At 41.4% G+C, this 106763-nt stretch overlaps 2 protein-coding genes across 3 annotated transcripts; both read right to left on the bottom strand.

Moving 5' to 3' along the window:
• Positions 1–1097: 1097 nt before the first annotated feature.
• On the bottom strand, positions 1098–55394 carry zswim8 (zinc finger, SWIM-type containing 8). Of its 2 annotated transcripts, XM_035944728.2 has the most exons (27): positions 53827–55394; positions 39764–39917; positions 37174–37268; positions 36863–37035; positions 35193–35300; positions 34986–35067; positions 33903–34023; positions 33231–33432; positions 31700–31875; positions 30172–31501; positions 23288–23419; positions 22792–22971; positions 17500–17683; positions 16827–16925; positions 16531–16655; positions 13386–13707; positions 12344–12499; positions 11888–12110; positions 9173–9462; positions 8809–9032; positions 8298–8348; positions 7424–7921; positions 5317–5494; positions 4972–5145; positions 4767–4886; positions 4181–4359; positions 1098–3866 (listed from the first exon to the last, which is right to left on the bottom strand). In XM_035944728.2, exons 1-27 carry the CDS (start codon positions 54002–54004, stop codon positions 3663–3665), a joined length of 5958 nt encoding a protein of 1985 aa, XP_035800621.2. In that variant the 5' UTR covers positions 54005–55394; the 3' UTR covers positions 1098–3662. The 2 variants fall into 2 exon arrangements, with proteins under 2 accessions (XP_035800621.2, XP_023118573.2); XM_023262805.3 differs by lacking the exon at positions 8298–8348.
• Positions 55395–57277: 1883 nt separating this feature from the next.
• On the bottom strand, positions 57278–94518 carry si:ch211-51a6.2 (neurotrypsin). The gene is made up of 14 exons (XM_023262820.3): positions 94181–94518; positions 91781–91820; positions 89658–89900; positions 89294–89432; positions 82753–82928; positions 82392–82539; positions 69026–69204; positions 68593–68734; positions 66078–66292; positions 65500–65641; positions 64664–64942; positions 64390–64512; positions 63626–63906; positions 57278–59315 (listed from the first exon to the last, which is right to left on the bottom strand). Exons 1-14 carry the CDS (start codon positions 94250–94252, stop codon positions 58996–58998), a joined length of 2499 nt encoding a protein of 832 aa, XP_023118588.1. The 5' UTR covers positions 94253–94518; the 3' UTR covers positions 57278–58995.
• Between the last annotated feature and the right edge of the window lie 12245 nt (positions 94519–106763).

Raw genomic sequence — 106763 nt, 5'->3', positions numbered from 1 at the left:
TAATGACCTCCCTGTTTCATCAAAGTATTTGGACCAATTGGCCCAGAATGCCGCCTTGGTCACTCTGCAGTCCCCTCTCATTATCCTTCTCCTTTCCGGTAGATACTGTGCCCTGTGATCCTTTACATGTTGTAATTGGTGTTTATTGTTCAAATTAAGATGCTTGTTCATGAGTTTGTAGACAGTTTTAAATCAAAAACTGATATAATTATACATTTTATGCCTGTCAGAGTTTACAATTCCTATTGAGAAAGTCGGCCTTTCTATCCTAAATTAACAGTTGGATATTTAAAAGCTAAAAGAAAGAAATTATGTTGACATAGTCACCTTGTTAATTATGTCAGTAAAGGCCAGTATGGTGAGGCAGCAAAGTGTCTGTATAGCCCTCATGATACAGCTAAGAACCTGTCAGGGCTCCCTCCTCTGTCCCAGCTTCAGCCCCCACCTGACCTCCCTCATCCTCCCTCTCCCCCTCCTCCCTCCTATTCCTCTCTCCACCTTCCTGCTGCAGCTCAGCAGAGCTGCTCTGTCCAGCTGCTGTTCATCACCAATCACTCATCAATGGAACTCCGGGCAGCTGCGGTGCAGAACACCTGCTGATCATCTCCAGTCCAATCCCTGGTGGTGGTTTCACAAGTCCCCTTTTTCGTTGGTGTCGTGTAACAGCTGGATTATTTTTGGACCCCTTTTCTCTTTGATTTTCTGATTCTTGCCTGCCGCCATGGTAAGCCGGCCTACCCCTTTAATTTTTAAGTTGAGTTTTTCTATTTTCCTGTTTTAACCTGGTGGCCTTGACCCTTACTTATCATATTTAATATTGTAATTAAATAAAGATATTATTTTTTTGGAACTCGTCTCTCGCCCAAGTGATTATGAACCTGTGTGTGCCTTGAGAGTGTTTAAATGATCCTTGGTTGATCCTATTGAATAGAATGTCCCGGGGGTGAAAGTCCCCTGGGTGGCGTTGTCGCAAACTTCATCTAAATCCTAGCCGCTGTGCGTTTATTCACGCACTTCAACACGCATTCTTCTCCTCACTCCTCACGCCACAAATGGCAAGCCCCACTGAATCCCAGACATCAGCCACAGCAAGGGAGTGTTTTGAATGAACTTTATTAAGTAAACTCTACACTTTTAGTATTGCTTTTTTTTTATTCTTTTCACTCTAAATTAGAACCTTTTGCAATCAGCACATATAGAACTTTTCAATCAAGCTACACTTTTGAGGAATACAAAAATATCACAGTACATTTTCTACTAAGTCACCTTCACCTGTGAGGTCCAGAACCAGTTAGACAGGCACGTTCTGAACCACAGCAGCTGCCTGGACAGAGAGCATCAGTATGTCTTAAAATAACAGCACCATGGTCTATGAGCTAACCACACTGAAGAAACGGGCCACTCAAACACACTCACGTGTCTAATTTGTTGACAGGCCTGGGTGAGTGTTTGGACTCATGTGCATTACGCAGGTCAGCATAGCTGGGCTTTTCATAGCAAAACCACAGCCCCATCTCATTCAAGGGCCACTGTGTTACAAAGTCATCACTGAAGGTATGATCGTTTGAGGAGTAGATGCATTGTCCACATGTGAGACAGTCTACAAAGGAGTCACTGTAGTAGTATCACAAAATCACAGCTCACTGAGACAAGTAAGCAGCACACAGTGAATTTGGGATACTGAACACCTCCTGGAGCCTACAAATTCAGATGAAAAAAACACAGACACAGTAGTCAGTGGTACTGATTACAATGGTATGTATTCCATTTTGAAGTATAATCTTTAAAGAAACAGGCTGAAAAATGAGCCACAGCCACGGTCACCACTGTATGGACTGACTTATTCGTGTGTGCTTTGCGTTAAAAATGTACATTTTCCAGACCTGTTTACTCAGACCTCAGTGATCTTTCTTCTTCTTCAGTTTTTTGTGAATGGTTTAAGTTTGTTATCAATCGTGGCAAGAATTCTTTGATTCATCAGAGATGTCGATCATCCAGTCATAGTAGTGGTAGGCGACAAGGGGGTTGAGAGGGCTCATTCCTGTTTGGTGTACTGAAATGAGCCACAGAGGACACTGCACCGAGACATGTAGTTGGACACACTACACAAAGTAAGATTTACAATCTGTTTATTTAGGTGTACCTTGCTTTTCGCCATATATCAGCTCGGATAGGCTTCAGCCCCCATGTGAAACCCCACAGGGTAAAGTGGATATAGCTAATGGACGAATGAATGAATGGAATATGTTTTATCAGAAGTGCTTTCAAACTATATGCTTTGCTTTTAGAATAAGTGGAACTTTTAAAAAACAAGGATGAGGATGAATTGATCAGTTTGGCAAATGTTTATCTGGCTAACTTCACCACCTTCACTAAAAAAGGTGTACACCTGCTTCTCTAAACTTGGATGTAGGGGATTATCCTCTACATGGACTCCTAGTTGATGCATTTTGCCGAGCCAGTTATTTGGATTTTATAAAGGGGGGCTGTGTATTGAATTTCGATCCATGTTAAGAGTCAGTCTTGGGTCTTGTAATGCAAATTTTTATGCTGTTTTACATAAGCTGGAGTTTTGTGTAGTGGTTGTGGTAAGAAGGCATGACAGACTAAATATGACAATTTGCTTTGATAAATGTCAAATCTTTTGTAAAGCATATTTATATAGCAAAAAGGGATTGGTTTTGAAAGTCTGTGCCATTTCATGACACAAAAACTCGATAGCTTGTGCCATCTACTAGGGAAAAAAAGTTGTTAAAAAATAGATATCACCAAAAATGTACAACAAAACCCAATTGACAAGTCATAAAAAAAGACTAAGTGTTGAACAGTTAGGAAGAGTCAGGCTGGAGAAGCCCTAGCAGGCCCTGCTCGACTCAGCAGTGGTTACGTTACTTCTGGTTTTGGTCTGGAGCTGTGTTCACTTGTCAGGCAAGCTGAAATGTAAATATGGATCCCACACAATAACGACATAACAACATTCTCTCATTCTCTTCCAATTCCTCTCTGCATACATGGTATAGTCTGTACAAAGTATCAAAAAAGATTAAACAAAATTCAGAAAAATCCTCACCCGTACTAACAGTAAAGTTTCCAATATTAAATCTTGTTTCCTTGCAAATCTTCCTTTTGTCCCACGCTGCAAAGATTCAGATCCATAGTGACAAGCTTTTGGTTAATGAGGTCTCAGCACCTCCCACTCTGGACAGGAATGTTGCAGCATGAAAATGAGTCGCACTCAGTGGTTTTCATTCAAAACGAAACAAAACTACTAAACACTGGACATGAAGTGAGTATGGAGGGTGAGAGGTCCCCATCAATCTTCAGTTTAGGAGAAGTGAAGACAGGAAGGAGTACAATGTAATTCCACGGTCACACAAATATGAACCATGATAAAATTAGAGTGTGGAGTCTGTCAGGAATAAGGACAAGTAGGAAGATGAACAGGGTTCTCCACTGAGCTCAAGGGTGAATGAACACATAAAAAAACGAAGTATGTAGGTTGGAACAGGAACCGACTGTACTCCCTGTGTACACATTGCTAAATCAACATGGCAGGGAGCAACGTTTTTGACAGAGCAAGACAGCATAAATGTGGCCAGCTCAGTGTAGTGGCAGTAGCAATGCTGGAGGATCTTGATGCTACTCCTCGGGTTCAGTTCTACTCAGGGGGAGAAGGTCGCCATCTCCAGGGATATGCGCTGCCACAGCTCCTTGGTCTGCTTGCCTCTCTTTAGGTTCTGCAGCACATCGTTGAACTGCATCATACCTACAGGTGTAAGGCAGAAAGCACCTCGAGCACTGCGAATGATGTTGACAAAGTCATCGTAGTCAGCAGGTGTCAGGTGGATAAGCCGGTGGTGAATGTACTGCAGAGAGAGAGGGAGGCAGTCACTCACTGTGTCTTAAATCAGTGTAACAAACATTACATTTATTGCTCTTTTCAACCTCTATCACAACTTCTGTGTTGAGGGGAAATGAATTACTGGGTTTAAATGTCTGTTATTATAAAACTAGTTAAAGCAAAATATGATGTCGGGCACAAATAGTGAAATAACTGCACTTCAGGCTGATTATCAGACCAGACCACGACCACCACAGTCCTACTTGGTCGATGATGCCTGTTTGTTACTACTCACAACAGCTGCAAAATATCTTAGGCAGGGTAGCACATGTATTGTACCTGCAAGTAGGCCTGTTGGCAGCGCTGGACAAGCTGGACGAAAGCAGGTGTTCGGAGGTGGGCATGAATGTGGGCAGGGTTCAGCCTCTGTAGAGCTTCCATGATGATCTCCTGCAGGACAAATGGACTGAGGACACCTTTTGCTGCTCCAACACAGAACTGGTACACATAGTTGACTCCTGGCAGGACGGAGGCAGAGAAAAAAAAGGAGAGGACAAATTATGTAGACATGAAAAAGAAGGTACAGGACAGTGTTCTTTGTGTGTGTCACTACATATTTACGTTAAACTTAAGGCAATATTCAGAAGCATGAAACCAGCTATAGCATGAAAACAGTTCACATACATTTTGGCTCATGTTGACACACTGTTTTTCTATCAACATGTCTTGTTATTATGGGTTTTATTCTTTCTGGTTTATGTTATTGTTGGAAAGTTAATTTATTTGCCTACTTGTAGTCTTGAAATGTTTTAATTCTGCTTCAACTATGTGAAGCACTTTGAAACAGTTGAAAATCACTTTACAAATAAACATATAAAATAATTTAGGATAAATTTGTTTTCCTTTCATTTATGTGCAGGTTCACCTAGCCTTGCAGCTAGTCCCAGCAGCCATTTGACGTCTTCAGTATAAGGGGGGCTCCTGGAGAAATTGTTGGGATGGTCATTGTGAGCCCTCCTGCCCAGCATCTCCAACGCTAGCATGCCTTCACACACACAAACATCAGATATCACATTTGCATGTGTAGTAAATACTTATAAAAATGTAATCACACAACACAATCTCCTTACCAACTCTGTAGGCAGAATGCAGGTAGTGCAGGCCTTGCTGGCTGATCGGCTGACTATGCTGGTCATCTTCTGCTTGGAAAGGTGTGCTGACTAATGCGGCAGGCTGGGAGGAGAGAGACGGCAGTGATGCTCCCTGTATGGCCTGGATGGTGGGGCCAGAGTGGACGCTGCCGACTGTAAAACACGACGACCATGTTAGTGATTAGCACCGACGTACATGTATGAACTCAATCCATGGTACCTCGTTTTCATTTTACTAATACAATACCCAAGAGATAGACTAGATAGACTAAATTTAAAACAACAATGATAAGTGCCGTTTTTAAACTCAGTGTAGTCCTTGACCTGCTACAGTGGTGCTGAGGGGCAGGCCTGTCTCAGTGTGGTAGGGATGGACGGCGATCTGAGTCATGGACGGTACAGGAACACCAGGGAAAGTGACAGCCGTGGCTGCCATAGGGGGCTGAGGGGCGGCAGCCACTGAGAACGGATACTGAGTGCCGATGAAGGCTGGGTGCATTCCCTGAGAAAGTACACACACATATGAAGTAACTGACTGATATACACTCATACTTCTACTACCATAAAAAATACGCACAACAGTTTTGTGTTGCATATACAGTGCTGCATAAAAAGCAGCAGATATGAAGGATGTGATTCCCAAAAAGCTCAATTTTGGTATCAACAGACTACAGACTTTTATTCCGGTTGATGTCAGAGTCTCCCACATGCCATCTGATGAATTCTATTTGAAATATAATATAAACTTTTACAACGGTTGCTTTCTCTTTGCCACTCTTCCAGAGCAACAGTTGTCGTATCCACAGTAACCAGTAAGTGTTACTTACAGCACTGATTGGCTGCACCTGTGATGGATTAAGTGAGTCACTTAAAAAAATACAATCACTTTTTAACAGTTTATATCTTATTTGAGATTACTTTATAGAAATCTGTTTTCATTTTGACACAAAAGAGTCTTTTTTGTAAATTCCTGTCAAAAAAAGTCTAGTTAAATTTCCCATGATTGAATGTTGAATAGCAATAAACAGGGAAACTGTCCAAAGGGGGTTAATACTTTTTATAGGCATTGCATAAATATGTAAATGTTTTGAAGGTGTATAGAAGTAGCTGAAACAAATTTTTTGGAGCTCATATAGATAATTATAGACATCTTAGATTAGAAGACATATCATTGCTTGTTTAGTTCAACCAACCATTTCTATCCTAAAGATACTTAGCTGACTTTGTCATATGACTAAGTAAACCAGTGAAAAACAATTGAGAAGGTAGCCTTTTTTAGTTATGAATGCTGAATGATAGAACTGCTAGTATATATTCTGTTAACTATGTACCAGCTCTTGATGATGATTACACTACTGTTCAAAAGTTTGGGGTCACTTAGAAATGTCCTCATTTTTGAAAGAAAAGCATTTTTTTTTTCAATGAAGATATCATTAAATTTATCAGAAATACATTCTAGACATTGTTAATGTGGTAAATGACAATTCTAGCTGGAAACAACAGATTTTTAATGGAATATCTACATAGGAATACAGAGGAACACTTCCAGCAACCATCACTACTGTGTTCTAATGCTACATTGTGCTAGCTAATGGCGTTGAAAGACTAATTGATGATTAGAAAACCCTTGTGCATTTATGCTAGCACATGAATCAAAGTTTGAGTTTTAATGGAAAACATGAAATTGTCTGGATGACCCCAAACTTTTGAATGGTAGTGTATACAACTACTCATTTCAGCTCAAATACATGTGAGGTAAGTTACCCCATGTCCTTTTTTACAGTAACACAACTTTTCTATCCGAGCTAAGGATACAACCCTGCAATAATTCAATTTGAATATTTCTGTGATTTCCACACAGAATTTGTAATGAACAGACAATGTAGAAATAAACAACCAGAGCTGAAACGAGTAGTTGCCTAAACACTACTACTTGTTGGTGTTTGTTGAAAATCGATCTAAAAAGCTTCTTTTTTTTCTGTGCAACAATGTAAAACCTTCTGGTTATAGCTTGTAAGGATTCTGTGCTGACAGTACACAGAATAACTTTGAGTGTTCGACTTTTGGATAAACAAAACACAATGTTTGAAAAGGTCATCGTGGACTCCCGGCAGTTATAGTGAGCATTAATTCACTATAATAAGGGAAATAATCAGCAAAACAAGAAGATTGTATCTAATGTTTTCTGCAAATGCCCACTTTCAAAATGTTTTTATGACTTATGATTGAAATGATTTTAAAAATTGCTCATACATGTCATGTTTCTCATTCATCTGAATGAGAAAGTCTGTCCAAACCTTTGACTGGTAGTGTACTTCTTCGTGGTTTGAAAACATTATCAAAACCTGTGGTATCAAATTCCAGCTCAGGACATACAATAGCAAGAGAGCTCTGGAAAATGTCAAATCATTCAAAAAAAAGGAGTTCTGACCTGTGGATATGCAGCCCCAGTCACAGGAAAAACAGCAGGCCGGGGGACGTGCTGCAGAGGGTGTCCTAGGTATTGGGGGGTGCAGACTGTGGGGAGATGAGCCTGGATGGTGGTGTAGGGGTGGAGGCCTTGGCTGTGTGGGTGAGGCATAGCCTGCCCGGGCATGGCATGGGACTGGTAAATAGTAGATCCAACAGAAATGACAGGTACAACGGCCGTTGCAGTGACTGAAGCTGTAACTGCTGCCACCCCTGAGGACTCCATGCTGGCTCCATTGTCCAGAATACCACAGCTGGACTCTGGTGGCCTCCTGCCTGAACCCCCGTTGGCCCCACAGCGCCCAGAGGTCTCCCGCTGCTGGCCTGAGCCCCCTCCCACCGACTGCTCATACAGCCAGTACCATTGGTGAGCCACCTCAAACAGAACCTCTGGGTACACACCTCCACCCTTGGCTGCTTCTTCTACTGCCATGCAGGCCTTTTCTAGCATCACATTGTCCTGGAAGGAGACAGAGAGAGATGAGGACCAATAGGATGAGAGTTGAGAGGGTGAAAATGTATGATGAGAGAAGAGAACAGCGTTATGATCACTAGACTGATCACTTGCTTTATTTAATGGCAATAAATCAGGAATTGTCTTTTTCACTGGTTCAAATCAGCAAAGATCACAGGTTCACTTCACAGCAACAGGTTTCAGAAACCTAAACATCTAGCTAGACATGAATTGATTTTAAGACCATTTTATGAGTCAGAAAAAGCAAATGTCATTGGCAACAGATATGCATCTGCAGTAGATATTGGTTTTGTCTGTTCCCTCATATCCCACTTCCTTTGACACCTCAATGTAGCCCCAGGGACGGGATCACTTTTCTTACCAATATAATGCCCTGCTGCTGGAAAGTGACCCGATGTTGTCTGCTTTTCCCCTGCAGCAACACACCATTAGATTCCCTTCCAATGAAAATGTCAGATTTCACAACGTGATGTTTTCTCTTTTATTATTCCTAAATTCTTACTAGTATTCAACATGTCATATCTGTACATATCCATATGTATATTCATCATGCCTCATCTATACATGAGAAAGGTGTACACAGTCTTTATTGTATTGTTTTTTTAGCCTTATTGTATTTCCTGTTTTGCATCTTCCATGCCTCATTTGTATCTAGCTGATTAAACACGTACATTTCCCCAGTGAGGGATCAGTAAGGTTTATCTTATCTTAGTTTTTATTTCTTTCACATGCCTCTTTACTTGCACTATACATCCACACATTTCTCTGATATGACACCATAGTGATGTACACTACAAAGCACACCTACAATCAACAGGGTCCAGTGTTTTTAACAGTGTGATCTATTATTCTGTAAAGCCAGTCACCAGTACCTGCTCTTTGCACTGCACCAGGGCTCTTTGAATTTCATTGGGATTAAGTGCATGAGCGTGAGGCAGACAGCTTAGGGCCAGCTCTGCTGCCGCCCGAACCATGTTGGGGTCCCTGGCCCTTGACGCTCGGTCTGCCAGTGATGCCACCTCTGGAGGGGTGAGATGACCATCCCAACACTCCACCAAAATGTTGAGGGCAGCGCTGCCGATCTCCATGGCTTGGCCTGAGAAAAAGGGAGAAGACACGGTATGAGGACAGGAAGAGAAGTGAGGACATGGGTGAGTCACAGGAAGCAAGAAAGTAAAGAAAAAACACTGGATGCAATAATCTAGGTCTTCATTTTTCTGACTATTTCTCTCTCACCAGTGATCCAGGATACATGGGAAGAGTAGGTCCTGGACAGCCAGTTGGGGGAGACAAAGTTGTGGAGGCCAAGAGCATACAGGCCAATCTCAAAGGCACAGAGGTGCAGGTTTCTGTGGGGCCCCTGGTGACCCCCACTGGCTGAGGGCTGGGTAAAAATGGAGGTGGAGGAGTTTCCTCCGGCTTTGATCAGCACCGTCTTGGCCAGCTCAAAATAAAAATGGGCTGCTGCCTCTGATGGCTGGTTGGGCACATGGGGCGCATGGCACTCCGGACGTCGTCCTTTGTACCTGAACACAGGAAATATGTATGGCAAGTTAATCAGAGTTTATTTTTAGTCGGCCAGAATAAAGACTGAAACAGTGTAGAGTAAGTATTGCTACTTTTTGCACACTTTATTGTGTTCATTTTAAATGGACTGAATTGTCATTTTTGTTTTTTGTACATTTTAGTAAATCTGTTAAAAATAGCTATAGGATTCCAAACGGACATTTTTCACAGTAGACATTTTGACATGTGGGTGAATTTTATTTCGGAGAGGTCCTGCCTTTGTGCATTCTTGTTCACCGTCATGGCTTCCAGGGGCATTTTATGAAACTAAGCCTTTATTAATTCTACCTGGGCTTTTCCTGCTAGCATCACATCTACATGGACATCAAAGACTCAAACTCCATACAACATTTAAGAGGCAGACCTTCATAAAGCAGTTTCCATGAGCGCTGCCAGGAAGAATTGAATAAACTGCACGAATCAGGACACAAAAGAGACTTACCTGAAAACCTGAAGCTGTATTCTACAGAGTACTAAAATCAGAGCCCAAATACTTTGATGGATCAAAAATTCCAATTGATTTTTAATTAATTTGAAATAAATCTAAAGGCATGACATTTTGTCAGCATCACTTTTGAAGAGCATATTAATGGCAAAATGCCAGTTTTATCCATTTAAAATTACATCCTCAAGTTTATTCAGAGATTACGCAGCCAAAAATTTAATAAACCAAAATTGAATGGTTTATTGCGTTGTCCTTGCTCTACCACCCCACCAAGCTTAATGAAACTTGGCTTGGTAGTTTTTGTGTAATCTTAATGAAAGCCAGGCGAAGAAACAAACGGCACTGAAAACATGTCTAAGCTTCTCCTTGGCGGAGGAATTTGAAGTGTTCAAAAAGTGCATGGAACAAAATCAATTTTGAATCCACAGCAGGGCAACTGGACATCAGATTGTTTTTCAGACAATGCAGACAGATCTTCCAAGGCAGGCCTGCTCCTACGCTGACAAATTTTCCAACTTAGCATCACCCCTTTCTTTATTGATTTAGCTGTGGAGCTAAATCAATACAGATGTGCTGATCATGATTATACCGTCAGTTTCTCTTTAGCTTTGATAATATCTGTAACATCTGCCTCTCTTGAGACTTGTTTATTGTGAATTTAGGTGATCTGTGTTCTGAGGTCTATGTTTGAAAGTTAGGATCACATAGTTACCTAGATTGTTTATAACTGATAGTCTTAGTTCTGATTTAGCATTGTTAAACAGATTATTCACTTTGGTAGCTTCGCAAAAAAAATTCTTGAACAGAATTTACAGTTGTGACTTCAGTTTCAATCTATTGCTGTTTATTATTATCATTTTGGTAACTCGGCTAGTTTGCTTTTGCTTGTTTTTTGTAACCTAGGGTGACATTTACATAGATTTATAGCAATTACATATGCACAAAACAGAGCTTGATAGATGCATACATAATTTACAACGGAAAAGCTGAGACTTATATTGTAAAAACAAAAAACTTGAAGGATAAATGTGTACACCTTTGTGGAAAATGGGCACATTTTTCAGTAGATTGCTTATGAATACTATCCACCTGCATGAACACTGACTGCACCTCCTAAGCATTCAATGAAGGCTTTTACCACAGACATGTACATGGTTGGCTTTTCATATGAAACAGTTTAATGCTTTAAGTTAAATTCATCTATCATGTGTATACCTCTGCTAGGAAGATGTAGTGAACTCCTCTCAGTTTCAGGAGTATTGGAGGAGGACCTCTAAGGAGAGGCATGCTTTTTGGTAGATTTTCAGTAGATCTAATCACCTAACCTTAGAAGGTTAGGTGAAGGTTAGGAGATTAGTCCCTGGCTCTAAAGATGACTAGTCACCTTATATTTTCTCAATCATATTTGAAAACTTTTAACTGACTTGCTGGGCTGCATTAAACTAACAGGCAGACCACTGTATCCAGGTCTAAGTGTAGAGCAAGGAGCATACCTGCCCTGGTGCAGTGGTAACTGTCTCTGACAGATTCCTAGGAGGGGAAGAGACCGCTTGAACACATACTGATTCCACAATAATAAGTTACTGTGTTATTATTGTTTTTAATTCAGTGATTTGACACACTGGAAAGTCATAAAGCCTTCACAAACTTTACAAGCTTGTTGACAAGTAGGTTGCGTTCGAAACTCGAGCACTACGGCAGGACTTGTGAACAGTAAAATGCCACTAAACCAATAGGAATACAAATTCAATCGAGTCCATCAAAACCAGTCAGCATTGTGATATGTAAAGCCTGCATACACACAGGCTTATGGGATTATTATTTGCATGAGATTATTATTTGCCATGCATCATTTTTACCTTTGGTGCACATCTTGTAGTATGGACTTTACCCACAGATTTTCAAATAAAGCCCCTGATGAAGAGGAACAGCATGTTTACCTGCTGGTGTCAGCGCTCTTGGCCCTTGCTCCACCTCCTGCCCTGCGAGAGCCACTGGAGGAGGAGGAGCCCAGTGAATCGGACGATGAACTACTGATGCTATCACTATCTTGGCCCCGCCCCCAAGATGTTGCTGCCCAGCCACCCCGGAGCGGCCGCCGGCTAAGGGTGGGGGAACTGTCTGAGGTCGTCTCTGGAGCACTACTGTCGATACTCGCCATACCTGTCCAAACAACAGGTTCATCCAATCATGTTTTGTATCCAAAATGTGAATACTGGTTCACTTTTAACATGAGGCTGTTTCATTGTCAAGTCTAGTACACAAAAATGTGTGACACCCATTAAATATAGTACATATATGAGCCTGGCTTAACGATCTGTAGTGCCTGTCCGAAAATATGGATAAGTTGTTTCTCCAAACAAGGGAGGCAGTATTTTGTGGGAACAAGTGTGTACCTGTGTGTTTCTTCTTCTGCCGGACAGGTGAACCCCAGCAGCGTTGGCTGTATCCACATCGCAGCCCCAGTGCCAGCCGACTAGGCACTGTAGTCTCAAGCTTAAATGGAGCTGTTTCATTCTGCTGGTCATTTGAGGATGGAGGCCCATCTGAAACTGGAAGGACAGAAAATTACATTTATCAGAAATCCAGTAAATCAAATATCAGAAGATTACCCCATATGTGGTTCTATGGGTTCAGGTCAGATGAGTCACTAGCCAATCAAGCATAGTAATACCATGGTCAGCAAACCATTTAGTAATAGTTTTGGCCCTGTGGGTAGGTGCTAAATCCTACTAGAGTGATGAAATTGGCATCTTCATAAAGGTTGTCAGCAGATGAAAGCATGAAGTTCTCTAAAATTTTCTTGTAGATGCTGTGTTGACTTTGGAATTGATAAAACACTGTGAATCAACAGCAACAGATGACATGGCACCAAAGTCATCACAGACTGCAGAAATGTCATACTGGACTGTAAACACCTTGGATTCTGTGTCTCTCCACTCTTTGTCCAGACTTTAGGTCACTGACTTCCAAATGACATGCAAAATGTACTTTTATCTGAAAAGAGGACTTTGGGCACTGAGCAACAGTCCAGTTCTTTTTGTCATTAGTCCAAGTAAGATATAAGATGTTTCGGTTAGTAATTCATAAGGTCTGTACCTTACTATGCTAAGCGCTGTGAGATGACATATGTTGTGAATCTGCGCTAAATAAACAACACTTGAAATATTTCACTTTATGTGTGATAAGTTTAGAATATACCACATTTTTGCTTTCTTAAATAACTGATGGAAAATAATAAACTTTTTTTTTCTTACAGTGTTTTAATTTTAATGCAAAAGCACATTTGTCAACCAAAAATAGAACATACATTGTACAGAAACCTAACTGCATAGTGAGAACATGCCAAGTCAAATAACGGTTTGACAATGAAGCTACGGCGGATGTTCTACATTACAAAAAGACAAGAGACAGCGTGGTGGAAGTGGAATTTCTCACCATGCTCTCTGTTCTCAGCAGTACTCTCCCCTGCTGGACTGTTCTGCACTGGGTTCAGTTCAGCGTGAGGAGCCACCTCCTCTCCAGTAGGTGCCACAGCAGAGGAAGAGCTTGAGGAGGAGGCCGCCAAATTGCTTGCAGGAGAAGATGAGGTCGCATGTTTGGAGACACCCCCTGTAGCTCCGGTCACCCCACTGTGGCTGGTGGCAGTATGCTTAGATGGGCTGCGCTGACTCCCAGCTGCTGGCTTGCTCGAGTAGAAGGAGCTGAGAGTCTGGGGCTTGTGGGTCTGACTTTCCCTGTCCAACAACTTATCCAGTATCTAACAGATGGAGGAGCATAGGAAAGAGAGAACACAGGAGGTAAGAAAACCAAAAACAGTTAATGTACACTGTATGTGTGAGAATCAGAATCAGTGTATACACATTCCTTTATTTGTTGAGGTTTTATAGAGTAAATGTAAGTCTATTTTACTCATCTTCTTTGGAAACTATGAAGAGCATACAATAATATGTTTCTGCAACTGGTTCATCTTCAGTTGAATGTTGTTCACCTCTCAGTCCAGGAAAAGAAATTTGAAAACAGTAACACGCAGATAGCAGCAGGAGAGTACAAATCTAGCTGAAATGAGCAGCCAACCACATGCTTATACCCACAGCTTACAGACGGTGAGTCAGAAAAGTTAAATCTTATAACTGCTTTAACCCTTTGATGCGCAGTGTGGGTTAGGAGATAGCCATTTTGCATTAGATTTGGGTCACTTTTGACCCATGTTGTGCATCAAAGGGATAACTGAATTTGTAGCCACTAGAGGGCAGCAATGGAATCTGTACATATTATCACCATTGTTCCCAACGTTTCTTTATTGATAAGGAATGAATACATTAATCAATATTTGTGTGAATGTGTCACTGTTTTCCAATTGAAGTCCTTAAACGAGATCTTCTAAAACCATAGAAGGGACAGGCAGTGAAATGCAAGAGCATTACATTATTATAATTGATAGGATTAATTTCTTAATAGGCAGATGCCTATGCAAACATTCAGCAGTCAAAGAACAACATTAGCCTCAATTTTGACTCAAGTTTATGTTACTTTTGTAGTCTGTCCATGGAACACATGCATGTCCTTTTAGCTCTGTTTTGGTCGTCACCTGCTCCTGAAGAAAATATTGATCTCTTCAGCTGTGGGTTTATGGTTCTTACATTCCCTTTTTCACCAGTGGAACTCATTTACCGGTGAATATAGTAATATTTGTGTACTGTAAAAGGGTCTTTGTGTTATTTCTATGTTAAGTTTTTTACAATAATGAAAATCAAATGTGTAAACATAGAGTTTGACTCTTGTAACCCTAACACTTGTACACATCAAAATGGTGATAACCTTTTTTGTCACAAAAAACATCTGAAATGGTTGGCGTTTTACTGCAAATTCTAGGGATGTAACTGTGTATGTATTGGTCATGGACTTTTCAGTGTACAGGGGGTCCTCGACTTATGTCGGAGTTCCGTTCCTACAGCCTGACGTAAGTTGATTGTTGCCACAAGTTGGAACTCTACCGAAAATGGAAACAAAGCCATTATGTGCATCACGATATCGATCAGTTCTTCGGAAAAGTCATGAATACCAATGACTTTTATGCATGTATGAGTCAGCTCTCCTTTTTCTTTGAAGCACCGGCATCAGAAGAGTCTGACTTACGCTTGGGAGCCATAATAAAGGACAAAAAGTTAGTGAATGTAGCATAATCCAAGGTGGCGTATAACTGGCGAATGTAAACAAAGCTGTCTTATAGTGGCACGTGACGATGTATTCATCCGCTTGACAAATAGTTCCATGTAACCGCTTCCGACGTAACAACGAAACACCATAGGTTGAGGACGTCGTAAACCAAGGACACCCTGTATATCGTTTAGTTCGGTATGATATTTCTTTCGTTCAGCTAACTCTGTGAGCCAAACAATTGCTGTCACAGGTGAAAGCACAAGTTCAACCCAGAACGTTTTGGCAATGTGCCAGTTGTTGGCCACCAGGTGAAGCATGCTAGCAGGTTTAGTCTAGAAAGCTACACATTAAGTGGGAGGTTCAATTAGCTTTCCTGCACAGTCAGAACCTGCTACTTCTCTGTTCACAGGTCAGTGAACTCACGATCATGTAGAGCTCACACATTTGTAAATAACAAGCCGCAGTCACTTCTGTGACAATTCCAATGAAGCTGTGACTGCAGCTGAGATTGTAGTGCTGGCTTTAATGGTCAATTTAACTTCACTCTGAGTATGTTTCCGTTGTCTTAATGAAAATTTTGAGAGCAAACAAGTCAGAGTTATTTCCTTTTTACAGTTTGAAGCATTAAAGTGCCTTAATTGCTCTAGTAACATATACCAATAAGCCACTACATTATGACAACTGACAGGTGAAGCGAAAAACATCGATCATCTTGTCATAATGCAATGTTCTGCTGGGAAACCTTGAGTCCTGACATTCATGTGGATGTTTGACATATACCACTTACCTAAACATTGCAGTCAAGCAACCCCCCAACCCCACACCCCGCATGACAACAGCAGTCCTTGATGCCAGTTACCACCATCAGCAGGACAATGCATCCTGACACACCGCAAAAACTGCTCTGGAGTGGACCAGGGAACACAACAGAGGTAAGGTGTTCACCCGGATTCCACACTCCACAGATCCAAATCTTATTGAGCATCCGTGAGATGTGCCAGGATAAGCCTGATCTAGGAAGGTCCCACCCTGCAACCCACAGGACCCATAGAATTCACCGCCACCATCCCGATGCCACAGGACATCCCCAGAGGTCCTGTGTCTATGCCCCACTGGGTCAGAGGAGTTTTAGCAGCATAAAGGAGACCAACACAATATTAGGTAGGTGGTCATAATGTTATATTAAATGGATATTTTGTTTAATTAAACGAAAGAGAAGTTATATATCTTATTTGTTTTCTTTGTTGTGCACAAAATAACTACCAAAGCTGTGGCTCATACCAAACCATGAATTTTATGTACAGTTACACATCTCCTTCTTTCCAATGTGTCCATAATGACAATAAACACATTTCATTTTCAATGTGGTCAGATAGCAAATCTGAAGATCCAGTTCTGACAGAAAACAACTGGGCCTTACCTTCTTGAGCTTGCTCTGGTCATCCTTGTAAGTGATCATGAGAGCAAGAGCCAGATCACCCTTCACCCGTCTAGTTCCTTCACACAGCAGAGGATGCTCTGCCTCACTAACTGTGGTCTTCATACCTGCAGAGGTTGGAAATAAGAGGAAGGAAACAGATGGAAGTTTGTGGGAGACCATGAACGGTGCATACAAAGACAGGATATGAGAGAATTGATTAGGATAGGAAAGGAGCTATTGACAAACACTGACAGAATCTTATTCACACACAAATGCAAGAAAAAGAACACATTTACCAAGTGCGGCAACAGCAGCCTCAAAGCCCAGCTCTTCATCCCCGGGCATCTCATTGTTACGGTTGCGGCTGGGGGGACGGGAACCCGTTGGGGACACAACTGCACAAACAATATGGAGACAAGTGACAGGGATGTTAATTCTTGAAGTTCTCATTTATAAGATCTTAATTTAGGCCTCAAAAATAATATTTCTTCTGTCGTTCTGTGTTGTCACTCAAATTCAGGCAGGCAGTACATGTTAGTAAGTAGACAGCTAAAACACAAATGTCTGGTTTAACACTGCTTAAACAAAGGAACTCAATAAAGTTATAATACTTTAGTTGATTATTAAATCAGATTTTATTGTATGGAAAGATAACTAATCTTAGCATCATTTGTATTGATTTATAAAACTTGTTTGACATCTCAAGTGGCCTTGTGGCTAACATATACAATCACAATTTAACTATTTTGGCTTATCAGATCCCTCTGAATCCCATATGGAATCTGAACTCTAAATAAGCCATAAATGCAAAAAAAAAAAAAAAAAAGAACGAAAAAAAACACTTTAAATTAAAGAAAATAATTGTTTTTTTTACATAGAGTATTAGGCCAATCCTAAAAGTAGATTAAATATTTAGATTATATTTAGATTTACAATGTTGAACTCCAACAAACAATAATTATTGCTTACCTGGGGTACACAGTACATCAAAGATGAAGCTGGCCAACATAAGAGGCAGCACAGGTCGGTAATCACAAAAGTTTCCATCCCTAAGCTGCTCGGCTCGCTCTCTAATAGTTGACATCTCCACCAGACCAAGAGGAATCTTTTTCAACAGTGCCACCACCTCCGACTCCTGGTAGGCCAACTTCACCTGGTTTCATCAATACATGTAGTTAATATGTGTGGTACACCTTTGTGTCTTCACATCATATACCCTAGATAATAAAAGTTACGTTACATTTCTCATTTTCATCTTAAACTAAATCAGGGTTCCCACTCTTTCCCTGAAATTATTTTCCAGGACTTTTCCAGGACATCTTCAGCCGGTACAGACACATGTTATCACGTCATACACTAATACATTCCCGTTCCCCTTTAAAGTGTTCTTTACTACAGTTGTAACTTGCATTTACCCAGATTGTTTCTATATTTGTTACTCAGACATTTGATGTGCAGTCTATGGCTATAATTTATGAATGAAAAATAATTACGACAAATGTATCATAGAATAATGCAAACACGCCCACAGATTACAACGTAGGACTTCACCAGCATGACAAACTGGAGTTACAGTGTTCAATTGGGTAATTCCCAACTCAACTTTCTCTTCTCTCTTACTTTCTCTGGTGCAATTCATTTAAAAATATTTGTATAGAGTCACGCATGACTCTTTAGAGCTGACAAACCCATGTTGCCAACATCAAACGACTTTTTGGAAAACTTGCAGTATGCCCTTTGTATATCTCCTGACACGTCTCCTAGCCATTCCCTGAACTGGGGGTCTTCCATCCACTCACTTCTGACTTTGGACTGTCTTCCTGACATTGTCACTCACTCCTGTAATAAGAGGACAACACACATTTGAAACTGTCTCTTACTGCCCATTTTTGTTGTTTAATCAACCTGTCAAGCCCACTGAATTGCATTTGATTTATTTAAGTTAGAAAATAAAGTCAAATTAACTGATTAATAGCTGTAATGCTAATTTAGCCATGTTAAATCACATTCATTTATGCTAACAGTGGAAATAAGAAATACCAGGGGTCAGGGATCAAGCAGCAATTTTAAAACCGAAGGTGTTCTAAGATGCCACCCTGCCCATCCCCCGCCGCTGCTGCCGTCACCACCGCTTAAACCAGTTCGAATCAAATTACGCACTATTTCCCTATTTATGTTTTTTTTATTCCATTTGGACTTCATGAAATGCTTCTTTGGTCGAAAAATGAGTATATGTGTGTAATTTACATTAAGATAATGTGTTTTTCCTCAACCTCTTAGCCCATATGGAGCCTAATATGGCTCTGCTGGCCTACTGGAGAATTTAAGATAAGATAAGATAAAGTTCTTTATTTCTCCCCACTCCAGGGGAAATTTACATTGTTACAGCAGTTTTATTTACAATATATACAAGGGTGGCAAAATTTTTAACAGAAAAAATAAAAATAAAAATAAAGTTTAAAAGTGCAAAGATGTGCAGTGCAAGAATGTCTGTGCAAATTTTATGGTTTGGGGTGGTAATGATATAGTCCAGTTTATGTTAACATCAGCCAGTGATGCTGATGTTGTAAAGTCTTATAGCAGATGGGATGAAGGACCTGCGATAGCGCTCTTTCTTACAGGGTGGATGTCTCAGTCTGCTGCTGAAGGAGCTGCTTAAAGACCCCACAGTGTCATGCAGTGGGTGAGAGGGATTGTCCATGATGGATGTGAGCTTTGACAACATCCTCCTCTCACCCACCTCCTCTATGGAGTCCAGGGAACAGTCCAGGACAGAACCGCAATGCAAAAATATGGACAAAAATGTCACAATGTGCTCCAACTGTAACAAAATGTGCCCAGAAAATGACAGAACGAAGCCAAAATGTGCCCTTAATATGACAAAATGTATTTTAACATGCCCAGGAAATTCCAAAATGAACCTGAAAAATACCAAAATGTGCTCGTAGTATGCCAATATATACCTTAAATGTTCAAAAATGTTATCAGATTATAAAAAAATTGACTCAAAAATATGCCAAAATATTCCCCCTACTGTTCCAAAGATAAAAATATGCCCTAAATATGCCATATACAGAATATGCCCAAATGTAGCTTCATTTGCTGATCAGGGTTTAAGAAGGTAAAGTTTGGTTCAGTGAGGAAAAAATGTGCACAAAGACATGTAAACAGTAGCCAGGACAATTCACCCTCGGGTTCAACTGGTCCTGGTCTCCCCTAGTTCCAACGTTTACAACCTTGTTTATTGAGAACCTTTGCCTCTGATATTCTGTGTAGTGTCTGCAGACTGACATGTTGATGGTTTACTCTGTAGTAATTGGATATGTTTGCTTATTAGCGTGCGCACGCTAAATTCACGTTCCCGTGTCTGCAACTCTACTACCCACTGAGACGTAGGAGGTGTAGTGAGCAATGTCACCGTGATGTCACCATCATATGGAGGCGGACAGTCCACTACAGAGATGTCATGTATCTGTTTTGACTGGCGTCATTGACTGAAAGTTTGATTCCAGACATGAAGCGCTCAGCTGCACCTCAACTGTTGTGGGAAGATGTAGTTTATGCGGACGCCACCACACACCTCTGCAGTGAGGGGGATGAAATGATGTTTAAGTGCGGGTGTCGCAACACCCACATACCCCCGGGGTGCTACGCCCATGCTAGCGGTGCAATTGAACATGTCATAGTTCCAGTCTTCTCATTGTAAGGGTGCCCCTCTTCCCTGTGGTCTCTTTGCGCAATATCACTCTGTTGACAACTACTTTCACTGGAAATTAACGAGATGAAGTCGACATGAAAAGTCGTGGATCTCTCTAATTTCTTCTCTCATCTATCTGTGCACATAGTAATACAACAGAATTCCTAATGTTTTCATTCACTTATTTTTGTCAGACAATAAAACAAGTGTGAAATACTGAGTGAAACGTGGCCCATTAAGATTACCTATTAAACTCCCGCTGTGCTGAAATCAGAGATGTGTTGCATCTCGCAGCGCACAGCCAACTCAGTGACTGACACGCCCACTAGAACTCTCCTCTGCCTGTCACTCAGCGGAGGACAGAGAGGAGCCTGTGGCCGCCCACGAGAGAGAAAACTCTCACATTCGTGGACCAACACTAGCGACACTTTTCAACTTACAGTCACTAGTTTTATCTCTAGGCGATAAGTCCTTAACAGGGTCTGAAAAGTCGCCAAATGTAGCGACACAGTCAATTGGAAGAACTGGGTTGCAGAACTGCTCGAAGCGGAAATGCAAATTTGATTGGCTGGTAGCGTCACGTGGGGCGCTGCGCCGGCTAGAAGCACAGAAGCACTATGCCTCAATGTTGCCCAGAAGGGGACAACAGACATGCATGCGCATAACTTTTAACCGGATTGCATTGACAGGGGGAGGATAAATACACTATATTATCAAAGGTATTCGCTCACCTGCCTTGACTCGCATATGAACGTAAGTGACATCCCATTCCTAATCCATAGGGTTCAATATGACGTCAGTCCACCCTTTGCAGCTATAACAGCTTCAACTCTTCTGGGAAGGCTGTCCACAAGGTTTAGGAGTGTGTTTATGGGAATTTTTCACCATTCTTCCAGAAGCGCATTTGTGAGGTCACACATTGATGTTGGACGAGAAGGTCTGGCTCCCAGTCTCCGCTCTAATTCATCCCAAAGGTGTTCTATCGGGTTGAGGTCAGGACTCTGCGGAGGCCAGTCAAGTTCATCCACACCAGACTCTGTCATCCATGTCTTTATGGACCTTGCTTTGTGCACTGGTGCACAGTCATGTTGGAAGAGGAAGGGGCCAGCTCCAAACTGTTCCCACAAAGTTGAGAGCATGGAATTGTCCAAAATGTCTTGGTATGCTTAAGCATTCAGAGTTCCTTTCACTGGAACTAAGGGGCCAAGCCCAGCTACTGAAAAACAACCCCACACCATAATCCCCCCTCCACCAAACTTTACACTTGGCACAATGCAGTCCGACAAGTATCGTTCTCCTGGCAACCGCCAAACCCAGACTCGTCCATCAGGTTGCCAGATGGAGAAGCGCGATTCGTCACTCCAGAGAACGCGTCTCCACTGCTCTAGAGTCCAGTGGCGGCGCGCTTTACACCACTGCATCCCACGCTTTGCATCGCACTTGGTAATGTATGGTTTGGACGCAGCTGCTTGGCCATTATGAAGCTGTCTGCGCACTGTTCTTGAGCTAATCTGAAGGCCACATGAAGTTTGAAGGTCTGTAGCGATTGACTCTGCAGAAAGTTGGCCACCTCTTGGCACTATGCGCCTCAGCATCCGCTGACCCCGCTCTGTCAGTTTACGTGGCCTACCACTTGGTGGCTGTGTTGCTGTTGTTCCCACACACTTCCACTTTCTTATAATACAGCTGACAGTTGACTGTCGAATATTTAGCAGCGAGAAAATGTCACGACTGGATTTGTTGCGCAGGTGGCATCCTATCACAGTTCCACGCTGGAATTCACTGAGCTCCTGAGAGCGACCCATTCTTTCACAAATGTTTGTAAAAGCAGTCTGCAGCCCAGGTGCTTGATTTTATACATCTGTGGCCATGGAAGTGATTGGAACACCTGATTCTGATTATCTGGATGGGTGAGCGAATATTTTTGCCAATATAGTGTATTTTTCCAAGGTAAGTTAACCGTTTCCAGGACATTTGACCCTTTTTCTCATTTTCCATCTGTTTTCCATGACTGGAAAATTGGTCAATCATTTTCCAGGTTTTCCAGGACGCATGGGAACCCTGTAAATTTCTGACATTCGGTGAGAAAAGTAATTGCCTGTGTTTTTCAATTTCCAAAGGCTGAGCAAGCAATCATAAGATGGAACCATTCATATCTGACCAGCAATCTTTTCTGTATATCATTTATTATTTTTCTAACTCTCTCCCAATTTGTATCACTGTACTGTTCTTTTCAATTTATTTATTGTTTATTATGTATTTCCATCCTGATGTGCACCTCTTCAGTTGCAGCTCTACATAATGATCATAGATCACAAAGTATGATCAAAGTCCCTCAGGAGAAAGCAGATCCTGCCTACTAATGCTAATGCTGCTAATGACTGGTGCAACACTTTTTATGAAACTATTTACTGATAACAGATTTAAAAATATAACTCTACAAGCTTTGCAACTAGTGTTTAGGATTTTTCAAGTACCTATGCATACAGACTGTGTGTGTGTGTATGTGTGTGTGTGTGCATGTGTGTGTGTGTGCGTGTGTGTGTTGTGTAAGTTTAGCAGACCTCCAGAGCTTTCGTAGACGCCGGTGGTCTCTGGAGTTCCAGGGAGAACATGCCGGTGCTGAAAGCCAGGTTGTGGAGCTCTAGTCGCTCACTAAGGACAGTGAGGAGGAAGGCGGCTTTTGACAGTGTGTTAGTGGCTACCTGTGTCTGACGGCTGGTTGACACCTTGCTCTTCTTACCCTAAATCCAACAAACAGATAAATAACATAAAAATTATCAGAAGATGAAACAACACTTCACTTCAGATAGGCAGATTCATATGTAAAATGTCTTAATTTTTTTCAGTAGATAATATTTGTTGCTCACTTATACAATGGTACAGAAACTGTGCCAATATAAAAGTATCTGGTGGCTTTCCTTTATAAGCCAATGCTTATTAACCAACTAAACAGTTGACGGTTATGACAGACTGAGACTGTACAACAGAGGACAGATGAGATGTTAGAAAACATAAGAGAAAATGTTCCAAAGTGGTGGGATTTGTGACTGTACTTACCTTAGTCTGTGGCTGCTCCACTTTCAGGTCTGGAGGGTTGGCCAACAGGTCTCTGGCCAGTTCCACAGCCAGGCGGCATGCCTCATTACTGTAACCATGAGCATGCAGGGCTTCAGCACATGCAAAGAGCACCTGTATGTGAACAAACACACACAGCAAAAGTGCATCAATAAGAGGGGCACTAAGCTTGCATATCCGTGCTGCTGAATTTTTGGGCAATAGCATTAAACTCACCTGAGTGTTCACACAAGAAAACATTTTAAGACATTGTCCAAGACATGCCCAGAGGTGGGTAGAGTAGCCAAAAATTGTACTCAAGTAAGAATAATGTTACTTCAAAATAATATCACTCAAGTAGAAGTAAAAAGTAGTCATCCAAAAAATTACTCAAGTAAGAGTAAAAAAGTAATGAGGACAATCCATTCTTTTTTGAAAGACTTTTTCTTACTGTAGCCAACTTGGAGGGACTCGACATTATTGGAGGAGACTTTAACTGTGCACCCCGACCCGGTACTGGACAGATCAATCCAAACAGATACAACTCATATGCGAACCAGGAAAACATTGACCAATTATATGAAAGACTTAAAATTGATTGTAACCTGGAGGACACAAAAACCTAAAGACAGGGAATATTCTTGCTATTCAAGCTTATACAAAACCCTTTCGCGCATTGATTACTTTTTAATTTCATTTGAATTACTGACTAAAGTTAAAAAATGTTGGTACAGTAGCAACGTAATCAGTGATCACGCAACAGCATCTATGGAGATTGATGTGGGTAGGATTATGCAATTTTCAAGATGGAGATTGCAAGTTCAATTTTTAAAAGACCCAACTTCTGTTAAATATGTAGAAAAATGTATTGATAATTATTTTGAACTAAACACAGATGAAACTACGGCTGGCATCAGGTGGGAAGCATTCAAAGCATACATAAGGGGAGAAATTATTAGCTATACAAGCTCCAAGACCAAACAGCTTAACCAGGAACTGCGAACATTAGAAAATCAAATTTAAAAAGCTGAGACCGAAATACACAATAATTATGATTCTGTAAAATTGCATAATTTGTCAATCATGAGAGCTAAATACGATAGAGTGTCTTCAGATAGAGTAGCTAGAAGTTTAATGTGGACTATCAAGACACCCACAATTATGGTGCTCAGTACCATTTGTTCATTTATTATTGAATCTCTTTTTCTTTTGTGTTGGTTTGGTTTTCTTTTTTTTCAAATTTTTATTTTATTTTTTATTGATGGACAGTTAGTAGTTGGGCATAACACACCACCTTACAATCTTTAATTGCAATAGCAACGCCTGTTATTTTCTATCCCTGTTCATCCTGTTCGTCCTGTTCGTCCTGTCCAGTCTTTGTTTCCCCCACACATCACTGAGGTGTAGCACTGCCCTCCCTGGCTCATAATAGGGAATTCTAATAAAGAATATCTGCTTAGCTTTCAGGGAGGGCCGGTGATGGTCACACACATGCACTAAATATTAAAATATTTGGCTGCAAGACTAAAATATGCATCAATCTCATATAATGTTGACTCCCCTTTTGTGGAGTTAAACAATGAGAACAAATGCAGACAAAAAAAAGAAAAAAATAAATAAATAAATAAAAATCAGCATTCCCAATTTAATTAGATTAATTGAGTATTTTGGGGAATTTTCTGGATACAAAATTAACAACACAAAATCAGTACTAATGTTCCTTAACAAAGAAGAAAGACATAACCCCAAAGTAAACACTCCATTTATGGCAACTACTGAAGGATTTAAATATCTTGGTGTTAAAGTCACCCCTGAACTAACGGACATAATCCCAACAAACTATGACCCCCTGATAGAAAAAAACTGCAGAAATACTGGACCAATGGTCTACACTACCAATATCAATGATTGAACGAATGAATTTAATCAAAATGACAGTCTTACCACAATACTTATACTACTTTCAAATGCTTCCTTTGCCACTACCAATAACATTCCATGACAAGATCAACAAATTATTTTGCAGGTTCATTTGGAATGGTAGAAGAGAAAGACTACGTCTCGAAATATTGTACTTGCCTTATGAGAGGGGAGGGCTGCAACTTCCTAACCTCAGGTGGTACTATATGGCTGCACAACTAGCCTCAGCATCATACTATTTCTGTACAACAAAACCTCCAGCCTGGGTAAGCATTGACCAAGAATCCACTTCAGGGTTACCACTTAATTTGTATTTGTACTCTTCAGACATTAGGGCATTAAGAAAATGCACGAAAAATCCCTTTCTCAGGAATACTATCTTGATGTGGCATGTAAATATTTAAGCTACATACCAATAATCTCTCAATTCACTTCTATTTGGGGAAATGAACGGTTTACTCCAGGTAATAAAGATGGAGGATTCAGATTATGGAACAAGAAAGGAGTGCAGAAAATAATGGACCTTTATCAAGATGTGGTTCTGCTTTCTTTTGAAGCTTTATGTCAGAGATACCAACTTCCAAAAAAAGCACTTTTTTAAATACTTGCAGTTAAAAAGTTACATGTTATTGAGGAATAAACAAATAATGTGTCCACCACCTCTATCAGAACTGGAGGAAATAACAATTTCTGACATAGGAGGGAAGGGCTGTGTTTCTAAATATTATAATTTATTAGTTGCACATAGTACTGAAACAACTATAGATAAGCTAAATACATGAAAAATAGACATGCAGGAGGAAATGGATGAGGAAGACTGGGATGAAGCTTGTTTAAAGGCACAGAAACAAACAAATACAAGGTTTATACTGCAGTATAAATGGTTAATGAGAGTGTACATAACTCCTGCCATGCTCCATCATATCTCAGCAAAAATCCCAGACACTTGTTCTAAATGTTTAAATGAAAAGGGCACTCTATTTCATTGTTTATGGAAATGTAAACACATTAAAAAATTCTGGTAAGATATCTTCAAATGTCTATCAGAAATGTTTTAAATTAATGTACCCCTAAGTGCCTAACTGTGCATACTTGGAATATACCCAGAGGACTTTCCATTTACATCAAACCAGACACAAATGTTGGTTTTTGGACTCCTGCAGGCCAGGCGAGCCATTGCACTCTGTTGGAAAAGTATGGACGCTCCTACATTGGGAATGTGGACAAAGGAACTGCTGAGTTGCATTGGACTAGAAGGACTGACATATATCACCAAGGGCAAAGGAAAAGACTTCAATAAACTCTGGGAACCATACATGGCCATGTTGACAGAGGGGAACATGAGACCTGCTTAAAATAATGTCTCTCTGGCACAGTTTTCAGCGACATTTACTTTTATTGAATTGTATTTTATATGTTTCATTTTGATATTTTGATTCAAATTATTTACTTACCTAATTTATAACTATTGATTTCTACATTTGTTTATTTACTTAACCTTTATTTATTTACTGATTTTTATTCTTTTATTTTGTTTATTTTATTATTTTCTTTTGTTATACTAACAAATTGTTGAATGATATGAGCTACAATGGTGCAATGTGTGGGTGTTTGCATATATGTGTTCTGTTGTTAATTTACAAAAATCTGACAATAAAGATATTGTAGAAAAAAAGAGTAAAAAGTATTTGGTGAAAAGACTACTAAAGTACTGAGTAACTGCTTGATTGTAATGTCTGATTTATTTTTTAGAAATTATGTGATCAGACAGACAAAAATGTAAAATAATGTGCAAATTCTGGCATTTCCAAATAATAAAATGAAAAAATAGCAAAAATGAACAACAGCTTTACAAAATGACAAGTTAAGGCACAAGAAACACAAATTTCCAAATCTCAGTTTTTCACACCATAAAGCTTTTGAAACAAATACCTGGAGTAAGGCAACATTTTTATGTTTGAACAGTTCAAACTACTTCCAGTGACAAGATATACTGTATACTGTATTTCACACGCCCCCCTTCCATCCCCCCGCCGCATCATGCGGACCTATCAAGCCTGACGTCACACTTCACTTCGCCCGTGTTAGTAAACAGAAGGCAAAAGCTGAAGACATCCATGCTAATGCTATGCTAATGTTTTCGGACTCCGAAGCAAGATCACATTTCTCGAAAATGCACTCGTTTTTTTTCATTCTTTGTCTGCTACATGTGTAGAGTTTGTGCCGCTATGCTGCCAGAGTTCATATGTGGTCATGTGAACGCAGGGCGAAGTCTGGTGAAACGGAGTCACGTGATTATTGTTGCTTCGTCTGATTGGTGAAACACAGATCCACTGGGGGCATCTCTCCGGCAAAATAAAGCCGATCTAATGTGGTAAATAAAAAGTAACAGGTCGACAAGTCGAGTGTAGCCCAGTGTAACGGAGTAAGAGTAGCGTTTCTTCTTCACAAATCTACTCAAGTAAAAGTAAAAAGTATGGCAGAGTAAAATTACTTTCAGACATACTTTTTAAAAAAAAAGTTACTCAAGTAAATGTAACGGCGTAAATGTAACTCGTTATTACCCACCTCTGGACATGCCCGAAAACATAACATTTTTCCTAAGATGTTTTGAAACACTGCTACAAGCACATAAGCAAGCAACATGCAGTCAGATCAATTTTAAACACATGAAGTTACAGTCAATTATGTAAACCTATAAATGAAAAAATGTTTTTAAGAGAAACTCCATCTTTTTTATATATATACACACACACACACACACACACACACACACACACACACACTAATCATACGATAAAAATAACCCAAACAAACAAAAAAATCAGAGTCCAGAGCCACGATCATAACATTATAACAGAAACCTTCCCAGCAACAGCAAATTAACATTTATAAATCTGTATTCGTATTTTTTTTCTGAACAGGTACCATTAGAAACATTTTTCTTTTATCAGGAAGCAGCAGAAACAGTCTATGTGTCGGGGACTATTGCCCTTGTGTATGGGTCCCCCGCTAGTGTGCAGAATGAGGCTTATACATGCCATCATTTGTTGCAATTCTAAGAACTTTCTTAAGGCTGACATCTTCCACAATACTAATCTGAAAGCAGTCTAGCATTATAGCAGTATAGCTAACTACTTCGTTGTGGCATTTGTTAGCCTGCCTGTCTTGTTTTAGTTTTTCTCTATTTCTCCCACACGCTGCATCCAACCAGTCTGCCGAAGCGTCCCTCCACTGCTAGTTTGGGTGAGATGTGACGACGCCTATTACAAGAACTGATCAACATCCAGGCCTCCTGTGAACCATAGTTAGTCTGTATGTGTATTCAGAGCCAGTGAGCAATGGACCTTTACAAAAATAACTAGAAAAGCACTCAGAGAGCATAGTAGTCCACCAAGGCTGCTCAGTTGACGTATCATTTCCGACGGAAGAAATCTTTAATAAAAAATGACCTTGCGCTGAGCACAAGCATGTGTTATGCATGTGCATGTTATGTATGAATACCAAATTGCATGTAAATTACTCTTATAAAAGTCTGTTGAGCAGTTCATCACTTTTGGCAAACCTTTGTTTTGCTACTGTTAAAATAACCATTCCTTCCATGCTTTTATTTTGAAGATGTATTTTTAATGTTGCAGGCTTTTATTTTGTCACCATTCCAGCAGCACAGGAAGCGATTCTGTAAGAACCGGTTTCTTGATATGACGAAGACACTACCAAAAAGTCAGAAAATTCAAATAAAGATGAAAGACAACGGTTACATGCTGTTGATGTCTAGCAAAGGATGTGTCTAAACTTAGAAGCACCTAGCTACAACGGGGACAAGGTCTTACCGTGAAGAAAGGAGTGAAGGACAGAAAGGTGAATTTGTGTTCAAAATAAGGCTGACGGCTGAACTTAACGTGTCTGGCTGGGGTTTGCTACATTGCGTGACCTAAATATGTAGCGGGCGGCAGGAATTGATGGGACTCAGAAACAGCCCACAGTTTAATCATTTGTTCCTTGTCTGATTTCCAACTGATAAATCACATTCAATTTGTAGTAGGACCGCAATCATGTGATCGTCAGTGGGTAACTGACACAGTGTTCACATCGTGGTTACAGCGACACTGTGCCAGCTGCTATATCTCCCAATGGGAAATCTTTAACAAAGCTGTGGATCCAGAATATAAACCGCATCTCTGCCAAAATCTAATCACTTGGTCCTTGTGTCATTTCTGACCTTCTCTGAAAATTTTATCCAAATCTGTTGCTCCCTTTTTCAGTAATGTTTCACACAGACAGACAGACAGATTCACAAACGTACGCCGATCGTCACATAACTCCGCCCGTTCCTTGGCAGAGTAAAAATTAAAATGGACTTAAAGTTACCTGTATTCAACCAGCAAGGGTTTTTTTGGACTGGAAATGACTAGGGCTGGACCCGAATATCCAAATATCTGAATATTCGGTCCTGACGGTGGTATCCGGATAATAATTTTGAGATCCGAATATTCGCCCCGCTCAAAGTCCAGACTTGAATCCTACTGAACCGATCTGGGATTGATTGAATTCGAAAATAGGTTGCACAAAAGTTTTATCCAAAGCAAGTGTCTGGGAACAGCTAGAAATTATCTGGAACTCAATAACAAATGAGACAAAAAAAAAACAAAACAATTGCAGTAAGAATGCAAGCTGTTATCAGGGTCAAACGAGGTCATACAAAATATCAAGATTTTTGGTAAATAGATGTGAACAAGGACTATTGTTCCAGTTTGCTATTTGCCTAATAAATTACAATACAATTTTTGATTCACTGATTGGCTTTCAGTGATTGGCTGGTACTCATGACATGTAACAACCCATCATACAGTATTGTAGGCGGCTGCAAACAGAGAGAGCCCACTTCATCAGAACCAAAACAGCACATTTAATTTATTTTGTAATAATCAGTCAATAAAAACAGCAACAGAGCCTTTCTTTCTCACCTCCATGCGTCCCTCTTGCTCAAGCGGTCTGATCCCTGCAAAGATGTCTGGCTCGTCCTCCTGGTGGTTGTCTACCAGCTGTCGGTCTGCTCCTTCCTCTGAGGCAGCACTCAGGTAATACGCCTGATAGTCATCCTCACCTACAGCCTCTCCTTCAACAGCTCCACCTGCTGCCTCTGCTCCATGGTTAACTGGTCCACCTACAGCAGCAGCTCCGCTTCCTGCTGCTGCTCCACTAGATGCCACCTCTCTGTGGCCACGTGAAGGCTTAGCAGATGTTTGTGTGCTGGTGCCTGATCTTGCTGTCATTGTGGAAGTGGAAGGCTGGTTACTGCCAGCCGAGTCTACGTCTTCATCTCTATTTTGGATAGGCTCCACCTCCTCCTCTGCTTCTGTTTCTGCAGTGCTGGGCATGTCCATAACAACCACCACAGTTTCCTTGGATGGGAAGCATTGTGGAGCAGGTTGTACAGCAGTAAGTGCAGCTGAGGCATGACTGACACGCTTTGTTTCAAAAATTTTGCTTCCTCCACTGCTACTGTTGTACTTGCGTGAGTCTCGGAGCAGTGGACTTGGAGAAGGCAGCATCTCTGGTGGCGGGGGGAGGAACTCAAAAGTGTTGCTGGCCTCAGCCCCGAGAGCCAGGTTGCAGCCATCATCCAGGCTGAGCTCAGCCAGATCAGGTTCCAGGGAGCTGTCCTCACTACTCGTTCTCCGCTTGGCACTAGCATGCTTGCTACTTCCTAACCCTCCACTTCCTCCAGGACCTCCAACAGATGCTCCCTTCACTCCTCCCTGTGTAAGCTTCAGCTTCCCTCCAGATGAGGAGCCTGGCCCTTTGTACATGCACTTCCCTCCTCCATCCTCTAGGGACAGCGAGACACTTCCTCCCAGACGGACAAGCACCCCACCTCCTCCACTCACTGAGAGACCTTTCCTCTTGTTCAGAATGGTCTCCTTTGGTCGCACTGCAACCTCCTGTAGTGACGTGTGACCGCTTCCTCTTCCTTTATAGTCTCCAGCTCCACCATCAACTCTACCTCCTCCCACTGATTCAGAAAATTCACTACCACCTGCTGCAACAGCAGCTTTGACTCCTCTCTGGTACTGCACTGCCCTGGACCAGCAGAATGTGGCACTCTTCTTATCTGCACAGCAGTAGGTGATACCATCCAGTGGGTAGGCCACCTCCCAGTTGAAATAGCAGGACTCCACAGCAGGCTTGAAGCCCTGAAACAGTTTATCCAAGGACTTGCGATGTTGTCCCCGCTTCACAATCTCTATAACTTTAAGGTGCCACTGCTTCAACTGGCTGGCCAATTCCATACGCCTAGAAGAGAGCATACACAGCCTTTCTTTTTCAGTTTTTACTATTTTGCGTATTAAATATGTTGTCTAATAACATCACTAGGTGATAAAAGCTGATATTACAAAACTTTACCAAGGGATGTATCAAAATTAATGGCAAAATTCTGTGACAGTTTAATTAGTTCCTAAGCAGTATGTAGCCTGGTGTCAATGGCCTGACCTGCAAGGGCTCATAGTGGGGTCAAGCACTGCCAGCCTCCACAGAACCACCATCTCATCACACATGCTGGCACAGGCATGAGCCGCCACCTCCGACTGACCATTGCTGCGCCCAGTGTGCCCACTGGCACTGCTGTGGGATGCTGACGTCCGAACACTATACCACCAGCTGATGATCTGAACACACACAGAAAAAATGGTAATATGTGAGTCAAAGAATGTATGGTGTGTACCAAGTACTTACTGTAACCTTTGTTACTTATGCAGATCATAGTCATATGAAGGGGATAGTACAAAGATTGATGAATGTAAGGCAGAATAAAAAAATCACAAGTGTGAGTTCTACCCAGAAACCTTAAGCTGTAAGCCATTAGCAAGTTGGCAAAACTCTATGCTATGCTTCACTCAAGTTGATGTGCAGAAATTTTTTTGTTACTCCGCCAAGGAATGCCGCAGAGCTATTTGACAATTGGTGTATGTTTGTCCGTCTGTTTGTGTGTCTGTTAGCAACATTACTCAAAAACAGAGTAACGGATTCGGATGAAATTTTCAGGGAAGGTCAGAAATGACACAAGGACCATCTGATTAGATTTTGGCAGTGATGCGGCTCATAGTCTGGATCCACAGATTTGTTAAAGATTTCCATATTATTGCGAGATAGAAGCACAGCGTCACTGTAACTACGACAACAAGTGAGCACGATGCCAGCTGCCTGCTGATGATCACATAATTGTGATCCTACTACAAATCCACCACTGTAGACTTATCGGGAGAAACTATATGACTGAGCAGCCTTGGCAGAGTGCTGCGCTCTCTGAGTGCTATTCTTGCTTATAATGCTGTACTGACCCATGACTCCTAAATTTTCTACCGTCACATGCCTATTACCAGTATAGCATAGCACAATAACATGCTCCTTACATGTCTGCACTATTCTCTTTGCTGCTGCAACATCGCAAATTTCTCCACTGTGGGATTGATAAAGGCTTATCTTATGTTATGAATTCAGACCTGTCCTGGTATATAACCTCTATAATTATTACAAACCTGTATATTCTAAAATAGTACTTCATGTAGTCGGTAAGATCTAAGAAAGAATTTTAATTGTGCTCATGCGCGCGTGCGTGTGTGATGAAGGAGTAACTAAGAGTACCTAGTATTGGTAGACATGCAATATTGTAAGGACTCAAACAGGATCTGAGGCAAAAACAGTGAATGGGATATTTCTACTTTTGGCTATTTTAGCATTTGCAATATTTCCCCAGGTGCAATTTTCTTTGAGATTTTAAAGCATTGTCCAAGGTTAGCAAAAATTACAATAAAGATATCAAAATGTAATACATCTCTAAATGTAAGGAATATTCCATATGTACTAGGTGGGTTAAGTCTACTGCCATGTGTACAGGAATATTATTTTATATTCTCACTACTGTTAACTCCTACATTAAAACAGATTATCTAATTTCTGTGGTTTTTAATTTTTCCAGTGCTTTACTTTCAGCAGCTGGAGCTCACTTCATGTCACACTATACCTGTTCGTAGGTGAGGCACTGTTCAGTGAGGATCTCAAGCAGTGGAGCAGCATTGCTGTCTCTTCTCTTAAACATCTCCCGGACAATGGACAGAAGGTTCCAAATGCCTTCTGGCTCTCGACCTCTTAGAGGTCGTAGCAAGCACGCCCACTCAGCAGCTGCTGGCGGCTCCGTAGACGACAGGTACATAGAGTTTACATCACTGTGAACAACACATACACAAACACCATTAATGCTTTCCCAAGTAACACTGAGGTGCATCAATGAAGAAGAAAGAGGAGTTAAAACAGAGTTCAGATATAAAATCAACTAAAATTGCTAATCAAAATGGAGAAACATATATCTAGTACATGTGATTTTTTCAGTTTTTATCTGGATAACCTGGAGACTTACGGCACATAGGTACCCACTATATTATAACAAATATTCCTTTAGCCATCTTTCATTGTCATTCAATTAACAAACTACCACATCTGTTTACTTTGGGGATTTTTCCAACATAGGCCTGAGGTGTAATATTCACACCATATCTACAGAGTGGAGTGTATATTTGAAAGAGGTTAGGAAAGACCTCAAGTACACAGCCTGTCATTTAAGCATGTTTCTGTTAAAGCCTATGAGACATAAAATCAAAAACATTAAGTAAAATCATGTAAGACAAGTAGTGTGTACCTGAAAACAACAGGTGAAGGTCCACAGAATTTGTGTAGCGTCTTTTTGATGTTATCGCTAAGGGTCGACTCATCCAGATACCAGGTGCTCTGATCAGATGCTGAAGGGCCTGCTGTTGGATCTATATAACACACACAGTAGACTCATATAGTACTAATTCAACATTCCTCTGACCAAGGCATCCACAGAAAATCTACCCAATCACGAAAGGTAGAAATTGGCGATTTTTCTATTTTTATTGAAGGAGTATCCTATTCTTGTCACAGTGCTCCAAGCAGATAAAGTGTAAAGTCACAGTGGTATAAAAGAAAAAATCGCTTTTTTCCCTATTACAACACAGTAAGTCTGAACTTTTCTTTCCATTTCCTTTTTATGTGCTGACCAATCATTACTTCAACAAAAAAACACTCCTCTCTCCACCTCCCCTGCTCACAAGAGACGTCACAAGAACTGATTCTTTAATACTGAGCTGATGGCAAATGGCTCTGGAAAGTTTGGAGGCTGTTCAGCACCTTGAGTTCTTGATCACATTCCTGGAGTTGCTCTTGAGCAGTGTTTGGGATCTGAGAGTGCTGGTGCGATATGTGTGGGTGGATGAGGGTGGATGTGTGTCTACTAGGTCTGCAACAATGTTTAAGAGGTGATACATGTCAAACATCCACGTGAATGCCAGGACTCAAGGTTTCCCAGCAGCACATTGCACTGGAACAACATGATCGATGTTATTCACTTCATCTGACAGTTGTTTTAATGTTGTGGCTGATGTGTTACAGCTGTGTGATGCTCTTAACGTTAGCAGGTTACTATCATTACCATTTAGTATTTCAAAACATATTGTGTGCCTGTGTTTGGTGCAGAGGAAAAACACTCAAACTGAGTCAGCACAGCTCGACTGCTTGCTGTTGCTCACAGCACGGCCCAGCGCAACTGACACTCACTATGCAAAGACCCCATCTTATTTTCAGATAAAAGGTTGAAATAAACGACTTTAACTTCGACTGTGGTTGTAATATCAGAAAGCTCATATCTGCATGACTCAAGTTTGTTCTGTGATTATATGTTAGGAACAAAATGCTTCCGTACCTGGAGCTCCACAAACAGTGTTGATAGCAGTAGATTGTGAGGAGAGCAACTCATCCAGCAGCCGCTGGGCTGTGGGTAGGATCTGGAAATATAACAAACTTTCTTTGTCATATACTGTATATGACATGAGCCACATAGAAATAATATACATTTTGTTGAATAGCTTGGTTTATTAACAGAACAACTGGTTCATTATATGAAAATTACCTGCTGCGGCAACTCACTGATGAGGTACTGGGCAAACTTTTGGAGCTGGTCCCTTTGCAGCCTGGACAAAGACTCAGAGACTGGAGCCCTCAGACAGACTGCTGAGGCCTACACACATGGGAATCAAATTGGAAACTCATTACTGGCAGCATTTGCATCCATGTCGTATGTGCTCTCACCACTCACCTATTATTGTTGGGTTTCTAGCCAGTGCACATTTTTTAACATAAAAGAGAAGGCATGTCACAATCATGGTATATCATGCTCTGTTCGGGCAGCAGGGCCACTAGTCCTTTTCAGGAAACCCTCTAACAATTAAAAAAAAAAAAAAAAAAAAAAAAAAAGCAGAACCTAATGTCATATCTACTAAAAACGTACTACCGTCTGATAATGTTAAAAATGTGTACTTAATTGAAAGCGCAATGAAAAATAATTACATAATAACTTGACCAATAGTATAATGTGCTGATTGATATTATAATAACACTTTAACCAATAATGTAACACCTTCCAGGTGGGTCAGGCAAACATGACAAGAAGTTAGCACGAACTTGCAAGTAGTAAAAATGTAGCCTAAAGCCTACAACTCTGTCTTTATGTCCCATCAAACTTTTTGTTTTTTATGGAGGGAGAAAATCGCAGTGCAGGTTTGTTGGTACTGCCTAGGTATTTTCAACTTAGCTCCCTTGTAGATCCACCTAAAAACTGATTGGCTATTTAGTATCATTCACTTCAGAAGGAACAGTGACAATGTCAACTGATATACAGTACTGTCATTTTAACACAAGAAGCAAGTGTCATAAGATGTAAGTATGTCATTTGACCTCTATGCCACTTGACACAGGGAATGATTTCAAATTGACACTGAAAGTGACACAATGACTGGAACAAACATTTATATTCAACATGCATGCTTATGCCTGGTGTGATGTAGACAGAGAGAGACATGATCACTGAAAGCTGTTTTTTTGGAAAATGGTACAGAGAATGAAAGTACGGTTCAGGGACCGGTACCTGATATGAGGTCTCCAGTGCTGATCAGGTGCTTATCTAAGCTGGAATTTTGGATACTTACGATATTGTGGAAAGCCTCTGAGTTTCTGCCAAAGTGCATATGGCTGTATGTTGCTCAAAGTCTGCACCTTAACTTATCAGTCACTCTTTCAATATCAAGTGTTTATGACATTTGTAAAACACAAAATGTATACCTCTTGACTAAAAGTGATCATAGTATTAAATTATCTGTCAAAAGCTACATTTTTGTAAACATTTTTGGCAAAAAAAAAAAACAAAACAAAAAAACACTCACCTAAAAGGTATCAGTCCAGGCAAATTGCCACCCTCCCTGAGCCTGGTTCTACTGGAGGTATTTTTTTTGTCTTCCCTAGTAAAGGACAGTTTTGTTTCCCTTCACACTGCCACCATTTTTTTGTTCAAGGGGACTCCAAAGAAAACTTTGGTTTTGTTGGTTTTCTCTGTATACATTTTGTAATGTCTTCACCTTCGCTTCAACTTATTACCTTGAGATGACATATGTTGTGAATTGGCGCTACATAAAAAAATATTTAACTGCACTGAATGGAATTTGTAGTTTAAAAAGATATATCATCACCTTGCTTATTTTGTCTGACCAATAATCTTATAAAATTCCTTCATGTAGACAAACTTACATTATGGATCCTGAAAAGGCAGAGTGCCACCACATGGGCACACCATTTGGCTCCGGCGCCGCAGGTACAGCTGCAAGAGGTGATACGGCAGCGGTCAAACATGACTGCCACATTGTAGGCCCCTTTAGACTGACCGGACTGGCTGGAAACGACTGTAGCACTGAGATGGAAGCCTGGTAAAAGAGACACAGCCAGAGAAGGCAATAGGAATGGGTTGGGCAAGGAAACAAGTACACTTTCTTTGCTCCATACTGCTCCATATTTAACACACTCAGTTTAAATGAAAATGGAAAGACGACTGCTTAACCTACCAATCTGCAGGGGGTCTTTGACAGCTCTGATCCTATACAGCTGCTCTCCACGTTGGAATTCATCTGGACTCCCGTTAGCCAGGCAGGAATATAACCTTTAACAGGGTGAAAGAAAACTCAGTTTTAAACTTGAGGTTTATTATTTATTCATTTCTTGGTCATCCACGCAGCAGCCTGAGACAAAGGGAGAGAAAGACCACCAATAAGAACAGGAGGGGCAAGTGGCAAATGCCATGATTTTTGAAGGGGAAAAACGTAAATACAGACCTCTGACATGTAAAAACTTTGGGTATTCTCCTAAGTTTATAGTCAGTACTTGTATGGTAGATATCAAAGTTTGTAAACATGTTCAAAAATCCAGTATTAAGTCCTTCTACACTTAATATAAGACTTTTTTTAACACTCTTCTTGCAGACTACTTCAAGTTCTGAGATAATTTCAGGCAATCCTGCACAGAGTATGCAAAAGTGTTACATTAAAATCTGACTGCTTGGACCCTTTTCAGAGCACAGCACTGACAATAATAAACAAAAACAAGAAACTACTACAATCATTTATAGATGTCTAGAAGTTTTTTTTTTCTCAGACTGACATATTTCATGTTTCTAATGTCCTATCTTACACATTGCTAAATTAGTCAGCACAATAATCACTAATCACAGTCACGTGATTGTGGTTGTTACAGTGTGGTAATTGTGTTCTCCAGCTGTAGCTATAACTGCACATTTTTAAACCACCATTCACACATCATTTGAGTTCTGTTCTGGTAGTACAGTGGTAGTCAGAGGTTTACAGTGAGTATAAAAATTACAGCAACAACATTGAGCCTGTGTGAATAGGTCTCAATCAGCCTTGCACATCTGGATCCTACAATTTTACCTCATTCTTCTTTGCAAAACTGCTCAAGCTCTGTCAGGTTTTACAGAGACTGCTAGTAAACACGTTCAGCCACAAAATCTCAATTGGATTGAGATCTGGACACCTCAATCAGCCACTCCAGAATGTTCACCTTGTTGTCTTTAAAACACTTCTGTGTCGCTTTGACAGCTCATTGTTTTGCTGGAAAACAGATCGTCTTCCAAGTTACAGTTCTCTTGCAGACTGCATCCAGCCATCTTCCAGGAACTCCCTAAACTTTGCTGCTTCATTTTACCCTCCACCATTACAGGCCTTTCAGGGCTTGCTGTCGAGAAGTATCCCCAAATACGGTTCCTGTTACTGCCATAGGGATAGTGCGTTTGTGATGATGTGTAGTGTTTAATGTCTGCCAAACATAGCATCTAGTCTGACAGACAAAAAGCTCACTTTTGGATTCCTCAGACCAAAGAACCTTCTGCCATGTGCCTTCTAGGGAATTCTAGTTGACATTTAATTCAAATTTTTTAATGGTGGATTTTTCTTTGCCACTCTCCCATAAAGCTTTGAGTGGTGAAGAAGAGGAAACAGTTGTTGTGTTCAAAGTCTCTTCCATCCCAACTGCTGAAGGCTGCAATTCCTTCAGGAGTAAATAGAGAAGATTTCTAACAAAATGGTATGCAAGTTTTAATTTGGGGTTTTCTAAAATCAGCACAGGGACAAAATTATACAAGGAAAGTCAAAATATAATTAAAGCACATATGATATTTGGATAAAAGCCTAAGCAAGTTCACCGTGACCACACGTAACCATCAACAAGCTATTAACATCCTAGCACGGCACAGTCTTTTAAGTACAGTCCACATATTTTTGATAGAGTTGTGGTCATAACTTGGGATGGGCCATTCCAAAGGTCACTTTATCCACTCCACTACCAGCTTCAATGTGCGTTTGGGATCACAGATGGAACACCCAATGTGTGAAGTAAAAATCCAGCTGTGGCTATGCTAAGGTATCTGTGGTAGTCCTCTTCCATCGTTACATCAACTTTGAGCAATGTACAAGTTTCACTGATAATCTTAACAGTTGCTGTAATGTTTTTGGGGCTTAATGCCTCCCCCTTTTATTTCCAATGGCAGGCCTGAGCCTTCATCATTGGTTGCTTCTGGCCATCCTAAACAGTTTTCTCTCAGGTGAGGGGGACGGTTTGGGTGTTTTTCTAGACCTTGGTAAACTGGCCTACATTTCTCAATAACTTTGGCTTGATAATCTTGGAATCTGCAGGTGCTTATAGCTGGTTCCAAAAGCCATTCCTTACTTGTGTAATTCTATGATCTTCTTTTAAAGATCTGCACTGACCATCACATTGTACTGTGTGCACTGGGTGAATCCAGTGAGTGCTGTCATGGAAATGCTTTATATGTTGGTACAATGAAGGTAGAAGCTACGGTCAGTCATGTTCATATCAATCATGTTAAGTTGAAAGACATTTTAGAGCTTTCATCGCCACCAATTTAACAATCTAAGTTTTTTTTTGTTAGTGATTCATGTTGCACCATAATTGATTCAGAGGAACAGAAATTGAAAAAATAAAGCTACGAGATTCATGCCCATGATGAGTGTATGTAAACTTCTCTAAAACACTGTATGTGGGGAAAAACATATCTTAAGTGGCATTTGCAAATTGTACGTGTCATTGGCTTGTGCCAAGAAATTGAGGCTAGCACATTCACACCTGATGTCCTCCTCATTTTCAGGGAAGCTCCAGTAGGCGATGCGGAGCTGGAGTTGTTCTGGGACAGGGGGATAGACCTTCTCCACCACCTCAAATGGGATGTGGAACGCCACCTGCTTCGCTGACAACTCCACCAGTGGAATCACCTGACCATCTGAGGAAGACGGCAGAGGAGGAAGATCGATTTAGTCAGAAAGAAGAAGAAAGAAAGGTGTTCCTTCACACCCATGTCACTTTATTGAAAGTTGCAGGTTAAATTACCTAACTTAAATATTCAAGAGTACCGTAACAACAGGCCAGCAGGCTGAACAGCAGTGTGCCCCTGTCCTGTCAGGTTAAAACCTTCAAGCTATCTTACACCAGAATTTAAGTGTTACATAAGTTCAGTCCATTTCTAATTTACACGTACCACTCGGAGGCCAAAATGTCAACCCTGCAACCAAGACTCCTGTCTGATAGACAGCTTACCATTCCTTTTTATGCTCCTCAGGGAGAAATAAAGGTCTCTCTATAACTCTATATTTGTTACACAGTTATTTGTGGCACTTTTCATATAAACAACTAAGTGCAACACTATGAATGTCTTCCTGGAGAGACTGAAAATATACACTCTGTTTTTGCATCATCATTTAATTGTATTGCCTGTAAAATAAAACATGACACACTGCTCTTTTCTATTGCAGCTAATTGCTTTTGGAAGGAAAGTAATGTTGCTGACAGTGCAACAAAAATTTCTTTCTTCAGTGTGTTCAACACTCACACATTTCTAAATCGGATTCCATTATTGTTGTGTCTTTCTGGATCAGCTCTGACCATTCTTGGGTCTCTTAAATATTTTATCTTTGTATATTAAAAAATACTTTAATAGACATTAATCCTAAAACCTCTAAGACTAATCCATTTGAATATAACAATGGTGTAAGTAAGAGTTTCTTATATTGCACCATCCTTTGACAAAAATTTGTAGGAAATGAATAACTGCAAGACCAACTTTGAAAGTTCAGCACCAGTCCACGACATTGAAAAGCTGGCAGTGGAAGCAATCCATGCACAGTCTCAAACAAATCTACAGTGTAAGAGCATCTTGCAATGGGATCAAACCAGTTCCAATGTCCATCAACATTTTTACATTTTGAACAATTCAGTAGTCATTAGTATATATGAAGAATGGTGCAGATCATTTTCTACCAATATTCATTGGAAAGAGTTTACCTGGTGGTCTATAAATGTCTATTAGAAAAGTCAATCAGATGACACAAAATTCATGAAACTATTTCTTTGTGCAAAGCTAAAATGGCTTCACTAGCCAGAACAGTCTGGCAGTTATACCAAGTGTCTGAACAAGACAGTAAATCTGCAATTTGCCAGGTGTGCTCCAAGGAAACCCCTCCTGAAGGAAAGCAACCAAAACATTTCAACACCACAAGCCTGACCAGACATTTGAAGGCTATTCACATAAAGGAAAATGCCAATTTTCAGAGCTAGCTAGCTAGCACTAATTTAAAAAGAGAACAGAAACTATTACTAATTCAATCACCACTCTCTTAGCTGTCATTTTTTTATTGTTTGTTTGTTTCTTGCAGTGTACTTTATTGCCCACGATCTGTTATCTCCTATAAATGCAAAGCAAAACTGAAGGCTGACTGACTTGAAACACCATTCTGGCCATAGTCTTTGCAGTTTTTAAAGTCTGAAGTTGGAGTACTGTATATTGATGAGGTTCTGTGTGTTGTGTCTATCTATTGGAATCTATTGTCGGTGCCTCTGGAAAAGTCATTGTTCTAACTTGGCGTGTTGTGCCTATTAGGATTATATTCTAATGTTTATTCTCAAGAGAACTCTTTGCACATCAATTTCCAAGAGGCAGGTACGTAGAGAGGGAAGACTACATCCAACACGTATAAAAACAGACTTCCGCACACTAACTTGCAAACATTAATCTATTAAAGCAATGTTTCGGAACTAGACCTTCATCAGGGAAATAGTGGGTTATTCTCTAAAATTGTATTTATTTTTTTCCATAGAAAAGCTATATTTCCTACCCTCTAAGCTGTTCCCAACAACCAAGCATAGGCTCTTGGAGTAAATGTTCTGCCTGTAAAGCCTCCTTCAGACATGCATCCTGTTCCGTTAATCTTGCGGGAACTGAATGTGTTGGCTTTGTGTTTGAATGTGCATCCTGGTCACATTTCCATAAAAGTTGTGTTTCTAGGTTGGACCTGGTATGAAGTACACTATTATATTAAGAGATGGCACACACAAACAGTGATGCATCAAGTGGTAGGAAGTGAGTCATAGCTTTTTCCATATTTCGCCTACAATATTCGTAGAAAGCGGATCGATCTGGGCTAGGGTCGAGCAGTAAGTCAGTGTGTAGATCTACATGTTTTCACATCACACAGATGAGATGTCACACACAGAATAACAGTTTAGCATGTTGCTTCCAGCTTTTTAAGACTATTTCCTTTACTTGTTAAGTACCTGCAGCAGAATCTATATTAGTGTCTCCAAAGATAGAGAGTTGTGCACATTTATGCACGCAACAACAGCAGTAACTGCATTAATTAGTTACAATTAAAAACTGTCCCTGACAAGGAGACAGAGTGGAATAAATAGACATTAGTCAATTTATGATAACTTTTCATCTCTCACAATATACAATGTAATTAAGAATAGTGAAATGAGTTAACATTGGTAAACTATAGTAAATAAGTAAAGTAAAAGCAATTTGCTAAAATACTTAAGATACAAAAACTGTTACTGATATAGACATAATGTGTGTGTGTGTGTCATCTGATAAAAGGGCAGCATACGCGCAAACAAAAGTTGCATTGAGAGCACATTGGACTGTGAGTAGAAAAAGTGTTGGGTCTCAGATTACAGACCTCATTTCCAAGCCACTACTTGTGCTGCTGTTTACCATATATGGAGGAAAGCACTCTGCTCAAATAATGCCATCCTTGGTGTAAAGGCTCAGGGGCTCATGGTAACAGGCAATGCGAAAGCCATCAAGACTAGCAGCAACAGCTCATATGTTATGTGGGAGTATATCAGTAAAAACTAAGCTGACTTGTTACAAAAAGCATACACCCATTTATGAGTGCACTACAGATGCAGACAAAACAGTGTGGAAAACTGGGCAGGAATCTCAAACACTATCCTACAGGGGATTAACTTCTGTCTCCAATATAGAAGATTATTACAATTTGATTATGCAATCCATATAAAAGTAAGTTACATCCTTGTCACAGCAATTGCTTCAGGACAATGGTGTAGCTGATGCTGTATCTCAGGGCTATGGAAATTATATTTGTGCTGCTAAACTTTGAGCCTCAACAACAGTGTTACTTTTAACAATCAAAACTATTACAAAAAATATTCAAGAATGTTTTTCATAACAAAAATACTACAACTAAATAAAATCTATTAAAAACTTGGTCAGCGAATATACAGTAATGACAATGTGACAGACTCTTAAAGGAACCAATGACAAACAGATGAATTACTGTTTAAAACAAAGTCTTATTGATCGACCTATATGCATCTACAAAATAAAAAGTGCAGTCATGGTCTTGATTGGCTAAACACGATATCATTTGCCCAAAATATCTAATCTTCAGAAGTTGAACTTTTGCACAGCTGTTAATAAGAAGCATTTTATATTTAACAATGTTCTGTCTCTGCCTGTAATATTAGCTGATGTTTCAGGTTCTTAGAAGAAGCAGATTGTGGACTCAATTGAACTATAATCCACTGGAATCTTCATACAGATGTTTGCTGAAGAAATATCATGGTTGTCCAACATTCTAGGTTCTCCTCTAAAGCTAAAAAGCAGACAGTGTACAGCAAGGTTAGCCCGATTATCGGCCCAACTGATTATTGAGCCTGATATTCTGCATTTTAATGATTATTGGTATCATTATTTTATTGTTAATATCTGAATAAGTTGCTGCTTTGCAGTGAGGGCGGAATTAATCGATTTCGAATTAAAATTGCTATTCAAAACAATGCAATTGGGAACAACAGCAACTCAGCCACGAAGTGGTAGGCCACGGAAAATCACAGAGTGGGGTCAGCTGATGTTGCGGCGCGCAGTGTGCAGAAATTGCCAACTTTCTGCAGCATCAATAGCTACAGACCTACAAACTTCTCGTGGCCCTCAGATTAGCTCAAGAACAGTGCATGGAGAGCTACATGGAATGGGTTTCCATGGCCGAACAGCTGCATCCCAACTTTACATCAAGTGCAATGCAAAGCGCTGAATGCAGTAGTGTAACGTATGCGTCACTGGACTCTAGAACAGTGGAGACGTGTTCTCAGAAGTGACGAATCAATGTTCTCTGTCTGGCAATCCAATGAATGAGTCTGGGTATGGCGGTTGCTAGGAGAATGGTGCTTGCCTGACGGCATTGACCCAAGTGTAAAGTTTGGTGGAGGGGGGATTATGGTGTGGGGATTGTTTTTCCGGGGTTGGGCTTGGCCCCTTAGTTCCAGTGAAAGGAACTCTGAATGCTTCAGCATACCAAGACATGCTGGACAATTTCATGCTCCCAACTCTGTGGGAACAGTTTGGGGATGGCCCCTTCCTGTTCCAACATGACTGTGCACCAGTGCACAAAGCAAGGTCAATAAAGACATAGATGAGTGAGTTTGGTGTGGAGCCCTGACCTCAACCTGAAAGAACACCTTTGGGATGAATTAGAGTGGAGACCGAGAGCCACACCTTCTGGTCCAACATCAGTGCCTGACCTCAGAAATGCACTTCTGGAAGAATGGTCAAAAACTCCCATAAACACACTCCTAAATCTTGTGGAAAGCCTTCCCAGAAGAGTTGAGGCTGTTGTAGCCACAAAGGGTGGACCAACTCCATATAAAACCCTACAGATTAAGAATGAGATTTCAAGTTCATGTGCGTGTAAAGGCAGACATTTTGGCAGTATAGTGTATGTTATGCAGTGCATCTGACCTAGAGTTTAAACTGTCATGTTAATGGCACATCAATGGCGTTACAAATTTATTCATTCCTCTTTGTATGACAGTCACACTTCTGATGGTATCTCATGTGGTAATGCTAAATCACCTGTCTTAAATCTGTTAAACAGAAAATACTCAACTAAAGCTTGACTATAAAAAAAAAATTATGTTGCAAATAAAATCTCAATTCTAATATCTCTCACAATTTAGTGTCGCTATGCCAGCAATTCTGTATGATACAATAGTATGGCTGCAACACACTATTATTCTGCTTAACGGGAAAAACCACTCTTGCTTGTTTGAATTTCTTTAAATCAATCAGTCATTACAGGTGGGGCTAATCAAAGGATAATCAATGGATTTGGCATCAGATGCCTTTCTGATCCTGGCTGGGGACTTTAACCATGCAGATCCAAAGACTGTGTTTCCCAATATGCACCAGCACATAGACTTTCCTACAACATACTGGATCTTGTTTATACTACCCAGAGAAGAGCTTACAAGGCCTTTCCCCTGCCACATCTTGGTGCCTCAGACCACATTACTGTTATGCTAATTCCAGCCTACAGACCACTGGTTAAAACCACCAAACCAGTTCGGAAACAGGTACGTGTGTGGCCGGAAGGGTCTTCAGAGACACTTCAGGACTGTTTCAACACCACAGACTGGGATGTATTTAAACAAGCTGCCACCTACAATAACACTACAGACCTCCAGGAGTACACAGGGACTGTCAATGCCTACATCACCAAGTGCACTGATGATGTGACAGCCACCAAGACCGTCACTGTTCGGGCTAATCAGAAGTCGTAGCTGATAGGGGAGGTCTACAGGCTCCTGGGGGTACGAAACAATGCCTTCAGAGCTGGAGACGAGGCGGGCCTGAGGAAAGCTAGGGCCAACCTGTCTCACGGCATCAGAGAGCCCAAGAGGCAGTTCTCCAGGAGAGTAGCTCATCGCTTTAGTGACAGCAAACACACTCAGAGCCTGTGGCGGGGAATACAGTCCATAACGGACTACAGACCTCCACAGCAGACCCCTGACTGCACCATCTCTCTGCTGAATGAGATGAATGACTTCTTCGACCATTTTGAGGCAAACAACAGCACCCCTGCACAGAAGACCACACCTCCTCCCAGTGACCAGGTGCTGTCACTGTCCCCGGAGAGTGTGCGGAGAGCCCTTAGCAAGATCAACGCTCACAAAGCTCCGGGTCCTGACAACATTCCTGGTCGTGTATTGAGAGACTGTGCTGGGGAACTCACGGATGTCTTCACAGACATTTTCAACATCGCCCTGAGGCAGGCTGTTGTCCCCACATGCCTCAAAACAGCCACCATCATCCCGGTACCGAAGAAGTTATCCCCCTCCTCCTTCAACGACTACCGCCCAGTTGCACTCACCCCCATCCTGATGAAGTGCTTTGAACGGCTAGTCATGTACCACATCAAATCCCTCCTCCCACCCACCCTGGACCCCTACCAGTTTGCATATTGGACCAACCGCTCAACCGATGATGCAATCTCCACTGCACTCCACTCAGCCCTCACACACCTGGAAAACAAGGACTCTTATGTTAGAATGCTGTTCATAGACTTTAGTTCAGCATTTAACACCATCATCCCCCAGCAGCTCATCCACAAACTGGACCAGCTTGGGCTCAACACCTCACTGTGCAACTGGCTACTGGACTTCCTGACAGGGAGACCACAGGCAGTATAGGTCGGCAGCAAGACATCGAGCACCATCATCCTGAACACGGGGGCCCCCCAAGAATGTGTGCTGAGCCCCCTACTCTTCACCCTGCTGACCCATGACTGCACACCAGCGCACTGCTCCAACCTTTTCATAAAGTTTGCGGATGAGACTCAATACAGGAGTGAGGTGAGCAACCTGGCCAGGTGGTGCAGCACCAACAACCTCTCTCTGAACGTGGAGAAGACAATGGAGATCATTGTTGACTTCAGGAGAGGACACACCCAGCATGCTCCTCTCAACATCAACGGTGCGGCTGTGGAGAGGGTGAGCAGCACCAAGTTCCTGGGTGTGTACGTCTCAGAAAGTCTCTCCTGGACCAGAAACACAACATCACTGGTCAGGAAGGCACAACAAAGTCTCTACTTCCTGCGTAAGCTGAGAAGAGCCAGTGCCCCGGCCCCCATCATGTTCACCTTCGACAGAGGCACCATTGAGAGCATCCTGTCCAGGAGCATCACAGCGTGGTACGGCTCCTGCACCTCCTCCTGCTGCAGGATCCTCCAGCGCGTCGTGAAAGCATCAGAAAGGATTGTAGGTGTCTCTCTCCCCTCCCTCCAGGACATCCACAGCACCCGCCTCACTCGCAAAGCACTAAGCATTGCGGGTGACCCCACACACCCGTCCCACAACCTCTTCAGCCTGCTGCCATCAGGGAGGAGACTGAAGAGTCTGAGGGCCAGGACCAGCCGACTGAGCAACAGCTTCATCCACCAGGCTGTCAGGAAGCTGAACTGTCTCCCCTCTCTGCCCTCTCTACCACCCCCTTCCCCCGCATACACAAACTCTGGTCAATAACCTCTGATCTGCACTGTAACAGCACACGGTCTGTTTGACACTAAGTCACTTTAATGTTTTCTCCTAAATGCTAATTTGCACTCTTGTCTTCCATTGTACTACAATACTCAGGTTCTGAACAATAGACTAAATTTGTGCCTTATGTAGATTAGGATTGTTATTGTCTTTTTGTTTTTCTCTTATGTTTGATTGTATCCTAAATTTTTAGCTTTAGTTTTCACATTTTAGGGTTAGAGAGAAATGCAACTTCAGTTCTCTGTATGTGTACGCATGTAGCAGAACCGACAATAAAGCTGACTTTGACTAAGACTTGACTTTGAAAATAAGACGAGGAGAATTGTTATGGTGAACAATGACAAGCAGGGAAATGAACACTGTGATTAAAATGGATAAGCCATCAAAAAAGCTAGTAGGGCTGACCTACTGCACCATCCAATTTCTTGGCAAAACTTGAAATTTCCAGTATGGCAGGTTTCTGATTGAAGGTTGTTGTTGCTTCCGGTAGCTAAGAAAAGGGTGACATGAAGGTAGCAGAAGGCAAGAATGCCGTCTGAAGTGAGTAGCGACTGACACCCGCATCCTACATCCACTGAGTCACACTAGTTGTAATTAGATATTTTCACAAAGCCATTCAGCACTAATCTGCAGTAGAAAGGACTTACCACTGCAGTAATGTTAGGTGAGGAGCAACAAAAAAAGAAGTTGTATCTGAATAGCCAGTGTTTGGAAATGCCAGTATTTTCTGAGGAAAGTCAATCTGTTGTATTAAAGCAGAGCAGAGGGATATGGATGCCATGTGTTTGGACAAGTAGACATTTAAAACACTTTTTCACTAACTTTACAACAGACAAGAACAACAACTGTATCTGTAGTAATACACAACAATAACACGAACATCTGTAGCAGTGATTACAAGACAAAAACGTAAATGCCTTGAGTTTGGTTAAGTGGGTGACCCATGTACAGGAGCTGGTCCCTGACACAGCGGCCTGGGCTCGATTCCCGCCCACCGCCCTTTGCTGCAATGTCTTCCCCCCACTCTTCTCCCTACTTTCCTGTCTGCCTCTCCAACTGTACCTATCACATAAAGCCAAAAGGCCAAAAAAAACCTTTAAAAAAAAAAAAAGTAAATGCCTTTAGTTTTATATTAAACCTAAACTAAAATCCCAGCATTAAAACTGAGTCAAACTGGTGAATTGTTTTTTTTTAAAGATTAAGACTAAAACTAATTAAAATCAAGTGCCAAAATGGACATTGCTAAATAGAACCCGTGTCAAAGCCACACACTACTTAAGTAGGAATAAGATAAATAACTAAATATGATTGATTTCACCAGTATATTAGCATTGCAGCAATACATACAAAACACACATTATTCTGCTGCTTAGTTCTCAAAGAAAGTATATTGCCTTTTATCCCAGGTCTGGCAAAGAGATTCGGCCATTAAAAAGTTTCCCCTTCAGAAACATAACTCAAGTTTTTCATGGTCATCCAACCAAAAGAAATAAAAATAAACAGAGGACATCTTACTGAAAAGCACCTCCCTTATATCTTCGTATATAGGACAGTAAAACATAAAATGAACCTCATTCTCAACTTCAACTAAATTACACAGCAAACAAAGTCTGTCCTTTACTGAAGTTACGATAAACCTCCCAGTCTCTAAAGCTAATGGTAAATAAATAGATGTCAACAATCCTATTAACCTACATGTAAAACATTTCAGTTTCACTATGCAACATATTTTCAAAGTATAATACTATCACTGACTATTAATATAATTTGCTGTCACCAGTAATACTACTATTACTACTCATTTTTCTATTAACTTTACTCTTGTCCCCCCTCATGCAAGTATACATATAATGTAAGAACATACTGCATTCATATGAACATTTGCATCTTGTGTAAATTATAACATTGTACTACAGTAAGAAATAGGGACAGTATTCCTGTTAAAGAGTTAAGAGTGCAACCCTTAAGAAGCGTGGCTGGGTAGTAACAGAGTTCATGTTGCCAGCCTATGATTGGCTGTTGCAAGTGAATGACAGCAAGCTGCCCACCAATCAGCTGCTAGCACAGAGGGAAGCCACTGAAACAGCTGTTCCTTTGTAGCTGGCCAGTGAGGAGCTGAGAGCTCATTCGGTCTTCTGACTGGGAGACTAGCTGTCTTACCTCCTAGATGTCTTCTTCCCTCTATCCATGATTGTTAACTGGGTGATCCACTAGTACTGATGCACACCTGTGGTGCACTGTGTGGGATATTCTGCTCACTATCTAAAAGCTGCCTCTGCTGTTAAACACACTGAACCCTGTGCTGTTTTTAGGTGAAATTACTTTGACTGCACAGCTTGTCTGAAAACAAACAGGTTGAAATTTGGTATTTATACACAAAACTAGTCTGAGCTGAATAAATGCTGACTGACCTATCTTCATTTTGGTCTGATATCTGTTCTGTTGTGGAGTTACCCGTAACGGTTACTGCCACATGTATCTCATTGGATTGCTGTGGTAAGCATGCCAGCTGTGCAATGCTGTCTTTGTTTTCCATCAGCACAAGGATTTCTTCTTCATTTCAGATACACACTGAGGCACACTTTAGATTCTCTGTCCTGCTGAGAGTAAATTAAGTCATTTCACAGAAGGAGTTGGACTCAGACACAAATGTATCAACCTTTCATTTGAAGTAAATTTAAGAATTATAATAGTTTTGAGATTTGCCCCACTTTAGAAGCATTGTTTAAAAAAATCAGAGAGGTCATTTAACGAGTTTTATCAAAGAGCAAGATTCATTTCAACAGCAAAAATACCTATAAGATCACCCATTCACTGCATATCTTTTTAACTATTCTTTACAAAGAAGAATATATACTTATGTTGGGAGTTCAGTAGTGGATATCCTTATCTAAATACTCAAACTCTCAAATATTGATTTGTAAGAGAAAAAGAGTCAGCGCAATAAATGCTGCAAAAATGTATCATTGTAGTCATCCATTTGATTTTGGAGGGCCATTTTCAGGTCCATCTCTGATTCTTTGAACTTTGTGTTTTGCTTGCACATATGCAGATTTAGTTTCAGTTTTTCTTGGTCAGTTATTCATTTTAACCTTTCCTTCAATGTGCCACGAATTTCACCGACAACACTACACCTGACAATACCGTAGTTCTTACAAATACCATCCCCAAAGGGTTTTTTTTTTTCAGCTGCTGGACATATAGTAAGATTGCTCTGCAAACACTATTGCTGAATGTGTGGATATATTCCTTTTCCTTGATAGGAATTATAAATACTGCATGTGGTATTCTCTCCTCACCTTTCATCTTCTTTGCTGCTGAGAAGGTAAACAATCACTGCTATTTGGTAAAGCAGATTTGTTACAAACTGCCTGCAGCTGACCACAGTTAAAAAAAAAAAAAAAAAAAAAAAGCTTAAATATCTACTGTATTAACCTGTTGGCTAACATATCTGCCTCTGGACATTTACTCAAGCATCTCAAAAATTCATATTAACTCCCAGAGTTTTATATGAATGAAGTCTAATCAATTTGGCTTGAGGAAACTATTTCTCTAGTCGCACTTATACACCTGTATAAATAAGATTTCTGACAACAGTAGCTGGACACTATGAGCACCAACGGGAGTTAGAGAAGAACGCATAGTTAGACCAGTAAGGTACTTGCTCAGAATAGGCATATATTAGAGGGTGAATAAGAACTTCACTAATAAATACTGCTGAATTACTGCTCATTTAAATTATTAGCTGTAGTATGAATGCAATGCCATCAACTATTTGACTACTGAACTGAGATATTAAATGTCTTTTAGATCAGTGGTTGGATAATATGGTTAAGCGTCCCTGCAGACGTGCAAAGTTAGCTTTAGCTGGTGAACATTATGCAAAGCTTAGAAACAAAGGGGATATTTTTCTCACTAGTTAGTGTAGACCAAATCAGAGCTCAAAGTAAAATCAAAACTAGACTTGAGACTGGCTGGAAAGTTGTCCAGAAGAGAATCACTGACATCCCCTACAAGGAAGGCAAGCCACAGAAGGTCATTGCTGAAAAGGCTGGCTGTTGGCAGAGTGCTGTATCGTAGTATATTTATAGAAATGTGACAGGATGGGGAAAGGTGCACAAGCAACCCACACATACGCATAGTGTGTGTGTGTGTATGTGTATATATTTTATCAGGGTTTCCGCTACATTCATTCTGCAGCGGCGGCCCGCCGCTGCTAAAATCCCCGCGTCGCTCCTTTAAATTACTTTTTTTTTCCAATCGTCGCTAATACACCACCGCCAGGGGGCAGGGAAGAGTGGAACAGAACGGAGCGGGGAACCTGCCGCCGCTGCTGGAAAAAATCCCAGAGGAATAACTGTTTATATACTTAATGTATACTTATACTATATACTCAAGTATATATAAACTGTGCTTAGCCAGCTATATGTAGTGGAAAAGCTGAAATTGGAAAAGGGCTGCCATCCATGCAGCAAAACACACCTAAAACCTATAAACCTTAACATATATTAAATAAACTGACTAGCGCTACAAGTCTCCAAGCTTCACAGTAAATAAATGACTTGGTGCTTAGACCTGTAATTCCTGGAAAATATCCGGTGATGGGTTTTCTGTGTGACTGAGGACACCACAAAAATGTATGGTAAATGTGTCATTGCCAGAACAATAACTCACAACAGTTGCCCTGGAAATACAGTCAGCATCTCCAGTGTCCTACAGAAAACTCAACACAAATAGTTTACAATGACCTGAGAGCATGTCCACAATGTGTCACACGAACAAAATAAGGGCTTCTGACCTGTGTCAAACCCTGGTCAGGTGGAGGATTGTGAGGGGTACTTGGCTGACAGGCTTTGATGCAGCCTCAGTGACAGTAGGGAGTGCAATCATAGTTAGTCATGCATAGCATCGAAGCAGGTGACCCAACCATAAGGAACTTCAGTGCAGCAAACAGCAGATAAGTGATACAGTACAGCAATGAATGTAAGGAGCTTTCAGCAAATCCCAGCAGCATCACTTGGTTGGTAAAGAATTTTGGTGCAGTGAGGACTGTCAGAATTGCAGATGACATGAAACTGTGGAACTTTTTACCATTCAGATCCATTACAGCCGGCAGTAAACCTGTTAGAATTAACAGACCAAAATGCTGTTTTGTTAAACTTTGGGATCATTTGGAGCACCGTAACAGTTTGCTTAAAATCCAAAAAAGACTTGTATTAACAGGTCATTTTCATGTCATTCATGTTAGCCAAATTCAGCCAAATAAACACACCAATGAAGAGGTAAAAGAATGTTTTCTCCTTTCTAAGAATAAAAAGACTGATAAAGTCTAATACCTTTTCAACCATTTAGCATTTTGTGATGATTTAGCCAATGTGTCTTGACTGGCATGAGATTATATGTATTTCTCTAAAACTAACCTCGCCATATTTTAAAATATTAATTGCTCTATGCTGTGATGCAAGGATGAGAGAACTACAATATGGATTTTTAACTGGCATAAAACGAAGAACAACTATGACAGCAGCTGTGACTATGATAACTTCAATATGAAAAATAATCTGAAAAAAAGGACAACAGTTCAGTACTAAAAAAATATTACCTTTCTGTAAACATTCTCTGACACTGACATAGGAAGGTCATTCACTTATGGGACAGTGTGACTGTCACACAAAGAGGATAGCATGAATTTGTAAAACCACTGACATAATTGTTTAAAAGCTGTAAAAGCATTAATGCCGCCTTTTTGCTTTGTTAATTGTATTGTTCCAAATTGCATTTTTTAAAATCTGAAATCAATCAATCATTCACTCATACTTGGCACTGTAGTCATTAGATATTTTTAGATCCTCTACTTAAACTCTCATCACTCTTTGTTAGAAAACAACTGAAGGCAAGTCGTAAGCATGTCATTATTTGGAAACTTTTGTAAAACATGTAAAGCACATTTAAGAGAAAAGTTAAAAAGGCAAAATTTTACTCTTGGAAACAAACAGTGACGATGGAAAAACCAGGACGGGTTTCTGGAAAACAACCCCAGAGAGGAGCATTGGGTTGCTGCAGGCATCAACACAAAAAGACACACACTGCATTGGTGACTGACTGGTTAGACAAATGCATTCACCTGCTGCCAATGGGTTCCAATATTCTCAGGACACTTCCATAACAGCATAAGCCATATAATAATTAAATGGAATCACACAGTATAAGTGCTCTTCCAAAAGTTTTTTGAGAAGTAGTTTGTTGACTGTGGCCAAAAAAAGTCTTAAAAGTCTGTAAAAGATTAAAATGTCAGTCCATTTTCAAATAGCTACCTATAATGTCAGGTCACTGTCAAATAGATACATAACAAAGCAAAGAGGGCACAGGAAGTGCTGCTCTGTTTTGTTATTTGTTTTTTTTTAAGAAAGCTGCTTTAATATGAGCTAGGGTCACAGTGTTTGGAGGATCAATGCCTAAAACAAAGCAATAAAAAAGTATTCAGAATAAATGGCATGTGTTTGAGTGTGTTCTCCTCCAACCTTTAATCTTGACAGTAGGAGAGTTTGGTCCAGCGGACTGTTTCCTCCATCCTCTCCAGTTCTGACAGAGACTCTCGGCCTCGGAGATGAAGGAGCACAGAGAGTCTTCCTCGAACCGGTCCGAGTCTTCGAATGAGAACCTCTCCCCATCCTCCCACTCGGCGAACATCAGTTCCATTACATCCACTTTTTAACTGCTGTGGAGTCCAGAGGACTTCGACTTGAGGCCACGGTCTTTTTCTCGGTCTAAATCAAGGGGAAGCCTGGCGAACAGTGTCCAACACTCGAGGAGAATCAAGAAACTGAAGACTGGGGGAGGGGAGGTTACTAGCGACCAAAACACAGCTGAGAGGCTTACCGCCGGGCCTCAGACAGCTACACAATACAACTCTGACCAGCCTCTGTAGCACGACTAATGGTCGGCGGAACTTCTATGTTAAGAGGCGGAATCCTAAATCTCCAACACAAGCCTCCGAATTATTCCGAATTTATCCACATTACCTGACTAACTCCCCAAAGTGAAGCTCCATTTACGGACAGATACTTCGAACAGAAGGTCCTCTCGTCTATTTGACCGTACTTTTGCTGTCGCTGAGGGGCAAAACTCAGCAGCTAAGCAATGTAGCTGTCAGTCTAAAGAGTAGAGAACATGAACATTTCCTCTCCTTCACTCTGCAGCTATCAACACGGACACACAATAGAGCTTTCCAATAACACTGGCCGGGGTATGGGTATGATTAAATTGTCAAGAAGTCATGAAGTTTCCTTCATCCCGACGTCCTACTCATCTCAGCAAAGATCTGACCTGCTCTAGATATCCCGATTAATTATTCTAACACTGTAGCCATCCTAAATATCTAAATAGAGACGCTGTTAAAGTACACGTAGCAATATTACTGTCAAATACTGCCCTTGGTCTAATGTGCTCGTTGAAATGATATTATACTGCGCTGCTAATGGTAACAATTAGCCGACGTTAGCTGCTAGCTTTTTTTTAATAACTGCATACTAGGATAAAACAAATACATGACATTCGCTGCTGATAAGTATATTGACATTTAATGTCGTTTTCAACCCAACTAAAGGCTTGTTCTGGTCGTTTTATCGTCGTTCTACTTCAGTCCTTAACGTTAGCTGGAGCACTGGAACGCTAACCTGCAAACGGCTAACTTGGGCTAGCTTGATTAGCTGTTTACATTTATTGGTGGTGTTGCACAGCGGTCGAACTATTAAAAACTACATGCTAATTTATAATTACCTATCCTCTGGACAAATGCATTTATCTGGGTTACATTCGGTTCATATTTGGATATTAATCCTCGCCCTAGCTATGTTTTCCGTTCTTTGCATTAGTACTAAGGGGTTTCTGTCTGACGTTAAAAGCTGGTATATTCCTTGGTCAGATCCGGTGGAAAAAAAAAATCAAATGAGTCCTTCGGATTTCTTCCTTCGCGACTCACACCGGCTGTCCTGGTGTCTAATAATCGATACCTCCAAATGACAGTAGGAGCCACATCTGGTTTCCTGTGTCCCCCTCGTCCAGGCTCTATCCAAGTCTATCAGTCTGCCGGGGGAAGATGGCTCACCTCGCTTACAGCTCCTCCTCCATCAGCTGATCACAGCTTCCGGCTGCCAGCTCTTCACAGACAGCAATTCAGACTGATTTAGACTCAGCTGGGAAAAAACTTCAGAATGGCGAGTAAAACACCAAACATATTATCACGCAGAGTATACTGACGGCTCAAACCTGTATCCACAACTGACCTCTAACCTCCAGAAGTCCGTCTTGTTATAAACAGCTGAGCTTGTGGCTACATGGTGGCACTGCATTAAGTAGTTACTATATAGTAGTTATCTCTGAGCAGAGGTGGAAGAGCTTGTCATATCCATTGCATAAGTGACAATGTAAACAACGTAATTTTATCATTGTTAACAACATTATGAAATACATACCTAAGAACCAAGAGGAAAATTAGTTATTCAAACCTATCTTAATTAACCCTAACCCTGGGGACTGATTTGATTCTGATGGTCAAAGGTCACGGTTACTGTGAACTCACAAAACATGTTTTGGGGCAAAATTGAAGCTAATTATGCCAAAATTTCACACAACTGTCTAATAGAATAAAACAATTAAGTGATAACATGTCGGAGTCAGAAAATCAAAGGTTGCTCCAGTGTGACATCATTACTACCATAACAGTCCTAAAATTTTTCTGACCATCATTCAGTTGCATAACTAGGAAACAGAGGTTGAGATTGTGACTCCACCAATCAGGCATAACATTCTGGCCACCTGCCTAAAATTGGGTTGCAGGGTGGGACCTACCTAGGTCAGGTTTATTCTGGCACATCCCATGGATGCTCAATAAGATCTGGATCTGGGGACTGTGGAACCCGGGTGAACAGCTTAGCTCTGTCGTGTTCCCCGGGCCACTCCTGAGCAGTTTTTGCAGTGTGTTGGGGTGCAACTGGTTACAAGGACTGCTGTTGCCATGGTGAGGAGGGGGGTTGCTTGACCTGCAATGTTTAGGTGGGTGGTACATGTCAAACATCCACATGCATGTCAGGACTCAAGGTTTCCCAGCAGAACATTGCATTATAACAAGATGATCGATGTTATTCACTTCACCTGTTAGTGGTCATAGTATTGTGGCTGATTGCTGCATATTTCATATTTGGTCAGATATAGAATTTATGACATTTATCTTGGGTGCCCAGGTCTGGACAGACATGGATGTAAACTGTAATTTCACTTTTGGTGGACATGTACAATCTGCTCCAAAGTGAATGTGACCTGAGACCGAAGCGATGGTTTACTTTTCAACACAACACTGAACAAAATTATACAGTCAAGACGATGCAAGACGAGTCTCAGACTGTCCGTGCATGGCCCAGTCTGAACCTAACCCAGACTGAAAGTCCAGATAACATCCAGGACAGACCTCAGGATGGCAGTTCAAAGAGGCTTCCCATCAACTCAAAAAGAATGTGATAAACTGCCCAAATCCAGGTGTATAAAACAACTTACTCAAGACGACAAAGGAGCTTTAGAAAAGTACTTAATTAAGGGTATCAATACTAGATCTAAATCTAGAATATATTTTTTGACATTTTCAAAACTTGAGTGTAAACTGATGGGCAAAAATGGCAGTTTTACTCATTTCTAAAAGGGACTTTACAACACAACAAACTGTAAAAAGTTAAGGGGTGAATACTGCATGGTGAAATACTCTGTATTCTGTTGTGTTAATTTGCTGCATGCTAAGGCGAACATGATACTGCTGTCTATAAGTAGCGATTTAGACAGTACTGCCTTCCCTTTTAAACATTTCAAACATCGGTAGGATGTGCTGAGTTTCATTAACACAAATATAAAACTGAAAGAGAATAATTAACGATCATCAGAATAAACTGTCACTGTGACAACAGTATTGTTAAAAAGACAAAATGAGAGCAGTGGGGAGACAGTGATAAAAAATACAATAATACATAACATTTTTAAACACATAAATTATATACCATTTTATAGAGCATGGAGTGTATGGAACAGGGAATTTGTCAGGGCAGAATTATTTCTACTGTACAAAAAAGGAAGATAAAGAAAATAAATAAAAAGTTTAATGTATTGCGAGGCTGAATGCTGGTTTCTTAGATACTTTAAATTAAGTTTCCCAGCAAAATAGTTACTTAAAGCAATGTTTTCATTTCTATATGTAACCATTCAAACAATTTAAATAAATACAGGTTAACCAATTCAGCGCTGATGTACAACATGTATACATTGTTTGCACTTTAGTTTTACATACACACTTTGGTGTCACACAAAAATTCTAATACTGATGAGACATACAGTATGTACAAGTATAGTAAAATGTTCTAACTTGAGAAACATTGACCAAGTGAACATACCATTTTCACTTTTAAGAGCACAGACTGCTGTCATAAGCAAACTGAAATGAATCTGCTTGGGGGGACTTGGTGCAGAAATCAGCTGCAGGGTCCCTATTAAACACACAGTAATCCAATAGTAAATACAATGTGTTTTAGGATTATCCACCAAGTAAGCAAATGAAAAAATGAATCTATATTAACAGGGCCCCTGTTTATGACAAGCCTTCAAGATCAGGTGAAAAACCTCAATCTACCTTTTTACATCAGATAACAATATAAATATTTCCATACCCCAAAATACATGAGCAATTAATTGGACTGGCACAGACCAGCTCCTACACAGTGAACCCTGTTCTTTGGTCTGGAACTTGATTGGCGATGTAGTACTTGGTTATAAACCTCTTGTACTTACACATTATACTGTGTGCTAGTTGATAGTCTATGTTATTTTATAGACTGATAATTACCGTAGCTAAATTTCAGTTAACAGAAATAAGTTGGGAACAACAACTTTATTAATGGTCAAAACAGCAATGCAAAATAGTGGGGCCTGTGGCTTGTTAATAGTTGGACGTGCAGGAAAATTATTGAAACAAATAAATTTAATTGTCTGTATTTACAAATTCAGTCCTATAAGGCACATCATTACTACTGCACTGTCATTTTTTTCACTTCTTTCTTTTGTCAGGTTCTCATCTACAAGTGTCACTGTAAGGCATGCATTTTAGTTCAGCTTTTCAAAGCTGGCTTAGTACAGCACTATTTACCTGTGCAGAAAGAGGTCAATCTATTATATTGCCACAAATATGGTCTGTGTATTAGTGTCTTCCTCTATTCTGCCCTCCCTGTTTGGAGGGGTGCTATTCTTTATCTGGAAACAGTTCTCAACTATAAATGGATATGCACAGATTCATGCATGGGTGTTCACTGGTCTTTTTGCTGTACTAGCATGTCAGATTTATACAGTCTTTTAAGATATGTAATGAAAGATGAAGCAGGCACTGAAGTGTATAGGTGAAAACATGCACATATTACAGTTGGGTTAACTGCCGAATCTACAATACACCAATAAATACATATTTTAAGTGCCATGCACTCATCTGGTTCTGATCTGATTCTTCATGAATGACTCAACACAGGTGCCTTCAACTGTATGTAAACTTGCCCTTGGCTGACAGTTATAATACTATACAATGGTGGTTCCTATCAATACATACCTGCAGCTACAAGCCCCAAAGCTCTAACTGATGACTATGACCAATGCTCCAATGCTCATTAGTTCTTGTAGGGTTTATTGATAACCTTGTCAATCCATTGCAGGAACCTGCTAACACGGGTATACACACCAGGGAATGAGGGGTTACCACAGCCGTGCCCCCAAGAGATTACGCCTGTCAGCACCCAACGACCCCCCTCCCCTTGGCAAACCAGCGGACCCCCACTGTCCCCCTGGCAGCTGTCCACACGGTGGTGCTCTGACAGACTCCCAGCACACAGCATGCGGCTGGTGAAGCGATCACCATATCGTTTCTTACACTTCCAGGCTGGAAGCAAGGGGACCCAGGCTTGGAGCAGGGTCCGGGAGTACTCCGAGTCTGAAAGGAGAGAGATTAAAGTTTTATTTTCTCTCATTCAGATGAGTGAAAGAAGAAGGTAAACAACAGAAATACAAGCACATGCTGAATTACAGTTTTTCTCAGTCGCTTTGGTACATTTCTCGAATCAATCTTGACATTTGCAAAACAGTAAGTGCATTTCTCAAAACAATTCGTACAAATAGCAAAACACCATGGATTACCTGCAAAAGCCAGTCTCTTGCTCAAAATCCTTAGTTCATCTCTCAAAAGTAAATATCAATGAACATGTCAGTGGCATCAGAATGACCAGTCCTTGTGTCATTGTATATGGATAAAGACAGCCAAATTGCTTAGTCATGTTGTCATTATAACGGTGTACTCTGGAGGGATGTTCTGATGTAAACTATGGCTAAAGTTTTGATGACAATTATTGTAAATTGTAAGTTACACCTTAGAGTATGTGGGAGATTGATTGCAAGAAACTGGACGAGATTCACATTTTCGCTTTTACTGTTTGTATTTTAATTAGTTGACAGACCACGTGATTGCGATACAGAAAGGAAAACAGCGCTGCATAGCACAAAGAAAAAACAAAAATAGAAATGTGAACATAGAACAATCTCCTTAGGGAAAACTGTACATGCAGCTGTAGGAATTACAGTGCAGTCTTCTTACACCTCCTGACGTTCCTGTCTGTTGGGCCACAAATTCTCATCCACATCACAAATATGTTCTCCTGCGTCTTTGAGCCTTTTCAGAAAATTCTAACCCTTCGCACATTTCCCTTCATTAGAGAAAATCAAGATTCACTTAGGAACAATTTACCAATTCGGGACAGATTTAGAAAAAAAAGTCTCATGGAAATGTATAGAAACATCCTTTTTTTTTTTTTTTGTCCCTATATGTGCCTAAGAGTGGCTATATAGGTGTGAAGTATGTGAAGTGCACAGTAAGAGGCAGTCTGGTGTGGATCCGGCCCATGAGGACAGAGCAGCGGGGGAGACAGGTAGTAAGACCACCGGTACTGATGCAGAGGGCCCCCAGAGCCCAGAGGCAAGAGGCCGAGGTGGGCCCACACGAACCCGACCGGCCCAGCCAGCACCACAACTCCTGGGCCAGCCGCACGCTGCTGCACCCTGCCCCGGAGGGGGGACCAGGCCGCACCACCAGGAAGCAAGGGCCATGAGCCCCCACGCCCACCCCGGAGTCGGCACGTCCAGGATGCAGGGGGTCCACCCCGCAGCGCCACCGAGACCCCACCCACCCACCACACTCCAGGATAGCACCAGGCCCGGACAGAAGCCCCCAGCCAGCAGAAACTGATCTCCAGTGGCGGCACACAGGCAAGGACCAAGGCCTGTGCCCAGATGAGCCAGAGCCACCCCCCCCAGAGAGACCACCCGGCCCCCATGCCAGACCCCCAGGCAGCGGAGAGCCCCCAGGGGAGGGAGAGGGGCGAGGACGAGCATCCAGGCAGGAGAGGAGGGAGGAGGAGGGAAGCAGAGCGGGAAGGGACAGGGGAGCGACGGAAGGGCCGACCCACCCCAAACCCCAGGGCCAGCCAGGGCGCCCCAGAAGAGAACAGCCGCCGCCACCCCCAAGGCCCCGGGAGAGCGCACAGACCCAGCAGACCCAGGACTCAAAGGGAGAGACACTGGAGACACCCACCCCCAGGCAGAGGGACCCGAGCCACGCAGGCCCCGCAGAGCCAGAGAGCAACCCCAAGAGCAATAGGGAAAGGACACCACTAGTGCATGCACACAGCCTTGAAGTCCATGGTGCCATCCTACTTAAAAAGGTAGAGGGTTAATAAGCTGAAATAAAGCAGAGAAAAGTCAGACCATACGCACAGACAGAATAAGTATCACAGTTTTATGAAGGGAGTGGCATACGCCCACATACAAGCGGAGGCTATAGATTAATATTTATTGATTTAATAAATGGAGACCATTTTTCTTTGAAGGAGTCCAATTGTTTTTTTCTGATAGCAGATATTCTCTCTAGTGAAATGTGTTCTGTGAGGAGGTTAAGCCAATGGATGATGTTGAGGGCTTTCTTATCTTTCCAGTTAACTAAAATAGTTTTTTTGGCAATGGCGATAGCTGCAAGTGTGGGTTGGATATGAATGTCTGGTAGGGATGTTTGCGTTAGATCGCCAATTAGGCAAACGTTCGGGGAATGCAGAATCCCGCAGTCCAAAATATTGGAGAGTTTCTGTGTGATTGTTACCCAGAATTGATAGACGGGTGTACAAACCCAAAGAGCTTGATAGTAAGTGTCAGTCATGTTTTGGGTGCATTGCGTACATGTGTCTGAGCGCGAGAAGCCCATTTTATACAATTTATATTGCATTATATGCGTTCTGTGAAGCACCTTAAATTGGATCAATTGTAAGTTGGTGTTTTTTGTCATTTTAAATGTGTTTTCACAGATCTGGGTCCAAAAATCAGAGTCAAAAGATTTGGATATGTCTTTTTCCCATTTTTGAGTTGGTAGTTGTATAGAGTCTGCCTTTGAAAGCAAATTATATATTTTTGAGAGATTCTTCTTATTTCTTGGAGACAGTTTCACAATGTATTTGACAAATTCAGGTGGCTGTAAATCCGTTGGCTGTAAAGTAGTCTGTAGTGATGGAATTCTACTTGTAATCGTCTTCTTTACCTGTAGGTACTGAAGAAAATTTCCATTTCTTATTTCAAATGTTTGGAATAAGTTTATATATGTCCTAAATATGTTATCATCAAGAAGGTGATGGAGGTGGGTGACTCCTCTCTCTGCCCATGTGCTGAAATAAAGAGCTATTTTGTTGTTTGCAAAATCAGGGTTGTGCCAGATTAGGGAGAGTATACTGGGTTTTAATTGGGAGCCTGTGATTTCCAGTGCTTTCCACCAAGCAGACAAGGTGGAAGCGATCATAGGGTTCTTGAAGCAGGAGTGATGTTTAAGGGCAGAAGTGATAAAAGGAAGGTCAGAGATTTTGATCTGGTTACAATCTAACTGTTCTAGTTCCAGCCAGGAGTTATATTCTTCATGTGGATGTATCCATTTGGTGAGATATTGTAGTTGGTTGGCTAAATAATAATACATGAAGTTGGGAGCCTCCAGTCCCCCAAACTGATTTTAGCCTTTGTATTCTTTGAGTAGAATTTACCAATAGCAGAGTCTAACAATTGGAACCACTTTGATGTGGGTTTAAATGGAATCATGGAGAAGAGATAGTTGATTTTAGGTAATATTTTCATTTTGACTGTAGCTATTCGTCCCAAAAGGGAGATGGGGAGGTTGTTCCAACGCCTCAGATCATCACAGACTTTGTCCAAAAGTGGGATGAAGTTCAGGTGAACTAGTTCTGAGAGTTTGGAGGAAATATTCATGCCCAGATATCTGATGTTGCCAGTAGGAAAAGAATAATGCGAGTTTTGGACTGCGGGATTCCACGAGTTTTCTGTTAAAGGTAATATAATTGATTTTGACCAGTTGATGGAGTAGTCTGAAAGACGTGAGAAGGTTGTGATGAGGTTAAATACTTCCTTCACTGAAGAAACATCCTTGACATATTATGACAACTTGTTCAACCATTTTGCATGTAAAGACTTACGCGATGAACTAATGCCTAAATGTTGTAGAGGGTGAGACTATTCAACAGAGACCCATTATAATACATTTTGATCAGCATGACATAAGCAATTGATAATGTAGGAAACAGCAGAGAATTGTACATAATCATTTGCGTGGATGTACCAAAGCATTTGCAACTTGTTCAAAGAAATGAGAAACTGCTTTTTTGATGTGCACAAGTGAAACAATGATGTGAAAATTGAACAAATAGTTTTGAGAATTTCAATTCTGATCTGAGAAATGTACCAAAGCGACTGAGAAAAACTGTAAAACGTTACTAGAATGATGAAATGATGAGAGAGTAGTGCAGGTATAACATATACTGGCCACATAATGTAGCACTGTGCCATTTGACGACCACAACACACACTAAAGAAGTCACAGTCGCCAGTCTATCACAGGGCTACACAGAGACAAACAATCACACTCACTTTCACACCTACGGACAATTTAGAATCACCAATTAACCTCAGCATGTTGTTGGACTGTGGAAGGAAGCCGGAGTACCCGGAGAAAACCCACGCATGCACAGACAGAACATGCAAACTCCATGCAGAAAGATCCCAGGAAGGCCGGAACGTGAACAGGGAATCTTCTAGCTTCAAGGTGAAAGTGCTAACCACTGAGCCACTTTGCAGCCCTAGTTATAAACCAGTAGGATGTATGTAAATGTGTCATTAAACATGTGATGGTCTGAGGATTGAAGTTACCTGTGATGCCCCAGCCAGTGATCACACAGGCAGCAGGCCTCTTCTCCCACTTTGTACCTGGCTCTGGAAGACACACTGCACCCGTGTGAGGATTGAATGCCACACAGTTGCCCTCTGTGCCTTTGAGGCGCAGCAGAGCGATATCATACTCCCAGCCCTGACTGTGGTACTTCCTGTGGATAACAATGCGATCAGGGGACAAGGTGCGTTCAAAGTCATCTTGTTCCTCAGTGTGGTAGTCTCCCAGGCGCAAAGTATAGCGGATGGGGTCTCTGCCAAATCTGGAGGAGCAAACAAAACAGTCGTAGTAAACTTAATTTATTGTGCAATCCTCCCGCTCAGAAGGAATTTACTTGCACAGCATTAAGTATTGGCATTAGACATCCATAGCATAGAGCAGCCAAAAAATAAATGCATTCAAAATGTCAACACAGGTGAGTAGACAAGGTTTTTATTTTCTTATACGTTTGAATGACTGTGAATGTTTAATATTTGGTAACATGCATGTGAAATCTACTGGTAAAAAATAAGAACAAAGTCTTCATGTACAGAGTACGCATATACAAAGTGAACAGATTTACAATTCCTGCCAATATTTGTGCCCAGATTGGTGACATTGTGTGACACATTGTTTGGTAACAATCAAAAATATAAACTCTACATTTTTACAGATTTAATTGTTAATACATGAAGCATTTCTTTTTTATGGGATGCCTAATGTTCTTAATGGCACTATTTGACCTTTAGAGGGAGATGTTTCCTACCTCTTGAAGCAGTGGGCGGCGGTCACAACCCAGCAACTGTTGATGAGTGATCCTCCACACAGAGGATGATTGCCTTTAGACTGAGACCTGAGCCACAGAGACACTTGCCAGGGCCACTCACCCCTGAAATGGCATGGAGACAAATCAGAGTATGTCTGTCAGAGCTGTTGCTGGCTTTAGGAGCTGCAAAATTCCACAGAAATGGCAGCCAGTGAAACTTGTACATTACTGGGGTTCCATGTCATGGCATTTGGGGATGTGTGCGTATCTTAACCTCAGTGACTTATCTCCTCCTATAATTCTGCGTCGACGACGCTGATTATTGAGTCTCAGGCCACAGGTCTGCATTGCCATGGCAGCATCACTCACAGGATCCAGAGTGTAATCACAGATAACACCTGCATCCTCACTGTGACGACAATCATGGCCATCTTGACCTTCAGTCAGACACTGACCTAAATACATCTCAGTGCCCAAGCACCGAACATTGTCCAGATGGATGGGACCTCGGCCTTCACCAAAATATGCCATCGATCGAGCTTTAGCCGCACCACTGGAAAGATAACACACAAAGACATACAGTCTACATTAAGTTTTGTCAGTGTTTGTATTTTATCATGTCTGCTGTCTACTACTGCAATTACAGTTAGACTCACCTTCACATGTATGGAAATTTAGAATCACCAATTAACCTCAGCATATTTTTTGGACTGTGGGAGCAAGCCGGAGAACCCAGAGAAAACCCATGTATGCACAGAGAGAACATGCAAATTCGATGCAGAAAGATCCCAGGCCAGGACGAGAACGGGGGATCTTCTAGCTATGAGGCAAGAGTGCTAACCACCGTGCAGCTTGGGATCATGAATATACAGTCAAAATAATTGTAGAGATATTTGAGTAAGGTCCAAAGTAGTTAACCAATCAACAAACTGAACAACTCTATGAACATACTGCACACTGACAGACAACCTCTAAAAAATAGACTTCCATGAATTTTCTGTCTACCTTCATGCTCCCAAGAGGAAAAATATTGAGCATTTATAATACTCCATGAGCTTTAGTCAACCATTCTTTGCCAAAAACCATCAGAACAGATATAATAATACTAACATGAATCCCAGCTGTCTGCAAACTACCGCTGCATTGACATCATTCCAGCCATCATCACACACACTTCCCCACTGTCCGTTAATGAAGACCTCCACTCTGCCTTCCTTCCTGCTCTCTCCCGCAACCAAACGTACCAGAGGGCCTGCAAACAAACATTAGAGGGAAAATGTGCCATTAATATGTTCTGGATGATAAATAATCATGTCATGAGATTTTCACATAATAGCAGGTTTAGAGCTTGAGTTGGTGTTGGCTATTCCAAGGGTAACATATAAAAATGCCATCAAGTGTGAAAAGTAACTTTTTTTTTTTTTTTTTTTTTTTAAATTAATATCCCTTATTAATCCCACGAGGGGAAATTCTGATTTTCGCATCTCTCCCCAGTTGGGGGAGTCAGAGCAACGGGTGAGCCGTGGTACAGCGCCCCTGGAGCAGGACGGGTTAAGGGCCTTGCTCAAGGGCCCAACAGTGGCTGCATCAGGGCTTGAACTTCTGACCGTCTGATCAGTAGTCCAGAGACTTAACCGTTGCACCACCACTGCTTTCTTTCCTTAATAGCCACCAACATGAGTGCTTACCAGTAAAAGGGGAAATGCTTGGAATCATCTTGGTATCACCATCCCTCTCACAGCGGACACCTACATCCTCACTGTGTGAGCAGTCATGGTGGCCCCATTCAGAATGGATGCAGAGCAGCAAACTGGCCTCTGTTCCCTGACACTGCACCTCATCCAACAAGATCAGCCCATGACTTTCTTCATACACACCATCAGGAGCCACCTCTGCTCTGCCCCTGCAGACAAGACATAACTTCAGAATTAGAGTCAGCTTTAATGGTCAAGTACACAACATACAAGGAATGTGGTTTCGGCTGTTGGTATCACTCTAGGAATAAGGAAAAGAGAATATTAAAATAACTATAGAAAGAAGAAGAGAAAATAAAATAATAGTAATAAAAAAATAAGAAATTAAAATATATACAGATATTTACCCATCTAGAAAATAATCTAGAAACACAGTAGTGCAAAATGATCAGAAAATGTGTGTCATCTCTGTATGGATAGTCATTTTAATGGGACAAAATATATTTAGTCTATTTAAATTTGTGCAGATTGCAAATTGGGTTTTCTGTGGACTTAAAGCTGCATGTATGCTGGAGTTTCTCAATGTTATGTACTTTGGTGGAAAACACATAAAAAACCAGTAGTACTATTTATTTACAAGAAAAAGTGATAGAGGTTCTTATGAATCAAAATACTAACAATGTAGTAAATGCAGGTATAACTTAGTCTGTTCATTTTATCCCAATAAATAAACCCATTGCCTCATTGTCTAAAATTTCTTTGATTGTGATTTGATTATAGGTCAAATACTGTTTACATGCAATCTCCTGCCCATATGTATTCTATTTTATTGGATTTTATTTACCTCCCACACTGTATTGTAAATATCTTGCCTCCTTTACATAATTTCATTTCATTCAATTCTTATTATATGTACATTTGATTATATTATTACTGTTATTTCATTTAGCTTTTTATCAGTGCAACGTCCAGTGGCAGCTATTTATATTTTCGGCATGCCCACATATGTGATCACAATAAAGCTATTCTATACTATTCGATTGTTAATATGAAACCATGTGCTGCTCCAAGGTTTGTTTCTTCATGTTTTCATTCACACCAACCTTTATAGGCTGATTTCAGTTTGGTGAAATAGACAGTGGATATATAACCATCCGTTAGATTTTTTGATTGTAATATTGGATGGCTGATCTGTCTCACGTTATAACAAAATATTTAGCTAAGTTGACATTTTTTCTTCTTAATTTCCTGCACTTCTTTGATTGTGTTCTGGCTCTAAGTGCATCTCCAAGCTTGTAAAGCAATTCAGCAAATGACAGTGACATAACCGGGCAATTCAGCATTAAAAGTACTAAACACATTCATATTTCATGCAGTAATTCATGCTCTGTCATGACCTTTTTTCAACTGTCCACCTATTGACAAAACTATTACTTCTGTACTTAATATAATATATAACAAATTGACCCATTTGCCATATAGTCTGCAGTGGATAGTCACAGCAAACTAAATAGCAAGTTCCTAATATGTAGGTTGTGTGTATTCGGTTGTCTTGAAAGTCACCTTGTTTTCTGCAATTGTGTCTTAATCCTTCCCTTGTACAACGTTAGTAAGAAAGACAGAAAGATGAAGGGGGAGAGACAAAAAAAAGTTTTAGAAAGATGAAACCTCCTTTTCTCTAAACTGTCATCTGAAGCAATATATTTTTCTGATCATAGTGTCAGAGCTGATTTATATACCAATCTGCAAATTTTGACTGCTCTGTACCCTTCGGAGTTTAGATTTGCAAAGGTTGTGGAGGTATAAATAATAAGAGTGCATATTTCTCCTGTCAGTGTAGTGGTGTAACAATGTCCCCTAATATGATTTAAATTTTTTAATCTGCACCTACATTAACTGATATTTTGTTTTCTACATTCATAATGCAATAATCATGGTTATGAGAAGAATGTAATTTTTAGGAAATCATTTGTTTTAAAGAAAGTGGAAATTATATAAATGGATCTCACTTCAAAATATATTTTCTAAATGACACACTGGGATGTTCTGCTACTGGCAAATTGTATTTGCTAACTATCTGAAATGTTTCTGCTGCGTGTAAGAAAACTTTTCCTTGCTGTATTATATGTGATACAGGTTAAAATAAGGAAATTAACCAATAATGAAAATAATTATTTGGGAGTTTAATCAGGATGCTTTATGGACCAAAAAATAAAGTTGAGGGGATGTGTTAAGGCAGAAAGGCATCTGGTTTCCCTTTTTTAGCCAGCTGCCACCATAGCCATATCCAAGGCAGAACTATGGATATTCACATGACACTGTGAGCACATTTCTCGATCTTGGTGGGGTTTAAAACAAAATCAGAGTTCTTCAAAAAAAGAGAACTATTAGTGCTTTATAAGGATGAACATCTGCAAACAGAACAGCAGGGAAATGATCTTGGAATAGTTCAGTACACAAGCTGCTAAGGCACAGAGGTGTAGCAACTTAAATGTAATAATGCACTGACCTGAAGCCCAGCTGTCGACACACTACCTGGGCGTTGAGTTCTGTCCAGTTGTCATCACAAACAGAGCCCCACTGTCCCTGGTAGTAAATTTCCACTCGACCCTCCTGGTGACTCTCTGCTCCCACTAGACGAACTGCACCGTCTGCAGCCACACAGGAACATGCCAATATCACGCTGGATAACAGCTTAGAGGAGTGCATTTAAAATGTAATCTTTTCTAGTGTCAGCATTAGTGGTCTCTCAGGCACTTAGCACTTACTATGCAATTTTACATATCAAAATTTTCAAGGGATTCCTTTTTCTAGAGCTTGTGAAAAACTACAACTAGAATTACCTTTACCATATTATACTTATTTGATCAAAGGTTAGTTGTTTCCCTGAGAAAACTACAGTGTTGTCTAATATGAATGCATTAGTTAGTAGTGAGTCTTACCTGTGTGTGAATTGCAAGATACCCCCGCATCTTCTGTGTGGTCACAGTTATGTTGCTCCCAGTTGCTATGTGGACATTCCTCCAGAGAAAGTTCATTGCCTGTGCACTGAACCTCATCCAGCAAGATGGGACCAAAACCCTGGCCAAAGTGAGCCCATGGCCATGCTTTGGCCACGCCCCTGTTAGTCAGGACAAGTAACATCTTATTTGGTCAACACATATAAGTAACACCAAAATATTCTTGTAATGTTACCATGTTTAGTGCATAACTAGAGTAACTAGACTCATACAACCCCCCCCCACCCCCACCCCCACCCCCACACCCCCTACTTGTTGGCTTTGTTTACTGTGGCCATTTAGAAATGGCTACTCGCTCTGAGATACTTCTTTGTTTAGCTTTTATTTTTCACTTATTGTGAAATATTATGCACTCATTTGGTAATTACTTTTGTTAGTCACATGGGTGGTGTGATTGTGTCTTTAAGTTTGGCTAGGGAGTTTAGGTTTGTTATTTTGTTTCAGCTAACTCTGTTAGCGTTCATTTGGTTTTAATTGGTGCTTTGATTTAGCAACACACACCAGCTCTGTTTTCTTTGTTGTATTATCACCTTTACTTTTGCTAATTATATCACGAAACAATACACTGGTTTACTAAACCAAGAACATGTGGTTTTTGTTATCTTCCCTGTTGACCCTAGACAGCTGGGTTGTAACAGACACAAAAAGGTTTCTTTATCATGCTTTGTTTAGGTGTAGTTTAGCAGAACTTGCACTTGTTTAGACACTCCAGTCACTTATACTTTATCACACAGCGGCATTTTGAACATCTGAAAAATCTAATTAGGTCAATCTCAAACCAGTCATGTTAAGTGGAACAGTAATAGTCTCAATGTGGTGCCCCCTAAGGCAGCATAGAAACAAGACATTCAATGTAATAAGTGGTATATGTGTAACTGACTATGATTCTGTTTAGCGTGAGATAAATTTTGAATGGCAACCTTTACATATCATGGATTTACATTGTTTCTGTTATCAAAGCATCTAAATTCTTCTATCACCACTGATCTGGACATAGCTAAGTTTATGTGAAGCTGGATCAATTACAGTGTTAGTCATCATTATCACCGGTTCTTATGAAATATTACTTTATTTGATCCATCTTTTTCATTACACACTGCTGAGTATTTTTAGCATTATATATTGAAGAAGAAACTATAGATTACTTGCGTAACCCCGGTTCTCAGAGTAGCATGAGTGAGATGTCTCACTATGGGACATGCCCCCTGCGTATGCCTCAGAAGCATTTATCTCATTATGCCAATCCTGATTGGCTGGTGATCACGATGCCTGCGTCAGGTGGAGCCACCTACCCTTAAGTAGGCTGCACTACCACGCAGCATCACTCAAAATAAGCACCTCTTCTCGCTTCGCCCAGTAAGAAGGGCTGTCTGATGAGACATCTCACTCATGCTACTCTGAGAACTGGGGTTACGCAAGTAACCTATAGTTCTCATTCCTAGCATTCATTTCGATGTCTCACTATGGGATATGGAAACTCCCGTATTGCCAGACATACTTATCTCAAATCAACCACCAGCACTCAGGGAACGGCCCTCTGCCCTAAGTGGGCCCAGTACTCAGTACTGCATGAGCCAGGCTCAGAGCAGAGATGTCCAGCTTATAAAAGCGGACAAAAGTGAGAGGTGAACACCAGCTTGTTGCTGCACAAATCTCCTGAATTGAGACCCCTTTATAAAGGGCCCAGGATGCAGCCAGGCCACGTGTAGAATGAGCCCGCAGGCCCGCAGGAACCTGCAGGCCCTGAGACGTGTAGGCCAGGGCAATTGCTCCCACAATCCAGTGGGAGAGCCGCTGCTTTGTGATGGGCCTGCCCCTGTAGGGGCTAGCCCAGGACACAAAGAACTGGTCACTTTTCCGAAAACCCCTTGGCCTGTCCATATAAATCCACAAGGCACAGACTGGACACAGCATGTGCAGCCGCTGTTCTTCAGGAGAAGAAAATGGCGGTGGAGAAAATGCTGTAAGAACAATGGGAGAGCATGAGCCAACCACCTTGGGTACAAAAGCAAGGTGGGGCTTCAGTGACACCTTGGCATACCCAGGAGCAAACTGAGTGCACGAGGAGTGCACTGAGAGTCTCCTCTGACACCACTCCTCAATCACCCTCCACTTACAGTCATAAAGAGACCTGGTGGAGGATGCTCCAGCACTCTAAATAGTGTTAATCACACTCTGAGGGAGCACTGTAGTATTCAAATTACACCACTCACGGGCCAGGCCTGTAAGGCCAGGCGCTCCGGGTGTGGTTGAAATACTGCTCCCCCTGCCTGGGACAGCATATCCCTGCGCAGGGGAATCTGCCATGGCTGTCCCGACAGGAGCTGATGTATCTCCGCCAGCCAGTGCATGGCTGGCCAGTGCGATGCTCTCTGACTCTGTCCAGAGTTGGAGGTATCAGAGCCAGTGGGGGAAAAGCGTACAGGAGGACAGGCGGCCAGACATGCGCGTCCACGCCGAGCAGCGCCCCTGGATCGCGTATTGAGAAAAACAGTGGACACCGTGTGTTTTCTCTTGATGCAAACAGATCTACCGTGGCTCTGCCGAAGCGGGCCCACAGCTGCTCTGCGATGGCTGGATATAGTGTCCATTTCCCGCAGAGTGACGTGCCCCTGGACAGCAGGTCCGCCTCCCGGTTCAGAGTCCTCGGGACACAGGCGGCTCTCAGAGACAGGAGACGCTTGCTGCTCCACAGAATCAGTCTGCGTGCCAGCATGTGTAATTGCCGGGAGCACAGACCCCTCTGACGGTTGACATATGCCACCGTCCTTGTATTGTCCGTTCTCACCAGGACATGATGTCCACTGAGAAACTGAAGAAAGCGTCTCGATGTGAGAAACACCGCTAAGAGCTCCAAATAGTTTATGTGAGAGCGCTGAAGATCTTTGCTCCAGATGCCCCTCACACATCAGCCCTCGCATATACCACCCCAGCCGGACATGCTCGTGTCTGTAGTCACCACTTTCCAGGACAGAATGGGGCCCATAGGCAACCCTTTCACCAGGAAAGCCGGGTGGTGCCAGCAGTGCAGCGCCATTACGCATGGCGCACTGATCATAACCCTCCATGAGCCATGACGCACAAGGGTCCAGCCTGAGGGACGATAGGCCGAAAGGGAGCACTCTGTACTCGTAACAGACACCCAGAAAAGCGAACCTCAGATATTTCCTGTGCAGAGGATAAGTCGGGACATGGAAATATGCGTCCTTCAGGTCGACTGATGTGAACCAATTGTTCAGATGCAACATACGCAGCAGGGATGTGTGTGTGAGCATCCTGAACTTGTATGTTCTGAGGTATTTGTTCAGGGCCCGGAGATCCAGGATTGGGTGAATCCCGGTCTCTCCTCATTTGGGGACCAGAAAATACCTGGAGTAGAACCCGCTCTGACATTGTTCGGGAGGCACTACGCATATTGCTCTCTTTGACAACAGCGAGCGAATTTCCTCCTGAAGAATACGAGCTGACTCTCCGCGTACCTGAGAATGCACTATACCGGAGAAACAAGGGGGAACAGCGGCAAACTGAAGCCTCTGACCCCGTGATATTGTTCTCAGAACCCAGGCTGAGCTTGTGATCGCTGCTCCCCTTTTTCTCATCATAGAGAGAGACGTGACAGCCTCTGACACACCGCCTGACACCGGGGCCTCCAATAACAGTGTTATGGGGCCTTGTAGTGGCAGGATATGGTCGCGACCCTCGGGTGTCACTGTGCATGTGCTGGGTGTTAGTGCACTGACAGATTATGTACCCCTCCGGGTTCGGAGCTGGGCCATAGCCCGCTTCGAACCGGCACCGAACTGCTTATTGTGCTTTCGTTTGTTAATTGTGACTGCGCCCTTGACCGAAGGTCTGGATGCGGCAGTGAACACCTTTTTATTAAACAAGAACAATGGTGTGTGCTTGTGTGACTTAGATAAGGGACAGAACCTGTTGTCCTCACAACGAAGTCTCTTTCCCCCTCTGCTGGAATGTGTTATTGCCGCACCGGCAGCACATGCAGTGGCGGGGACTCGTGGGCTCGGGAAATCCGGAGTAGCACAGAGTACTGGTGGGGCTGGTGAATGGGAACAGCCAGCATGGGCACCGGTGGGAAGAGGGGAGGCCCTCGTCTTCTTCCTGGCCTGCTGATTGGCAGTCTACGCGGTCGGTACTGGTGGAGCTGCTGTCATTGCAGGGCCTCTCTGGGTCAGCCGGTCCTCGCCTCCTGTCTGGGTGGAGCACTAGGGGCAGGATGGGCTTTAGGCCATGTTGGGATTTTAAACTGATTGGAGGCCGCGCCGCAGCCGGCGTGAAGCTCTGTTGCAGGGCTGGGGCCAGTGTGGGTGGTCTACCTGGTCTACTCTAGTGCTTAAACTAGAGTAGAAGAAGTTTGCCATTGTTTACACCACTTACATGGCATTTTACCGAATAAAAGCATTTCAGCAGTTAGTTTTAATTTCACACCATGAATTGTTCATAATACGGTTACCACGGTGATCTCTGTGTGATGAATCGTATAAGTGCACGTATTTCTAGACTTCAGCTATGAGTAGGTCCTGGCCCTCTACCATGTTTTTCTGCGCGGCTCCGTCTGCGTAGTTAGAAAAATGTGGAGGTACACGGCACGGAAATTTTCCACGTGAGAAGGGCTGGTCGAGGGGGTGTAGCTGCTAAAATGATGTAATTTTTCCACAGCTGCATGGACCTCGCGGACGCGGAAAGCATAAAACAGGCTGTAGTCAGCCATGGGTGAAGGTGCGCAACGACTAACGGCTCCATAGGGGGCATGCGGAGAATGCCAAGCTTCTCCATGCCATCACAATCCAGGGAGGAAGCTCCGTGTATCGGGCTTTTGCTGCTGAACGGGTGTTCCTTCCATGAGGAGGACACCTCGTCGAGCAACTCAGGGAAGACAGGAAGTTGCTGTTTTGCCGTCCTCGTAGCCTGGGGCAATTTCTTCCCTTCATAACGGGATCTGGTGGTCTCCGTTATTACTGCAGGCCAAGGGATGTTCAGCCGGGATGCGGCGCATTTCTATATCCATGCTGGTGGAGCGGGAAGCGGCTGCTTCTCCCTCCTCATCCCTGAGGGCAGCTACACCGCCTGGCATGGCAAACTGAGCAGAGGAGATGAGGATGTCGTCCTCACTCTCATCCTCCTCAGATATGAGGAGCTCTGAGGTATCCTCGTCATCATCCTCATAATCCAACTCCAGTACGTCTTCCATAAGTGGAGCCGGAGCGGCTAGGTCTAGCTGGGAGCCCCAGCTAACGTTAGCGCGCGGTCCGGTGTCCGTGGCAGTCCCTTCCTTGGCTTCGCTGGTCACTGGTGTGTCACCCGCGGGCAAGTAGGTGTCCCGGCCAGACAAGCTAGCTTGGTGTGCTAGGCGTTGTCGGAGACTCTTCATGGTGAAGCGGGAGCAGTGCCCACATGAACCGGGGGCTTCGATAGCCTGTCAGGCGTGTTGCAGCCTGAGGCAAAATGAGCAGACCTGGTGTGAGTTGCGGCTTGATATTTTATTGCCACAGCCACAGAGCCGAGCCCCGGAGTCTCCATCTCCTCTGGTGTGAGGAGCATGGGTGTCCAACCTGCTTAGCTGGGTTGCTGAACAAGAGACGCCGTGAATTTGCTGGTGTGCTAATTCACCAAAACGGTGTTAGCTGGCTTGCTAAACCATGTAAAATGCCTTACCTTGTTGTGGTTGGGCGGTCAAATCTCCAGGCTATGGTGAAGGCTGGAAGTTTGCAAATTTGGCAGCTAGTGTTCGGCGACGGAGCAATAGCCAAGTTAGCTCCAATCTTTGAACAGTTAAGCTAGCTAGTGCTTAGAAAGTTGAGATATGCTACACGAAGCGAGAAGAGGTGTTTAAGTGATGCTGCGTAGAGGTGGGCAGATTGATCCAAATATCCATAATATCGATACCAGCGTTGGTATTGATATTGAATGATACCAGTGCAAAGATATCAATACTTCAGTTTTAGTTTCTGTCCTGTATGTCTGAACTGATGCGGCTTCAACAAACAGGCGACCTAGCTGTCAGAGGTCCTCCATCTGAGGAGCAGCAGCTAATCCTCCTCTTGTGATTGGATGTTGTACCGTCACGTGACTCAGCCGCGCCAGACAAACAAGCAAGCAGGCTCAGCTACATCATAAATCATAGTGGTGGAAAGTATAACTTTAATTTCTTCCGTGGCTCTGTCAGTCTGTTTCTGTCTGATGTGTAGAATGAGCTGTTTAGCTGTTGTACGCTCCTCAACCAACGCTGAGGAAAGAGGAGGAAGAGAGGGAAAAGTCCGACTGAGACACAGCTGATGATCATGTTCAGAGGTGGGTAGTAACGAGTTACATTTAGTTTGTCAGATTTACTTGAGTAACTTTTTGAAAATAATGTACTTCTGAGAGTAGTTTTACTCTGCCATACTTTTTACTTTTACTTAAGTAGATTTGTGAAGAAGAAACGCTACTCACTCCGTTCCACTGGGCTACACTCGACTCGTTACTTTTTTATTTACCACATTAGATCTGCTATATTTTGCCGGAGAGATGCCCCCAGTGGATCTACCACATGACTGTGTTTCACCAGTCAGACAAAGCAACAATAATCACGTGACTCCGTTTCACCACACGTCGCCCTTCGTTCACATGACCACATATAAACTGTTGCGGTATAGCGGCACAAACTCTACACACGTAGCAGACAAGGAATGAAAAAAACGGGGGAATTTTCGAGACATATGATCTTGCTTCAGAGTCCGATAACATTAGCATAGCATTACCATGGATATCTCCGGCTCGTGTCTTCTGTTTACTACCACAGACGACAATTGACTGCGGCCTTTAAAATTTAAAAATGCGCTCCGCTCTTAAAAGACGTAGCGCACTTATGTGCGCTGTTTTCTCCGCTCATAGAGAACAACACATGGATAAAATCAATCACTTTCATCTTGGACTAATCTGAAATGAGGACACTTTATCTCACTCTTTTCAAGGTAAATTTTGCTCTCACACCTGTCTGATCAGGCTACTTAAGGGTAGGTGGCTCCACCTGACGCAGATGTCGCGATCGCCAGCCAATCAGGATTAGCGTAATGGAGTAAGAGACAGAAACGAAAAAAGGTCAGTTTCACGAGATGCTGTGAGATCGCGAAAGTCAGTGAGAGTGATGAAATTCAACATGGCGGCTCCCAGCTGCTAGATGAGAAGTAAACAAATCGCCATTGTCTCGACGTATTTATATTTTATAAAAAAAACAACAACCTAACTAAACAGCCTGCTCAAGATCGGACACGGTAGTGCTCACAGTGGAGGACCTTGAGAACTTTATTGACGACTACTTCGTCTGGTGCACCATGGAAGACGCCAACCCGAACAAGAGGAAGAAAGCAGACTCCTCGACAGACACACAAGACTTGGAGATCACGGATATCCAGGTAAGTGTTCTCGAGTCTATTAATAAGAAGCTCAATATCCTTTGTTTGCTTCACCAGGAGATAAAGGACCTGAGAGCAAGCCTGGTGTTCTCCCACCAGCAGATAGAGGACCTGCCGAGGGACAACACCGAACTCCGGTCCACGCTGACAGCTGTCACTTCAGAGGTGAGTACACTTAAAAAAGAAAATAAAACCCTGAGGGAGACCATCCTGGACATCCAGTCGAGGAGCATGCGGGACAACCTGATCTTTTCTGGTATCCCTGAGTCCACACCGGATAACCCAGAGACCCTTGTTAAAAACTCTATGGTGTCAGTGCTTAAAATCCCTGCGGAAACTGTTAAAAACATCACTTTCCACCGCGTCCACCGGCTCGGACCCCGAGGAGGAAACCGACACCATCCTATCATCGCAAAGTTCGAGCACTTCCAGCAGAAAGTGCTCATAAGGAGCAAAGGACGGGAGCTGAAAGGCACGACGTTCGGGATGGACGACCAATTTCCCAGGGAAATCAACGAGAGGCGCAAAGTATTATACCCCATCATGAAAGAACACAGACTGAAAAGTAAATGGACTGCACTGGTTGTGGAAAAACTGTACATAGATGAGCAGCTATTTCGGGAACCCTCCATTACCCCCTGGCTCTACGCTTAATATATCACTTAGTCATTTATGCAAGAAAATGTAATCAAAAAAAATAAAATCTCACAGGTGTAAATGTCTCACTCTCCTAACCTACACTCCCCACTGGAGAACCCCCTCCTCCTTCTACTTTTCTCTCTCTCCCTCTCTATATGTCTCCCTTTAGCCCTCTCACACACTCACCCCCCACACTCTCACTCACACTCTATGTACCCCCCATGTTTATTGTGCTTGTATGTTTTATAATGTGTTTGTTGATAGTTTTTCAGGCAATGATGTGTTATTATATCATGTATATATAGATCCTGACCTGCTGTATACATCTCTCTCCAACACTCACAGCTCACAGACAGCAACAGACAGCTCACAAGGACACACACAGACGTTATATTACATTGCTACATACTCAGTGACAGAACATCTTCTCTCTCTATGTTCAAGTTTAATATCGTAGTCTGGAATGTTCATGGCATACGCTCACAAACAAAAAGAGTTAAAATCATGGACTATGTCTCTAAATTAAAAGCAGATATTTTGCTTCTCCAAGAAACACATTTAATACAGTCGGAAGAAAAATCTCTATCAGACTTGAATTATAGTATTATCTTTTCATCTTGTTATAACAGCAGACAAAGAGGGGTCTCCATTCTAGTCCATAAGAGAGTACCATTCACTTTAAACAGTACAGTAATGGACTCAGAGGGTAGATATATTACTATCCAGGCAACAATCTTTAATAAATTATATTCTATTGCAAACCTCTATGCTCTGAGTAATGACGATCCAGCCTTCTTTCACACTGTTTTTTCTCACTTAGCAGACTTGTCTGCTAACTCAACAACTATTTTCGGTGGTGACTTCAACATAGTTTTAAACCCTTCAGTAGATTGATCTAATAGTCCAATACATGCAAAACAATCACAATCAGTTAAAGTCATACATGATTATATGAAAGATTTTGGACTAGATGACATCTGGAGACTCAAAAACCCTACAAAGAGGGACTATACGTTTTTCTCTCCGGTGCACCAAACTTTTTCAAGAATTGACTTTTTCCTCTCAAATAACTCTATCGCACATAAAGTTACCACTAAAATCCACCCAATCATTATCAGTGACCACGCACCAATATCTCTCAGCCTGCAAGCAGATTCCATCCCTAAACCTCCTCAGACTTGGCACCTCAACATCTCTCTACTCAAAGACCCAGAATTTGATCGAGTAATAAGGAGTGAGTGGGCAAACTTTCAAAAAAATAATGAATCTAATGATTTATCTCCATCTTTACTTTGGCAAACTGGAAAGGCTGTAATCAGAGGTAAAATAATATCGTACTCCTCATACAAGAAAAAAAAGATCTACAAACAGAGAAAGAAGACTTCTAAATCTAATCTCTTTGACGCAACGCCACAACAAAGAAGCTATTGTTATGTCACTGGACGCAGAAAAAGCCTTTGACAAAGTTAATTGTCCTTTCTCTTCACTGTGCTCCACAAATTTGGCTTCGGAGAATCGTTTATCCAGTGGGTATCAGCTCTGTACAAGTCACCCAAGGCTACAGTCACCACTAATGGGATTACTACACAAAGCTTCAGTCTGCAAAGGGGAACAAGACAGGGATGCCCACTCTCTCCCTTATTGTTTGTGATCTTTATCGAACCATTAGCAACAGCTGTACGTCAGAACACCGATATCAAAGGTATCTGCGCTCTGGAGTCTGAACATAAAATTAACCTATACGCAGATGACATTTTACTTTATCTACAAGAACCCAAAACTTCAGTAAAGGAAGAATTTGACCTCATCACAACCTTCTCACGTCTTTCAGACTACTCCATCAACTGGTCAAAATCAATTACATTACCTTTAACAGAAAACTCATGGAATCCCGCAGTCCAAAACTCGCATTACTCTTTTCCTACTGGCAACATCAGATATCTGGGCATAAATATTTCCTCCAAACTCTCAGAACTAGTTCACCTGAACTTCACTCCACTTTTGGACAAAGTCTGTGATGATCTGAGGCATTGGAACAACCTCCCCATCTCCCTTTTGGGACGAATAGCTACAGTCAAAATGAAAATATTACCTAAAATCAACTATCTCTTCTCCATGATTCCATTTAAACCCACATCAAAGTGGTTCCAATCGTTAGACTCTGCTACTGGCAAAATCTACTCAAAGAATAAAAAGGCTAAAATCAGTTTGACTACCCTCCAGAAGAATAAACCCGCAGGGGGACTGGAGGCTCCCAACTTCATGTATTATTATTTAGCCAAACAAATACAATATCTCACCAAATGGATACATCCACATGAAGAATATAACTCCTGGCTGGAACTAGAACAGTTAGATTGTAACCAGATCAAAATCTCTGACCTTCGTTTTATCACTTCTGCTCTTAAACATCACTCCTGCTTCAAGAATCCTATGATCGCTTCCACCTTGTCTGCTTGGTGGAAAACACTGGAAGTCACAGGCTCCCAATTAAAACCCAGTATACTCTCCTGCCTGGCCACTCGTCCTCGCCCCTCTTCCTCCGCTGGGGGAGCCTGGGGCCCTCCGCTGCCTGGGGGTCTGGCATGGGGGCAGGGTGGTCTCTCTGGGGGGGTGGCTCTGGCTCATCTGGGCACAGGCCTTGGTACTTGCCTGTGTGCTGCCAATGGAGACCAGTTTCTGCTGGCTGGGGGCTTTGGTCCGGGCCTGGAGCTGTCCTGGGGTGTGGTGGGTGGGTGGGGTCTTGGTGATGCTGCGTGGTGGGCGCCCTGCATCCTGGACGTGCCGGCTCTGGGGTGGGCGGGGGGCTCATGGCCCTTGCTTCCTGGTGGTGCGGCCTGGTCCTCCCTCCGGGGCAGGGTGCTGCGTGCGGCTGGCCCGTGGTGGGGCTATGGCGTCTGCCGGGGCGCTGCTCTGGCGCTGCGACTTCCGGGGGTTGTGGCGCTGGCTGGGCCGGTCGGGTTCGTGTGGGCCCACCTCGGCCTCTTGCCTCCGGGTTCTGGGGGCCCTCTGCATCAGTACCGGTGGTCTTACTACCTGTCTCCATCGCTGCTCTGTCCTCATGGGCCGGATCCACACCAGACTGCCGCTTAGTGTGCACTTCACATACTTCACACGTCACTGTATATAGCTACTCTTAGGCACATATAGGGACACGACAGTTAAGGCCCCGAGAGCAGGTGGGGGCGGGAACGATGGGCTCTGTGGTGGGGCGGATGGCAGGGCTTTACGGCCTTGTCTCTTCCCCATCACCCTCTTTTTTGCCTTCCCTGCTCTTTTCTTTTCTTTTCTTTTTAATGCATTACATGCACTCACACCTTGGGGGTAGGTCTGGGATGGCTCAGGGATCTTGGGTCAGGGTAGGCTGCAGAGTAGCCATCCTCTATGGTCCTCTGGCCTGCCCCCTTGATGCCTCGCCCAGCCCCCCCACTTTTAATGCACCACATGACACTCAGGTTTACACTATCATGGTGCAGGGATAATGTCTCCAGTCTGGGATCGGGAGACATATTAATAGGGAGTAATGGGGGGGTTTCACTGATATGGCCTCGCTGGTGGGACCTGGCCCCCTTATGGCTATGGGGTGGTGGTTGTGGACCATCATCCGTGTTGCTGTGGCTGGGGGGTCCCCGGGACCTGGGGGCTGTGGCCTGGGGGGGTTCTCCTGCATGCCCGACGGGTCCGGGCTGGTGCGGTGGCTCTTGGTGGGCTGCGGTGGCAGGATTGGCCGTCCCTGGGGGGTGCTGTGGCTGTGGTGCGGGCTGGTGGTGTGTGGTGGCTCTGTCCTAGTGGGTTGTCAGGACGCATTGCGGGGTGTGGGGGCCTTGGGTGTACTGCGCTCGCCTGGGGCCTGGTGCGAGGGGTATGCGGGGTGCCTCCCTGTCGGCGTCGCCGGGCCCCACCACACTGTCCATTTTTACCCTCTGGACTCGCATCGGGGCCCGGCTCTGATTTCCTCTGGCCGGTTCCCGGTGGTGGCCTGCTTTGTGCTGGGCTGGTTGCCATCCCTTCGGTGGGCTGCTCGGCTCCTGTGTCTGGCTTCCTGGCTGTGTGGGGCCGTTGGCCCCTTCGGGGGTGGGGGAGGTGGTGGGCGGACGGGGTGGATGGGGTGGGGGGGTTTGGTGGGGGCTGGGGTGGGCGGGGTTGGGATTTGGGTGGCGGGGGGGTCCTCATGCCCCGGGCCGCCTGGGTCGGTCTTGGCGTGCTGGGGGTGTCGGTAGCTGCTCCCTCTTGTTCTCTGGGTCCGCGTGGTTCACAGTGGCCCCAGTGGCTCTGTCGGGGTGCCGCCCTGTGGCTCCTACGGCCTGGGGGGAGGGGTGCCCTGTTGGCTTGGCCCTGCCTTGCTGTGATTGCTGTTCTGGGCTTCGGGGTCCTTCACACTTGCATTTTTGATTAGGTTTCGCCAGCTCCTGCCAAGTCCCATTGTCAGCGAATGATCAGACCCGCCAGAATGTGCTGAGAATCTCTCCAGAGTCGCTACCCTAAACTCATTCTCTCTTTCACTAGTATCCTCTTCCGGCCTATTCTATTCTATTCTATTCTATTCTATTCTATTCTATTCTATTCTATTCTATTCTATGCTATTCTATTCTATACTGTCAAGACATCCACAATTATGGTACTCAGTACCGTTTGTTTAATTATTTCTTTATTGAATCTCTTTTTCTTTTGTGTTGTTTTTTTTCAGTTTTATTGATGGGCAGTTAATAGTTGGGAATAACACACCACCTCACTGTTCATCCTGTTCGTCCTGTTCGTCCTATCCAGTCTTTGTTTCCCCCACATCACTGAGGTGTAGCACTGCCCTCCCTGGCTCATAATAGGGAATTCTAATAAAGAATGTCTGCTTAGCTTTCAGGGAGGGCTGGTGATTGGTCACACACATGCACTAAATATTAAAATATTTGGCTGCAAGACTAAAATATGCATCAATCTCATATAATGTTGACACCTCTTTTGTGGAGTTAAACAATGAGAATAAATGCAGACAAAAAAAAAAAAGGATTGGCGTAATGAGATAAATGCTTCTAAGGCATACGCAGGGGGCGTATCCCATAGTGAGACATCGAAACGAATGCTAGGAATGAGAACACAAAGTTAATGACTGTCTCTTTTGTTTGCAGGCAGATGTAATGTCTACTTGCCTCCTTGCTACTTCTATATTCATTCAGATTTTTATAGTGAAAGAATTTGAGACCAGAGTTGGTCTTGACAGTGTTTATGTAATAAGAGCTTACCCCAGGCCCAACTGTCGGCACACCACCTCAGCATCAGTGTCATCCCACTGGTCATCACAAATGGTTCCCCATCTGCCATTATGGTACACCTCAATACGGCCTTCAAAGTCCTCCAAGCCTCCAACCAGCCTCAGAGGGATCCTGGTCCCTGAGAAACAAATTGTAAAGCAACTTCAAACCCCATAATTGACACACAACCACAATAGGCAGAGATTTTTTTTTTTAAATATCGATTTTAAATGTGCAGCAGCAACATACAACATGGTGACCCAGCAAGCACTGTAACCAACAATACTAAGTCAGGTCTGGGCAGTAACTGGTTCAATGTGATTCTAATATATTATATACACCCAGATCTCACCTTCAGGTTCAGCACAAATCACCCCTGCTTCATTGCCATGGTTACAGTCACTGGTGACAAACTTCCTGCTCTGGCACTCTAGAAGGGAATTCTCATTACCACGGCAACCTAGACGCTCATAGTGGAACAGGGAACCTGGACCAAAGTAGGAATGCTGGAGCGCCGTACCAATTTCACTGCATAAAGAGCACATATACAGAGAAACTCTCCGTTTAACATCATACACGATCATGGAAATGTCTTTAAAAACAACCTTGTAATTTAACTGAAAATTTCGGGGGAAAAAAGCATTTCAATGACAAATTGTTCAAATGAAATAGGAAACACAGTTTTAGCTCACTGACATGATTATTTTTCAAAGGTGTATAAGTTGCAGTGTCAAAGCTGTAATCACATTCAGTTTATTTAGTTTTAAGTCTTGTATTGAGTCTATGAGCCCTGGCCATGAGGCCCACTGTGTATGCCCTAAAGATCAGAATCGGAAAAAGAAAGCTGTGTTGATCCCTGTAGAGAAAATGATTTACTATAACTGCTCTATAGCGATGATAATAACAATAATAACAAGAAAATCACTCAGAGCAGTACTGGAGAGCAGTACTCCACCAATGCAGCATTTGTTTATTAGTTACTGATGATCAGAAATCACGGCAACATAGAATGTGGCCATTTTTTGCCAATGTTCTTTTTATTGTTTTCACAAGATAACAAAAATATAATTACATGTATTAAACAAATATTTCTACCCTACTGATTACTGCAGAGGGCCACTGTTTACATGTCCTCGGGTTCTTCCATCGCACATGACAGATCTGTTCTTGAAACATAATAAATGAAGGGATCCCATATCTGATGAAAATGATGCTGTTGGTGTTTTATTGTATAGGTAATTTTCTCTAAAGGGAACGTTGAAGATAGCTCAGACAACCACCTGCTCACTCTTGGTTTTCTAATGTTTTTCCATGAGAGGGCTACTACTCTCTTTGACATTAATATGCTTAAATCTATAAATAATCGTTGATTCTTTTTAATCGTCAAATCATCTGGATATAAACCTAATATAAACACCTGTGGGACTAAGGGTAGCTGAATCTGTAAAATATTTTGAATACATTGTTTCACTTCTCGCCAAAATTTTTGTATTTCCGTACATTGCCAAATACAATTGAAAAGTGTACCTTTTTCCTTCTCACAGTTAATACAAGTATCAGGTTTAGCGCTATTATATCTGTTCAGTTTTTCTGGAGTTATATACATTCGCATTAACCAATTGTATTGCAGTAGCCTTAGGCGGGTGTTAGTAGGTCTCAGTTGTGCTTTAGTACATGCCTCCTCCCACTTTTCCATTGAGATGTCTTCCTGTAGGTCCTCCCTCCACGCCCCCAGCCATCCTGCAGATATTTCTGTACTTCCATCTATCAGGCATTTATACATTTTGGAAATTAAACCCCTCCTTGAGCAACAGTTATTCATTAGTTTTTCTATGGTAGACATTTCGGGGATGCATAAAGTTCGATTTTGGTGCATTCTGATAAAATATCTCAACTGCAGGTATTTTAAAAAGTCATTATGAGGTACAATAAATTTATCAACTATTTCTCCAAATGTCATCAGGGCCTTTTGCATGTTGTAAAGATCTCCTATTTTTCCCGGTCCCTTGATAGCCCAAGATTTGAATCCCCCATCTGTTTTTCCTGGAGGGAACGAGTCATTTCTCCATATTGGGCTGAAGACAAAGAGAGAGGATGTTTCTCTCAGATGTTTTTTAACTTGATGCCACACTGTAATCATATTTTTCACTATGGGGTTTTTTGTATTCTTTTTAAGGATTTTAGTGGTTGCTGAGTATAGGTATGTCGGGAGGGGCAGGCTTAGCTGGAGTTCCTCCATTTCTTTCCAGAGAGGAGCATCTCTTTCGGTGAAGTAAAACATCAGTGTTCTTAGCTGTGCTACCCAGTAGAACCAGAGTGGATTAGGACAGTTAAGTCCCCCTTTGTCATAGGGTAAGAACAACAGTGAGAGTCGTGTCTGAGGACATCTATTATTCCACAAAAATCTGACAAACAATTTTTTAAGTTGAGTGAACAGGTTACTTGGAGGGGGAAGTGGAATATTTTGAAACAAATACAACAGTTTAGGCAGTATATTCATTTTAAGGAAGTTTATTTTCCCGGTTAGTGACACTGGTATGGGTGCCCACCTGTCTAGTTATTTTGAGATTTCGTTAATTAATGGTTCATAATTGCTGGCTGCAATATATTTAAGTCATGGGACAATTTGAATGCCCAGATATGTAAAACAATCTATGATTTTCAATGGAGTGGCAATATTAGGAGGGGTTTTACTTTCTAATAGATTTAGAAAAATTATCGATGATTTTGATCTGTTTAATTTATATCCTGTGAATTTTCAGGAATGGATTTTTCCATCTTTTTAAGAAATATTATGTCATCCGCAAATAGAGCCAGACGGTGTTCCTGTTGTCCAATTGATATACCGGTTATGTTTTGGTGTGTTCTTACTGCTATTGCCAGTGGTTCTATAGCCATAATGAATAGCAGAGGGGATAAGGGATTTCCTTGTCTACATCCTCTTTGTATTTGAATGGTCTTGGATATATTACGATTAGTCATGATTTCAGCATATGGTTCTGTATAAAGTAGTTTTATCCATTTATTAAGGTTTTCTCCAAAACCAAAATGTGTAAGGATTTCAAATAAATAGAGCCATTCGACCCTGTCAAATGTTTTTCAGCGTCTAATGACAGTAATGCTGTATCTGCTTCTCCTATTTCCTCAATTAATATATTTAGGATTCTCCTAATGTTATGGAAGCCTTGCCTACCTTGTACAAAGCCATTTTGGTTTTTGTCAATAATATTTGGCATTATATTCTCAAGTCTACTGGCTATTATTTTACTCAAAATTTTTAAATCCACATTTAATAGACTGATTGGCCTAAAGTTTTCACACTTGTTATTTGGTTTGCTTGGTTTTGGCAGCAACGTGATTAGAGCTCCTTTTAAGGATGCTGGGAGGATTCCATTATGAAAAGATTCCTTAAACATTTCTAATAATGGTGTCAACAGTCTATGTCTGAACATTTTATAAACCTCTATGGGTATCCCATCAGACCCAGGGATTTTTCTCTCTTTGATCCTGTCAATGGCTAAAGATAATTCCACTAAAGTTATATCTTTCTCTAGTTCTTCTTGAATTACATCTGATATCCTGGGGATTTGAATATTGTCCAATAAATTATTCAATTCAGATGTATTTGGATCTATTTCTGTGCTATAAAGCTTTTAATAAAATTTCTTGAAGATTTCATTAATTTCAATCGGGTCCACAATATTTTCATTGTTATCGTTTTGTAGTGAGGTTATAAGTCTTTCATTCTGTAGTTGTTTGATGCGCCACGCGAGCACTCTGCCAGGTTTTTCACTTTGATCATAGAATGTCTGCTTAAGTCGTAATAAACTTTATAAAGCTTTTGTAGCAGATATTTCAATATTGTGTTTTAAGTTGAAGTAATTCTTGGTGCGTATCCTTAGAACTTGACTGGTAGTATTCTTCTTCTAATTTCTTAAATTTTGTTTCTAATGATTTTGTTTTCTTATAGGTTTCTTTGGCTTTGGAGCCCATAATGTTAATTATTTGTCCTCTAATAAATGCCTTAAATGCTCCTCATCTAATACATCCTGAGCTTTCTATTGTGTTTGTTTCAAAATAATATTTAATTTGTCGTCCAGAAAAGTAACAAAGCCAGTATCCGCCATCCATTTTGTTTTAAATCTCCATTTGGGAATATCACTAGTCAAGTAAGGATCATAATAAACTAAAGAGGTTGGAGCGTGGTCTGACAGGAGAATGGCATCATGGGAAACATTCTTTATTTTACACCTTAGTAGTGCAGAAACCAGAAAGAAATCTATGCGGGAATATGACTGGTGCGTACTGGAGTAGCATGAATATTTTTTTCCCATTGGGATTATCTGCTCGCCAAACATCAACTAGATTCATTTCTTTCATGTAATTATGAATTACACCTCTGCTTCTCAAATGTGATTGGTCCATTCCTGTACTTTTGTCTTTCCATGGATCTAAAGTGCAATTAAAGTCACCTGCCATAATACAAGCACCAGGTAAAGAAGCAATAGTAAGAAATAAGTTTTGGAAAAATTCGGGTTCATCTGTATTTAGAGCATAAATATTTATCATAATTAATTGTCCCCTAAGAATTCTTCCCTGAATAATCAGGTATCGTTCTGCTTTGTCCTTGATAAGATTTTGAATATGTAGTGGAACAGAATCATGAATCAAAATCATGGCACCCCTTGCCTGAGAGGTAAAGGGGGCTGAATTTTACCTTTCCACCTCCTCCTCATCCTAAGCTCATCGTCTTGTGTTAGATGGGTTTCTTGAAGGAATGCTATATTACACTGTAATGTTTTGATCCTGTTCATAACTTGTTTGATTTTTTTATTTTTGTAGCCCTCTGCAGTTCCAGGATGTAATTTTAACCTTTAGATCAACAGACATATGAATACATGATTTGGAATTTCCCCAAAACTTTGAGTAATTTCATACCAAACAAAAGAAACAAGAACAAAAAATTATTTCCCTCAACCATTTTCAATCCACCTGAATGTTTCCCCATCAGGTGTTACCCTCCCTTCATCGACTAGACTTCCAGAAAGCAAAGAGCTGCTCCACACAGCATCCATATTTTCTTAATTGAACAGTGCATATTAAATCAGTGAATTGTTCCTTACCAATCAACAGGAGAGTGAGAGAAATCAGAACTGTGTAACAGATTAACTCTCACTCTGTACTCCACTCCTGTCTCTATAGCCTCAGGATATCAGACTAGTGCTCCAACAACAGTTTTGAATCACCTTTCCCACGGTGTCATCTGTTCATCCATACCTTAGTCTGGTTGATTATCCGACTAGATTTTCTTAATGAAGTGTTCAGCTTCGTCGAAGATGTGTAAGCGTTCCTTGTAAGTCACTATGAGCCGGGCCGGAGGGATCATGCTGTACCGCAGACCTAGTGATCGGAGTTGTCACCTCACCTCCTCGAACTCTTTCACCTTTTGTGTGTCTCTGCTGTCATGTCTTGGTAAAATCTCAGCAGCTGGTTCTTTAGAGGATCCGCCGTTTTGCCCCCGCCGCACTCATCACCGCTTCTTTATCCTTGTAACTCAGGAACTTCATTATAAGGGTTCTAGGTGCGGAGTTGGTTTTATGTTGTCGTATTGGACCAACCCTGTGTGCTCTTTCCACCATAACTAGAATGTGGCCATTTAATATAGATGTACCCACAAACAAAATGACCTTGCGCTGAGCACAGGCGTGTGTTATGCATGTGTACGTTACGTATGGACACTGAATCACCTAAATATGTAGCAAGCGGCAGGAATTGATGGACCTCGGAAACACCCCATAATTTTATCAATTGTTCCTTGTATCATTTCTGATGGATAAGTCCTGATAAGTCGGCAGCAGTCGATTTGTAGTAGGCTGTAGAATGAGCAAGTAGCTCAGGGGATAAGAAGAAAGACTACCAAATGGAAGGTAGTAGGTTCAAGACCCACCACTGGCCTTTAGGGCAGTGGTGGCGCAACGGTTAAGTCTCTGGACTACTGATCAGAAGGTCAGAGGTTCAAGCCCCAATGCAGCCACTGTTGGGCCCTTGAGCAAGGCCCTTTAACCCTTCCTGCTCCAGGGGCGCTGTACCGTGGCTGAACTGTCGCTCTCCCCCAATTGGGGAGAGATGTGAAAATCAGAATTTCCCCTCGTGGGATTAATAAGGGATAATAAAATTTAAATAGAAAAAAAAAAGGTCACAGTTACAGTGACGCCGTACCGCTATCTCGCAATGATACGGAAATCCTTAACAAATCCATGGATCCAGACTATAAGCCACATCACCGTCTAATTAATTGGTCCTCATGTCATTTCTGACCTTACCTGAAAATTTCATTCAAATCCATTTTTGAGTAATGTTGCTAACAGACAGACAAACATATGCCGACTGTCACATAACTCCGCTGTGTTCCTCAGCAGAGTAATAATAATAATAATAATAATAATAATAATAATAATAATAATAATAATAATAATAAGAAGAAGAAGAAGAAGAAGAAGAAGAAGAAGAAGAAGAAGAAGAAGAAGAACCATATCACCCTTTTCTTCTTGGGTGTCTGGATTTCAGGACAAAAATCTGACTAATCTGCCATATTGTCTGTAAACTTCTAGAACATTTGCAATTATAGCCTTACTGTTCAACAACAAATTGCACTCGCATGTCAATGTAGTTTAGAGAAGAGTTTGTAAAAAAAAAAAATTGCAAACAAAATCTGAAATTTCTACACTAATTCAAAACCTTATCAAAGAAGAGGGTGTTTTTAACTAAAACCGCAATGAAATTGAAAATTCTCAGAGAGGTTGTAGATTTGTTATTGCTGATCACAATCACAATTTTGACTAGTCATCGCTACATGTGTTTTTGACAGACATTACAATATCAGCTGCTCTAACCTCACTCCCAGCTGTCTGCATATGACACTGGCATCGCGGTCGGTCCAGTGGGTGTCACATACTGCCCCCCACTTGCCATTCAGGTAGATCTCCAGGCGCCCACTGTTGCCTGATGATCCCCCCACCAATCTGGCTGCTCCTACAGACAAGTAGATATCCAACAAAGAAGCCTGTTAATATGAATAAAATATATTTAAGGTGAAACTTAGTATTTCACCACTGAAAATCTGTACACACTGCACAGAGGAGGAACAGAGGGTTAACAGGCAATCGATTTTCTAGTTCATTATGAGGTTAATACAGCTGCGTTTGAATAAAGAAACATCTGGTGGCATCCATCCATCCATCCATCCATCCATCCTACCGTTCTGGCAGTCACAATAGGCCCAGCCAATGGCACCAGAGTTCTGCTTGAAGAAGCACCAGGGGTTGGTCTCTCGGTCTGGGTTCCGGCAGAAGCTGTGATCTCCCAGACCTCGGCCCGGATATTGCTGCATGTAGTCTGGGAAGTCAGTCCACTTCAGGCATGGAGAGCCTGAGTTTGTGTGGGAAACTGAGCCATTGTAGTAGCCCAGTTCTGTGAAGCCCTCTGAACAGGACAAAGGCACTGCAGACACAAAGAATTACTTGGTATGTTATTTAATCTTTAATAACAAAACCATATTACACGAACACCAACAATGTGCTTAAGAAAGAATTATTCAAAAAAACAAGAATACCAAATCTACTAAGGAAAAACACTATGCTACTTTGGTAATAATTTGGTTGGATAAATAACACTTTAAAAATCACTTTTCTCTCCATGAAGGATTTTACACAAAGTACCAACAGTGGGGCAGTCCAACTGTCTGTCCAACACTTTAGTTCAAAGCAAGATCTGCCAGAAATGTGTGGGGTGACGTGAAATAATGCAACAGACAAAGAATCTTTTAATAGAAAAATGAACCTAAAAAAACATAAGTCTGTCTGTCTGTCTGTCTGTCTGTTAGCAGTATTACTCAAAAACAGATTAACGGATTTGGATGAAATTTTCAGGGAAGGTCAGAAATGACACAAAAGGACCACCTGATTAGATTTTGGCTGTGACCTGACTTATAGTCTGAATGCACAAATTATTTCAAGATTTCAGCCGTCGGAAATGATACGACTGAGCAGCCTTGACGGAGTTCTGCGCTCTCTGAGTGCTTTTCTAGTTGTGTTGTGTTGTTGTTCTGTTTAAAGATATTTACTTCTGTCATTCTAGAAACCAGTGGGAATTCAACTGAGGTGCTATGTAACACCTAAATAAACAATCAACATCCAGCACGAGGCAGAGCTGTCAATCACAGACAGTGTGTCCTTCCGAAGGATGCAGGAACAGCAGGTGTTATTTTAAGTGGAAAGATTAAAAAATGCACTTTGGGGACATATGGTATGTTAGTTATTTTGCAGAAAAGAAGCACAATGTGAGACCTTTAATGGAGAGCATTACAAACACAGACATCCATCCAATATCTATACACTGCTTAATCTTCATTAGGGTCATGGATGGGCTGGAGTCTATCCCAGCTGACTTAGGGTGAAGGCAGGGGACAACCTGGACAGGTCACCAGTCTATCACAGGGCTTCACAGAGAGACAAACAATCACATTCACATCTACGGACAATTTGGAACCACTAATTAACCTCAGAATGTTTTTGGACTGTTGGAGGAAGCCAAAGAACCCGGAGAAAACCCTCGCATGCACAGGGAGAACATGCAAACTCCATGCAGAAAGATCCCAGGCCCAGGCCGGGACGCGAACCAGGGATCTTCTAGCTGCAGTGCGAAAGTGCTAACCACCAAGCCACTGTGCAGCCCTGAATGCAACAGCTGATACAATATTAATACAGTACCGCACCATCATTTACACATCTTATCTGATATAATCTGTCAGAATGATTGCCATATACTGCTTTGAACAACAATTACATGGGGTGATGTACTTTCTTTCTAAAAAAACAACATCAACCACAGCTACTGACTGCATCAACCACAGCTACTGACTGCATTCTGCTGCTTTCATGTCCAGAGAATAATATGTTAACATAAAAACATTCTTCTACAAACTAAAAGAAATAGTGGAACCAAGCTGCTATAGCTTGGTTCCAAGAGGTTTAGTCAATCCATTAACTCAGTTTAGAGCAACAAAGACAAAAATTAGCTGAGAAAGATGCAGAAAAGTGAAAGTGACAGCATGCTAATAGCACAAAAAAATCTAACTAAATTCTAATTCATACAGTATTTAACTCACACGCCAACATCCAAAAGGGAATCAGAAATTTTAGACAAACTTGGAGGTGAAGCTGTAACCCTGTAACAACCTGCAGGCCTTTATAAGAGCCCAACATGTCAATCACTTCCTGTTTTTTAAGTTCCTGAGGAAGTAGGGTCAGTAGGGTTCTAATGATCCAGCTTTTCACATTCCCTCCCAAAAAGACCCACACAGATTTTAAGATGATCCTTACCTTCACTTTGTTTTCTATATAAGTGTCGCCTTTCAGACACCTGCGGAAGAAAAACACACATCATGGAACAAATACACAATGTGAAGAGGAGTCATGAAGCAACAGACATGTAAGGCTTCTGTACAGTTGTTACGATGCACTTTATAAAACAACAACAGATAGGCTGGCTGCATGGAATGTGTTTTCAAAAAAATTGAATCCTCAAACATAAATGACATACATACAGCACATACAGTACATTTCATATGCTGCTAGACAAATGCTGAGGCATTAACAAACAAAGCAGCTGCTTGGAGCCACAGGGCCACCAGAGGGCCCCCAAACCAAAAAAAAAACTTTATTTTAAAATAAATATAAATAACTAACTTCTTTTGTGTTCTTTGAGCCTTTTGAAAAGGGGCACCGTCCATAGGAAACAGCAACAGGTATTGTTTTAAGTTTGCCCTGTTTGTGTACTTTTTTCTTATTAGGTGAATTAATTACATTTGGCTTTGATGAGAGTTTAAGGGGAGTTTAAGGTCAGAAAACCCTGTAGTGAAATACTCAGATCAGAATTGCCTTAAAGAGCTGTTATGAGCCGTGTGTTTCCCTCTTACACTTCGACAGCGATGTGACACAAATAACAATGAGTATAGACTTTGACCTGCAGATAATATGCATCAAACAGACAACCTATTAGAGAACAAACAGGCAGACTGTAGTCTTTGGACCTCTCGTGCTGTTTTATATCTGCACTAAATGGTGTTTAAATGGGTACACAGTGCAGGGATTCAGACCCTGTCGATAACCTCCAGAACTATGGAAGCATGTAAAAAAAAAAAAGAAAAAAGAAGAAGGTTTATGTCATACACTGTTCATACAATAGAGACATGAAACCCTTTAAATGCTTTAAAGCTCTCTGTTAACCATGTTAACCCTTAGATGCACGAGTTATTGGAACCTACACTCTTCCATAAGTGGATCAAAAATGCCCCGTATAAGAATCATTGTGTTTTTATGCCATTTTTAGTCATTTTGGTTAAGAATAATAATTTGTATTATGGTTTGTATGATATTTTTGTCCACACAAGAAAGACTTCATGTTTGAAATATGTTTATTTTTCACTTTAAAACAGATTTTGAACATTTTGATGATTGAAAAAGAATAATATTACACAGAACAGCAATAATATAATGTCGACATCTATTTAGTAGACATTTTTCCACTCTTTGCCTCCAGCTGTTGCTGCTCTCCATCCCTCCAAATTTGTGCATCACCTCTTATATGATATTATCAAAGAGCCTGGGGTAGTAATACAAATATTCCAATTTCTTTAAAAGTTATAGCTTGGTTCCAAGGGAAGGTAAAGTCATTTCATTAACTCAGTTTGGAGCAACAAGGACAAAAATTAGCTGAGACAATGGCGGCCTTTGTTAAAGTACAGAATGGTTTCGGTGGTGAGTAGTAGCTTTTGTCTTTTGACAGCAGATGAAGTGAAAGTGACACCATGTTAATATCACAAAAAATAATCAAACCAAAGCAAATTCATGCACTATTTAACTCACACGCCAACATCCAAAGGGGAATTAGAAATTTTAGACTAACTTGGAGGTGAAAGTTTTAACACTGTAAAACCTGTAGGCCTTTATCAGAGCCCAACAGGTAAAGAGTAACCTAAAAATTTAAATGGAATCATATCAAAAACATGTTGTTTTGAGGAATAGCTGGAAATGAACTAATAAAAACTTTTCATTACAAAGATATTTCAAGAAAACCGGGTCATTTTTGACCAACTTATGCATCTAAGGGTTAAATGCTTACAGATACAGTTTTCATTCAATGAGTGGTTACATTCTTTCCATTTCCTTGTCTGCTGTTCTTCAGATGATGTATGGTGTGAGAGGAGAACAGGCACAGTCATTTCTGATAATATCAAACCGCTGTTCAGGCCAAATATCTGATGATAAAAGCTTTTAAGTGGGGCAATCAAATTTACTGATTTAGGTTCAAATAATAAATGGATTTTAGAGTCTCAAAAACAACACTGTACTGTCCTGCAGGTTATGAGATGCTTTGAGAGGTGTGGACCTGTTGTTTGACATTTGGAAGGCGTTGTTTTCTCTGATATTTTACCACTCTTTTAGTTCCTTAAAAATTATAGAAGCAACCCGATATGTCTCTATTAATTGTTCCTGGAAAGGCAAAATTAATCTGGTCACTGTAGGTTCAAATGGAGGCACTGGAAATAAATAAAAGTTATTTTCTGGAAACTTTTAAGTGTGTTGTAAAGTGGCACAATGGTGCAGTTCACCGCAGCCTGCAGCCTTTCAGCAGCGTCCCTGACAAAGCCTGCTCTAGTCTGCAGACACGTCGTAAACAACAGCTTTATATAGACTGAGTGTTTGCAGCAGCGTGCTCACCTCTGCAGAGACAGCCAGGACCAGGAACAGACAGCAGGGGACAAACCCGGGAACGGCTTTCCTCCGGTCCATAACGCTGAGGGAACCATCTCCTTCCAGTCTTCCACACAACCTCACCGGCTCATCACGCCCTTTGACAGCCGATAAGAAGCAGCGTCAGACCGCGGCTGTTGTCGATCTGAGCAGCTCCAGACATGCACTGAACTGTGGAGCTAAAAATGACGCTGTAGGCGAGGAGACGACATACCGATCTCTCTCTCTCTCTCTCTCTCTCTCACACACACACACACACACAGACACACTCGTGTTTGAATCTCTGCTATAGATTTTACATTACACTCTGGTTGCATTCGTTTGGCCAAACCTCCAACCAAGTGTTATCCTCAAACAGCCCTGGAGGTGAGTCAGACAGGGAGGAGCCTGGCTGTTAGAAATCAGAGGTATGAAGCTCTCATATCATGACCCTCAATGACTGACACTAGAACCTTATCAATAAAGGTTTAATCTATCTATCTATCTATCTATGTTGCGTTTCCAGCTTCAGCATCCATATTGAGGAAGGGAATCACACATTACTGTTTACGTTCGCTTCATTTATTATTTTGGCACCAGAAAATACATCGGTCACAACTTCAGCTTCGCGCTAAAAAGATATATAGTGCGGGAAGTAACGTAAAGTGCTTCAGTGTCAATAAATCACGACATTTAAGACAGCCGGCCGGGCGTTGTACGTACATACGTCATGCTTGGCAGGGCACACAATCCACAGCATTAACAAACATGAGTAAATACATAATAATTTGATAATACGTGGTAACACATCAACTTCACATAACAACTGTATCATAAACAAGCATTCCAAATGAGAGCATAAAACCTAACACCCCCTCTTGCTCTCATCATCCCAAACCATGGTTTTAGTCTCCAAAGAACCATTTCTTGAACTTTGTAATCTTAATCTTTGTTGCAGGTTTTGTTAATATGTCTGCAATCATTTCTTCTGATGGGCAATAAACAATGTCTATTTTCCCCTCACTCAGTGCATCACGTATGAAATGATACTTTACATCAATGTGTTTTGATCTCTGTCTGTTCACTGGATTCTTACTCAGTGCTATGGCTCCTTGATTGTCTCCATGAATCGTAGTACAAGTGTGTACTCTGTTATCCATGCCACTTAACAGCTGAGTTAAGTACATGCTTTCCTGGGTAGTGGTTGCTAGACCAATGTACTCAGCTTCACAAGTCGACAAAGCCACTGTAGGTTGTTTCTTTGATTTCCAGGAAATTGCAGGGCCTTGTTTTGTTAGGCTGAAGCAGTACCCTGTGGTGCTGCGTCTATCTTCTACAGAAGATACCCAATCAGAATCACTATAGGCTATCAGGTTCAAATCCTCCTTACTTTTCTTGAAAGTTAGTCCATAGTCACTTGTACCTTTTAAGTATCTCAAGACGTGTTTAGCGGCTACTAAGTTTTCTGTTTTTGGGTTTGCTAGAGTTTGGGATAGTTTGCTTACCACCCAACTGATGTCTGGTCTGGTACATGTCATGGCATATATTAGACTGCCTACAATCTCTCGATACTCTTTAGGATTAACATCATTTATGATGCTCTCTTCATTTTTGTCTCCCACCAACTTTTGTTCACATGGGGTGGATCTGAGTTTGCATTCTAACATTCCAAACCTTTCAAGCATTTTTATAATGTACCTTGTCTGATTCATTTTGATTTCTTCTCCCTTATGTTCAAACTGAATGCCCAAAAAGTAAGATATTTTCCCCAAATCTTTCATGTTAAATTTTGACCTCATAGTTTGTTTAAATCTTTTGAGAAGATCGCTATTGCTGGCTGCAATAATGAGGTCATCTACCCAGATAATCACTATGATGACATCATTTTCTATGTGCTTCTTGTACACACAGTGATCAGATTGATTTTTCACAGAACCATCTTGTTCCAGGTGGTCATTCAGAAGTTTGTACCAATTCCTCCCAGACTGTTTTAGGCCATAAAGGGATTTCTTTAACTTGTACACTAACTTCTCTCCAGTCTCTGATGTCTTTTCAAATCCTTCTGGTTGCTCCAAGAAAATTTCCTCATCTATTGGAGCGTGTAAATAGGCTGTTTTAACATCCATCTGATGAACAATGAGGTCGTTTTGAACTGCTACTTGCATCAGTGCCCGTACTGATGTGATGTTAGCTGTTGGGGCAAAAGTCTCATGATAATCAATGCCTTCTGTCTGGCTGTATCCTTTTGCAACGTATCTTGCTTTAAAGATCTTTTCCTTTTCAGCATTTTCTTTTAAAGCATATACCCACTTTCCTCTTACTGTATTTCTACCTTCAGGTAGAGGAGTCAGTTCAAATGTGTAGTTTTCCTTGAGTGATTCGATCTCCTCCCTCATAGCTTGTTCCCATCTGGGTGCCTCCGGTGACATCCGGACCTCGCTATAAATTTGGGGGACTCCACACACTGCCCTGTAACAATGATCAACACTTACATTGTTTACATCGTTACCTTTAATGTCAGGTAGATAGTCTTTCAAGTGTTTGGGAGCTTGCCTTTCTCTTTTTGGGTAGCGGTGGTTTTGGCTATGTACATTTTCTGCACTTGTTTGACTTTCATTTTTATCCTGAACTACATTTTCTGCATTTTCATCTTGTTGTAACACATCTGTATCAGTGTTAGTATTCTCCTCATTATCGAATGAGACTTGGTTTTCTGCACTGCCCTCCTTTTCAGGCTTCTTGCCTTCATATCTGAAGGTTTCTGAATCACAATCATCAGTTTGTGTTTCTTGATCAACATTGTTCTTTGTGATAAATTTCACCAGTCTGTGTTTTGAGACCTTCTTTGTTTGTGGGCTGTAAATCAGGTATGCAGGGCTGTTCCTGTTGTAACCCACAAATATCCCTCTCTCACATCTAGGGTCTAGTTTCTTATGCTCATTTTGGTAAGCATAACAGTCAGAACCAAACACCCACATTTTTGAGAGATCCGGTTTTCTCCCTGTTAACATGAAGTATGGAGTGTTTTTAGTCCTGTGGTTATAACACCTGTTACGAGTATGAGCAGCATTTTGAATGGCATAAGGCCACAATGCTTTTGGTAATCCCTTTTCTAATAACAGACATCTTCCCATTTCAAAAAGGGTCCTCCATTGTCTTTCAGCTGTACCATTTTGATGGGGAGAATATGGGGATGACGTTTCATGTCTTATTCCTTTAGCCCTTAAAAGTGACTGAAAAGCATTTCCTGTGTACTCTGTCCCATTATCTGATCTGATACATTTGACAGTGCCATATGGTGCACAGTCTGCAAGGAATTTTTCTGTTGCTAATGCTGCGTCACTCTTGTTTTTGAGGAAGTAAACAGATACTGCCCCTGAAAAATCATCTGTGAATGAAATGGCATATTTATGTCCCTCTTGACTGGTGGGTTCAATGGGGCCTGCTAAGTCAGTATGTACCAACTCTAAAGGCTTGCTGGCTTTTGCATGCGTTTCCCTATTTCTGCAGTTGGTGAATTTTCCCTCTGTGCAGACACTGCAGTCTAATTTGGTGTTACCTGTGATCTTCATACCTTCTACCACATCTGGTAACTTTAGTACATCATTTACATTACAATGTCCCAAGATCTCATGCCATGTTTTGACATCACAAGTTAAGTTCACTTTGTCAGTACACATTATGTCATTGACTGACATACCAATACATTGTTCATAGTTAGTTACCGTTTTCAGGTAGTATAGCCTCTCATGTTCTTCTATGCGGAAGGCTGTTCCATCTTTGTGTTTGAGTTCATTCTGTCCCTCTTTGAAGGTCATTTCAGCTCCATTAGCGGTGGCTGCTTTCACCGAGAAGATACTCTGAGGGTAGGTTGGTATGAACAAGGCGTTCCTCAGCGTAACCGGGACACTTCTTCCTTCTGAGTCCTTTAGGAACACCCTGGTGTCGCCCCGTTGCAATGCCACGTTGTTTATCCTGCTTCCGTCAGCTAGTTCCATGTAGTGTTTCTTTGGATCAAAAGAGTCATCAAATCTTTGGAATCTGTGTCTGTCAGTTATGATGTGTGATGTGGCTCCACAATCAACCATTAGTCCATTTCTTTTAATGTTGTCTGGAAGAAAATTTGGGGTAACCTTGAAGACGTATGTTTGTTCATCATTCTGGTTTCCTTGTCTCTCAGAAGTTTGTTTTGCATCATCTTTTTGCTTGATTTTTCTCCTGCACGTCTCATCACTGTGTGTTGAGCTTCTGTGGTAGCTGCACCACTTTGGGGCTCCTTTTTGAGGACAGTTTCTAGCAATATGTCCGCGGTTTCCACATGCGTAACATGTTACTGATGACATGTCCACTTTCATCACATTGTCTGATTTGGGTTTAGCATCAAACTTTTCTGTCTCTTCGTAGCTTCGCAATTTGCTCTTGAATTGAGTAAACGTTAGTTCATCACTGCTCTGAGTTGTATGGATGGCAAAAGGCTTGTATGACTCTGGAAGTCCCTTCAGAATCATAGCTATTATTAATCCGTCACTGATGACTTCCTTAGCATTTCTTAAAGAAGTTACTGCTTTTTCAGCTCGGATAATATAGTCTGTTACAGTTTCATCGGGCTCCTTCTTTAAGGAAGTTAGTTCTGTATATAAGGCGATGATTCTGGGTTTACCCTGGCTGGCGTAGTGGCTCCGCAGGATCCGTAGAGCTTTGTTGCCGTCGTCCGCCGCATCTCTCATCACCAACGACAGACTTTTATCGTCGAGGAATTGGATTAGCTCCGCGTAGCATTCTGCATTCTTTTCTTGATCTGGGTTGTCGGAAAGTATTGTGTCTTTTAGGCCTATTATTCTCAAATGGCCAAGGAACTTTACTTCCCAAAGTTCGTAGTTGTTTTCATCTCCGTCGAAAACTAATCTTTGCCATCTTCCTCCTGTGCTGTGTCTGGGCCCATAACCTGTTGCGTTTCCAGCTTCAGCATCCATATTGAGGAAGGGAATCACACATTACTGTTTACGTTCGCTTCATTTATTATTTTGGCACCAGAAAATACATCGGTCACAACTTCAGCTTCGCGCTAAAAAGATATATAGTGCGGGAAGTAACGTAAAGTGCTTCAGTGTCAATAAATGACGACATTTAAGACAGCCGGCCGGGCGTTGTACGTACATACGTCATGCTTGGCAGGGCACACAATCCACAGCATTAACAAACATGAGTAAATACATAATAATTTGATAATACGTGGTAACACATCAACTTCACATAACAACTGTATCATAAACAAGCATTCCAAATGAGAGCATAAAACCTAACAATCTATCTATCTATCTATCTATCTATCTATCTATCTATCTATCTATCTATCTATCTATCTATCTATCTATCTATCTATCTATCTATCTATCTTAATCTTTAGACTTCTCAATAGTTTGTGTTCATCAATTGATAGAAGCAGACAGAAGTAGACACCATTTCAGAAGAATTTCACTTGGTATGGAAAAAGTGTTATGACATGTAAAAAGCTGTCTGTAGAACAAGAACTGCTTATGATTCATCTCCAGTTAAAGAAAACAAGAACAACCCCTTTTTTTCAAAGAGTCACAGCTCTGTGGAGCCTTGAATTACTTTCAGCAGTGAGGACTTCATGACCTTCTTTACAAATAAAATTGTGACAATGGCAGAAAGAAACTCTGAATATGTCTTTAGGTGCAGCAGCTCTGGAAGTGTCCATTGAACCAGATTTATACTTAATTGCTTCTCTGCTGTAAATCTCTCAGAGCTCATGTCGACAGTAAAGTTGTCTAAACCAGCAACATGTCTGTTAGACCACATCCCAACCAGGCTGTACAAGGAAATCTTTCCACTCATTACCACCCCAGTATTAGACATCATCAACTTCTCTTTACTACCAGGCTACATACTGCAGGATTTTAAGGCTGCTATAATAAAGCCACTTTCCAAAAAGCCTACTCTGGATCCAGGTATTTTAGCCAACTACAGACCCATATCCAATCTCTGGTTATTTCTAAAATTTATGAAAAAAGTTGTTGCAAGTCAATTTTGTGATTATCTGCACAGAAATGGTTTGTCTGAAGAGTTGCAGTCAGCCTTTAGAATACATCATAGTACAGAAACAGCACTGGTGAAGGTCACTAATGATCTTTTAATATCTTCAGGCAGTGGACTAGCTTCTATACTTGTTCTACTGCATCTCAGTGCTGCATTTGATACAGTTGATCACAACATCTTTTTATAGAGACTGGAACATATTATTGGGATTACAGTTTTTCTCAGTTGCTTTGGTACATTTCTCAGATCAGAATTGAAATTCTCAAAACTAATTGTTCAATTTTCACATCATTGTGTCTCTTGTGCACATCAAAAAAGCAGTTTCTCATTTCTTTGAATAAGTTGCAAATGCTTTGGTACATCCATGCAAATGATTGTGTACAATTCTCTGCTATTTCCTACATTATCAATTGCTTATGTCATGTTGATCAAAATGTATTATAATGGATCTCTGTTGAATAGTCTCACCCCCCACAACATTTAGGCATTAGTTCATCGCACAAGTCTTTACATACAAAATGGTTGAACAAGTTGTCATAATATGTCAAGGATGTTTCTATACATTTCCATGAGACTTTTTTTTTTCTAAATCTGTCCCGAATTGGTAAATTGCTCCCAGGTGAATCTTGACTCTCTCTAACAAAGGGGAAATGTGTGAAGGGTTAGAGTTTTCTGAAATCACTCAAAGATGCAAGAGAAGATATTCAGGATGTGGATGAGAATTTGTGGCACAAACAGACAGGAATGTCAGGAGGTGTAAGAAGACTGCACTATAATTCCTACAGCTGCATGTACAGTTTTCCCTAAGGAGATTGTCCTATGTTCACATTTCTACTTTTGTTTTGTTTTTATTTTTTCTGTGCTATGCAGCGCTGTTTTCCTTTCTGTATTGCAATGGCGTGGTCTGTCAATAAATTACAATACAAACAGTAAAAGCGTAAATGTGAATCTTGTCCAGTCTTGTCTTGCAATCAATCTCCCACATACACTAAGGTGTAACTTACAATTTACAATAATTGTCATCAAAACTTTATATAGTTTACATCAGAACATCCCTCCAGAGTACACTGTTATAATGACAACATGACTAAGCAATTTGACTGTCTTATCCACACACAGTGACACAAAGACTTGTCATTCTGATGGCACTGACATGTTCATTGACACAGATATTTGCTTTTGAGAGATGAACTAAGGATTTTGAGCAAGAGACTGGCTTTTGCAGGTAATCCATGGTGTTTTGCTATTTGTACGAATTGTTTTGAGAAATGCACTTACTGTTTTGCAAATGTCAAAGATGATTCGAGAAATGTACCAAAACGACTGAGAAAAACTGTAAAAGAACTGCACTAAACTGGTTTAAATCACATTTATCAGATAGATTCCAGTTAGTTTATGTTAATGCTGATTCTTCCACCCACACTAGAGTTAGTTATGGAGTTACACATGGTTCTATGTTAGGACCAATATTATTTACTTTGCACATGCTTCCCTTAGGCAATATTATTAGGAAACACTGCATAAATTTCCATTGTTATGCAGATGATACCCAATTAAATTTACGAATTAAGTCATATGAAACTAATTAGTTAGACTCCAGTCATGTCTGAAGGACATAAAGGCATGGATGACTTGAAATTTCTTTTTCAAAATTCAGACAAAACTGAAGTTACAGTAGTTGACCCTGAACACCTCAGAAACACACTATTTAACCACATAGTTACTTTAGATGGCATTGCCTTAGCCTCCAAGCTCTACAGTAAAGAACCTTGGAGTTATTTTTGGTAATGATGTCCTTTAACTCACACATAAAGCAAATCTGTAGAACAGCCTTCTTTCACCTACATAATATTGTCAAAATCAGGAACTTCCTAAGATGCCGAGAAACTAGTAACTTCTAGGCTTGACTACTGTAATGCCTTCTTATCAGGATGTCCAAATAACTCTCTTAAAAACCTCCAGCTGATACAAAATGCTGCAGCCAGAGTTCTGACAGGAACCAGTAAGAGAGATCTTTCAAATTAACTTCTCTTCATTGACTCCTTGTCAAATCCAGGATAGAATTTAAAATACTGATTCTAGATAGATAGTATAGATAGATAGACTTTATTGTCCCCAAGGGGATATTTGTTGTCACAGGCATTGTCAGGTACATTAAAAAAAAAAATACACATATCATGGACAGTTAAACACAGGACGATAGGACAACACACATGCTGGTGAGGGATGGGTGGGAAAGACACTACAGGTGATTAAGAGCAGCAATGGCGGAGAGGACAAAACTTTTGCTGAAGCGCACCCGTTTCCACCTAAGAGTCCTGTACCTCCGGCCAGAGGGCAGTAGGGAGAAGTGGGTGTGGAAGGGATGGTCCGAGTCCCTGCTGACTGTCCGAGCCATGCGTGTCACAGCTCTATTTTTGAGGTTGGAGAGGTCCATGTTGGGCTGATTAATAATTTTGGATGCTATCTGTGTTATTTTAGTGAGTCTATTTCTGTTGGAGATGGAGAGCATGTTGAAGTAGCAGGGAGAGCAGTATAAAAGGATGGGTTGTATGATGCTGGTGTACAATAGTAACAGGAGGTGTGGGGTGACAGAAAGGGCACGGAGCTTACGGAGAATGTGGAGTCTTTGTTGGGAGCGTTTATGGATGTCAGAAACGTGTTGTTCAAATGTAAGTTTATTGTCAAGTGTGAGTCCAAGGTATTTGAAATGATGAACACGTTCTACTGTTTTGCCATGAATGGTGGTAGGAGCCATGTCCGGGGTGCTTGTGTGGGTGTGGATGAGTAGCTCCTTTGTTTTGGTCACATTCAGTTCCAGGTAGTTCTCTGAGTACCACCTGGTGAAGTGGGTGACAGACTGTTTGTAGGCAGTGAATGATTTATTATCTGTGAGCAGTGTGAGAATGGCGGTGTCGTCAGAGTATTTGAAATATGTGGTGATGGATGAGGTGCTGGTGCAGTAATTTGTATAGAGGGTGTAGAGGAAGGGGCTGAGCACACACCCCTGGAGGGCGCCGGTGTTGGTGATTAAGGTGGATGAGATTACTGAGCCCACTCTGACGGCCTGTGGTCTGTTGCTGAGGAAGTTATGGATCCAGCAGATGAGAAGAGGGGACAGGTTGAGGAGTTGAAGTTTTTTGATCATTTGGTGTTCTAACATAAAAAACGTTTAATGACCAAACTCCATCTTATCTTAAAAACTTTATTGCACTGTATCATCCTGACAGAGCCCTTCACTCTGCAGGTTTACTTGTAGTTCTTAGAGTTTCCAGAAGTAGAATAGGAGGCAGGCCCCTCTGTTGTGGAATCAGAGGAGAAAACCAATGTGACAAATAGGAGTCACTAAGCATATAACCACTGTACTGGATAGCAATACTGATACTGATACTGGTTCATTTTACTCATTGGATTCTAAGAGTCTGACCTTTTTTGGACTGGAGCTGACGATAAATAAACTTTTAAAAACTGATTTGATTTGACACCAGTGATTCTTCACTTAAGACTTGATAACTGCTCAACATCGGAAATCCATAATTTCAGAATGCAGCCAATCAGCCCTTCCTTTATCTGACATGGCACATACTTTAAATCAATCCAGTCTGTGAGGTAGGTCTAGCTAAAACCAATTGTAATACTAAGTTTAATACAACAGTCCTGTAATAAATATTTCTTTGTGAAGAGTACAATGTTCAGATTTAGTAAAAACTGTTTCACAGTTCTGGTGGCTCTAGTGTTGACAGTAGTGATTTATTTTGGCCACCCTATTTTTGTCACTTGTAGCAGAATAAAGACAGTCATAGAAACATATTGCTACATAGTGTAATGCAGTTCAAGCTCACCCCCGAACTACAGCCCTAATAGACAGTTCAGTCAAAACTTCTGGTCAACTGTGAACTTCACTGTTGTACTAGGCTGCATTATTTTTAGCTACCTGTACGTTTGGAGAAACTTAAACACTGTGGATCTTTGTGGAGGAGACAGTTCCCCCAGCAGGATGGACCAGAGAAAAGTTGACCCCTTCTCTTGCCCATGCAACGGTGAGTGCCCTGTCTCCTTAAGAACAGTAGTGTTTGCATTTTCTCATTAAGAATGGACCAAAAACAAGCCCCTGTTCCATCTGTGCATCAAAGATTTTTTTTCATGAAGATAATCCATTGGTGCCTTAAAATTGCTTTGATTTTACTCTACATTGTTGTTGTACCACTAAAATGTGCAGAACTATATAGTTCCTCCCTCTCTCTGCACTCACTGTAGCTGGAGCTCACTAGCTAACTCATGACTCTGTTCAAACACTGTAAGTCTACTCTATGCTATTCAATAGCAAGTTCTAACACTTCTGGTTCTTGAGCCAGACAGGCTTGAAACAGAAACCTACTGGATCATTTGGTTTGTAACATATGAAACCTTCCAAGTCTGAGTTTGTGTTTGTGATTACAGCTTTTTTTGTTTATGACATGTCAATATGAACAATAAGGTAAAAAAGAAAGATTTTCAGCTATAAAGTTTACCAAAGCAACAAAGAACCACAACTCAGAAATACAGAAGCTTGAATTACTTGTGAATAATTGCTCATCATTGCTGCTAAAAGACATTTGTATAAGACATTGGCTCACAAGGTCTTCTTAAACAAAAAATAAAGTAAAATACAGAGACAACCATGGTGTGAGTCACTGTATAAAAGACATGTAAATGTGTATGTACAATTTTTTTATACAGAGAAAAAAATAACAATAAAAATAAAATAAAGATAAAATATGAATAAATAATTAAAAAAAAAAAAAACAACAAGACCTTCCCACCCATCCCACCACTGCTTAACAGAATGTTCACTCCAGGATAAAGATTATACTATGCTGCATCGAATGAATCACAGAGCTTGGAATGCCTGTATGAATTGACCACACATATCCTCAAAAGCACCAGGAGTTTGTTTCTGTGAGTATCTGATCTTTTCCAATCTTAAACAGGACATGACATCCTGCAGCCCTGTGCATGAGAAGGCGGGGAGGCATCTTTCCAATTTAGTAAGATGGCACGGCATGCCAGTAGTAAGGCAAAGGCTAGGGATTTTTTTTTGGTTGTATTAAGATGTACTTGATTTTCAATAACCTCAAAGAGGGCTACTATAGGATTTGGTTCCAATCTAATGCTCAATATCCAAGAAAGAGTTCTAAATATGGCTCCCCAATAGTTACCCAAATGTGGGCAAGACCAGAACATGTGGCTGAGGGAGGCTTCCGTCAGGTTACACCTGGTACATAGAGGGCTAACTTCAGGGTACATAGAGGACAGTTTGGCCTTGGAAATGTGTGCCCGGTGTATGATTTTAAACTGGATTAATCGATGGCGAGCACAGAAAGAAGATGAGTGAACCAGTCTAAGCGTGCTAGTCCAGGCATCTTCTGTTATAGTGACACCCAAATCCTCTTCCCAGGCTCTTTTGAATTTGTTTACAGAAGGGCTTTTAAGTTCTAACATAATGTTATATAACTTAGAAATGAGGCCTTTGGATGGCTTTAATGACAGGATTTTATCAAGTGTTGCTGCTTGTGAAGAAGCTTGGGATTTCAGATAGTTCTGACACGAGAAAATGTCTTATCTGAAGAAAACGAATGAAATTGGATTTTAAAAGTTTAAATTTTTCCTTCAATTCTGAAAAGAACAATATGGTGCCTTCTTTGAGGAAATGTTTGAAACGAGTTATACCCTCCCGATGCCATCTCTGAAAACCTGCATCCATGGTGGAAGGCTTAAAAAGATGGTTCAGGATAGGGCTCCAGGTAGAGAAGCTGGCCAGGCCAAACTGTTTTCTAAATTGTCCCCAGATTTTCAAAGAGTGTTTAACCACAGGATTGTCAAATATACTAACAGAAGGTAAAGGTACGGCAGAGCCAATACAGGCCAGAGGGGAAGGATTCTTTGAAGACAGCTCCAAAGCAACCCAGTCAGGAAGTTCAGACTGTTCATAATAGAAGGACCAATGACCTAGACATCTCAAATGGGCTGCCCAGTAATAAAAACGGAAATTTGGCAGGCGAGACCCCCAGTAAATTTAGACTTTTGAAGATAAGTTTTGCTTAAGTGTGGACGCTTGCCTCTCCATAAGTAGGAGGATATGATTGAGCCCAGGTGTTGGAAAAAAGCATGCGGAATAAAGATTGGCAATGTTTGAAAAAGATACAAGAATTTAGGGAGAATAACCATTTTAACAGAGTTCAGACGGCCCACCAAAGACATTGATAAGGGCAACCAGTACAAATCTTTGCACTTCTTGGTAACTGTAACTCCAAGATATGAGAACTGACTGTGTTCAACCTTAAAATTTAGGTTAGAATAATCCAAAACCTTTGCTTTTTCATTTATTGGGAAAAACTCACTCTTGCTGACATTAAGTTTATAACCAGAGACAGTGCCAAAGTGGTTTAGCAATGTTAAAGCAGTAGGAAGTGATTCAGATAGGTTAGAAACGTAAAGCAGAAGGTCATTCACATAGAGGGAGACTCTGTGC

This window comes from Amphiprion ocellaris, chromosome 16 (genome assembly GCF_022539595.1).
Source record: "Amphiprion ocellaris isolate individual 3 ecotype Okinawa chromosome 16, ASM2253959v1, whole genome shotgun sequence".
Lineage (NCBI taxonomy): Eukaryota > Metazoa > Chordata > Actinopteri > Pomacentridae > Amphiprion > Amphiprion ocellaris.
Note: the sequence above shows the minus strand (reverse complement) of the source record. Positions and strands in the feature narration are given on the sequence as shown.

Bases quoted from the DNA above. Each gene is read 5' to 3' on its own strand.
- si:ch211-51a6.2 (XM_023262820.3), bottom strand. From the start codon at position 94,252: ATGGACCGGAGGAAAGCCGTTCCCGGGTTTGTCCCCTGCTGTCTGTTC. The intron at 65,642-66,077 runs GTAAGCACTCAT...GTTTGTTTGCAG, and splicing joins AAGCATTTCCCCTTTTACTG to GCCCTCTGGTACGTTTGGTT. The intron at 64,513-64,663 runs GTTAAGATACGC...ATGCCATTTCAG, and splicing joins GGAGGAGATAAGTCACTGAG to GGGTGAGTGGCCCTGGCAAG.
- zswim8 (XM_035944728.2), bottom strand. From the start codon at position 54,004: ATGGAACTGATGTTCGCCGAGTGGGAGGATGGGGAGAGGTTCTCATTC. The intron at 31,502-31,699 runs GTCAGGCCATTG...GCTCTCTTCTAG, and splicing joins CCCACTATGAGCCCTTGCAG to GCGTATGGAATTGGCCAGCC. The intron at 16,926-17,499 runs GTAAGCAATAAT...TTGTTTGTGCAG, and splicing joins TGATGTACTGTGTACCCCAG to TTGTGTCCCCAACGGGTTCC.